Source organism: Culex quinquefasciatus, chromosome 3, assembly GCF_015732765.1.
Source record: "Culex quinquefasciatus strain JHB chromosome 3, VPISU_Cqui_1.0_pri_paternal, whole genome shotgun sequence".
Classification (NCBI taxonomy): Eukaryota; Metazoa; Arthropoda; class Insecta; order Diptera; family Culicidae; genus Culex; species Culex quinquefasciatus.
Window position 1 is genome coordinate 129,430,461 of NC_051863.1, and position 119,369 is coordinate 129,549,829.

Sequence of the window (119,369 nt, forward strand, 5' to 3'; positions counted from 1 at the left end):
TATTTGTCGCCGTGATTCGCGGGAAACGAATGGTCGAATTGAATGATAATTTATATTTTTCTGACGCAATTTAAAAAGAATCTTCCCGTGAAACAATTGCAAATCATAGAACAAAGAAATCCGACTGTGATGTGTATCAAATACATGACTAACGAGAAAAACACACCGACGACGATGGACGAAAACGGAACGCGAAAAAAATGCGTCCCGACGGACAGGCACCTCGAAACGAACTGGCTCAGCTCTGCTGTCATCGTGACAACCAGAGCTAGCCGCACCTTCACGCACACACGCACGAACTCACCCGAAATACACACCGACGACGAACGACGAAAACGGAACGCGAAAATAAATGCGTCCCGACGGACAGGCATCGCGAAACGAACTGGCTCAGCTCTGCTGTCATCGTGACAACCAGAGCTAGCCGCACCTTCACGCACACACGCACGAACTCACCCGAAATACACACCGACGACGAACGACGAAAACGGAACGCGAAAATAAATGCGTCCCGACGGACAGGCATCGCGAAACGAACTGCTATAATTGGGAACATATTTATTTCAGAAATTAAATAATTATGATAAAACAATGGATTTGAATTTCAAAACGTGTTTTAATTATATTGAATGGAAACTCGCGCATCTTCAGCAGGTCTCTGTCCTATTTACAATTTGCGTATTCTTACGACCTAATTGTTCAAGCAGTAGAACATAAAAGACAACCCGTTATTAGTCGCAATAAAAACACCTTAACTTAAAATTAAATGAATGACAGAGATACATTCACAATACATAACAAGTTACAATGAAAAAAGGTTCTGAATTTTACGCAGAGCTTAAGTTCAAATATTATTAAACAATCAAGAAATTTTAAAGGGTGATAATAGCTTGTAACTTGGTGTGAAACTTTCTCATCTGTCATGTTAAACTTTACAGTTGCTTGACAAAAAGTTTAACTACATGATGCACTTTTAAAAACAATGTAATATTTGAAAAAAATCTTTGTTTGAATACCAGGGTGCCTTTGATAGTCATAGTTTGTTTTGTTAAAAGCAAATTTGAGGTGTTCAAACATTATATTTACTTCGAACTTACCATCACTTAGGTTGCTGATATAATTTGTAAGAAAATCGTTTATGTCAATATTTAGTTAACTAAGTTTATAAACTTTTCAACCTTATACATATAAGTTTTAGGTGAAATTGTTGAAAATTCAGAACTTTTCCTGAAATTCGTTGAAACTAGTTTTGTTTATTAAATTATAAATTTATATTACATGTTTAACTGAATTCAAAGAACGAATCAAAAGTCTTCACATTTTACATGAAATTTGTTTTACTGAAAATGCCTTTAAATTAGAAGATTTTTTAAAATTATGTTTCAAAAACAAATAATATTTAATAAGACTTATTATTCACAAACTTATTTAACTTTTTCCTTCCTAGTACAAGATTGTATGAAGAATCCGAAAATGCATTTAAAAGACGTGCAGATTACAATTCAAAGCATTTTTTTCTATAATTCGTAAATTGATCGAGAACTGATCGAAAAATTAATTTGTTTATAACTAGCGCTTAGGATCTTTTCAAAACTAACTCAAGATTTTTCCAAAATACGATTCATACGACTTTTTCAAAAACCACTCGTAAGCAATGTTGACAGCTCCTGTCACGGTGACAGCTGACGATTAAATGAACTAGACCCTTTAGGTTTTTCAATCGTTTCCCCTTCAATTCCAACAAGGTAGCCAGTTTGCATTTTTTGAAGCAACAATTAAAAATATATGCAGCTAAATTGGTGATAATGATGTTACGACAAAAATGAATCAACATCAGTTTAAATTTTGGGATACTTTGCAATCGGTCCTAACAATCATCTCAATCTCTATCATCAATTTGCAATTTTATCGTTTAAAAAACATATTTTCGTTGTTGCTGTTAATCATACGCTTTTTAAAACTTAGATTTCATTCAAATAATTACAGTAAAGTAATTCAATTCAAAATATTAAATTAAAAATTATCAATTAATTTCAATGAAATATCGAAATAAATTGATAAACTAAACTGGCAACACCTTGTTATACATGTGTTGGTGATAGCCTTGAACCGACAGCAAAGTAGGTCCAAAAACTGATCCAACGCGACTGATTTGAAAAAATATTTTGAAATGAGTTTTATTCGACAATAGAATAGTTATTTCAATGGTTTAGTGATGAAAAACATAAAAGAATTAAATAAACAACAGTTACATTGCTCGGAAACCGGACGAAAATGCTTAGTGTCAGTGCAAAACAGAAAAAATCATCAAGGTGTCGCAAGCCAAATCTGATAAGCAACGAGGCTGGAATTTTTGGACCTAATCTATGTGCTAGGAAAATGGTAGGAAATACGAATGGCATTAGAAAAAGTGGCTGAAAAAGCGGAAATAATCAAAAATGTTAACATTTTTGGAAGGGGTAAGCTACAAAACGATCCTGTATACACTTTCTGTTGTTTGGATTCAGTGAATTCGTACTTTAAAAGCCTGAACTACCTCGATTAATAAAAATAGGTCCAAAATAGGTACTAGGTCCAAAATAGGGTCATATACCCTAGCTACAAATGTGTGAAAAGTTGTGTTTTTTTGCGGCAATTCTTTTTTTTCTCACAAAAAAAAAGAAATTCATTTTTGCAAATTTGTTTCTCAAAATGTTGTGGTTGTCTTTTCTTTTGACGTAATCAGCTTAACTTTGCTCGTTATTTATTTTCTCTCATTTTTCACTTGTAAGTGAATGTGTGTTTGTATGTGTGCTCGTGTATGTGTGTGTAAGGCATTAGGAGGAAGAGGAAGAGCCAGTGTTGCATTTTTTTTTGTTGTTGGTATTTTGACAACAGAAAAAACAGGAAAAAAACTACTTCCCATTAATTGTGCTGGGCTCGCTTACCGAGCATGTAGTTTTTCCACCGTTCCGCCGTCTGGGCGATGATCGGGTCCGGGTCGATCGTCGCCAGCAGCAGCAGCTGGTTTACGTGCGTCGCGTGGTAGTCCCAGCGGGCCAGATTGGGGGCGATTCCTGGTGGGGAGGGAACGAAAAATGAGTTCCAAAAACGAAAAAAGAAATCCTAAATTCTTAAGGTTTTTGATTCATAAAATCTTAAATTCCAAAATTCCAAAATTCCAAAATTGTGAAATTCTGAAATTCTGAAATTCTGAAATTCTGAAATTCTGAAATTCTAAAATTCTGAAATTCTGAAATTCTGAAATTCTGAAATTCTGAAATTCTGAAATTCTGAAATTCTGAAATTCTGAAATTCTGAAATTCTGTAATTCTGAAATTCTGAAATTCTGAAATTTTTAAATTCTTAAATTCTTAAATTCTTCAATTCTTCAATTCTTCAATTCTTCAATCCTTCAATTCTTCAATTCTTCAATTCTTAAATTGCCAATATCTCAGCAGCAATTGATCCAAATCTCAATATCACAAAAGAAATTATGTGATCTAACCGGTAAAAATATGATCAGAATTTAAAAATGAAGACTAATATTTGAAAGGGCTTAAGATGCAAAATCGTGATCAACTCACCCAACGTAAAGTGCCTCAGATCGTAGCTCGTCCCGGAGCCGGTGTCGAACAGCAGCAGCATCTTCTTGAGCGACAGCATGCCCTGCTCAAAGAGGGCGGCCGCCTCGTTCGAGTGGTTCGCCGGCGCCGTCGAGTTCAGATCGTAAAGCCCTAGCAGCGAGTAGATGAACCCGTTGAGCACGAACGACGGCGGCGTCGTTGGATATTCCTCGTACCAGGCGTACTTGCCGAGGAAGGTCGCCAGGACGCCGCCTTGGTAAGACGGTATCCGGAACAGTTTGAGCCCGTCCAGGGCCGCCTTCAGGTACCGTTTGTCCCCCCGGGAGTGAAAGTAGGCCCGGGCGAGCAGGGAAATCGCGTGCCCTTGGGACATCGCAGAGTACCACCCACGGGAGAGTTCGCCGAAGCCTGGGCCGAGCTTTCTTCGTACTGGGATTGGCCAACCGCCGGTGCTTTGGTCCTGGTGACGGATCATCCACTCGGCGGCATCGTAAAAGTGACTAATGTGTTCGCTGGTCGCGAGAGTTAAGTTGTCGAAGCTGCCGTTGCCGAGGAAGGAGATTTCCACCACTTTCAGCTCCGTCCGCCGCATCTTGCGTCGCTTCTCGGTGTTGATGTACTGCGGCAGACCCTTCTGCAGATCTACAAACAAGTCCCGAGTTAACCTCCGCCAGTTGGAGGTGCTGTTCTGGCCAATGCCATAGTAAATGTTGTCGTCCTGAACGCTCATCATGAGATCCGCCAGGATGTAAATCACGTTGTACAATTTTTGCGTTTCGCGATTTTGCAACGTGACGGTGAAGCTCGAGTTCGGCCTCAACAACAGGTTCACGCTCAGCACCAGATCCAGCACGTGGTCCATCGGCAGCGTAATCGCACTGTCAAACTGCTTCCCCGTGGAAAAATGCACCACCGTCGATTCCTTCTCCCGCACAAACGCCCTGCTCAACGAGCTGTTCTTCGGAACTCTCCACTCGGCCATCTCCTTGTCGCCATCCTCGACAATCTTCCGCCGCGGCTCCGGCTCCGTCAAATTCTTACTATAGTGCGACAGCCCAAACTGGGCAATCTGCGTGGCGTAAAAATAGCCCTGACTTTCCCACTGCGTCGAAATCGGAACGCCCTCGATCGCGCTGATGCACTTGACCCGGTCGCGCATCTCCACGTTGTAGTTCTCAAAGTACATGAAGATCCCCTTCGGATCGTACCCGCCCTTCGGCGCGTTAACCTTCCCATAGCTATGCGCCCAGTCGAACCGCTTAGCGCCGTCGACCGTGTTCAACGACCCGTAAACCTCAAAGTACTTGCTGAGGAACGAAAACGGCAAATAAACCTCGTCGCCCTCCCTCCGACATCCGATCGTATACTCCTGGTTTATGACGCAGTCGATCTCCTCGGTCAGTTCCAGCGGATTCTCGCCTGAAAGAAAACAAAATCGCGCATTTAGTCCCACCCATAAATTTCAAATAAACAAACAAAAACTCACCACTCTCGTACCGGGCGTGGCTGCTCCACTTGGGGACGAGCCCCCGCGCGAAGGGCAGATCCCCGCCGCAGTTGGTCCACAGCGTGAACGTGATCAGGAACACGGCGAAGCAGAGACATATCAGCAGAAACTTCAGGTTGAGGCGCATCATTACAAGAAAGAATCTTGTCTGGAAATGGAAGGGAAGAATAGTTGCGAATATAAAAAAAACTGCACCAAACATTTATTTGATATGACTGTTGAATTGGAAAATTAAACAGTTGATAGTTCTATTTTTGGCTTACTAACGCTATTGAGGACCTCCATACTGATAGTTTTACATAAGAACAGTTTACTGTAGACACACTCTAGAGTCTAGACTCTAGACCATTAAAAGTTAATTAAATCTTATCAGTTTGTTCCACTGCAACGCACAGCTGTGTTCATTGTCGTCACTGATTTTTGGCAAAATTTAGACTTATTGATTACTTTTACCACAGACAAACATACGTAAATCATTGAACAAATTTAACGAAAATACATCAATCACAAAAAAAAATGGAAAAATGTTAGCTAGTAGCTCGATCTGGTGGCCAATACACTATGGGCCATCTCCATACAAACAGGCGGCCAAATTATTTTTTTTGCTTTTTGAATGTTTTTTCATACAAATTTGGGAAATTGTATGGTATTGAAATGATATACGTCCATTTTTATGACTTTTCATGTTTTTCAATAGTTGATTGTTTATAATAAATAGTCTTTTCATACATTTGCAAGTGCAACAGAATTGCTTATATATTGTATTGCAAGTTTATATTATTAAATTATGGATAAGCTAATACATCCCCACTTTAAGGACACAACCCCTCCCTCCTCTTTCTTTCACCCCCCCCCCTTCCCTCCTCTCCACCAACAAAATTTTGTTAAGCGTAACAAATCCATTTTAAGTCAAATATTTATTATTTACTGCTGTGTGTTTCTTTTTGTGAGTCCATGCCACATAACTTTAGACACCACCCCCCCCAACCTTAACGGCATAAATTGCGGAAATTTTAATTGTTAAATCAAATAATAGAAAAATTAATTTTACAGTTAAACCTCGCATATGCACCTCATATGGGGGTTTCTTATGCGAAGCACGCATATGCGCACTATGGGGTATTTCCATATAAGCGAGCGGCCAAAATTTTTTTTTTGCTTTTTTGTGACTTTTTTGTGTTGTTTGTACTAAGTATAATGAAAACAAATGAATTTTGATATTTTTCCAAAAAAACAAGTTTAATTTTCGATTTTTTCATATATATATTTGAGGCCACATGCATTAAAGTGGTGAATTGTAATATTCTTGCTCTGTCTATTTGATGCACGGAATGGCGGTTTCTGATTTACGTTCAATCTCCCTCCCCTTTTTCTTGAGTTAAAATCCACCTCTCTTGAAGACCCCCCTTCCTCTCCAATTAAAATTTGATTTTTGCGGTGTTTTAGAATTTTAGACGGTTTATTTTATGGAACATTGTATGGATTCTCGTCCACGTTTTTGGTTGATCCACTTGCAAAATTCACGTTTTCCACGATAAATTCTTCTAAATCAAAATCACTATGTAACCGATTGTCGTTAGATTTACTTAAAATATGAACTTCTTCTATGGGCTTTTGTATACCTCGTTTTGAAGCTACAGAACAGCATGCGTACGATACAATAGTCCTTGTAATCAGGATTCCGTGTCTTAATACTCAAACAGAAAAAAAAACAGCATGCGTAGTTTTTCCTCTGTGGTTCTTCCCTGAGTTGATCATGTGATGGTTCTGCAATGTTGTAATTCTTACAAATATACTCGAAAGCAGTTCTCACGTTTTCAGAATAGTGCTTCGTTATATCGTACAGGGACACTACGGTATTATTATCCATACTTTCAAAAGAACACAACAACGAACTGATATGAATATTCGACGAATCGTTACTGTAAAATACTTTGAATAGAAATTTCTAATTTTATTAAACGTACCTAAGTACCAACAAAGTCATGAATATCAAATCAATTTCAAAACATACATAGCAGGTACGTCATTTCTGCCTCCGCAGGTAAATAATGCGATTTTAACCAAGCGTATACGCGAAATCATTAATTTTCTTGCAAGAATCAAAATGTTCAAAATGGCATAACTCAAAAAGTGCACATAAGTGCACTTTGAAATTTAGAGACAAGTTAGGACATGGTTCAAATTTTAAGCAGCAAAATTTTCAGATCGCACAAATGCACACAAAAAAAGTATTCCATTAACAAAGTTGAAAAAAACTAAATTTTGAATAAAAATCCATCTTTTTTTATTTTTATTATTTTTGTTTGCCTGTAAAAGTGTGTTTTGTAAAATGTTATTGAAAAGTTGAATCAATTACCTTTCTGAATATATATAATGATGCAGGAAAAAATACAATAACAGCTACACAGTACAACTATGAAAAATAATCATTTTTTTTGTCAAAAAACATGTTTTTTCTTACCATTTTCGCCTTTGAAGGTCTGCAATTCAGTGAATTTTGAACCTACAACTTTCAAACTCCGGATTTTTCTTAGTTAGAATGTTTATTTTCGAAAAAAAATACCAAAAAAATAATTAGAGTATGTCGGTTTTTCCATTTATGGCCGCCTGAAACCCCATAGTGCAATACTAGCATTAAGCATCACTGTATATGAGAATTGGTTAGTGTGTGAGTGAACGCGGTCACTCTTGTTGTAGTGAGAGGAGGGAGATTTGTTTACTAACATTTACATTTGTTTACCAACATGTGAGAAGAATGCAAGAAGTTCAAATTCACGCAGACGGTCCACGTCCGCGTCCGATTGCGGCCATGCACTAGGTAAATCTTGCCGAGGAAACATTCGTGTAGGCTACAGAGGTTGATGGAAAGATGCACCAGTTTGAGGGTGGTTTGGGTATTACTGCGCTGTTTGTGAACAATGCCCACAAATTGGCCATGAGTTTAAATAATAAATTTCTTGGCGTGAGGTTAAGCTACCTTCTCGGCAAGCAATTTAGGAGGGCAAACGCTGTTTGGTAGACTCGTGATCGAAGTCGGCCGGGTCGCGCAATTGCCATCGCTGGACACCGGTTCATCCATGAGGGACGGATTTGAGGGCCACGACGGAGTCAACATTCTCGAGGTCGGCCGGGTTGTCAATACCGAGTTGCTGAAATCGTGGTAAGCGCAATCGCCATCGCTGGACACAGCATCATTCATGACGGCCGGATTTGAGGACCACGACGGAGTTAAGATTATCACGGTCTCTTGCGTGCTCGAAGTCGGCCGGGCCGCGCAATTGCCATCGCTGGATACCACGTCATTCACGAAGGCCGGATTTGAGGACCACGACGGAGTAAAGATTCTCGCGGTCTCTTGCGTCCTCGAAGTCGGCCGGGTCGCGCAACTGCCATCGCTGGACACCGCGTCATTCACGAAGGCCGGATTTGAGAACCACGACGGAGTCAAGATTCTCGCGGTCTCTTGCGTGCTCGAGGTTGGCGAGGCGATTCCGGTGGACACTGCATTGCCTAACCCATTCACCTGGTCAAGTTGGGTACACCATCTATAATGTAGACCAAATTCAGTTTCTAATTGCATTCATTCAAGATCTAGTTGAAATTTACCAACGCCGACGGATGAAATAACAAAATCAGCTGAATGGGACGGCGTCTCGTTGTTGGAATTGCCTAAGAATCTTCCGATGTTCAGAACACCGGAATCGTTACTCGTAGCTTCCGGCATTTCTTCGTCCAGTGGCTCGTGTCGGTCTAGCAGTAGACTTCCGCAGTTCGCATCCGGCATATCTTCATCCTGTAGCTCGTGTTTTGTGATAAAACTTTCAAACCAATCCGGCGTCTCTTCTTCTAACGGTTCGGCCGGGAAGGATTGAGTATTATCTATAAATGCTCAACAGACCATTCAGCGGAATCCACACCCGGAAGCGGGTCCGTATCCAAAAATTCCACCGATCAATCTTCTCCAAACTGGTCCATCCTCACACTCAAGTAGCAGCAGAAAAAAACAAAACTTTTGGCGCGCTACCTGAAACTTTTGGCGCGCTAGCTTAAACGTCATTTGAAAGTGTGCCTTGATTGCAGCGCCATCCTATTCTGGTGGATAATCCGAGAACTAAGTTTAAATTCAAATCATCCGTTATATTCCTGATTGATGGAATTAAAAAGAGATTTACGTCTGTTTGTCTGTGACAATAGGGAAGATTTTAGGAGAAAACAATACACAGTAAATAATAATAAGTTTTTGAATTCAAACTTAAAATAAAACAGTTTTTGCTTTAATGAAAGTTGATAGGCACACTATAAATGGTTAGGCGCTTATACTTACATCAAACCCTACGTAATGTACCACCCCCGGCCGAGTTAAAATGCGTAACCGGAAAAGAAGGTGTGCATGCCTGGCACGAACACTCAAAGCGTGTTCTAGCGTGCTGCTCGTACTGACTCAGAGCAAGGGTGAGATGTAGGTGTAAGGGCAGTGCGTGTTCGTCGGGAACCTAGTGCATAAGATCGGTCAAGGCCCGTTCTTACACTGAAAATTGCGAAATTGCGAATTGCGAATTAAATAGTCGAGGGCGTCGAGCTTTTGAGTCAGTCTTAAGAAAAGAGATGAAATCGAGATTGCCATAATTCGTCGCTAACATTTCCATAAGCGCTATTGCCGTTCAAGAGCCAAACGACATGCGACACCTAGTGTTGAGTAGCAGAACAGAGATAAGAATGTCGATTGAAATTTCCGCCCTTTGAGGTTATATATGCGAATTCTGTTTTGCTAAATTCCAGCGTTCAAAACAACTTTTGAGCAAAAATTCGAGCTGATACTTTGTTAACTTTTGATGCTCTATCATTTTAAACAATATTATTTTTTCAAAATTATTTCTTTTTCAATTTTTTTTTATTGCGTTAATTTATAGAGGGCAAAAAGTTTACACTCGTACCACTTGAATTTTTTCTCAAAAGTTGTTCTAAGAGCTGTAAATTCAATTTTAAGTTTGCATTCCTATGTAACCGAACAGCGTAAATTTGATTCGTCATTCTTCGATGCTTTGCGCCATCTGTCGGAATTTTTGAACTTTTAATCGCGAATTGGCATTCATAAGCTAAACGACATGCGACATCTTGTGTTGAGTAGCAGAACAGAACGAAGGATGTCGATTGAAATTTTTGCCCTTTGTATTTATGTATGCGAATTCTGTTTTGTTAAATTCCAGCGTTCAAAACAACTTTTGAGCAAAAATTCGAGCTGATACTTTGTTAACTTTTGATGCTCTATCATTTTAAACAATATTGTTTTTTCAAAATTATGTTTTTTTTTTCAATTTTTTTTATTGCGTTTAGCTCGAAAACTCGTAAACAATTTGTAAACATAGGTTTTGAGTGAGACATTCGCGATTAAAAGCTCAAAAATTCCGACAGATGGCGCAACGCATCGAAGAATGACGATTCAAATTTTCGCTGTTCGGTTACATAGGAATCCAAACTTAAAATTCAACTTCAATCAGTAACTGTGAATGGCACCAGCCAAATAACATTGAATAATGTTACTTCTGTATTATCACTGCGCTTCAAAGATACATAATCTCGTAACTTCCATCCGGTTGCACTTCTGATTCACAAAATTCCCCCACTTCTGACGCAATATTTCATCACGTTGAAAACAAAGAATGACTCTTTTAACCGCCCATCGTTTAATCTACGAACAAAAAAAGCACGAAGAACTTATGTTTTCAGCGTAAACTTCTATATCATTAGACCCAAAATGTTTCAAAACGAGTCACTTCAGCAGCAAAAAATATGTCACGCTTGAGCTTGAACAAAGCCTTTTACTTTGTTTATATTTACAGCTGTAGTGCAGTTATATTAGTGAGGAGGTCCCAGGTGAGGAGCAGTGAGGATCATTCGGAAATCACGTTACGCATTCTGTCTTTTCAGCACCCAGGTTGTGTGTACTCAAAAATCGGTATCTTGAGAACGAACTGAAAAATATATAAAAATTGAAATTACAAGACTAGGTGTTAAGATTTGGATGAAAAAAGGGTTTTAAAATGTTTTTTACAGTTTAGTTTTCAAAGTATCGAGGTATTAACGGATTTTTTTTGCAAAAAAAATTTTCGTCGGACTGTACATTGGTATTTCATGAAAATTAAAAAAAAAATCAAAGGAGTTCAAACAAGCTAAGTATGATTATAAACGCAGGAAAATGCATTTAAACCATTTTAACTGGTTTTCAGTTGATTAAAATAGAATTTTCATTAAAATTTTGGAGCTTCTCCAAAAAAAAATTTGCTCCCTGGCGACATAAACTTTGAAAAATATTTGCAACGGCCTTATTATGCCGACGCAAAAATTTTTGTCCCTCGGCTCTGACCGAGGCCTTGTGTTTTGTTTTGAAACGCATTTTACGCTAGTTCAGTTGTCTGCAATCATCAGTTTAAAAAAAATATTAATGATGTCAAAAAAATGTAATGGTCTAATTTTGAATGTTGAAAAATGAAACATTTGTGAAATTTTATGATCTTTTCGAAAAAAAATATGTAGAAAATTCTGGAATCAAGACTAACATTTCAAAAGGGCCAAGCATTCAATTTTTTTTTTGTTTTTTTTTTCGGAGCGGGGTGGGACAGCTAGGATCAAGTCCGTCCAAGTCCGGTTGTGTCAGCGGGAAAGAGGACATGATTGAGTAGGTTATAATGAGAATGTGTATGTGAGAGCATGTTATAGTGTATTGATGTAAATATTTTAATTTGAAGGTTCTAACTGTTAAAGGTAAAACTGTTAAAACTCCTAAAACCAGGATCAAGTAGCACGTGCAAACGGAATACATTTTCCATACGCTAACGGACTTTCACTGATAGACAACATGACTGTTCCAACAAAGCAATAAACGCAAAATTAATTTTAAGGGAAAATGCCAGCAAAACTATTTAAAAAAAAAAACGTTACTTAATCCACCTTTAGGTGGTTGGTGCCTTCCTCTCATTTATAGAGTGATTTTAACCCCCCTAAAGTGTCCAAAGTGCAAAGCTGATAAAATATATTGAACGTATTTTTTCCGAGGACTTTTGGGGTACCTAAAAAACCCAAGAGACTTGTTTTCAATTTACAATCTTTACCTTCAAAAGCACCGTGACACAAGGGAAATTCCGACAGAAATGGTTAGAAAATCTCATTAAAATTGTAGCAATCTGCCTCAAAATTCTACCACCTTTCCACCCACTAGCACAGGCGCTATCTTTCAACTTTCATGCCCTGAGCATAACTGCATCGCACTGGCAGCTACCAGTCACCGAAAAGAAGAACCGCCGACACACTCACACCCTTCACGCACATAAATCAAAACACTTTCCCTGCCTTGCGTTCTCTGCCCAGCTGTCCAGTTCCCTGGTCAAAACCACCACCCCAAAAAATTTTCTCGATTTTCTCTGGTTACGCCAACATCCCCGGAGAAAAAAAAACGAACGACGAAACACGAAAAAGCGTATCATCAACACCCTTGAATCATGAATAAATCAAGTGTTTTTTGGTCGTCCCGCCACCGATACTCGGGGACCCGGCGACAAGATTCCATCACACTGACTGCGCCATCATCATCCCGGTCAGCAAAATATCGACAAATTAATCCCCTCTCTTTCGACCTTCTTGCGCTCTTCTTGTTATCACTTTTCGATGTTCACCTGTCCACGCGTAAATGCAGAGAAGATGTTCCGCCCCGCCGCCGGAGGGCACCCCGCCCAGAACTTCCGTTTGCGAATTTCGAGAGGGTGACGAAAAGGGGCGTTTCGAGTTGAGATTTAAGTTTCTGGAAACTGAGTTCGTTTAAATCTGCTTGACTTGCTGTTTTTCATTCAAAGTTATGTTTCTAATAATAGCGCCGGACCAAGTTGTGGACGGTTCCCGGACGTAGCAAAAACCCACACAAACATCTCTCGTTTGATTGATTGGTCTCGGGACGTTTGAAGCATATTTATAAATAAACGATATTGTTTTCCAGAAGGCAAAGTTTTATTTTCCACCCTCTCCCCAGAAACACAGCTACTCACTTTGTGATGATGGGCTGGCCCGTTGAGGCCGTTCCGCAGCAGACTGGCCGTCGAATGGGTGGTCATCGAGAGCTGCCGTTCCGTTGCTGGTCGCCGACCCCCCTAAACCCGGAACATCCGCACAAACTTCATCGTTCTGCGTCTCGTCGACTGCTTGCCACACACAGAAGGAAAACCTGCACCAAAAATCGATTTGCCGCTAGTGTCCTTCCCCAGCGCCGTGCCGTGCCAGAGAGCACTTGTAAACAAACCTTCCCTTCCTTGAAGTGGAGTTTCTTCCTGGGCCAAATTTCTCACTCAAAGTTTACCATAAAATCTAAAAGTTAACACTTTTTTGCATAGTCACACGGTAGAACCATGCTTCATACAACTGGAATCATCCAAACCGGAACTGGAACCACCTTTGGACCTCTTTTTGGGAACTTTTTTCCTGCCAGCAGGTTCTTTGCGTTGAAGTTGAAATCCTGCGGATGACGTTTCACACCTTTCTCGGCTCACTTTGCTGTTGTTGTTTTCACGCAAAACGGACATTAGGTATAAATTCCTAATTTTTAGTATTTTTTGAACTTATGTTCTAGCTTGTCAAATTATACCTAAAAATTAGTATTTTTTTCTTCCTAAAATTTAGGATTTTTTTAGAACACTGAAGTACTTCTTAAAAATTCCTAAATTTTAGTATTTTTTTTAGTTCAAAAATTGCGATTCACGTTTTGACAAGTCAAAACAAAATAATTTCGTGGCTGTGAGTTGGTGTTCCGCGGTGCTGCTGAAAACTTCGGAACTTTGGCAAGGTAAGTGTGCAGAAGAAAAGTAGTTCTCCGGTTCTGCACGGAGAACGGAACCCGGAGCATCCTTATTAGAGGAAGTGTGGCTCGGGTGTTTGTGGTAGAGGAGGAGGAGGAGGACGGATCCTTCAACTCCCGGCGGAATTAAAATAACCGCCTCTTCCCTCTCGTGCTCTGGAGGACGGATCTCGGTACGGATATTTGCGGAAGAGCTGGAAAGGGGAAGTATAAACGGACCCCAACCGTGGGGATTGTGCGACCGTGGCGATTGTGGGAATGAAATCTATCTTTTTGTGATTTGGTTGGACGTTGCGGGTGTGTGTATGTATGCGTTTGTGAAAGTGTTCGTGTGTTCGTGTGTGTGTGTGTGTGTGTGTGTGTGTGTGTGTGTGTGTGTGTGTGTGTGTGTGTGTGTGTGTGTGTGTGTGTGTGTGTGTGTGTGTGTGCTCGTGTGTATGAGAGATTGAAAGTGAGAGGGTGGGGGTAGAGGAAGAGAAAGAGAGAAAGAAAGAGAAAGTGGGTGAGAGAAGAGGAGAGGAGAGAGAAAAGTGGGAGAGAAGAGGGAGTGAAAGAGAGCGAAAATGGGAAAGGAGAGAGAAAGTAGAAAAGGGAGAGAAAGGGGAGTTTGTGAGAGAATGCTGGAGGAAGAGCGAAAGAAAATGTGGGAGAGAGATAGGGTGAGGGTAGAAGAAGAGAGATAGAAAGTAAGAGAGAGAAAGTGGGAGTGAGAGGGGCAAAGATGAAGAAAGAGAGATAAGAGATAAAGTTGGAGAGATAGTAGGAGATGGAGAGATAGTAGGAGAGGGAGAGATAGTAGGAAAGGGAGAGAGATAGTAGGAGAGGGGAGAGAGTAAGAGAGGTAGAGAGAAAGTGAGAAAGAGAGAGGTGAGAAAATATGGGAGAGAAAGAAAGGGAGAGAGGGTAGGAGAGAAAGAGAAAAAGTTGAATTGAGAGGAAGAGAAGAGAGAGATAGCAGGGAACAGGAAGAGCGAGAAAATAGAAAGAGAGGGAGAGAGAGAAAATTTTAAAATCTCTAATTCCAAACATTATAAAACTCCAAAAAATCCAATCTTATATTCTACAATTCCAAATATTTAAAGATTAAAATGTTGAAGTTTTAAAAATATTAAAATATTAAAATAATAACTGATATTTAAAATAAATAAATATTAAAATATTAAAGAACTAACATATTATAAAATATTATACAAAATTATAATGTTAAAATATTCAAAACATTAAATATTTATTTGAGGTAAGTACATTTATGAAAAATTTGTGTTTTATGTAAATAAAAAAATTTATATAATTTAAAAAAAAATTATTCTTCCTGCATAGCTCTTGGAAAATACCTAATTTAAAAGTTAAAATCTGGAGTTTTTTTTGAAAAGGACCAATAAACCAAATTTTCAGTTTTTGCTTTTTGGGTGGTTTTCAATATCCCTGACTCAAGGCAGTTCTAAAAACATCCAAAAAGCAAAAACTGGAAATTTGGTTTATTGGACCTTTTCAAAAAAAAACTCCAGAAATATTGAAATTAAAAAATATTAAAATATTAAAATATTAAAATGTTAAAATATTATAATATTAAAATATTAAAATATAAAAATATTAAAATATTAAAATATTAAAATATTAAAATATTAAAATATTAAAATATTAAAATATTAAAATATTAAAATATTAAAATATTAAAATATTAAAATATTAAAATATTAAAATATTAAAATATTAAAATATTAAAATATTAAAATATTAAAATATTAAAATATTAAAATATTAAAATATTAAAATATTAAAATATTAAAATATTAAAATATTAAAATATTAAAATATTAAAATATTAAAATATTAAAATATTAAAATATTAAAATATTAAAATATTAAAATATTAAAATATTAAAATATTAAAATATTAAAATATTAAAATATTAAAATATTAAAATATTAAAATATTAAAATATTGAAATATTAAAATATTAAAATATTAAAATATTAAAATATTAAAATATTAAAATATTAAAATATTAAAATATTAAAATATTAAAATATTAAAATATTAAAATATTAAAATATTAAAATATTAAAATATTAAAATATTAAAATATTAAAATATTAAAAAATTAAAATATTAAAATATTTAAATAATAAAATATTAAAATATTAAAATATTAAAATATTAAAATATTCAAATATTCAAATATTCAAATATTCAAATATTAAAATATTCAAATATTCAAATATTCAAATATTAAAATATTAAAATATTAAAATATTCAAATATTCAAATATTCAAATATTCAAATATTCAAATATTCAAATATTCAAATATTCAAATATTCAAATATTAAAATATTAAAATATTAAAATATTAAAATATTAAAATATTAAAATATTAAAATATTAAAATATTAAAATATTAAAATATTAAAATATTAAAATATTGAAATATTAAAATATTAAAATATTAAAATATTAAAATATTAAAATATTAAAATATTAAAATATTAAAATATTAAAATATTAAAATATTAAAATATTAAAATATTAAAATATTAAAATATTAAAATATTAAAATATTAAAATATTAAAATATTAAAATATTAAAATATTAAAATATTAAAATATTAAAATATTAAAATATTAAAATATTAAAATATTAAAATATTAAAATATTAAAATATTAAAATATTAAAATATTAAAATATTAAAATATTAAAATATTAAGATATTAAAATATTAAAATATTAAAATTTTAAAATATTAAAATATTAAAATATTAAAATATTAAAATATTAAAATATTAAAATATTAAAATATTAAAATATTAAAATATTAAAATATTAAAATATTAAAATATTAAAATATTAAAATATTAAAATATTAAAATATTAAAATATTAAAATATTAAAATATTAAAATACTAAAATATTTAACTATAAAAAATCAAAACATAAAAAAGCAAAATATAAAAAAAAATTATATTTTATATTAAAAATTTAGATACATTTAAAAATTAAAATTTAATTAAAATTTTAATATTTATTTTTAGGTGTGAACATTTATGAAATAGTTGTGTTTGATGTAAATAAAAATATTAATATCATATAAACCATTGTTTTCTTCTGCCTGCATATAAGGCTTTCTAGGCCCAGTGAAAAAAATATAATTTAACTCAAAAATGATGAACTTCTCGTCACAGTGTCCTGATGCAAACAATGATCGAGCTCGAGCTGTTACAGCCCTGCGAAGTATGTTGGCTGACATATCGGGCGGTCAATAAAAAAAACCAGCTAGAAGTCGCCTGACAAAAAACGTTTGCTAGAAAAAGATAGGAAACCTGATGCAAACAATCGTCCAGCTGTAATGTAAACATACTTTGAATGTATTGGTAAATTTCTGACTAGAAAGCCTTATATCTTGGATAATACTTAATACCTAATTTGATCTTTGATTATTCTTAAGTATAAGTAATTTTGGATCCCTCACTTTTTCTGAAAATACCTCAAATTTAGGTATTTATTCCTAGAAATAAGGAATAATCATGGTCCGCCATCTTGGATTATACCTAAATATTAGTAATTGTGGATCCCTCACTTTTTTCTAAAAAAAACTCAAATTTAGGTATTTATGCCTAAAAATTAGGAATAATCATGGTCCGCCATCTTGGATTATACCTGAATATAAGTATTTTGGATCTCTCACTTTTCCAGAAAATACCTCAAATTTAGGTATATATACCTAGAAATAAGGAATAATCATGGTCCGCCATCTTGGATTATACCTAAATATTAGAAATTTTGGATCCCTCACTTTTCTGAAAATACCTCAAATTTAGATATTAATTCCTAAAAATTAGGAATAATCATGGTCCGCCATCTTGGATTATACCTGAATGTTAGTAATTTTGGATCCACTTTTCCAGAAAATACCTCAAATTTAGGTATTTATACCTAGAAATAAGGAATAATCATGGTCCGCCATCTTGGATTATACCTAAATATTAGTAATTTTGGATCCCTCACTTTTCCAGAAAATACCTCAAATTTAGGTATTTATACCTAGAAATAAAGAATAATCATGGTCCGCCATCTTGGATTATACCTAAATATTAGTAATTTTGGATCCCACTTTTCCAGAAACTACCTCAAATTTAGGTATTTATACCTAGAAATAAGGAATAATCATGGTCCGCCATCTTGGATTATACCTAAATATTAGTAATTTTGGATCCCTCACTTTTCCAGAAAATACCTCAAATTTAGGTATTTATACCTAGAAATTAGGAATAATAATGTTCCGCCATCTTGGATTATACCTAAATATTAGTTATTTTGGTTGCCTCACTTTTCCAGAAAATACCTAAAATTTAGGTATTTTGGTTCTACAATTATACCTAAAATATAGGAATTCTCGTACTAAAACGCTATTAGTAATTTTATTACTAATAGCCGATTAGTAATAAAATACCTTATTGCAGTCAGGTTCGATTATACCTAAAAATTAGGAATTTATACCTAATGTCCGTTTTGCGTGTTTGTCGATCGATCCGCTAGGCGCAGGTGAGTGACTGCCAGTGCTGGCAGACTGGAAGGTTCTCAAGTTGAAGCATTTTCAGGATTTTGATTTTGTAAGCAATTTAAGTCCTCTGCTGAAATATGAGTTGTTTCAGTTATTCAAACTGCTTACAAACTTTTGAATGTATTTTTAAACTTTCGACAAACGCTGACATTCTTAGCTGTCGAGCTATCGTGGCCTTGAGGTTCCGGGTTTCGCCTTGTAAGCGGAAGGTGATTGGTTCGATTCCTGTGCTCGACAAAGTCAGATTCCTTCAAAGAGTAAACTGGGAATACTGACCGGAAGGGGATGGGTTTCGACTAGCGGTGTGCTGGATTTCCAACCCAGAAAGTCTGATTCCCGTACCAAGATGATATAGTTAAAAAACAAATAAATTTTTAAATTTGCAATCCTAGATTGCGAACTTCAAAACTGGCACCACTTTCAAAAGGCCACGAGCGCGCGGATGAACCAAAACAAGGGACCAGTCAACATGGAACGAACTGTCGGGAGAGAAAAGGGCAACTCACGAGCGGTGAGAGAGCGAGCGCGTTGACGTTTCGCCCAGAGTGACGAACTGTTTTCTTCAGGAGTGGTTGTTTGTAGAGGAGAGTTTTCAGTGATTTTTGCTAAAAAGTTAGTGTTTTTCGTGGTTTTTGTAGCTGGATATCGTAAGTTTGTGTGGTTTGTTGATGGGGGGAACTGTTAACACTAGTTTGCACTTGTTAATTTTGTCACTTTGTTGAAATAAAAGGTTTCTTCTGTTGTTGCCTGATATGTTGGGGGGTAGGAATCGTAGCGAAGTGAACTTTCTGGGCAGTACACGATTATTGTAGTTTAAACAGGTGAGGCTTAATAGAGTTATCTACGTGCGCATGTATTGCGTGTACGTACACGAAAAAGATTGAGGTTAAATTTTGTCCGGCCAGCAAAATCAAATGGTGCGCTAGTGTGTGTACGCGAAACGTCATAAAGCTCTATATTACCCAAACTCGCTATTTATAAATAAAATAGTCAAAATTGATTTAATCTCATCTGGGGTGAGACAGAGCCTTTCTTACTAAAAGAAGATAACGGCAGTTAATTTTTTTTTCAAAGAAATTGCAAATTAAAGAATGGTCCATTCATAATATATTTAAAAACCAACCTATTTATTTCATATAACTGAAAAGCGTTGTTTTTTGCTCCATCATTCGCTCAGAGAACGATCAGAGAATGAGTAAGAAACAAAAAAAGGCAAAAGATAAAATGAGCATGGATGGCTTCAGATCGGATAGCTGTTTGCGACTTGTTTGCTTTCACTGACGCTTAGCAGAGATAATCATGATAGGCGAGGTATGATGAACGAGCAATCGATAGGGCAACTTGTACAAAAAGGGAGTAATCTAGTATCAAAACTCTATACGCACCAGCATGACTCGCGTCTGCATGTGAAGCTCAACTTGACAACTTGGCGAGGCGTCAAAAATCGATCGCCTATGATTTTTCGCAGATTTTTCCAATGAATATTTCTCGAGAAATGATTGGATTACGAAGCTTGATCTTGAGTCGGAACCAAAAGCAAATCCTATACCTTTCTTTAGTAAGAAAGGCAAACATGAAAATTTTCCAAAATGTGAACGGTGAATCCGATTGAGGTCAAATTTGTTTCAGAAGCTCGATTATGGTCTGGATTATGATATGGAGAAAAAAAATAGATAGAATGCCAAAGGAATAATTTTGGAATGTGGTGAAAAATTGGATTTTACCTTTTTTGAAAGATTTTTTCCCTCGCAGTAAATAAATCAGTTGCAAATCAAGAACCACATTATCAACATAAATGAAAATTGAGAAGGATGTAGGGCTCGAAGAATGCAATTTTCGGATAAATAAACGCTTTGATTATTTCAGTTTTTCTATCAAATCGACCGGAAAACGAAAACATATTCCGAGTCTCCTAAAAAAAATTATAAAATTAAATTTGGTCTAGAAATGGTTCAGGTTCAGCACATCTCCTATCAAATGCGCCCAAGAGAGCTTAAATCCATAATATGGGCTCTAAGAAACCTCTTACCACAAAATTGAGCACTTTTTGATTGATCTCCAAAATTCGGATATTTGATTGATCTCCAAAATTCGGATATAATTCTGCCATTGTCAATCGATCGGGCGTCAAAAATCGATCGTCCATGATTTTTTGCAATCCTATACCTAATTGGGTCCTAAAATGAAGCTTAGATTGTTGATATTATTGTTCACAACGATAAACTTATTTTTCTGAGTACAATGAATTTTTGTACGACCATAAAGAGCTTAAAATGGATTTTTAAATCAATTTTGAAAAATTAACCTCGCGGTCCTTCTTGACAGAAAAGCTCCTACTTGACAGGTCGTTCCAAGGGGACCATAGTTGATCCATCGAAAAAATGTTGTCTTGTCAAAAAAAAATTTTGCATTAAAATGATAAAAAGTGATCAGAAATTGTTTTTAATCGTGTTTTTTACCGTTGTACATAAAAATTGGCATAGGGCTTTAGTACCCAATTCCTATATCTTTCTTTAGTAAGAAAGGCAAAACATGTTGGTCAAAGTCAAACTAAAAAGTGAAGAAATGTCACTTCTTACACGGGACTCACAAATTGTAACAATTGGGTACTAAAGCCCTATGCCAATTTTTATGTACAACGGTAAAAAACACGATCAAAAACCATTTCTGATAACTTTTTTTCATTTTAATGCAAAAAAAAAAATTGATAAGACAACATTTTTTCGATGCATCAATTATGGTCCCCTTGGAACGAGCTGTCAAGTAGGAGCTTTTCTGTCAAGAAGGACCGCGAGGATAATTTTTCAAAATTGATTGAAAAATCCATTTTAAACTCTTTGTGGCCGTACAAAGGGTCATTGTACTCAGAAAAATAATCTTTATCGCTTTAAACAATAATATCAGCAATCTAAGCTTCATTTTAGGACCCAATTAAAAAGATTTTATCTTACGTTACATGAATGAATAAATAAATAAATAAATCAAATTGCCTCGCGTTAATCTCTGTCACTCAAAAGTGAATATCTCATGAACTAAAAATAAAACAGTGAGCTCAATTGGAAAACCATTGAACATTTATCTCAGGAAGAAGCTGATGAGGTCAAAACTTTATTTAAAATATGCGCTCAACATGAAAATTAAGCAAAACTTTTCATATTCACAACGAACACTTAAAACAATTTCTATAGTGGACTCTCTCGTTGTTGATATTGAAGGGACCCTCAAAAGCGGGATGTATCAAATTGTAGAACAAAAAAAAACAAGCAAGCTTCTTGAAGGGACTGAAAAAAATATTGACATCTGGAGCAATATTGATATCGAGAAGATCGGCAGCTAGTGAGTCGACTGTAATAGTAAAAAAAGACCACGCCAATCGACTATACTTCCAATTTTGTAAGGCTTGCGCATCCATAGATATCGCAGTTTAAAAATTAGGTGTTTGAGGTCGTAGAAGGTGTCCTTCACTCTAGGGGCAATGACTGTAAATGATGGTTCTAAATGGAGGCTTTAAATTTATTATTTCGAAAAAAAAAGCTGAGCTTTGGAGCGGTATCAAAAAGGAAGGGGTGGTCCGATTTTGAATAAAAATCGAGTTTCTTTCTGTTTTGGTGATACAAAGAGATCCGCAAATTTGGACTTTTGGCTTTTTTCAAAATGGAACACCGGCATTCGAGTAGAATACCAAAATCTTGACCAGAATCGACCAATACGTATACCTCTGTTGATGTTTGTTTTTCTAATTTAAAAACACCACTAGATTTTATACAAAGCTTTGATTATTCAAATTTAAACCTCAAAGAAAGAAATCGCAAAAAAGAGAAGGTTCGCTCCGCAAATTGTCACAATCTTTTTCAGCAACACGAAAATGTCCCATCCAAACCGCTATATGCAGCGAAAGTACATGGCCAGACACCGCCAGCGCAAGCGTGAAGCCCGCTTACAAGAACTGGAAGCTCTCAAGCGGGAACGCGAAGCGTTTCAACCGGAACCTCTCCCACAACAGTTTGAAGTGGCACCACCAGTGCCACAACCGAAAAAGGTGATGACGAGTACGGAACGTGTCAGAGCGTTTCGGGCGCGAAAAAAGATGCTGGAAGGGGGAGTGGAGAAGCGTTCTGTTCCCAAAGTTCGCATGACGAGTACGGAACGTGTGCACAAATTCCGGATGCTTAAAAAATTAAAGCTGAGCCAATCGGAACCGGAAGTGCAAGTGCAGTTTGTACCTAATGAACGGGTAGCCGTGGCTGGTGATCCTCTCGTGACTATTAAGGAGGAACCGATGCTGGGCGAATGTGCATACTCAGTTTCGGAATGTGTGAACTCTGACCCGCTCCTGGTTCCCCTAAAGTATGATCCGTGCGTCGAGTCTGATGCTTGTCGAGGTAAGCGAGTGGAGTCTGATTTTTCGTTTTTTACAGCCTGCTTTCTAATTGGTAAAATGCAACGCGTAATGGGTGGACATGTTTTATGTATGATGAAATATGACCCTAGAAGAGGTAATGTCAACTTTGACAGACAAAATTTGACAAATTAAACGGGCAGTGAATATATCAAATTTAATGTAAAATCTTGGTTTGTTTAAATGGGTTACAGCAAGTCCTAGGGTTTCAATCAAGCTGTCAAATCATTGTTCCAATCTAGTGACAAGACTCTGAAAGAATAACGTTGAGATCGCTATAAAAATGATCCAGCCTTGTTCTTGCAAGGTTCTCGCTGGTTTGGAACCCTGATTTGACAGTTCGACTAGAATCCTGAGAGTAACATTTCGCCTCTTCTTATAGGCTCCCTACAGTCTCAAAGATTAGAAAAAAAATACGGAAATAAATGTAACCTAAAAGAAACAAATCGCATAAGAAACAGTACTGATTGCCTTGAAGATGGCCCGCTCCAAGCATCTACAAAATAAATATTCAAGGGCGTATCGCCAACGGAAGCGTGAAGCCCGTCTTCGAGAACGTGAAGCCCTTTTAGGGCCGCCACCATCAGCTCAAATTTCGAACGCAGAACGCATGCGCAACTATCGGTTGCGAAAGAAACTAAGTGCACAAGCGGAAGCGGAAGTGAATTTTCCTCCCAACCCAAGCACGGAACAAGGGCAGTCACCACCGCTTCCGGCCATCAAGGGTCGCAAGACGAGTGCGGAACGCATGCGCAGGTACCGAATGCGAAAGAAACTCAAGGAGCAAGCTGAACCGAAGGAGTTTGAGTACCAGAAGCGGACGCGAATGAAGGTGCTGGCTGAACCGGAAGTGGAGGTACATTTTGTGCCCAATGACCGTGCTGCTATGGCTTGTGATCCGCTTGCGACTGTGAAGGTGGAGTTGTCATCGGACGAATGTGCGGACTCCGATTGGGATGTTCCGAAACCCGACTCCGAGACAGTTGGCGGTAAGTTGGTGATAAACAGAAAGGAACTGCGTCGTAAATTTAGCGTGTAAGGGTTCTCAATTAAAATGAAATTCAAAATGAACTTGAGTTCTCTCAGCCAGACCTACCGCGTTGCATTTACCGAAGAGATGTTTCTTTGATTAACAAAATTTACCACTCCCTAGTGGACCCCATGGATCCCGGTGTGAGCACTTCTGCCGTGCCAACGATCAAGCAGGAACCCGACCCGGAACTCAGCACGCCCGCCCTGGATGGCTTCTTTGGGCCAACTGCCCTGTGGGAATCGCTGCAGAACGTGCCCGATCCGGTGACGGAACCGGACCAGGAGGGAGCGCCACGCGGCCGCAAAAATCCGACCGTTACGCTAGAATCGATCAAGAAGGAGCTCACCTACGAGTGTGAGCTGTGCGGGAAGCGCTTCCGCAAGAGTGCGGACTTTTTCCAGCACAAGCTGACGCACGGGGAGGAGCTGAAGTGCGCCGATTGTGACGAGCGGTTTTTCAGGGTGGGTTGAGGAGTTTCGTAAAGGGTTTCCTGCAATAAATTATGTTTTTCGAAATTTTAGACGTGGGATTTGGAGAAACACCGGGTTGAGAAGCACAGCGATTCGGAAATATACAAATGTGACATCTGCTCGAAAACTTTTATCGAACATTGGCGTTTGCTGCGACATCAACGCACGCACTCTACCGAGAAGAAGTTCAAGTGTGATATGTGCGGTAAGTTGAATCAATGTGACTAGATTTATTTAATGAAAAACTAATTTTCACGTTATAGATAAATCTTTCACGGAAAGTGGAAATTTGGCAAAGCACAAGAAGCAAGTTCATACCAAGGATCGTCCATTTGCCTGTGAAATTTGCTCCAAAAGCTATCCTCAGAAAAAGGATCTTCAAGGTATGTGGTTAAAACTAATGTTTAACCTAAATTTGGGTAAACTTGAATAAACGTGTTCATAATTTTCGTCAAAATCGGGAATGAATTTTGAGACCAAACGTCAGATTTGGGTTCACTCACTCAAATTTCACAAAAACTGAAGGAGCCATTACACTACCGCAAACAAACTCGCACTTTTTCGTGTTTGACAATTTGCCAAGGCAAAAAAAAAATATGCAGGCTGACGTTTGTACAAACAAATCCAGGCAAACATACAAAGCAGGCAAACTGACAAAAAGTGCGAGTTTGTTTGTTTGCCGTAGTGTAATAGCTCGTTGAGTAAAATTCACCCAAATCTGACGTTTACTTGAGGGAGCATGCATGCACGTTTAAAATCACTCAGCTTTCGTCAAAACCGAATCTACTCATAAATGAGTAAAGGGGGCATCTGTCTAATTTGAGTGAATTTCACTCAGATCTGGGTGAATATCACTCAGTTATCGTGAAATTTTTAGTGAAATTCACTCAAATCTGGCAGACGTTTATCAATTTCTGAGTAAGTTGGGATTTGACGAAAACTGAGAGATTTTAAACGTGCGTGTGGAACGAGGCGTTCTAACCTCACTTTCCTACCCCTCAGTAAACGTCCAACCCATACAAACATAATGTACGAATCGCGACGTTTTACGTCAAAAATAGACAACATTAGTCACCCTAATTTTTCAGGCCACATGCTGGTGCACACGATGAAGCGCTTCGCCTGTACCATTTGCCAGGAAGAGTTCTCACTGCTGCACGAAAAACGGAAACACATGCGCGAGCTTCATCCCAACGAAACGGTGGAAAAATCCTTTACCTGCACGGTTTGCGAGGCCACGTTCAACTCCAAGCTGAAGCACTCGAGCCACGTGCTGACGCACGGCGAGCGCCGGTTCGAGTGTCAGTTTTGCATGAAAAAATTTCACACCAACGCCCGCGTCCGGAAGCACATGAAGTCGCACCGGGTGGAGCTCTATTCGAAGTAAGTTCCGGTGACCGTTTGATCATGAGTGACCTATTTTTTAGGGAGCATTGATTTTTGTCATTTATCTAATGGGTGACCTAATGAGTGCCTGTCACATCCCAGTTGGAAATGTAGGGCCTATGCAGAACAATGATCAAGGCATTAGAACATCATCAGGGATAAGGAACTCATCAATCAAATGTGAAAAATCAAACCTCTGATAACGTCAACTTGACAGCTAGTGAAAATCTACATCACCTTATTATTGTTTGACATTGAATTAACTTTAAAAAATGAATGTTTCAAAGTTTGAAACGCAGAGGTTTTTACATGTTTTTGTTTTTAAAATTAATAAATATCAAAACCATATCACTTCAGGTGTCACATTTGCGACAAATGCTTCTCCCAGGACTGCAACCTCAAGCGGCACATCGAGCAGATGCACATGCAGGGCGATCGGTTCTCCTGTCTCCACTGCACCTCCCTGTTCGATTCTGCCGACGAGCTGCGCGGCCACCGCGAATCGGAACACCAAAACGAGCACCCTTACAAGTGTCCCTGCTGTCCGAAGGCGTTCGCCTTCCACCAGAGCCTGGTCAACCACGCCAAGTGCCACAACAACCCGAAGCGCCACCTGCAGGAGTTTATCAAACCTACGCCGAGGAAGCGAAAGCAGCAGCAGCCCAAGGAAGCTAGCGATGGCGACGGAACGAAGGTTGTGGCCAAGAAACGTGGTCGGCCAAAGAAGCTCGTGGAAACGATGCCAGAGCCAGAATTTGTTGATTTGATGGAAACGGTGATGCTCAGGGAAACTGAACCAATTGAGGTCGAGTACGACGCTGGTGAGCAGCAGCAGGTTCAGCTTGATGACTCAGAACTGGTTAGTGAGATTAAAGTTGAGAGTACCAGTTTTGAGGAAACGGAAGCTACTGAAGAATGTTTGTGAAGAAAGGGCGAAGCATTCGCAAAATTTGTTTATTTTGAATAATTTTTTGTTTTTATTTACAGTAAAATAACTTAAAATTCAAGGTCTGAAAAAGGTGTAACAAAAGCTTCATCTGAAAACTAGTTAAGCTTATCGTATGCATTAAAAATAAAACTTTCCAATGTTACAAAACCAATCCTTTGTATTTTTTCACAGCTCCGATTTTCCGTCGAATAGTCACCACCACAATTGAAGCATTTCGCCTCGATATGCTATTCATTGTCTCGCAATACTTTATATTGTCAGGGAGGGGGGGGGGATATTCAAATAATCAAAAATTCAAACTGACAACATTAAAAAAAAATAAAACACCAATTTATCTATTCTATATCTATAAAACTTAGACGATTTTGTTCGAACGAGAATCAGTTCAATACCAGTGTTGGTATTATCGCGCTCTCGCGAGAAAATTTTCTCGCCGCGAGTCTCGAGCTGCCTAGAGAAACTCACCGATTGCCCGTGCTCTCCTCCGCTCGCGAACGGGCTTTCTCGCGAGCCAGAATTGCCCGTTCGCGAGAAGTTGAACGTGTTAGAAACGAACAAAAAACAACACAGCGATTGAAGTTACACCTCTATACCATCGCCTGGTTCGTATTCATAAGCCTGATAAACAAATTGCTAGCTTGGGGCGAACGGCTAGCACGAGGCGCTCGCGAGCGCTCGCCGCGAGAGCGAGAACGCGAACGAAAATGCGAGCGCGAGCGAGAAGAGAAAAGTACTACAAGTTCTCTCCCTCGTTCGCGAGCGAGAAATGCTTTCCTTCTTCTCGCTCGAATTCCAACAATGTTCAATACAGAGCGTCGGATCGAGGTGCTCTTTGTTGCGTTGTGTTCGTTTAAGTCTAAGAATGGTTCTTACGCCAAAAATTGACAACTTTGGCCACTCTGGATCCGATTCCAGAAAATCTGCAGATTTTATGCTAGATACGCCAAGAAACGAAAAAAAAAAACAAGACGAAGTTTGTCGGGTTTAGCTTGAGACATCACTGAGTATGAACCATAATCGGAATCTTTGTAGAATCATGTTGTTACGGTGATAGACTCCAAGATCTGTAATCTAGGACACTTTGGAGGACCCAGAACATCCCAAAAGTAATCCACATAGCTCATAGTGATGCCAAAAGGTCCCAGGGACATCACTAAGTATGGACCATAATCGGAAACTTGGTAGAATCGTGTTTTTACGGCGGTAGATTACAAGATCTGTATTCTAGGACACTTTGGAAGACCCAGAACATCCCAAAAGTGATCCACATAGCTCAGCTATTCTCAACCTTCTTCTAGGCCGGTACCCCCTGCCATGTAAATCAAGTAGGCCCGGTACCCCCGTTGAGAATCGCTGACATAGCTCATAGTGATGCCGAAAGGTCCCAGGGACATAACTGAATATGAAACATAACCGAAAACTTGGTAGAATCGTGTTGTTACGGCGGTAGATTCCAAGATTTGTATTCTAGGACACTTTGGAGGATCCAGACCATCCCAAACGTGATCCAAATAGCTCAGAGTGTTGCCAAAAGGTCCCAGGGACATAACTGAATATGAAACATAACCGAAAACTTGGTAAAATGGTGTTGTTACGGCGGTAGATTACAAGATCTGTATTCCAGGACACTTTGGAGGATCCAGACCATCCCAAACGTGATCCAAATAGCTCAGAGTGTTGCCAAAAGGTCCCAAGGACATCACTGAATATGAACCATAATCGGAAACATTGGAGGACCCAGAACAATGAAATATCAATGAAATGTAACTTTTTTTGCCTGTTTCTGTTTACTCTTGTAAAAATATAACTACTGATACCAAAATTGTAGATTAACACAGCTTAGAAAATTGAGGCCTGAAAGGGTTAAATATTAAATAATAAAAAAAATAGAATTTAAAAATTTAGGAATTCATGATTTAAAATTTCCGAAAATTATTTTAAGTCATATTAAAAGTTCCAAAATACAAATAAATATTTGAAAACTCCAAAATACAAAAAAAATCAGATTTTTTAAGATCCGAAAACAAATTTAGAAATTCGAATATTCTTAGAATGTTACATTTGCAATTAAGAGATTTGGAGAACCTTTGAACTGAGATCAATTTATAAGTCTTTGCAGCGAGGGTTCATATTTCTTAGTTAAGATTTGGCTAGTTGAGTGCTTTTGAGGGAAAATAAATTTTGATAATAAAAACCTAGGTTTAATCTAAATTCCTAAATTCTTAAATTACTCAATTACTAAGTTTTTAATGCCGCCATCTCAAATTACAGATTATCAGATTAGTTTGGAATATTTTTGGAGTCATAGTTTTGGTCAGAAACCCAAATGTTTAAATAATAAAATTTTGACGGGACTTTGATAATCGATTACGAACAGTTTTTGAATTTTTCAAACCCGTAGATTTTGAAATATGTTTTCAAATTTTATGTATAAAGTGTTCATGTTTTTAAATTTACTATTTTTTTATATCATGATTGAATTTTTGAATTTTCAAATTGCTGTTTTTTTTTGTTTTTAGAAAGTACGATTTTATTTATTTATTTCTTAATGTTTTTTTTATTTCAAGATTTCTGGATTGTAAATTCATGTTAATCATTTTTGTTTAAAACAGGGTAAATTCGTTAATTGGGTCCTAAAATGAAGCTTAGATTGCTGATATTATTGTTTACAGCGATAAAGCTTATTTTTCTGTGTACAATGACCCTTTGTACGACCATAAAGAGCTTAAAATGGATTTTTAAATCAATTTTGAAAAATTAACCTCGCGGTCCTTCTTGACAGAAAAGCTCCTACTTGACAGGTCGTTCCAAGGGGACCATAGAGCTATCTAAGCCCGATCTCACGCACACTAGCTTACCATTTGTTTTTGCTGGCGGGTACAAATTTTAACCTAAAAACCCTTCGTGTACAAACACGCAATACATGCGCACGTAGATAACTCTATGGTTGATCCATCGAAAAAATGTTGTCTTGTCAAAAAAAATTTTGCATTAAAATGAAAAAAAGTGATCAGAAATGGTTTTTAATCGTGTTTTTTACCGTTGTACATAAAAATTGGCATAGGGCTCTAGTACCCAATCAGATTTCGGTACTTTGAATGTCCGTTAGTTCGAATGCTCGCCAATTCGAACGTAGTTGTCAAACGACGTTGACGTTTCAACATCATTGTTCGGCAATTTCCGAACACGTGGTTTCAAGCTTTTGACAGCTGTCAGTCGTTCTAATTAGCGAATTTAGATTAAATCAATAACATTCGAATTAGCGAATGCGATATGTATGTTATTTTTGATTTTCTTAATTTCTGAATTTGAATCATGTATTCTTTTTTAATATTCTGGAGTTTTAAAGGTCCAATAAATATTTTTTTAATTTATTTTTTGTTTTTATTGTGTTTTTGAATAACCTTGACTGAAGGCGGTTTCAAAAACACTCAAAACGCAAAACATTAAAATCTCGTTTATAGGAGCTTTTGAAAAAAATACTCTTGAGGTTATAAATTTTGGAATTTATTTCTTTTTCTAATGAATTTCTATACTTTGGAGTTGGATTTTTCTAGTAATATTTTTTAATGTTTTTATTATTTCGAGCTTTGAGTTTCTGAATTTCTTTATTTCTGCTTGTAATTTTTGAAGATTTAGATAATTGTATTTTTGAAATTCTAATGTTTATTTTAAAAATTGTCAATTTTAATGAAAGGCTTTACATGGATATTTTATTTTGAGCAAAACAATAAAATTTCTACACATCAATTTAAATATTCTGTGTTTACAGGTTCGGCTTTATGACGCAATCCTGGATCATTAATATTATATTATTATATTACATTATATCAAAGAGTATATGTTTCCTTCTCTCTGATTGTATCATGTACTAGTAGCTTTTCAGTCGCATTCAAATAAGCAAATCTACAAATTTCACCCGCCAACAAAATTTCTACGTAGACTGAGCTCGAGAGAAAGAATGAAGTTGCAAGCACTTCGAATTTTTCAAAATATTTAGACAGAGTCGAATGGTTTTTCTCCAAAATTTGTATGGGGAATAAAAGCTACAAAAGGAGAAAAGCTCGGAACTTAACCTCAAAAGTTAATAAGTCAAGTGGACTTTTTTGACAGGTGTCGCTGTCGAGACTTTGATTTTTTTTTTATTTGAATTTGAAATTTAAGCTGAGTTGCGCTATCCACATTCTCCAACATTCCGGGATGATCCATTTGTTTGTCCCTCTTTTTTTCAACCGGCTTCTGTGCGTTTTTTGTTTCCTACCCCTCCGAGTGAACTCTCTCCCAAACAAATTTGTTCAGGCACCACTCAAAATGAAACGAACATTCACTCATCTCGCACGCATCTGTCAAACTTTTCAGCTCACACACTCCAAAAGTTTCCTCGCAACGCGACAGACGCGTTTTTCCTTTTCTTCTGAAGAGCAAAAAAAAGTGCGTTGTTTTTTGTTCCGAAAAACCAAAACAAGGAAGCGAAAAAACCCGCACGCCATGGCCGGTCACAATCTGCAGGACGAGCGGGTGCGCACCGAGGACGTCGAGTTCGACCGCAGCCTCCGGTTCGAGCAGATGTTCCTGTCGGAGGCGGTCGTCCGGGGGCTGTCGCGGAACAACTTTGTGATGCCGTCCCCGATCCAGGCACGTGCCATCCCGCTGGGGAAGCTGGGACTAGGTGAGGAATTGGGTTCATTGTTTTGGTTGGTTATTGATTTTCTTTTTCCGGTAGATTTGCTGGTGCAGGCCAAGTCCGGGACGGGCAAGACGTTGGTCTTTTCGGTGTTGATTTTGGAAGGGCACAATCCGGACGTGCCGTTTCCGCAGTCGTTGGTGGTTGTGCCGACGCGGGAGATTGCGGTGCAGATTGAGCAGGTGTTGAATAGGATTGCATACTCGATGGCGAATTTCCGGGCGAAGAGCTTCATCGGCGGGTTGGACATAGTGCAGGACCGGAAGAATCTGCAGAACTGCACGGCGGTTGTGGGAACGCCGGGGAGGATTTGGCACCTGATCAAGAGTGGCGTGCTGAACATGAGTCACATTAAGATGCTGGTTCTGGACGAGGCGGATTCGCTAATCGCTGGAACGCTGCAGTCGGATGTGGACCAGATCATTAAGGCGGTGCCGAAGAAGCGGCAGACGTTGGTCTGCAGTGCAACGTTTTACAAGAATCGCGATCGCGAGCTGCTCAAGTACATGAAGGAGCAGTTTATCGGGGTGACCCCGAAGAAGGAGGTCCCCGTTCTGCATGGTATCCGCCAGTTCGTCCGCGAACTCCCGGAAGCCAAGGATAACATCAAGGAGATGATGGCCAAGATCCACGAGCTGGACTCGATCTTCAAAAAGCTCCCTTTCAGTCAGTGTCTGCTCTTCACCAACTCGCAAACCAAGGCCGAATCCTACAGCAGCCAGCTGACCCGCATCGGATGGCCAACGGAGGTCATCCGCGGTGGCCAGGAGCAGCGAGTTCGCCTCAAAACGGTGGAGAATCTCAAGCAGTTCCGCTGCCGCATCCTATCCGCCACGGACGTGATCGCGCGCGGTATCGACGCCGAAAATGTCAACCTGGTCATCAACGTGGACGTTCCGGTGGACAACATGGTCTACCTGCACCGCATCGGACGTGGCGGCCGGTTCGGCACTCAGTCCCTCGCAATAACTCTGACCGCCAAGGCAAAGGACACGGAAAGATTCAGGAAAATCCTGTTTGATATTGGCGGCAACGAAATGTTCGTCTATCAATTGCCCAAAGAGGAGCTCGAAGAGCTCTGGAACTTTAACGAATACGGCGAGCGGTACCCGAAATTCTACGCCTCCAAACTAGAGCAGGAGATCCGCGACAGCGGTCTAGCGCCGATCGCCGAGGTGGACTCGCGAACCGAACTGGATCGCGCCTCGGCTGAAACGCTTACCGACAGTCTGGACCTACCGGCGAAGACGTCGTCCGGCGCCTTCGAGGTGGACTCGATCGAGAAACTTCAAAGCCCCAAAAAGGAGGAAACTGCCGCTGAAGACGAGCAGGACGGCGAAGAACTCGTCGAACGAATCATTCCCATGGATGAACAGGTTGAGGAGGTTGGCGAGAGACAGCAGGAAACGCTGTCCGTTTGCGATGAGGATTTAAAGCGGATTGTCAAGCCGTCAGCGACGGCGGACGCCCTGTTTCTTGCGGCGATGGAGAAGCTCGAGCTGGACGAGGATGAGGAGCAACCGGAGACGAGCAAGGTGAGGCAAATTGAGGGTGGTCCCATCGGGAAAAAATTCACTTGAATGAATGGAATATTTTTTCTAAAACTGACAACGCCATCCTCCTTGTTAAAAACAAAGCAATACCTATCAATAATCATTGATTTTTCAGGTAGAAAGCGTAAATAAAATTAAAGATTTAGACATTTTTAAATTCGAAAATGCTAAAACCTATTTAAGAATTTAAAAATTCAACAATTTGAAAATTTCGGAAATTTAAAAATTCATGTTTTAAGAAATTGAAAATTTATTAATTTAGAAACTCAAAAGTTAAATTTTTTTTAAACTTCAAACTTTGAAATTTAGAAAAAATCAAATTTCTAAGAATTTTTAAACAAGGAATAAAAAAAATCTAAATAATTTTGATAAAAAAAAAATAGGAATTCAAAACACAAAAATTTAAAAATTATGCAATCAAATATCTTTATCCAAAAAAACATATTTTTTTGAATTCAAAAAAAATAAATTCGTGAATCTTTTAATTTTACAATCAAAAAAATTATAAATTTGATAATTTACAAACTTTACAATTTCAAAATTAAGAATGTAATATAATTTTTTTTTTCGATAATCAAAGAATTTAGAATGTAAGAATCTAAAAATCTATGATTTTTTTTTGAATTTTTAAGTTCTAGAATTTTTTAATTTCATTATTTAAAAGAAAGTTATAAGGTTCATATATATATATATATATTTTTAAATTTGAATTTAAGATTTGATAATTTTTCATGAATTCTTCAATTCAAAATTTAAGATTTTATGAATTAGAAATTTAAGAATTTCAGAGTTTGTTTTTTAAAAGAATTTATAATTTGAAGATTTTTTCTAGAAATAAAGAAAAAAAAAACAAAAAAAAAATACATACAAAAACCCTATAAAAAATTATTACTGATCAAATTTTAAAGAATTTAACGAACGAATTAAAAAAGGATTCAAAAAAGATAAAATTTAAAAAATTCTAATAAAAAATTCAGAATAAAAAAAAAGAAAATCAAAAAAAAATTTAAACTCATGATTCAAAAACAATTAAAATTGTAGGAATTCTAATATTTTTAAAAATCTAAAATTCAACAATTTTACAATTAAAAATAAAGAAATTTGATAATTCAAAAACTTCAAAATTTTAACAACCAAAATTAATTCTTGATTCATAGATTTTTTCAAGAGTTAAAGCATTCAGAATTGAGGAATCAAAAAATTTAAAACATTAGATTTCGAGATTCAAGAATTTCAGAATTTGAAAATTAAAAAAAAAATAGAATTCGAGATTTAGAATTTAGGATGTTACGAATTTAATAATCTAAGAATCTAAGAATTTAAGAATTTAGGAATTTAAGAATTATTCAAGAATTTAAGAATTTTAAAATTCAAGGATTTTGGAATTTAAGAATTTCAGAATTTATGAAATGAGTTTTTATTTTATTCTTAAAAGATTTTTTGAATTTTAGATTTTTTTAATTTTAGAATTTTAGAATCTTGGAATATTAGTATTTTGGAAAAAAAGAATTTAAAAATTAAAGAATTTTTTAATTTGAAAATTTAAGAATTCATGAATTGAAGATTTAAAAAAATAGAATTGAAAAAATATTATTCAAATTTAAAGAAATTAAAATTTAAAATTTAAATAATTTAGAAATTCTGAAAATGCATGAAAAAAAAGTAATTTTAAAAAATCCTAAGGTAAAACCTATAATTTAGAAAAATTAAAATTTCAATGAATTCTAAAACTTCAAAATATAGGAATTAAAAAAACTTATAATTTCAAAAATCTAAAAACTAAAAAAAATCAAAAAAATTATAGCTAAACAAATGAAAATTTAATAGTTTGAGAATTACAAAATTATAAATTTCCAAAATGTAATGATTCAAAATGACATAAAATTGCAGGAATTGATTTAAAAAATTAACAATTAATAAAATAGTGAATTGTTTATTTCAAAACTTCAAATTTCAAAAATCACGAATTTTAAATTTATAGATTGTTTTAAGAATTAAAGAATTTTAAAATTAAATAATTTAAAAATTTAAGAATTTAAGATTTGAAGATTGTTCAAGAATTTAAGAATAACAGAATTTAAGAATTTCAAAATTAGTAATTTAAGAACTTCAGGGGTTTATTTTTTTGAAGAATTCTAGATTAAATTTTCAAAAGGTTCTATCTGCATTGGAAAACTATGACGGAAAGGTTGTTTTGAAATTTAATCTAGAATTAAAGAATTCAGAATTTAAGAATTGAAATATCTACATTTTGGAATTCTGGAATTCTAAATTTTGAATTTTCAACCTAAGAATTTTTGAATTTTATGTTTTCTGAATTTGTATTTTTTTTTTTTGAAATTTTAGATGAAAGAATTTTCATATTTCAGGGTATTAAATATTTTTGACGATTGCGCAACTTTTCTTGCAAGCGTTTCTTTCTATCTCGGTACTTTGCTTTATCTAAAATCTCAATTTTTAAAATTTATTTTAGGTGGACTCGCCGGAAGTCGCTGAAAAGGACGAATCCTCGCCGAAAGCTGCCGCCGCTGCCGTCGACGAGGTCGACAAGCTGTTCCTAGCAGCAATGGAAAAGTTCGACGAGGATGATCAACTCGAAGAAGTGAAACCCGCCCTGGGGCAGCAGGTCAACGGCATCGAGTCGGAGGTGGTCAACGAAATGTTCCTAGCAGCTATGGAGAAGGTTGACCAGGATGAAACGGCGAATGGTTCCGACGAGCAACAGGAGCAAGATGCGGTGGCGGACAAGTTGTTCCTTGCGGCGATGGACAAACTGGGCTTTGGAGATTCCGACGATAAACCTGTCGATTTGAGCAAGAAGAAGGAACTTTCGCCGGCCGTGATGGACAAGTTTGATTCGGACGGGGATTCGCTGGACGCGGCTTCCGGGCGGCGGGATTCAACGTCCAGCTGTTCGACGCCGGAATCGCCGTGCTCGTCGGACAGTTCGTTCAGCTCGAACGCCACCAAGAAGGTTGAAGTTGGTTCGAACTTTACCACGCCGAACTCGCGCGTGCAGGAAATCCGTGGTGCTGGACCGGCTCACCAGATCAGCTCGTCCACGTCGGACAACTCCGAGCTGAGCCAGCTGTCCGAGTCCGGAGGCGCTGGAGGCGTTTGTGTTCCGGCCGAATCGAACTGTCTCCCGCTGGAGGTCAACAACGATGCTCTTTTCGCGAAGATCATGGAGCAGAAGGAACTCGAAGCCGAGCATCATCTGCAGCGTCCGTTCCAGTTCTCGATTGACGGATGCAGCCTCGAGGTTCACGACGATCCGATCAGCGACCGCGACATCAACTCGCGCAAGGGTTCCGTCCCGGACGTCGTCCCCAGCGGAATAACCCTGGACCCATCTCGACTCCAGAACCGACCACCATCGGCCCTCGCAGCCGCCATCGAACAGGACGAATTGGCCACCTTCGATCTAAACTCCAACCACGGTTCCGTCTTCGAACATGACGAAGGCGAAGAAGCGGTCGTCCCGCAGGAAAATCGCCCGAAGCGAATCCGCTTCCAGGACGGCAGCGTCTCAAACGGCAGCGGCGGCGACTCGCTCAGCATGAAATCCAACTCGAACCGAGCCCAAGGCGAACCCGACCCGGACCCCCTCGCCCTGCCACCCATCGTGGACGCCACCGTCGACGGAACGGAAGCGAACGAGGACGCCAGCTCGTACTCGTCCGAGTACGACAGCGAATCGTCCAACTCGTCGTTCTTTGACCAGCGGGACGAGCACTGGGAAGCGGCGGCGGCTGCCGCCTCATCGGCAGCGGTTCAAACCGAAGAGCATAGCTTGAAAGTGCCGACGAAGCGACCCAAGGTCAGCAAGCGGGCCACCGGGGCGTACCATCGGACGTACGCCACCTGGTCCAACCAATACTGGAACCAGATGACCATGATTCGGGATTATGCGCGATTTACGGCTTACGCAAGGCAGGGCAACTGAACTAAGCAAGATTTAGTTGAGCTGAATTGATTAAGTTATTTTTCCGTTGACTTAAGAAAGAGAGAGAGAGAGAGCGTGAATTCTGACACAGATGTGATGTTGTATTCTTAACTACCTTATTTTAGCTGTAAGTTTTTTCCTTTTTTATTGTTTTTTTTTCTTGCCAAGGAGGCACTTTTTGAATTTTGATCTGCAAAACTTGAAATGTAAGACATTCTAGCAGTACTAATAAACGTTACAGGTGAAATTAACTAGAACGCGTTTTTTGTTTACTCTGTGATTTTACTTTGTTGACTTCTTCGTAGCAGGCCTTGCCAAACCAGTTGGACGTAAATAAATCATTCTAACAACAAACCGTCTAATTGTTGTAACAACTAACTTTGTTGTAGGAAGAGATCAGTCAGACGACAAGAAGTTACACAGTGGGTAAGAAGGGGATTATTATGCAACTTGCATGCACATCGGAAATTCTTTCTGGATGTTGTTGGGGCGACTATTCTGAGTCAGAAAAATCAACTCCCAAAATATTCTATCGGTGAAAACTGATTTTAACTCGATTTGAAGTTAAAAAACCTAATATATCACCTAAAAACTCAAAAATACGACTAAAAACTCGGTCTATCTCTGGACAAAGATAAACATTTTCATCTAGATATCAATTTTTAGTTAACAAAATATATTCCTCACATAGTACACCTTAAATCGATCCATTACTTGAGTCCCAGCGTCAACAGGAGGTGTAAAATAATGTTATTTCTAAAAAAGTATTTTCAATTTGCTCTAGTAAATAAACTGTCATGTCTGAATTCAAAAACTAATGTTGTAGCATTGTTGCAAACGAAATGAAGAACAATTTTGCAGAAAAAAGTATGACATTTTATCCATTTACAGTAAAGTTACGTCTATTTTAGTAGGAAAATTTCTGCCAATTTTCAAAATTCTTCGATATTTAACTCATTCCTGTTATATACAGCTACTATGATCATACACAGGAGGATGTAACAAAAAATATCGAGAAATTAAAAGTGAGAGTGTGTGCAACATGGAGTGAAACTTTCTGTGAAGTTGCTGTGAAGATTACCACCGCGCTTTGAAAAGTTTTACTCCATGTTGCACGCACACACTCTCACTTTTAATTTCTCGATAATTTGGCGGTCATTCAGGTGCTGGTTACGGTGGGCATACTGAGCTAAAATTCCAAATATGAGCTTGATTGAACTTAACAGGTGCTGGCGTTTTGCATTGGAATTTTGAATGAGATTTAACCCATAGAAATCACTTTTTTTCAAAAATGTAGATTGTTTATTCACTTTGGCCACTGAAGCGTTTATTTTCAACATCATTGGCGTGTAGGACAGATCCTTGCAGATGTTTTGCCCTATATAATATTGAAGTTTAGATCAAAATGAAATGGCTGAGACGTTTTTCTAAACCAAAAAAAAAATTTTTTTTCAAGGCTGTACAGAGAGCTCCAGAGTGCTTCAATTCAATGTTCTATATACTAGTTATAAAGAACATTCAAACTGGCGCAACTCGATTAAATCAGTATATTCAAAGAGCAAGATCAACGTGGTGATTATTGCATTCGATCGTAATATTACGATCGTAATTTCTCGACTCACGATCGAGATTTCTCGATAGTAAGATTTCGATCGTAATTTGTCGATGGTAAGTCGTAATTTGTTGATGTTGAGGTGTAATTTGTCGATAGTAGATTGAGATCATTCGATCGTAATTTCTCGATTCTCGAATTTCAAAAATTTCAAACATTTTAAAAATTTGAAAATTTCAAAATTTTTAAAAACTTCAAAAATTAAAAAAAAATTAAATTTAAACAAATAAAAATTTCTAAATTTATAAAAAAAAAACAAAAATTTTAAAAGTTTAAATTTTTTTTAAATTTTAAAAACTTCAAAAATTCAAAAATGTTAAAATTTCAAAAGTTGCAAAATTTCAAAATTTTAAAAAAATTTCCACAAAATCAAAAAAAAAACAAAAATTCCAATGTTTTGATTATCCGAAGGTTTGTATGGGACTTTGGCCAATCGAATCACGAACCATTTTTTTTTTCGTTTTTTTTCTTTTTCTTGTTTAAAACTTCAAAAGTAAGTTTTGCGACCCCATTTTAATCAAATTTGAATAGTGTATTGCCTATAATAATAAAATGCATTTTTTCAATATTTCATCTTGGATTTAAAAAAATATCACTTCAGCTCGACAATCAAAAATTGAACAACGTTTTTTTTCGTGATTTGATTATCCAATTTTTTTGTAAATTAAAAAAAAATTTAAAACTTCTAAAAAAAATTTAAAATTTTTAAAATTTTTAAATTTTTGAAATTAAAAAAAAATTTTAAATTATTAAAAAAAATAAATTTTTTAAATTGATTTAGATTTTTTCTTTATTTTGTAACTTTTTCACAGTAAAAAAAAAATTAACTTAATTTTTTTATATTCCATTCAAATAAAAATTATTTTAAAAAAAATGGTATTGCAAATTACGATCGTAATTTCTCGATCCACGATCGAGATTTCTCAACAGTAAAATTACGATCGTAATTTCTCGATGGTAAGTCGTCATTTGTCGATGGTAGATCGAGATTTGTCGATGGTAAGTCGTAATCTTACTATCGAGAAATCTCGATCGTGAGTCGAGAGTCACCACGCAAGTGACGAATAAAGGAGAAAAGCTTGGAACTTAACCTGAAATACCCGTCGTTACCCTTTTGCAAAGCCGGGTCCGGTGGTGTAGTGGCTAGCGTGGTAGCCTCTCACCCCAGTAAGGCCTGGGTTCAATCCCAGACGGACTCGGTGGCATTTTTCGAGACGATATTTGCCTGGCCACGCCTTCTATCGGATGGGGAAGTAAAACGTCAGTCCATTTGCGTAAAAGAGGTTTTGGGTGACTCACCACACATAACCTGCGGACGCAGAAACTTGCAACAGAGACCACAAAAGACCCGGGGGTCGTTGAAGTGGATTATTTTGCTTTTTACCCTTTTGCAAAAGGTCACTATTGATAATCTTGGAAAAAGGGTGTGTTTTCCCTAGGATGACAGATAAAGCGTAGATAGAACCCTTTTTGAGGGGTACTTTTGATTTTGAGTGTAGGAAATCGGGTTTTAAAAATTTTGACGTTTAGACCACTTTTTAAAACAACAGTTTTAGTAAATGATTTTTGTATTTTTTAGGAGAGACATACCATCCTGCATTTTTCGTGAGTCTTTTTGTAACATTTTAAGCAATTTCCTCAAAAAATTTGAACGAAAAAAAAATTCGTGACATCACCTTAACAGTTAACTTTTAAACTTAAAAATTGAAAAATCTCATAGTAGTGGCGTTTGTTTTTATTTCAGTGTATTTTTGAATTATAGGTCCTTATAAGGGACCATCCATAAACCACGTGGACACTTTGAGGGGGCGTTCTTTTATTACGTAACGCGAAAAATCGGACTTTTAGAACCCCTTCCCCCCTCGTAACAAAATTTCCATACAAATTTTAAAAAAATTGTATGGAGCGTAACACGGTCTCCGACCCCCCCCCCCCTTCCCCCCTACTGCGTTACGTAATAAAAGAACGCTCCCTTTTCAAAAATGTCGCTGCTAAATGAAAATGTTGACCAATATATTTAGTGATATTTGAATAAAAAGTTTATCAGGATTCAGCTTCAACCAGTTGATTTTAGTAAGATATTTGAAATTAATTATTCTCGATAGGATTATCGTATTTCGATAATGATAACGACCAGGGATGGAAAAATCGCAAAAAAAAACAATTTCGCTTGCGAACTTATTTCACCAGCGAAAGAGAGAGGAGGCAAATCACGGAAAAGAAAATCGCTCGCTTCTCCAAGAAAATCAATCTGCTGATGATTTTTTTGTGAATTTCCTTGTCAGCACTACACAAAAATATTTACACACATTGCCCATCTACAAAATGTGACAGGTAATTTTTCGACGTGTCACGTTACACTTGCAGGTGTAGTAGTGAAAAAGATGTTCCGCCGAATAATCAAGATCACGAGAGAGGGGAGCCATGCTCCCTTCGGATTTTTTCTCTTGATGAACTTACAGAGATTTTCTTTTGATGATGATTATGCCATCGCCGATAACGACATTATCGTTAACGAACCTCGATAATTTTATTGTTGACAACCTTCTTGATGAAATGATTTAGTAATCAAAGACTTTTTCAAAATCGTCGCTGCTAAAATATTTTTTTAAGCATTCATCTCGTGATATCTCACTTCGCCCAAGGAAACACGACTACTTATATCAGTAATAATTATATTATCCATAGTTTATGTTTTTAGTTTACTTTAAATTGATCACAACTGAAAAGTAATCGTAATTGTATGCAATTTACAACATAATTCTCCCAATGATGGTGGCTTGCTGCAACTGAAAATCATCCGAATCTCTATCTAAGGAAAAAAAAAACTAATAAACAATCAAAATAAAATTTCCGCATCTAAGGGTTTCACAAAAAGTTTCCAATCCTAAGCATGTTTGTTGTTTTAAAATATACGCGACAATTAATGCACACACACCACAAGCTTGTTTGCTCTTATTTCTTTTTTATGTTGTTTTCGAATAGATCAATAGTAATTAGGTTTATAAATCTCATCATCATCTCCGATCGTCATACCGATTGTGTTTACCAATTAATTGTGAGGGAGTTTTAAATCGAGTGTTGTCTTACTATTGTTTGGAGGAGGGGGGCAAGGGAAGAAACACGTTTTTTTTCTCGTCGTGGAATGCGCTTGTGTGTGATTGATTCATTTCTAAAAACAGAACAAATGGAAACTCTATTTGGTAAAAGCTTTTTTTTGTTTGTAGTTGTTGTTCATCTATTCAAGAATCCGATGGAAAATTGCAAGTAGCAAATTCGGCTTACGCTAGAAAAATTCAATAGTTGTGTTGGTTGGTTGTTTGTTTGTTGGTTTAACTGGTAGAGATTTGCTTCTTTTTTTAAATTACAAGATATAGTACTAAACATGCATCAGAGTTTGTTTGCAGTTTCTTAAGAACGTTTATCAATTAGTCAATCCTGTTGCCTAATTTTCGTGATCGTACGATGAGCTAATTGAACTTAAATCAGCCGATTTTTGCTGCCCCTTTTTTTTCGCGCACAAACTGCAACTCAGTTTTGTCTCACTTTGTATGGTCTTTTTTGTTTAAACGTTTTAGTAAGTTTTTGTTTTTGTTGTATGTATTTTTAAAAATTAAAAAAGAGGGGTTTGTTAAATTGTATTTTCTTACCACGCGTGCAAAATCACGTCCCGTTTACACAACACACAAACATGCTGCGCGCGCGTCCAAGAATCACACTTTTTGTCACGATTTCACGGGCACGGGTGTACGCGGTGTGTTTGTGTTAGTGGGTGTGGTGATTATGTGTGGTTGTAGCTGTTGGTTTGTTTGTTTGCTATATGTGTGTGTGGGTTTTATTCTTTTTCGATTTGGCAACCATCACATTTAACAGCAACCACTGCTCGACTGACCGCCCGGATTGTTGCCGCTGCCGAGGGATGGGTTGGTTGGCGAGTGCTGCTGGCCAATCTTGATGCCGTTAGCCTGGGAAGAGGAACACAGAAAAAAGAAGAAAAAATATTATTGAAAATATAAATCCAAAATTCGATATCATATTGCATATGACAGGTGGTGCGTTAAAATCCATTGCATATCATCGTACCTCATAAGGCACCTCGTAGGAAGAAAGAAAACAGTTTTTATAAATGATTTTTTAATAAAACGAATTGCTCCATCTTGCATTTTTCGTGAGGCTTTTTGCAACATCTTAGGAATTCGCCACAAAAAAGTATGAACGAAAAAAATCGTGCGCTCGCCTTCAAATTTGATTTTAAAACTTAAAAATCTCATTAAAGTGGCGAGTATTTTTCTTTCAGTGTATTCTTTTTTTTCAGAAAGCTCGTCAAATTTTCTACAAGTTTGCCACTTATTGATCTGATGCATCGGCTTCGAGAATATTAAAGTAAATTTTCAAAACAACCTATGAGTCATAGGTTTTCTATGAAGATAGAAAGCTTTGAAAAGTTAATCTGGAATTTAAACTAAGAAATGGCTAACAACTCACACGAAATCGGGAAAAGTTGCCCCGACCCCTCTTCGATTTGCGTGGGACAAAGGGGGTAACTTTTGCCCTGGGTACAGAATAGTTGTCCGCAAAGCGGCCTCAATTTAGAACTGTCAAAGCGGAACCAATTTACTGTTTGAAGAATGATGCCAAGAATTGGCAAGTATTGTAATCGATCTATGATTTATTTTGTCAGGAAAAAAAAGTCGAGGGCGTCGAGCTTTTGAGTCAGTCTTAAGAAAAGGGATAAAATCGAGATTGTCATAATTCGTTGCTAAAATTTCCATAAGCGCTATGTCTCACTCAAAACCTACACACAAAAAAATATTTCCGAATGTTACATCATTTATTATGTAACACTTTTGCACGTCATTAAACATTTAAATTTAAATGCAATTTGATGTAAATTTGCAACAAACCGATTCAACCGTTTACGTCGAATCTCAAGTTTACATCAACTGAGTTTACATGTGATTCATTTTTTCCGTGTCGAGTAAATTCACATATTTTTTTCTGTATATGTTTACGAATTGTTTAAGACGAATTATCAGTAACTGTGAATGGCACCTGCCAAATATCATTGAATAATCTTACTCCTGTATTATCATTGCGCTTCAAAGATACATAATCTCGTAACTTCCATTCGGTTGCTCTTCTGATTCACAAAATTCCCCCATTTCTGACGCAATGTTTCATCACGTTGAAAACAAATAAGGACTCTTTTAACCGCCCATCGTTTTGTCTACGAACAAAAAAAAGCACGAAGAACTTAATTTTTCAGCGAAAATTTTATTATCATCAGATCCAAAATGTTTCAAAACGAGTCACTTCAGCAGCAAAAAATATGTCACGCTTGAGCTTGAACAAAACCTTCTGCTTTGTTTATGTTTACAGCTGTAGTGCAGTTGTATTAGTGAGGAGCAGTGGGGATCATTCGGAAATCACGTTAGGCATTCTGTCTTTTCAGCACCCAGATTTTGACGAAATAACAATTTTCAATCACATTTAAACTTTCGAGATCAAAGCAAGCTAAGCATAGCAATAGCTTAAACTAAGCTTTTTTTAAATATCAAATCACGTTACAGATGGTTCAAGGGGCCCATTTTACATGATCTTTCAGAATGGGTCCGTGGGTCACGTTTGGCCAACAGGCCATACTCTGGTCACCCCTGATCTCTAGCGACCCACGTGCACCTTGATTTTTTTCAAAAATATTTGGACAGGGTCGAATTTCTTTATGTTTTAGTTTCGAGATTTAGAGTTTTTTGTCGCTGTTGCATACAGTATGTAAAATAAGTATTTACACCCCTTGGGCACTATCCACATTTTGTGATGAAACATGTGACAATTTAAAGTTTGACAGAAACCTAGTGCTACGTTTTTTCAGAAACTCATACCAAACATGTTGCTACAAAAAGCTCATGAAAAGATGTTTTCTATAAAAAGTTATATAACAAATACTATTACAAAAATAAAAAAAGGTGCAAAAAAAGTTTGTACACCTTTCGAAAAATCAACATAAATAAAGTTATTTGTTGACAAATCACCATAAATCCAGTCTCTCAACTCCAAATAGGCATCCTTGACTGATTAAAAAAATAATTTGGATTGAATATAAAGTTTACTAATTACTTAGTATAAAAGTTTATATAACTCTGGAAATTCTATATAAAACTTATCTAAACTTAATTTTGCAAACTTTCAATTTAACTAAATGTCAATATATTACCATAGAATTACTAAAGAAACATTTTGGAGTGGGTATAACACCATTTTGGGGGTCTTTGTATGAATAGAATAGATTTTTCGTTGGAATTTCGTACCAACCCGGAATTAAGTCGTCGGAAAATCCGCCAGCATCCAAACCGGTCCACAATTCACAAGTCAATCTATATGGCATCGGAAAGGGCATAAAATTTCCGATCTTTTGATACCCATACATGCAGGTTTTCTATAAAACCCACGTTTTTAAATACATAGGCAAAAACGTTGTTATGGTTTCGTTTGAGCAACCTGCCAAAAATGTATGGAATTTCGTAATTTTTGTTCTCGTGGATCAAACTTACTTTTTGCCCAGGTATTTAACAACGTGGGTTTTAAAGAAAACCTGGATGTATGGGTATCAAAAGATCGGAAATTTTATGCCCTTTTCGATGCCACATAGGTTGACTTGTGAATCGTGGACCGGTTCGGATGCCGGCGGATTTTCCGACGACGTAATTCCGGGTTGGTACGAAATTCCAACGAAAAATCTATTCTATCCATACAAAGACCCCCAAAACGGTGTTATTCCTACTCCAAAATGTTTATTTAGCAATTCTATGGTAATATATTGACATTTAGTTAAATTGAAACTTTCCAAAATTAAGTTTAGATAAGTTTTATATAGAATTTCCAGAGTTTTATAAACTTTTATACTAAGTAGTTGGTAAACTTTATATTCAATCCAAATTATTTTCTTAATCAGTCAAGGAAGCCTATTTGGAGTTGAGAGACTGGATTTATGGTGATTTGTCAACAAATAACTTTATATTTGTTAATTTTTCGAAAGGTGTATAAACTTTTTTTGCACCTTTTTTATTTTGTAATAGTATTTGTTATACAACTTTTTATAGAACACATCTTTTTATGAGCTTTTTGTAGCAAAATGTTCGGCATGAGTTTTTGAACAAAACGTAGTACTAGGTTCCTGTAAAACTTTAAATTGTTACATGTTTCATCACAAAATGTGCATAGTGCCCAAGGGGTGTAAATACTTTTTTTACATACTGTACAGTCCAAAAATTACACGCAATATGTAAAAAAAATCGAACCGCAACTGTTCTCCATACAAACTTTGGATAAAACTCCAAAGTTCATGCTTCCTTTCGAGTTGAGCCTGCGTAGAAATTTTGTGGTTTGGTTGAGCGTTTTAGCAGAATGCTTTACTATGAATACAAAGAGACGAGTAGTTCCTTTTAATTCCGCTATATATTTTTAATATCTTGACAAATTAGAGCGTCCAATTTCCCGTCCCGGGAAAAAATTTCCCGGGAATTCCCGGGATTTCCCGAAAAAAAATATTTCCCGTTTCCCGGGAAATTTGTAAATTTCCCGGGAATTCCCGAAATACAAGCAGAAGTATACATTTCCCTACATTTTTGGCAGCAATGTTTTGAAATTTTACAAAAAATAATAATTGGAGAACCTGATTTGATTTTATTTATTTCCATCTGCTGTTCATATTGAACTAATCAGTTTGTCTGTTAATTTCATGCCAAGATTTAATTCAGATAATATTTATTTCTGAAGCATTCACCACTAGGAATATTAATTTGCTTATATGTTGGACAACAAAACTCATGCTGTTATGGAATGAATAATATTATTTTTATATTCATTGAATATAAATTATATTATTTATGACAACCTTTTTTAATGTTATTTTTGTAATATCATTTGAAAATAAGATATTTACATCTTCCGGTCAAGATCAACATTGAGATTTTTTTGACTTTTTTTTACCTTGAACTAAGTATTCGAGAAATTACATATTGAAGTTATAAATGTATGAAGCACGTGATCTACCAAGGGCGTAAGAGGGTTATATATGAAAAAATATTATTGAATTTCAACCGCTTTTAAATACTCAAAGTTATTTTAATCTAATTGATTTATTAGGCTGAATACCATATAACTAAAATCATATATAAAAAAAACATGAAAAACCATTAAAAAACAACTTCGTATCAAATTTTCAAGTTAAAAAATTGTGTTTCAAGTTAAAAAGCGCTAGAAATTAGATTTTTAAGGTAAATTCAATGATTATTTATTTAATCAAAAGTTGAATTTTTTGTTTTTTTAATTTTAACTTTGTGGTCACTAAGACAAATTTAAAAGCAATTTTACAGTTGTGGAGCATAGATTTTCACTGTCAAAACACTTTGGTTTAAAAAAATTCTTCTCAACCAAAATAATAACAATATTTTCTTTCATTTGAGACGATTTGAAAATTTAAAAATAAGAAATTTCTTGTGTTTTCTCAAAGTTGCACACTCATTTTGACCATTAAAGTTGCTTTTCTATACAATTTCATTGCAAAAGATAAATCAGAAACAGGATTAGAATAATTTTCGTTAAATTTCAAATTTCCCGGGGATTCCCGGGATTTCCCGGGAAATTTGTAAAAAAATTCCCGTTTCCCGGGAATTTTGTAACCCCGGGAAATTGGACGCTCTATGACAAATACGTATTTCGTTTACTACTTGCAGACTTCAACAGAAATTTTGTTGGTCGGTGTAACAACATAGTGAGCAAACATTGTAAACAGTAGGGTGGCAATTTAAAAAATAAACATTAGGAATTCGATTCCTTAGGCAAAAATAAGTATCTGTCCAAATGTTAAGCAAAATCGGTTAAGGTTCAGGTTCGCCGTTGAGCGTTGAAGTTGTACGGAAGAAACCTACCTCATTGTTGATGTCAAACACGCCCTCCTGGATCTTCTCGTAGATCTCCTTCGCCGTGTTGATGAACGCTTCCTCCACGTTCGCCGCCGTACGAGCCGACGTTTCCATAAACACCAGTCCGTGCTCCCGAGCGAACGCCTCACCTTCCTCCTTCTTGACCTCACGGCGCGAATCCAAATCACTAAAAAAGAAAGTTCGTCAAATTAGTCTGGGTTGACCACAGCTATCAACCTTGTCCAGCCAGCCCTACCTCTTGTTGCCGATCAGCATGATGACCATGTTCGAGTTGGAGTGCTGCCGGGCGTCCTCGAGCCAGGTCGTCAGATGGTTGAACGTCTCGCGGCGCGTGATGTCGTACACGAGCAGGGCGCCGGCCGCCCCGCGGTAGTACGAGCGCGTGATCGACCGGAACGCCTCCTGGCCGGCCGTGTCCCAAATCTGCAGCTTGATCTGCTTGCCGTCGATGGTGATCATCCGGGCGCCGAACTCGACCCCGATCGTCAGGTCATGGACCGGCTGGAAGCGCTTGTCGGTGAACTGGAGCAGCAGGCAGGACTTGCCGACGCCTGGCAGAATAAAACAAGGAAAAAGAAATTCCATTAAATAAATTTATGTGACCTTTTTTCACAGGTGATTTCACCAGCATATGGAACCGTTCAACGCCGCCCCTATCACAGTCAAATTTATGGACGCTGCTGATAACAACATGCTCGAGAAGCAGCAGCAGCTGTGAGGGGGGAGGAAATCGATTTACTCACACCCGGCTGACGCTGGCTGCAGAGTTGTTTTTGGGGGAAAACTTTATAACGAGAAAGTACGAGAGGTCAATTTGAAGAAGGAAGCAATTTCGAGGCAGCGCCCACGCAGAACGGCGGCCAGCGCAATCAACATTAGGATTAATATTTGATTTTGGCGCGAGCTTGGGCTTTTGCATATGAGATAAGAGTGCAAAGTGGGCTGTAAAAGGAAAGTGGCACTGGGAGGTGAAAAGTTAAATATTTAAATTGAATAAAATTTTAAGTATTATAGTATACAAGAAATCTCGGCAATCTCTCTTCTTACTTATTATATCTTGAAAAAAATCTAATATTTTTAAAGAAAGTTGTCAAATTTTAGATGAGGATATAAAGTACCGACATCAGGGGTAACATTGGGTCTGGTAGGTGAGATTGGGTCATTCCAAAATGCTGAAATTTGTATGACCCAATGTCACCCCTGATGACGCTACCATAAAGATTCAAGAATATCACATTACTCTCAAAGAAAAATCTATTCAAATCCATGTATATAGGCTTGATCTTACTTTCTTTGAAACCATAACCAAAAAAAAAAATACTTAAAACGTTCCTGTTTCCAGAGAAAATATTAAGTTTTGTTCTAAAACATGAGCATGAGAGACCACCAATGGTTGTCCCTCCGCTCCAGAACCGTAATATCCTTTCAGCACTAATTGGCTTCGACGATCTAGTGATGTTTCCCTTATCAACAGCATGTATTAATGCGCTGAAAAGATAAAACACCATGAATGCTAAAACTAGATCAGTTGCGAATAGGTAACCGTCATTGGCCACCAACGGCGCCCGCCATGACAGTTTGTATTGTACTATATGACTTACAATATCTTTGAATGCTTTTTAAAGTGTCCAAAAATCATATTGAAAGTTCAATGAAAATTAGATCAAAACACAACATTTTGAAGTTTTTCCAATAACATTAGCTGTTTTTATCCTACTATGCTCAAAATTTTCCTGCATGGTTTTACAATGTTAAGCTTCCAATTTCTATGATTTTTTTCTGTGATTTCGGAATACATTCGTCTGGCTTCAGCTGAAGATTCATGCTGTCCCATGTTGCATGTTGGGCAAACATGGACACTAATTTAAAAAAAATGAATAACTACTAATCTAATCTAATCTAATCGAACACAAGCGCAGCCAGTCCGAAGAAAGCATCCTGGAAGAACTTGTGGTAAGATTACGCCTCAAGTTCTTTCTTGTCAATATTAATGATTACAGTACATCCGAGTAACCCCGAAAATGTATAGCAAAAATTAAAGCGGCCAGGCCTACTGCGTTGCATTAACCGCAGAGACAGATTCTGTGAACGGATCACATTTCACAGAATCATCAGGGGAGGAAGGATGCGTGGACATACCGTACCAAACGCTCCGAATCAGTTGTGGTGTGGTGTGTAAGTGTAAATTTGGCAAATAATAATATTTAGGGGCAGGGGGAGGGGGGAGGGGGAGGAAATGAGGATAGGAGAAAGGGAAGGTGGGAAAGGGATAATATGGATATATCATTTGATCAATAGAATATTTTTAGAAAATAAGGGAATAAAATCGTCTATCAAATAATTATAGATAAAATGGAAAGATCTCACCAAATCAAGATTCAACACTTCCAGCAGGGTTGAACTCATCATTAAATGCCACTTGAATTGTAATTCTTCTAAGACTTCTAGACTTGAACAGGACTACAGTAAAGTAGCGGGCAGCAACTATCAAGGTTTCGGTTCATCCAGCAGCGAACCGTGCAGCAAAGGCATACGACGCCGGAAGTTGGTTCTGATCACCACACGATGAATTTAGTCTGCTACTGCTGGCCGGATTCGTGGATTGGAACAGGAACATGACGACCACTTCATAAAGTGCTCCAGCTTTTGCTGATCCTGCCTTCTTGTTAGAGTAGTCGTCACCCCTGTAGAGTCGCAACCGGGACTCCTTGAGACACGACGTTCCGGACGCAGCACCATCGCTGCCGATCATTAACCTCCCAACCACCCACTGACCTCATGTTTGCTTCCGTCGTGTCCTGCTCCGGATTCCGCCAACCGGTTCCTGCACAATTCAATCACACTCACACTTCCGCGCCAATCGTTCACTCTCCACTGTTCACAGCGTAAACATAAACACGCGCCTCTTTTCATGCGCTGTCAAAAACCAAGTACACGCTTCAGGAAGGGATAGTCTGTTTCGGGTTATTATTACCCGGTCAATATATTTATATTGTTTACATTATTTTGAAGGACGAAAACCCTACAACCCCCATGAAGAGCATCACGCCGATGAAAAGTTGAAATCAGGGTTTTGATATTCTACTGACACTACCTCAACCGCTACCACAATTAAAATTGTGCAGGAACTCCGGTTTAAACAATGAAATCTAACGTTTTTAAATTCCAAAAAATTGACAGCGGAAAAAACACGTCCGTTCACGCTCCCAGATTACTTTGATCTCCATTTAAAAAAAATGAATAACTACGACTATTTTCAACAAAAATTACCTATTAGGCTATAGAGAATTTGCAGCAAAGCTAAAGGACACATGTTGCCACCTATGAACAAATAGCGTAAACCTATTATTTTTTGAAAACATGTTTTTTTTCCTTCATAATTAACATTTTTAGAAAACTTATGCCGGATTAGGATGAGAAAAATTATTTCCAACAATTTGGTGTACAACTTTCCAATATTTGTTTGATTTTTCTATGAGAAAACTGTAAATTTAGAAAAAAGATAGTGATTTGGACTATTTGGCAAGAAAGTCTGTCAAAAATAAAAAAAAATTGTTGAATATACGTTAACACATCTGTTATCAACTATAACAACTGTTTATTTCATTGATGTATACTGCCGTTCTACGCATAATTGTCCCATGTTCAAAAAAGTGCAACTGAGATAAACGCGATTGAAATTTTTCGACCGATTTCTGTGTTTCTACGCATAATTGTCCCGTGGGTTCCTATTCGCCCTATGTGTCCCTAATCGCCCCAGTTATCAGTTTATAACCCTTATTTGTGAATCTCTTGCTATACAACAGGTAAACAAGACATAATGCTTAGTATAACTAATGATTCCGTGTAAGAAAATACTTGGTGGGACAATTATGCGTAGAAGTTTAACGATGGGACTGTTTGTGACTTGGTGTTGTTTTTAAGGCGATTGCGAACAAAGTACCAGATTTTATGTCTTTTTCTTAAAGTATACATCAAACTAAACTTAAAAATGTCATAAGGTCAAAATCGTCTAAAAATGACATGGGACAATTATGCGTAGAACAGCAGTATACGGGGAAACTATTTTTTTCGTGTTCCAAAACATGTTTTTTTAAAGAAAAAGGTCAAAATTTTTTGCGCGCCCAAAAATTGATGTTCATTATTTTAAAGCAAAAGATTTTTCTCGTCTTTTGCAACCAGTTTCATTAAGATTGATGCGGGGAATCATGAGAAATAAGCGATTTTGTTCTTCAATCCAGCAGAAAGGAATACGATTTTAGGCAAGTAACCTCATTTTGGCACCATCTACATTTGAAACACAGGCGCGCTGCAAATCCTCATTAACTTGAAAACGGTGCACTTTATCAAAATTTCACTAAGGTACAGTCATCCCACATATTCGGAACACCCACAAATTCGGAACACTTTTGTGGTAATTTGTCAATAGGATGCAAAATGCAACTTTTCTGTCGTCCCTCCTATTTTTAGGACCTTTATTTGGACATTCTCTTGCTATTTCATCTAGTAAAAATAGTACTTTTTGAACAAAGAACCTCATTTCAAGACTATTTTATCCAGAGCAGCAAAACACTGCCTCCAAATTGCCTGTTCCATAATTGTGGAATGTTATTGTGCCTCCCACAATTGTGGAACACCTGAATTTAATTGATATTTTCACAAAAAAAAAGTTATCAGACCATGTTTAAAATATCACTAAGCTTGAGTGGTTTCAGAGTGTGAAGTCATTTTTTTTTTGTAAAAAATATGTACTCCTGGAGAGAAAAAAAGTTTGTTTACATCGTAAGAAAAAAGTGTTCCGAATTTGTGGATTGCAAGGGTCAATGTTTTTCTTTAAAAACTTGATATAAAACGTAAAAATGTACAGCAAGTCTATACATCAATCGAAAGATCGCAAGAAAAGCTTTCACATGAAGGAAAAAGCAAATCATTATGTTCAATTATCGATTTTCTATGATTTGTTGAACGTTGGCAGATCTGGAAACTGGTCCGAATATGAGGGATTACTGTACTTTTTGATTGCAAATTCGATTTTGCATCGAAAAATAAAGTTGAAACATTTTTGCGATCAATATTTCGATTTTTTTTTTTTTCAAATCAGTATTGATTCAAAAATTCATGATTCGGTCAAACATTTTTTTTGCACCACCTGGAAATTTCTTAAAAGTTGGCATTTGGTGTCCTCTAAAAAATATCAAAAAATTAAAAATAGTGAATAAAATGAAATTATGAGCCATGGTTTCAACATCTTAATGAAAAAAGTGTTTTAAAATGCATTATACACCTGGCTAGTTGTTTTGCCATCATTAGTTTCCAAAATATCTAAGTATTGACGTAAATTTTATTTTTCGCGAAAAATAAAATGTTTGTGCTGCTGTACATTGGAATTTAATAAAAATTCAAAACATTTTTAAACAAGCCCAAACATGCTAAAAATTATTATCAATGCAGAAAAATGCATTTTTGATTGTTTTCATTTGATAAGACTTCTATTTTCATGGAAATGTTGAAGTTTTTTGGAAAAATATTTTTTTTTGCCTCCGATTTTTCGTATCAATTTAAAAGGGGGCGCCGAAGGGGGGGGGGGGGCATAATCTTTGAAAAATATTTGCAACGGCCTAATTTAAAAAAAATATGTTTAGATGTACTGATTATGACATTTTTGAAAAAAGGCCTAAGTTTAGTCATGCCTGAGGGATTGAAAAGTTACACAATTATTTCGTGTTTTGCCATTGAATATCAGACCATAAGTTACTGAGGTATCATCATTTGAATAATTCACGTTATTTTGGTTCCGTTCTTGGGCTACAAAAATAATGTAAATTTGGATGGTGTAATTTTGGAAGGTTGAATATTACCTCTTTTACGATGTTATTTGACCTCAATTTAGACTGAAAATGTGACATTACACCATAAAAGTGATAAAATTACTCATTTTCAGAAGTAAAATTACCCATGTTTTCTGGCATAAAGATGTACCCCCTCCCAGATGTAATATTACCATGATTTCTTTTAACTGTGTAGTAGATTTGATCAGTTCTATCAATTTACTAAAAAAAAAAACTCATGGTCGAAAAATGCATGCTCGAGCCCCAAAATTCAAGCGTGAAACACCTGCAAGATGTATGTGTGTGTGTACTTTATTTTGTGTCTGTAATTTCCAAAAAGGGTATCAACGTGGTCTATGGATGGCCCTTATGCACGGCAAATGAACTTATTGTAAATCAATTATTTAAAAAAAAGAAAAATAAATACAATGCAGAATTGATCCAAATTAAAATCCAAGGATACTGTAAGAAGCAATTGGAATGAAACAATTGGATGAAAAACTAGTAGTTGTGCATGTTTTTTTTAATGACTTTGATCTTTGATTTGACTTATCCTGAGATGTACAAAAAAGTGGTACAGAGCGCAAACTTCATTAAGATTTTGGAAGTATACGTTAAGATTATATTTTACTAAAATGTTCATAATTTGAGATAGTTTTAGCAGAAGCAAAAATTTGAATAAGAACACAACCTGCGAAGGTATGATGGTTTGGCTCTTCATAGCATCGATGATATGTGGAGGTAAGTACAGTAGGCTCAAAAAAATAGTTCATTTTTGTAGTGAGTTTAGAGCCTTTAATCTTCATCAATAAAGTGGGAAAAACAAATAACTTGTGCTTCTTATTTTTTAAAGACCTGTGTTGAATCACCAAGCAGCCAAACGCGAAAGTGAGCTTCTTCAGGCGATTCGACGTATTTTTACGCTCAATGACCTCGCGCACTGATTATTAACTGCTGGTTTTGACCATTATTACTGGTTGTGAGGTGTGTATTTTATGGCGAGCATATAAAACAACATCACAAATACAAACACAACCGCACGCCACTTCCATAATCAGCTGACTGCAGGATATACGGTGATGTTACCAGGTGTGTTGGGGCTTTGTTCGAGAGTTCCACGCAAATTCACAAAGAACACACTCGCGTTTTCTGCCCATGCGATAATAAACATATCAGCGCGAGAAGTGCGAGGGTACAATTCCGTAAGTGCTGCGCGTAATCTTCCTCACTTGTCGTTATTAGTTTTTTCTTTTGTTTGCTCTACTCATCGTAGAAAGTAAAAGTATGCAACATTTTGTGATGATATGACGATGACTAATATCCAGCACTGATTGCAATGTATGCAACAGTTAGCATGTGTTTTTTTTCTTCTTGGTAGGTTTTATTGTTCATGTTTTTTTTGTGGTATTTCCTTAGACGATGAATCAGCAAAGCAACAGTACAATTTTGAGCTTTTTTTTATTTTGTACTTCGAATGCAGACACAAACTTTTACGAAAATGTAAATACTTTTGTATATTGGACTGGCATACCGTCATATTCATGATTTGATCAAATCAAACCAGAATAAAGTGTTTTGAGCCTCGAAACAACCCCCCAACATTTAGGACTGATTCTAGATTATTTTTTCAAAAGGTCGTATCAACATGGACCATGACGAAAAATGTACTGTTAGATTGGTTAAGTCCCCACTGCATTTGCAGTTCAATTTGATATGGAAATTTGAATGGGAAAACTGTTTCTATTCATTTTATTTTTTCAAATTTTGACCCTAATTTTAAAACTAATACTAATACTAATAAATTGAGAAAAACTGTAAAAATTGTGAAATTAGAAGCGCACCTTCCCTTGTCAATAAGTTTTGATATGCAAAAAGGATATCGCTACCAAATAAAATTAAAAATTTCAAGCAAATTTATGTTGTCAAACTTCCCAGAAACAAAGATATTACATTTTCGCCGTTGTCGTGCCCGCAGCTCTAGAGGTGGGTGGGACAATATGGCAGCCCTGGCAACGACTGAGTCAGAGGATCCTGAGAACCGTCCGCCGTACACCGCTCCGCACTCATTGATAATATTATGTGGGTTGTTTGTTGTCCCTTTTCTTTTGCGACCGTCTTCGTTTTCCACCCTCTTTGTACGAATCAAAGTAGAACCAGCCAGCAGACGACAAAGTGGCAAAGCGGTCCGGATCTCTGGGTGTGAGTGTCTGTGTGTGTGCACGCGTGAGGTGGCCCCACAAACGATGACGGAAGATTATCGATTATTTTGCTTCTGCCGCTACTGCTGCGTCACTCGACCTCGTTCCCCTCCTCCTCCTCCTTCTCTATAGCAGCTCTAATCGATGCAAATTTTGCTTCCAGATTTTCTTCCGCCCATCCCGGAACCGTTCCGGATTGTGCACCTACCTGTGTCGCCTATGATGATGTATTTGAACAAGTACGCGTACGACATTGTGGCTGGTCAACTGCTTTCTTCCCTCGGGGATGGTAGATGGTGGGCCAACAGGAACCGTCTGTTTGCTCAGCTAATCCGAAACCTGGCCCTGGTAATTACGTTGCACAATCTTTTGGAAATCACTCGTTTGGAAAAGCACCTTTTTTCACGGCCACCACAAAAAACCCGCGACGCGATGGCACTAATTGAAGGAGAAGCACTGTTTTCTCTTTGTTCGAACCAAGTACGCGCACTTAGAATTAAAATCCGAGTTGAACGAACAAAAAAGATCTAGGATTTGCTTCGTGCGCTGCCTGCTGACTTCTTTTGCTGTGATGACTGACGACTCGCGAGAGAAAAATATTGCAGCCAGGGCCGAACTCGCGAGATGGCGGAGCTGTCAGATGTTGACGTTTTAAAAGAAAATAAAAACATCGAATTTCGAAGCTGGATTCTGAAAGCGACACGGAAAAGAAAACCAAAATGTTTTTAAAACATTCATTTCTAAACTGCCCACTCCGAAAATAATCTGGTAAATTTGAGTGTCTGGCGCAGGCGGACGTTTGTCGTGCAGTTCAGACACACTTGTCACACTTATTCTAGCCAAGTTTTGCGTAACGCCAGACGAATCTGGCGAAAATCGGGCAAAATTGCAGCCAGCTGTCTGGCAACAAAATCAACCGGTTTAATCGGTTGAACCGTGCACGACCGGTTTGTGTCATATTCGCCAGAAATCATGGCAGAAATCTGGGGCAAATCTGGGGGAAGTTCTGCCAGATGGCTGGCGCAAGCCCCCAGACGAACGCCAGAAATGCGTCCGCCATTTCCGACTGGGTGGCGCCTGACGAGCTGTCAAATCTGCAACATGGAGTTTAACTTTCTGTGAAGTTGCTGTGAAGTTTACCATAGCACTTCGAAAAGTTTAACTCCATATTGCACGCACACACCACAGAGTAAGACAGAGTCATCACTGCCACTTGGTTTTTGGTTCCATTTTGTGGTACATCGCAGGTACATCGCACGCCTGCTAACAGCTAACATTATTAAGGCAAAAAATATTTATAATGACACACTCTCACTTTAAATTTCTTGACAGATTGCCAAAAGAAGCTTAATTAATTACCTCTCGCGACGCCGCTCTCATATTACTTTGTTTCGTGAATGAATGAATTTTTGTATCAAGATTTTTATCTTTTTTAAAAAATATATTGCAATTGCGTCCTACAATTACGACCACTTACGATTCAAATGGATTTTGGAATCAGTTTAACAAAATTAACAGACAGAAAAGGTCCTACAGCTCTTTTCAAGAGGCAAAATGTAAACAGACATGGGTGTCAAGCGTGTTTTATACCGTACATACAAATTTACATAATTCACATATTTATCCTATTGAGCCCAAGAGCCCTATCACATCGTCCTTCAAAAACGGTTACCCTGATACACACACATTTCATTCGATTGATGTTGGAAGTTTCACATTGAATATAATCAAAGATTCAGTTCGTGCCCGAAAAGAGGATAAATCCTACCTCACACCACTGTCTTCGTTGCTTAGTCCGGATGACCGTTGTAACCTCGGTTGTAACAGTTCTGCAGGCTTCGAAGAGGCAGCGCCTCCGTCGGAACAATCCGGGTTTCAAATGTGGTGATAAAGTGGTGGGTTGGTAGCGCTTCGACCACTGGGTTGATGACTGATAGTTTCGGGGTTGGTCTGCCGGGCTGATTATGCCATGGTCGGGGCAGAAAGAAATGAGAAAACTAAAGTAAACCCTGAGAGGTCCTATTACAAGAGGGATTAACGCTGGCATGAGATCGATCACGGTCAGACCATAGATTACTAGGGGTGGTTGTTATGGAGGATCTCATGCCTCATCCATGTCAAAATCCCGAGCATTATGCACTCCTTGACAAGATCATGTTTACTACGGGCACTGGTCCACCTCCGGAAAACTGAAGGTGATCTTATCATTGATAATCGGTTCTGCCACCTGTTGGAAAATGGACAAATCCTTTTGCTTTTATTTTTTTAAGTTGATTTAAATTTAACTAGTTTTCAAACGAACAATTAATTGAAATTTATAATATGTAACATTTTGTCACTGAGTCGTCGATATGCTTGGGCAGACATGCATCCGCTCTAACTCCTCTTTTAGAAGAACTTGTTTGGCATTTCGCGTAGATGCTACCCAGCATGTTGTGCCAGTGATTAGAGTACACTAATTACGCTAATCTTGAAGGCTCCCGAAGACCCTGAGAATTAATTTTGAAAACCAAGTGAGATATAGCGTAAGAACCTTTAAGCGCACTCATAGAGCTTTTAAGAAGTTCTTTTAAAGAGCTCAAGAGAACATTACCATGAAAATATCGCTAAATCGTTTTTCCGAATGAACCAATGTTTTCTACACATTATTCATGCCAAAAACAAGAGGTTTTTGCCTGGTAACAAGCATAGCATTACTTTAAACGAAAATGCCATGTGGAACAAGCTGAGTGTCGTTAAGAAGAGCTCTTAGTGCCGATGCATGTCTGTGCTTGGGCTCGTTTGTCGACGAAAAGGACCAATTCTCGGTGAACAGCGTCAGATCTTCGATGCTCTGTGACATTTGCATAGCGGTGTGGATCTATCGCTCGTGGTTAGCCTCCCGGCTGTTGCTTGGGTCGGTACATTCGTCCTGGTGGAGCTGCGATGTACTGGAAGCGAGCCGCCTAAGGACTGGTGTGACGTCACTCTATACCCGTTGCGGATGAAGTTCTTAGTTGAAGTCGTCGACGTTATACTTCAGCAGCGTAGCAGTTTGCTGCTGGTTACGATTAGCATGGTGTTGTGGTTCGCCTATAGGCTTAGCTGAATGCAACTCTCCCAGTTTATCCTCCTTTGGCCACTTTATACTTAACATTATCAACAGTCAATCAGACTGGTACTTGTGGGCAGCTCAATTCTGAAAGTAACAAATAATTTAAAATCTCTCATCAGCATGAAAAAAATCAATCCTACCGTCATCGCCCAATATCCTGGCTTTTCCTCATCATCCGTCGCTTCGGATGATTTATCCTTTCGTCATCGGTTCCGCTGTCCGCTGTGTGGGCCTTGCCCTCCGACTGCGGTACTTCCAAGGTCATCCGACGGATTTTCAATGGGCCAAATTGATTTGGCCAAGTCCAAGTGACGCTGTCGGAGCAATGCGAAGTCAAACTCGCAACACGTAGGGGGAATGTTTGTTTTGAAAACGTCAATGAAAGATTTTTCTCAGGAGATTGCTGCGTTGAAATAAATTGCACCTTAAATTTTCGTAACGCCTGAAAACAGTAAAGGTAAGAACAAGATAGTCCGTCAGACCATTGAACAAAGCAACCCCTGCAGATTGTTCGACTGACAGTTGATGGAAAAATCGAACTGGCACAGCGTTCTGCGTTCACCACTGCGTCGAACGGACAATCTTGTTCTTAGCTTAACGCCTCATCAAAGGCGTTACGCTTGTATCTTTAGCTGATGCCATGAATTTAGCGGATTTTTGCTCCGAGTCCGCGCTCTATTTTCAATGCTCTTTGATCTCGCCATAGAGAACGCCAAGGCAATGCTGTAGAACAGGCCTGCCTAACATTTTAAGTTCAATTTTCACACTTTTGACCGTCAGAATAACAATTGGGTCCTAAAATGAAGCTTAGATTGCTGATATTATTGTTCGCAGCGATAAAGCTTACCCTTTGTACGACCACAAAGAGTTTAAAATGGATTTTTAAATCAATTTTGAAAAATTAACCTCGAGGTCCTTCTTGACAGAAAAGCTCCTACTTGACAGCTCGTTCCAAGGGGACCATAGTTGATCCATCGAAAAAATGTTGTCTTGTCAATATTTTTTTTGCATTAAAATGAAAAAAAGTGATCAGAAATGGTTTTTAATCGTGTTTTCTACAGTTGTACATAAAAATTGGCATAGGGCTTTAGTGCCCAATTGTCAATTTCTTTATCTATCTAGAATGTGAGCCGGTAACATGGAGTGAAACTTTCGCAGCTGTCGTCGAAAACTTCACAGGAGCTTGACAGAAAGTTTAACTCCATGTTGCACTTTTAATTTCTGGATAGAATCGGTTCTCAGATGATCAGTGATCATTACTTTGAAAAAATATTTTAACTACTCGTTGCGATGTAGTGGCCGGCCTTCATCATGACAGGCTTGAAGAGTTCGAAGCCGTTAGCTGTTGATTGTAGAAGGGTGTTGGACATTGCTAAGCTGGGATGGGAAGTGAGTGCTGGGCGCGTGCCTGAATGGGGAGTTCCTGAGCCTGGAAGCTCATCCGAACCTTGGGGCTGATGAGGCCCTTGGAATGGGATCTGATCTCGAGTACAGATTGTCAAGGGAAACGGATTGGCCAATGTTTGACAGATCCAAACGCGCTGGACAATCCCCTTGACAATTTGTAATCTCGTGCATTTCGTCCTCCTTCGAGAACGATACGGATTCTAATTATACATAATGTAAAAAAAAATCATTTTTTTAATAATCTTGATGAACATATATTTAAAACACCCAAATCCCACTCCAAAATAAACATCGCATCTTCTTATCACCTCCACGCTCACCAAATAAAACCATATTTATGGTTATTATCATGAAAATTCGAGTTCAACCCATATAACCATTTTTATGGTTTAGTGGGTCGATCTTAAAATGTCATGATTTTCATGAACTGCCGAGTTCGAGCATGGCGAAATATTTCACCGGATTTAGAGGCTTTGCAGGTTGCCTATCTTTAGGCGCTTATTGGGGGAGGGGGTTTCGGTTGAAATCAGATTTAAATACAATTTAATTGAAAACAAATTCACAACGAAATTTTTATTTATTAAAGTATGTTTAACAAAAAACGAGTACGTAGAATCTCTCAATTTTGGCGGGGACCGACTTAAGAAGTCTAGAGAAATTCGTCGCATCCGTCAATTTCCAGAGAGAGACATATACCGTCCGGACGGTGTCCGCACCTTCAATCGGGCCGCACACGAAATGATGTTGCTGCCCGCGCGCATTTCTGCTCAAGTTCGCTTTTTAAACCGAGGCCCTCACGACCACGCGATCCTTCAGGGCCGCCGCTTTCACCAGTCAGAGCCGACCTGATCAGCAGGAAGGAGCAGGAGAAGGCTCAAATGGCACTGCTGAAGACTGTCCCGGTCACCAATGTGATTTTCTGGTCTTGAGAACTGCCGAATTTGACGTACTGGTCCTGACCCGTAAGCACCAAAGTGTGATCCGGTTCCGTGCTGGTTGTGATCGGGAAGCTGATCCGGCTGATGTGATGTCGCGGCAAACCAGCGACTTCGGTCTTGGCGAGGATGGTCAATGGCGCGAGAGATGTCTCGAGCGGCCCTGGAAATAACGTTAAGTTTTAGCACAGAAAAAGTAAACAAAATTCCTAAAACCGTCCTACCGGTTCTTGTTGGCCACGTTCCCGGCGCTAGGAGGTTCTTGTTGATCAGGTCAGCGATTCTCTTTACGCGTTGAAACGGTTCAGATAACGACCATTGGTGATGGTGATTTTAAATGTACGAAATACGTTGAAGTTCGCGAAGAAACAGTTAAATCCGCCGCACCAGCGACGTCGGTCTTGGCGAAGACGGTCAAACGGTGCGAGCGAGCGTTCTTGTGATCGGGAAGCTGATCCGGCTGATGTGATGTCGCGGCAAACCAGCGACTTCGGTCTTGGCGAGGATGGTCAATGGCGCGAGAGATGTCTCGAGCGGCCCTGGAAATAACGTTAAGTTTTAGCACAGAAAAAGTAAACAAAAGTCCTAAAACCGTCCTACCGGTTCTTGTTGGCCACGTTCCCGGCGCTAGGCGGTTCTTCTAGATCGGGAAGCTGACAGGCGCCCACCGTCACTGCGACAATTTCCACACGGCGCGAAGAAGATCTCGAGGGGGCCTAAAAAATAGAGAAATATTATTTCCAGAACAGTTAATTAAATCGAAATCCGTCGAGCCAGTCATCTCAATTTTTATCATAACCTCAATCTTTGTTTTTTTTTGTAACCCGAGACCCGGGAGAATGAACTGCGTTTGCTCTGAAAATGGTTTTATGGCCGGGAGACAGATTACCGGCTTCGTCTATAAGGGCAGTCCAGTCACGAAAGGGTCAGTTTCCAGTTCACGGTCCGGCACGGCACAACGGCAAACACTTTAACAGAATCCTCCGAGATGAAGGAAATTAACATTTAAATTTTCTGCTTCCTGCAACCCGATCTGGTACATTTGCAAGCAAACCCAACTGAACAATGAAATCCGGAAAATTCCGAGGAAAATCTGGCCCATACTTACCGTAAACGGTCTTTGAAATCCGGATCGTCGTCCCAAAATCCACGCGGTTTGATTTTGTTAGTGCGAAAGAATTTGACACTTGACAGACAAAGAAATATTTCATGCAGTTTGAAAAATCGTTCTAAGTCCCAAATCTCAGTTTTCGAAGTTCGACATGCCGAACTCAGTAAACTGTTATAATCACACTTTTTTCAGTTCACGATATCCCACTTTTTTCAGTTCGCTTAAGCGAACTAGCAAAAGTGGGATATCTGAACTCCCAAAAGTGGGATTTTTTGTAACCGTGTCCGTTTTGACAGCTTTACAAGGCCCTCGGTCAGTTTGTTTTGTTTTTTTTATTGTTCTACCACCCAACTCACCCACCACCCATCTTACAAAAACAAAAATCCTTCTCAAGGGGTGGCATCGCGACGCCTAGTCGATCCTTTCGCGGCATCATCGTGCGTGTGTGTGTGTGCGTGTGTTTGTGTGTGAGAAGGACTTTCGGGGTGGGTCGCTTCACCGCGTTCTGCCGTCAGTCGTGTTCGGCAACAAAACTGCACAGCAAGGACATGATACCGCTACGAAGAAACGGAAACTATTTTTAGCTCCGGCCTCTGTCCATCACTTGGCGCTTTGCTGCTGCTGGGTGCTGCACCTGGCCCACTTCCGGAAGTGGGATATTTTGCGATATTGATTTTGCTGGTGGTGGCGCCGCGCGGATTCGCGAAACGTTGTGCTGTGCTGGACTAATTTAGAACAAATTTTCTAATTTGCGTAAAAGGACAGAAGCCCATTAAAATGATTAACCTGCGGCAGGTTGCGTTGGTGGTGGCTTTGCTGGTATTCCTGTTTCATCAAATTTGCGCTTCCGGCGGGGACCAGAGTCAATTCTTTCAGAATTGCCTTAAGAGCTGCGTGATCGGCAACTGTAGCAAGTGTGAGTATTCGGGTCCAATTTTAACTTAAATTATACAAATTATATTATAATTTTATACAAAATGGTTAGATTTTCCGTTGAAAGGTGTGAGGAAGAGTCGAGAGACTTTATTGCTTGGCTGTATCTCATCAGCGTTCGTGTCAAAAAGTAAAATGAAATATTTTAGAAAGCGGCCATCCATGGACCACGCATTCCTTTTTTTTGTAATTCAAACCCCACCTCCCCCTTGTGGATAAATTTTAAATTTTGGGGTGCAATCTGATTTTAAAAATAGTCAAACTTGGTTGTAAAATAAAATAAAGTATCATATCGATAGTTTCTGTAGTTTTGAAGAATCTAAAAAGTCTGTAACAATATTCTTGGTGCAAATACTCTGGTTGATGTGCTCCGTTAACAAGAGTATGTATGGAGCGTGAACAATTGCAACCAGAGCTGAAAATGTCAGATCAATTCACTGAACCGCAAAACCGTGACATAAACAAACTCGACTCAGTCGTGAGTGCCCTAGCTCACTGAGCAGCTGCAATGCGAGGCAGTAGTCGACCAACGCTCATTCGACGTTGCACGCACACACATAAAGAAACAAGTTTTTACACAAAAAGTTGGTATTTATGCGTGGAAATGTAAGTTGGAATATAAGTTATGGTTGTTTTAAGTGTTTTGCACAGTCTAGAACCATTCAATTGTTGAAAAATAGTCAAAATAGTGTTTAGAGAGGATTTTACGAGTCAGTCATACGACACGAATTGAGTGAGTGTAGCTCATTTTTTCACGTCTCTCATTCTCCAGCAGCCGACCGGTACGAGTCAGGCGGCAGTGGTTGAACGGACACAGAGGCTTACAGTCACATGCTAGCAGTGAACTGACATTTTGATTTGCTTCATGTGTACGCTGGGTTGGAAACATTTTGCAGGCCTGATTGCAACCATTCCCAAAAATTATTGACTTTGAAACTTGGTTCGTCAATCCACAAAAAAAAACAACTTTCTCGTACTCAGTTCAATATGTATTCATTTGGTATCTAAAGCTAGTGCAATTTTAGTCGTTTAATTGATTTTTTCCATGATTAAAAATATATCTTATCGCAAAATTTCATCAAAAGTAGAAAAAAAAAAAAAAATATGTTCAGACATAGATTCTTTGGTCCCGAGACCTTCAAAACAGCATGTTAAGTTTTCATACGACCTTTTCATAAGTTAAGCTAGATTTTTAAAACTTCTTGCTATTTTTTTCCAAATAGCCAAACTAATCACCTTTCTTTTGCGTCTAACACAGCTAAAATCGGATGAAATGGCGCGGAGATATGATTTTTTTTAAAGTGGTTTTTGCGAAAACCAACGAAAATTGCCATTTTTAGGACCACCCTAACAAGGCGTAGGTCACCCTAATGGCCAAACAAAAAATACGGGTCAAATTATTTTGGCCAAGGAACCCCCGGAAAAAATTGAGCCCGATCGGATAACTTTTTTTTCGAATCGTGCTGTTTTCGTGGGGAATTGCTGTTTTTGGAGTCGATGCGGTTGTATCCATCCAGAAGTTGTCTTTATTGTTTGAGTCCGTTTGAAAAACCTACTGGTTTTTGTGAAAATATTCTCTGTTTGTTGGATCAGCTTCGCTAGAATTAGCGATGTTTTTTCGCTGGACTAGGGAGAACTGCAAGATTCCAAAATCAGCCAGTGGATTTATCTGCGACATCGCAGAATAAAACTCTCGCCGCAGTTCTTCGTCACCCGTAAAAAAGAAAAACCTCTTCTAACCGATCGGAACATAAAAACACACACAATTTTCCAGCAAAAAAAAGTTCAAGATGGTATGTCAGAGACATAACCGAAAGACATAGGACCAAACAATTTGAATGAGTTTTTGGATTGCTAGTGAAATCTGGAATAAGATAATTTTATTTTGTTTCATAGATTTGTCGGCAAAATTGTCATAAATGTTCTCCCAAGGTGAACCTTCCATGAGGGCACCGGCAACTCCAGGTTGTGGCCACTAGGTCGAAATGTCAATTTTCATGTTCAGTATCAAAAACCATGAATTTTGATACCCATATTGCAACAACTCGTATGGTTATGTAAATGTCCTCCCAGGCCCCGGGGGAACCTTCTTTGAGGGCACCGGCCACTCCAGGTTTTGGCCACCACTGTCGAAAGAGCCATCATCATGTTCAGTATCAAAAACCATTAATGTTGATACCCATATTGCCAAAACTCGTATGGTTCTGTAAAAGGCCCTCCGGGCCCCGGGAGAACCTGCTTTAAGATCACCGGCCACTCCAGGGTGTGGCCACTACTGTCGAAATGTCAATTTTCATGTACAATATCAAAAACCATGAATTTTGATACCCATATTGCAACAACTCGTATGGTTCTGTAAATGTCTCCCAGGCCCCAGAGGAACCTTCTTTGAGGGCACCGGCCACTCCAGGTTTTGGCCACCACTGTCGAAATGGCCATCATCATGTTCAGTATCAAAAACCATTAATTTTGATACCCATATTGCCAAAACTCGTATGGTTCTGTAAAAGGCCCTCCGGGCTCCGGGGGAACCTGCTTTGAGATCACTGGCTACTTCAGGTTGTGGCCACTACTGTCGAAATGGCCATTTTCATGTTCAGTATCAAAAACCATGAATTTCGATATCCATATTGCCACTACTCGTATGGTTCTGTAAATGTCCCCCCAGGCACCGGGGGAACCTGCTTCGAGGGCACCGGTCACTCCAGGTTTTTTCCACCACTGTCGAATTGGCCATTTTTCATGAGAACCGCCGCATCATAGCGACTTCCATCGGTCCGCTTCACTCGAATTTCCTCCTTCTGCTGCTGCTGGTTCTTCCTTCTGGTTGCTGGTCCTCTTCTTCTATTGGCTGCTGCTGCTTTGTCCTCCGCGCCGGCCCGATGTGCACAATTCCAGTGCTCGTTCCAATGTGACTTGCTTTTGCGAAATTTTCTGCTTAAATAGCGGCACAGCCGGAGAACGGCACAAAAGGGGCGCGGCCTCGAATGCATACGCTCGCTCTGATTGGTCATCTGTCCGATTTGTACTGAAAAATTACTCATTTTGATTGCATGTTTTAAGTGCTTTAACTATGTTTAGTCAAACTATCTATGTAGTTAAACGATAGCTGAAGTCTTTCTCTTTCGATTGGTGGTCCAACCGTCTGGATTGATTCACAGGGAAAAAAGATATAAGCGTTCAAAATGTCCCCTTTTTTAACGCTTAAAAGTGACGCTTTGGATCGAATTTCTGAACTGGCCCCCCAATATAGTAAGTAGAGACATAGTCCTATGTCAAAAAAATGTCAAGACTAGACAAAACAGTGTTGGGATTCGAGTGAGAAGAAGGAAAGCTTTTCTCACTCGCGAGCGAGGGAGAGAACTTGTAGTTCATTTTCTTCTCCTTGCTCGCGCTCGCCTCACTGCGAGCGCCTCGTGCTAGCCATTCGTTCCAAGATAGCAATAAAGGAGAAAAGCTCGGAACTTAACCTCAAAGGTAAACAACCGAATGAACTTTTTTGACAGGTGTCAGTTCCGGCACTTAGCAATTAACATTCTAATTTTGTTCCGGTTGTTCCGTTTCGCATGGACACAAACACTCCTGGTCACGGGGCAAGGACACAGCCACGGGAATGGCCAGGAACAGACACCTACACGGCCAGGGACACGAAAACGGCCAGAAGCACGGGCACGAACACGGGCAGGAGTCCGGACAAGGACACGGCCTAGAGCACGGCCACGGGAACGACCAGGAACAGGCAACTACGTGGTCAGGTGCACGTACACGAACACGGCGAGAAGCACGGACAAGCACACGGGTACTATACGGAAAAAAAACTCGGATTATGACGTTTCGCGTAATCAGAAGCAAATCCAAATTCAAAAAAATGCTAAGTCCCAATTTGACACCTGTCAAACCACTCAAATGGCACTCACAAAATGAATACTGAGTTCTTTGAGTTCATTTGCTACGTCACGGTTTTCTCGCCTTATAACTGTGACGTAGCAAATGAACTCAAAGAACTCAGTATTCATTTTGTGAGTGCCATTTGAGTGGTTTGACAGGTGTCAAATCGGGACTTAGCATTTTTTTTTTGAATTTGAATTTGCTTCCGATTGCGCGAAACGTCATAACCCGAGTTTTTTTTTTGTTTTAGTGCCCGTGTGCTTGTCCGTGCTTCTCGCCGTGTTCGTGTACGTGCACCTGACTACGTAGGTGTTCCTGGTCATTCCCGTGGCCGTGCTCTAGGCCGTTTCCTTGTCCGGACTCCTGCCCGTGTTCGTGCCCGTGCTTCTGACCGTTTTCGTGTCCCTGGCCGTGTAGGTGCCTGTTCCTGGACATTCCTGTGGCCGTGTCCTTGTCGTGCTCCTAACCGTGTGTTAGTGTCCATGCAAAACGGAACAGCCGGAACAAAATTTTAATTTTTAATGCAAAGTCCCGGCACTGACACCTGTTAAAAAAGTTCATTTGGTTATTTACCTTTGAGGTTAAGTTCCGAGCTTTTCTGCTTTATAGAGGAGAAAAGTAACTCGCGACAAAATTTTGAGGCTAGGAATTTTGACAGGTATGATTTTCATAAAGTATTCGCCTCCTTTTCTCTCCCACAGAAAACCTGGGAACGAGGTAGCTGTCAAACTAGGCCAAAATGTTAAAGTCACTCACAAAATGAACTTTGAGTGATTTGAGTTCATTTCTGACGTCATAATTTTCTCCTCTATTTGGTTATTATCTTTTTCACTCAGATCTTTTCAAACATGTACGAAGCAAAATGATCATCGTTCGGTCAAAACGTTCATCGTTTGTGCAAAACGAGAGAGAATTGAGAGAAAAATTACCATTTCCGGTCTCTTTTCGCTCAATTCTCTCCCCTTTATCATCGAATTCCTTCATTTTCTTGACATTCGCGTCCTATTTCCTACTCCTTGATTCCTGTTTGTGTCATTTTACATGTATTTGAGTTCATCGCTCATCAATTTGAGTTCATTGTAAGAGCTCGTTTGAAAACCTACCAATGAAATCGAGAATATCAGGTTTATGAATGCGAACGACACGATGGTAAAGAGCTAGTCCGTTCGCGAGCGGGGGAGAGCACTGGCAATCGGCGAGTTGCTCTCGGCAGCTCGGGACTCGCGGCGAGAACTCGAAAGAGATGATTTATTTCTCGCAAGGGTGCAAGAATGCCAACACTGAGACAAAATAAAACATATACTACTGAATATAAAACAGCTAAAAAAATGATGTAAAAACATAAGGCGTTTGCATATTCTTCACTTGTTTTATCAGAATTGTGTGTGTGTGTGTGTGTGTGTGTGTTTTTTTTTTTTTTTTTTTTTTTACAAGGTCGGAATCTGCTACCAGACACCTGAAAATTCATTTCTCAGGTAGTGTGGGGTTGGGAAAACAAAAAGAGTTTTCCCGACCCACTAAACCAGTCCTTGAACGCCGTGCCCTTGTCCCCCAGGACCACCTTTCAGTATAACTTCGGGGAGGCGTTGCATTTTCTGCACTAGTCTACTTACAGGATCCATGCCGGGTGCTAGAACCATTTCCTGTCCTACATACATATGAGTCCATGCGAGGGTTTAACCGCGCCCAAGAATCGCGTTGCTTTTGATCGGCTAGTCATATGCAGCCCTCTCCTTGGACCATCGAGACGTGTACCGATTTGGTAGAGCCAACCGTCATAACGTGCTCTCCTTCACAGCCACACTCGTGGGTTCTCGACTCCTGTGACCATCGAGACGTGTACCGATTTGGTAGAGCCGACCATCATAACGTGCTCTCCTTCACAGCCACACTCGTGGGTTTTCGACTAGGCTCCTAGTCGTTCCTCCTCTGATCGTCTCTCCATTTCCGCTGGAGAGCCGAAGTGATCTGCGTCACCGCTCCGACGACCGCATTCCACTTGGCGATGTCGCTGCACATTCTTCGCACCACATTATCCGGGCTGGTGTCCGCTCCGATAATGGCCAGCATTTCGCTTCGCGCTGCCTCGAAGCGAGGGCAGGCGAACACCACGTGCTCCGGTGTTTCCTCGCAATCGACGCAGTCCGGACAGAGAGGAGACTCTGCATGTCCAAACCTGTGCAGGTACTTCCTGAAGCAGCCATGGCCCGACAGGAACTGTGTGAGGTGGAAGGTGACCTCTCCATGCCTTCTGCTCACCCACGTGGATACGGACGGGATAAGCCGATGCGTCCATCTGCCTTTCTCCGTGGTGTCCCACTCACGTTGCCACCTTGCCAGCGATTCGGCTCTCGCAGCTTCCCGGATACCTCTCGTGCCTCTCCGGGTGTAGCGCACGGTGTCCTCCTCCAGTGTGATGCCGATGGGGATCATTCCGGCTATGACGCCAACTGCTTCCGACGAAATGGTCCTGTACGCGCTTGCAACCCGCATGGCCATCAGTCTCTGCGTTCTGTCGAGCAGCGCTCGATTTCGCTTCGTCCCCAACGCCGTCCACCATACCGGTCCGCCGTACCTAAGTATGGACGTCGCGACACTTGCCAAGAGGCGGCGCCTACTGCTCCTGGGTCCAACGTTGTTCGGCATCATCCTCGACAGTGCCATGATCGCCTTCGCCGCCTTCTCGCAGGCGTAATCGACGTGGCTGTTGAAGTTCAGCCGGTCATCCACCATCACCCCGAGATACTTGAGCGCTCTCTTCGAGTGCACGACGTGTTCTCCAACGTGTATCTGGGCCTGCTGCACCTTCTTGTGGTTACTAACCAGCACCATCTCCGTCTTGTGGTGAGCGATCCGCAGCTTCACCTCGAGCATCCAGTTCTCGATCATTGCGATTGCCTCCATAGCCAGCACTTCGACCTCCTCGACATTTTCGCCGGTTACCGTCAGCACTATGTCGTCTGCAAAGCCAACAATCTCTACGCCGTTGGGTAGTCCCAGTGTCAACACTCCGTCATACATTCCGTTCCACAGTGCTGAACCCAGAATGGATCCCTGCGGAACTCCCGCGGTAACAACAACGGTTTTTTGTCCATCGAGCAGTTCTCTAGGATTTCGGTCATTCGATTTTTTTTGTATTTTTTAATCCGACTGAAACTTTTTTGGTGCCTTCGGTATGCCCAAAGAAGCCATTTTGCATCATTAGTTTGTCCATATAATTTTCCATACAAATTCGGCAGCTGTCCATACAAAAATGATGTATGAAAATTCAAAAATCTGTATCTTTTGAAGGAATTTTTTGATCGATTTGGTGTCTTCGGCAAAGTTGTAGGTATGGATACGGACTACACTGGAAAAAATAATACACGGTAAAAAAAAATTTGGTGATTTTTTTATTTAACTTTTTATCACTAAAACTTGATTTACAAAAAAACACTATTTTTAATTTTTTTTATTTTTTGATATGTTTTAGAAGACATAAAATGCCAACTTTTCAGAAATTTCCAGGTTGTGCAAAAAATCACTGACCGAGTTATGAATTTTTTAATCAATACTGATTTTTTCAAAAAATCGAAATTTTGGTCGTAAAAATTTTTCAACTTCATTTTTCGATGTAAAATCAAATTTGCAATCAAAAAGTACTTTACTGAAATTTTGATAAAGTGCACCGTTTTCAAGTTATAGCCATATTTAAGTGACTTTTTTGAAAATAGTCGCAGTTTTTCATTTTTTTAAATTAGTGCACATGTTTGCCCAGTTTTGAAAAAAATATTTTTGAAAAGCTGAGAAAATTCTCTATATTTTGCTTATTTGGACTTTGTTGATACGACCTTTAGTTGCTGAGATATTGCAATGCAAAGGTTTAAAAACAGGAAAATTGATGTTTTCTAAGTTTCACCCAAACAACCCACCATTTTCTATCGTCAATATCTCAGCAACTAATGGTCCGATTTTCAATGTTAATATATGAAACATTTGTGAAATTTTCCGATCTCTTCGAAAAAAATATTTTTGGAATTTTCAAATCAAGACTAACATTTCACAAAGGCCAAACATTCAATATTACATATATATTATTATTATATTGGACAGCTGCCAAATTTGTATGGAAAATTATATGGACAAACTAATGATGCAAAATGGCTTCTTTGGGCATACCGAAGGCACCAAAAAAGTTTCAGCCGGATTAAAAAATACAAAAATTAAAATTGAAGAAAAAAGACCGATTTCGTAGAGAATTGCTCCATCGGCAGTGTCGTAGACCAGCACGCGGTTCTCGAAGTAGCTCTTCAAGATCCTGCACAAATAGTCAGGCACCTTCATTTTGTGCAGCGCTGCTGCTATGGCCGCCCAGCTCGCACTGTTGAACGCGTTCTTGACGTCAATCGTGACTATTGCGCAGCAACGGTTCCCCCTGCGTTTTTTCCTCCGCGCTTCGTCGGCTTTCTCGACCACTTTCCGGATGGCGTCCACCGTGGATCTCCCTTTACGGAAGCCGAACTGCCTCGCTGCTAAGCCATGCTCGCTCTCCGTGTACTTGGTCAGCCGGTTAAGGATGATCCGTTCCAGAAGCTTTCCGAGGGTGTCCAGCAAACATATAGGCCTATACGATGATGGGTCCCCCGGTGGTTTGCCTGGCTTCGGCAGCAACACGAGCTTTTGAATCTTCCACGGGTCGGGAAGTGTCCTTCGTCCAGGCATTCCTGCAGGACTGTTCGAAACCTGTCCGGGAATGCTAGAACCGCCGATTTCAGGGCGAAATTCGGGATTCCATCCGGACCGGGAGCTTTCTTCACCTTCAATCTCTTCGCTACTGCCACAAGTTCCTCGTTGGTGATCAGATGACCTTCGGCGTTGCTACCCCTTCGTCGTTGTACGGTGTAGGAGGCCATGTCGTTGGGTCATGTCTTGGGAAGAGCCCTTCCACAATGACCTTCAGCTTGTCGGGACACGTTTCAGCCACCATCGATGGGCCTCTGATCTTCGCCATCGCTACACGATATGCGCTCCCCAAGGGTTTGCATCAGCGTCTTGGCATAACTCCTTGAAGCAGTTTGTCTTGCTGCATTTGATCGCTTTCTTGAGCGCGGCCTTTGCAGACCGGTACTCCTCTCTGCACTCCTCTCTAGTTGCTTCGGATCTTGCTCTCTGGACTCGTCTTCTGGCGCTGAGGCAACTTGCCCGAAGGGTACCGAGTTCTACATTCCACCAGTAAGCTGGACGACGACAGTTCCTTGGCTCCAGTCTCCGCGGCATGGTTGTGTCGCATGCTGTCACCAGTTGTGCTGTTAGCACGTCGGCACTCAAGTCTTGGGGACCATCACACCAATGGAGCGCTTCCACGAAGAGACCCTCGTCGAAGTACTGCAGCTTCCATTTCCTTCCGTAGGACCGGCTGCTCCTATCTGGTACAGGGGCTCGTCTCCCGATGCTGTACCGGATCGCTTGGTGATCGCTATGGGTATAGTCCTCACTCACCCTCCAGTTCATGTCGGCCGCCAGTCGCGGGCTACAGAACGTAACGTCGATAATGGACTCACGACCGTCTTTGCGGAAGGTACTGCTGGTTCCGCGATTCGCCAGCCTAACGTCTAGCTTTGCCAGAGCTTCCATTAGGCTATGCCCCCTAGCATTGGTGCATCTGCTACCCCACTCGACCGCCCACGCGTTGAAGTCACCTCCGATAACGATCGGGCTTCGTCCGATCAGTTCATCGGTCAGACTGTGTGTGTGTGTGTGTGTGTGTGTGTGTGTGTGTGTGCGTGTGTGTGTGTGTGTGTATGTGTGTGTGTGCGTGTGTGTGCGTGTGTGTGTGTGTGTGCGTGTGTGTGTGTGTGTGTGTGTGTGTGTGTGTGTGTGTGTGTGTGTGTGTGTGTGTGTGTGTGTGTGTGTGTGTGTGTGTGTGTGTGTGTGTGTGTGTGTGTGTGTGTGTGTGTGTGTGTGTGTGTGTGTGTGTGTGTGTGTGTGTGTGTGTGTGTGTGTGTGTGTGTGTGTGTGTGTGTGTGTGTGTGTGTGTGTGTGTGTGTGTGTGTGTGTGTGTGTGTGTGTGTGTGTGTGTGTGTGTGTGTGTGTGTGTGTGTGTGTGTGCAACCAACCAAACGGGACCACGCGGTCGCTTCTTACAAATTGAGTTGTTTCCATGTATTTTTAGATCTTCATTCTATACATACAAATAACTCGCATAGGCATTTGGAAGGTGTTAGCTCTGCCGAGCATTGGTGACCCATTTCTACGCTGGCTAGCCGATCGCGAGGTCCCTCAGCTTTTATTGACAAGCCCCGCCCTGAAGAACGTTTGCACCAATCGGGTTCAAACGTTATTTAGAACTTCCGAACCCTTGTCAAATGGACAAGGACCCAGCGCGTATATAGTTTGATAGTAACAGTATTCCTAATTCCAGGCGTCGTTCACCAAGCCGTGATGGCCTTGTGGTTAGCATTTTTGCTTACCAATCCAAAGGACGGGGGTTCGAACCCCGACTAAGGCGACTTTGATTTTTCGTTCATGTTCAGTGTTTCAAGATTAATATTTCCTATACTTTCTCGTTGGGAGCAGATGGGAATCGAACCCAGGACCATTCGCTTAGAAAGCGAATACCGTAACCAGTCAGCCACGGCCGCTCCCTTCACTTGTTTTATTAGAATTATACGAAAATTTGATTAGTTTTCGAAGTTTCAACCCTTAAAACTCAATATTTTTGTGAGTTATCCTTGTGAGCAGTTCTTACAAAAATGTCACGTTTTTTTTTGTCTCCCTTTCTTTAAAAGCAAACTATTCAAAGCAAAGCAGTTCCAAAAACAGAAAAAAAGTCTGATTTCTTAAATGTTTTGGCAAGTTTTATAATTGAATGGTCGAAATAGCTGCTTAAAAAAAATCCGGAGGCATTTTTTTTTTTCAAGGATCTTTTAAAATAGAAGCGAAATCTACTGAAAATCGTTCAAAACATTTTACCGAAAAATTGACCTTGATTTCGTGATCAAGGATTAAAATGAATTCAGAAAAATTGAGTTAGGAAAAAAAATCTAATAATTCTTCAAACCTTAACACAAAACTTTTGAAACTTCTTTGTAGAATTTCTGATATTTTAAGAGGTCTTCTCCGGAAGAGCACAAATCGATAAAACTCTTCAGATTTCCTCGTTCTACTAGTGCTCCCCTTTCAAGCGTGGAAATAATTCCAATGATTGATAGTTTATGGGCGCATAAATTATAATTTTCTTCCACTTCCGTGCCAAAAAGCATTAAGCAATTCAACCCACCAAATCCACATCTCTCTCTCTCTCTCTCCCCTTAGCCGGATTGACGTTCAGGCTGGCCGGCACCCAGAATCCGATCAATAAGTTGCTCCTGTGGACCTGCTACGATGAGTGCGGCTACGATTGCATGTGGCGAACGACGGGCGCCTTTCTCAAGCGAAACTGGACGACTCCGCAGTTCTACGGCAAGTGGCCGTTTGTAAGGCTGGCCGGGCTGCAGGAACCTGCCTCGGTGGTGTTCTCGATGACCAACTTTGGAACGCACTACCACATGTTGAAGCGGTTCCGGAGGGAAGTGCGGCCGGACAGTCCGATGTACACGCTGTGGCAGGTCTTTTCGTACATTTGCTTGAACGCGTGGATCTGGTCGACGGTGTTCCACGCGAGGGACTTTCCCATCACGGAGCTGTTCGATTACACGTTTGCTTATTCGATGGTGTTGGCTTCGTTGTATTGCATGGTAATGCGGATGATCCACCGGCAGTCCAAGTACCTGAAGGGACTGTTCAGCCTGGCTTGCATCGTCTTCTTCGTGAATCACTTTTCGTACTTGAGCGTGGGCCGGTTTGACTATGCGTACAACATGAAGGCCAACATCGTGACTGGAATGACCGGGGCCGCCGGCTGGATCTTCTGGTGTTTGCTGCAACGACGAAAACGTCGTTACGTCTGGAAGTGCTTCCTGTTTGTCGTCCTGGCGACGTCTTCGCTGTTGCTCGAAATCAACGATTTCCCACCGATTCTTTGGACGTTCGACGCCCACTCCATCTGGCATCTGGTCACCGCCCCGCTGACCGTTCTTTTTTACAGGTAACTGAGTTGTTTAAAATTTGGCGAGAATTCGAAACAATTACATTAACCTTTTTCAAATTGTAGCTTCATCATCGACGACTGCCGCAGCCTGCGACAGGAACTGTACGGTGACGGCCCAGAGGACATGCGCAAGCTGCTGTGAGGATTGCGACCGGCCGCCAAGATGGAGTTTTAGTCGTCGGATTTCCTGTTGAAATTGAAAAGACTTGATACGTGTGGTAGTAGTGTACTATTAAAAAAATCCTTTCGTTTGCACCACCCCAAGGGAGAGACCACGCGGCCACGTTTAGTTATAGTGACAATAAAACATACAAAACACCCAAAAACTCCGCTGCAACGGAGATGGTAACGGCAATCGAGTGGGGGTGGGCTTTCCCTGGGTGGGGTGGGAAGGTTTTTCACTGTTTTATCTTTGATAATTGTCGGTGTTTGGGCAGTAAGTGGCGTGACTTAACACGTTGAGAGACCACAGAACTATTTAGATGTCGTGTAACTTCCTTACAATGTTTTAGAAAGGGAAACGTCAATTTTAAATATTCGATATATATCTACCTGTGTGTAAATGTAGTAGTATTTGTAATTATTGATGTTACTTCTAGATAGGCTATAGTAGGATAGGCAACGTCGTTTTGAATGTTGTAAAATAGAATGTAAGCAAAGTCATATATATTAACTCATGGCTAGTCTTTTTCTTCGGTAAAATATACTAAATGAAGAATAAAACACGTGTTTATTTAATTTAAAAAGATGAAATCCTTGAAAAACGAAATCAGGATGACCTTTGCTTAAAAAATTGCTTGCACGTTGATGTTTTTTTGACCAGTACGCAGCTCCAAAGGAATTGGGTCAAGAAACAGCTTCAGAGGGAGTAATTTTTTAGGCCTTTCTTCGCCGGGCGAAGAAGTTCGCCCTCTCTGGCTTGCTTTCGCTGTCGCTGCTGTCCATTTAAAAATTTCCTTGACCGGTTCCTTACTAAGTGCGTGCACTGCTTAACTGTGGTGCAAAATTACATTGAGTTGATGTTGAAATTGGTAGTGAACGCGAGTGTTTTTTTTTCATGTTGATCAGAAAAATAATTCCCACAGCTTCGCAGATCAGAGGGCACAGCGGAAGTGAATATTATTTAAGTCCTCCCCATAGCATCGCAGCTTGGATGGCATCAATACCTTATCTAATAACGCAAAATGGTTGTAAGGCATCGGAATAATAATATCTTGTCTTAATTACACAAAAATATCATTCACGGGATGCTTGGATGAGTTGTTGTGATTATAACGGACTGTCGCAGTGCCGTTAGATACAGTACTTGTTCGGTAACTGGGCGTTGTTTAACTAGTCTGTAGCCCAGTTAAAAAGCAAACAAACGTAAAAAAAAAGCAAAACCAAAATTACCGAGGGGTCACTTTTGTAATATAACTTGAATAATTTAGAATTTTAATTTATTTTTTTTAAATTAAAATTAATGGAAATTTACCAATATGCTGTGGACACAAATTTAAGTAGCTTTTATTTTTATATTTGTGTAATGCATACATTGTTGGTCCCCTCTGCTTTTTTGTACAGCCCAGTTAATGAGCATTCGGCAAGGCCGCTGCAAATATTTTTTGAAGTTTATATCCCTCGACTCTGACCATATCTATGTATTGAGAATTTTGTTATTTTTTGCGAAAATTTTTTTTTTTGCGGAGCTATACTTTGGAATTTCATAACAATTCAAAACATTTTTAAACAAGCCCAAACATCCATAATATGATTATCAATCCAGATTAGATTGTTCTCAGTTGATTAGACTTCTATTTTCATGGAAATTTTGAAGTTTTTGTAAAAGTAAAAGTGACATAAACTTTGAAAAATATTTGCAACGGCCTAACTGGCCTACGTTCTCACCCAAGCAGACGGAAATAACTTGGGAATAACATTTTTGATATTTGATATACTGCCGCTCCAATCTAGTCCGTCCCATATGTAAAAAGTGAGTGCTGAGATATCGCCGTGAGAAGCCCAGAAAATGTTTCACCTTTTTTTACATTTCTAATCGCCAATTTTTACAAACTTTTTTAAACAATTATTTCAATATTGGTTCAAAAAGTACTCCTATCCAAAAAAAAATACTCAAAAAAGTTAAAATTTATAGGATAATTTGATAAATTTCCATGCTGGGACTGACCTGACTTTATTTATCCATCAATAAAGGCAAGTCTGTCATGTTATCAAGGTAGGCTTGAACATTTACAACATAAATTTGCCTGTCATTTGTTGGTTTATTTTGGTGGTTTTCCAAATTATTTTTATCAAAGATCTAAAAATTTGTTTGTTTCAGGTTTATTTAATTTGGAGGATGATTCCAGCAGCGAAAATTTAACTAGCAACGTTGTATTATTTCTATTTCTTTTGCTGCAGAACAAATAGATATTTGATTGCAATTATCAATATCTGGGCCCTAAAATTGAGTTATCCAGAATCGTTTAACGGAAGAGGAACCTAATCCAGAACCAGACCATGGCTATTCATTCAAGAATGAAAAAGTACTGATTGTATTGAATATTAGCTCAACGGTATGTAGTTTATTTTATTACCGTGGTTATCCCATGCACGAGGAAAAAAAAGACAAAATATGTTTTCTACTATTATGCTTCAAAATTCAAAAGATACCGTCAATATGAAAAACTTTATGTTTTTAAGTTCTGCGAGTAATTAGGTACATAGTCTGAGTAAATATAATTATTAGACAATTTTTGCTGTTGATTTGTAAGACATTTTTATACAAGGAACTGACTTTCCTTTATTTTGCATATGGGACAGCACCAAAGTGATTTTTGTTTTGGAATTTTTAGAACAAACATAACTTTTTTATTAAATAGGCTTAAAGTAGAAGTTCATACAAGACAATTTTTAGGTTAATCTCAAAATTGACAAAAATACATATGGGACGGACTTGATTCGAGCGGCAGTATAATACTAGGCCAATAACATTTTAAGTTATTTCTAACAGGATTTGTTATCCGTCGTTATGATTTTTTGTTATTGGATTGTTATTGTAATAACAGACTAATCACATTTTTAGTTATTCTGCGAACAAATCTTTGCTATTATTTTTTTCTTATTTTAACAACTAATCCTATCATCCTAATAAGAGTTGGAGTTATTCTTTTATAACAAAAAAAATGTTATTCCCAAGTTCTGGATTTTTGCCTTTCTTACTAAAGAAAGGTATAGGTTTTACTTTATGGCTGGACATCATTTTCATGTTCGTAAATATGACGATTCAGCATAAATTTAAATCGGAAAAATCGCTAAAAAATCACACTGCATCGATTTTTGACACTCTATCCATTCATCTTGACAGAACTCGTCTATCTCCAACACTCGAATTTTGAGAAAATAAATTCCGTGGAGATCGAGTGATGTTCGTGTGTGGTAAAATTTTGCTAAATTTTGTGTCGTGTCGTTCTCAGCTCCCCTGAATCCGATTTTGATTCTTCTGAATGCAGATGAAAGCTAGTGTGCTGAACCTGGGCGAGTTGCCACTCAAATTTCGAAATATCCATCTGTTTTCGGATGTGGACAGACTTTTCAAAAAAATACACAGTTTTCAAATGAAAATATGGTCCAATTTTTTCATTTTCATATCTTTTATTTGTATAAAAAATGCATTTTTCTAGCTGTACAACCTCCCAAATTTTCATCAAGATTCATAATTTGGTTCTGGAGTTAGAGCCGTTTGATTAACCTACCATAAGAAGAAAAAATCCCTAAAAAAAGCCAAAAGCCCACCTGATGACCTTCGCCAACATTTTTCGTTTCTAATTTTATACGAAATTTCTTTCTACATTCATAGTACAGACCATGAGTGAGCATCTGAAACAAATTTGACATCTATCGGCAACCCCGATCAATTTTTAGAACGACTTACTTTTTGCCTTTCTTACTAAAGAAAGGGCTTTATGACTGGACATCATTTTCATGTTCGTAAATATGACGACTCAGCATTAATTTTTATCGGAAAAATCGCTAAAAAATCACACTGCATCGATTGTTGACGCTTCGTCGCCAAGTCGTCAAGTTGAGCTTCAAATACTGGCGCCAGAATGCTGGCGCATATATTTTGTGGCTCGAGATATACTCGTTTGTAGTAGCTTGTCTACTGATGTTTTCTACAACATGCAAGATATCGTAGCTTTTCGGTTTCTTTTGCCCTGTCCGTTTTTGCATAACTGTCCAATGTTTTGTGACATAGGACATTCATCCGGCTACAAACAATGTGTTTCCCGTTTGCTCCTAAAATCGCCTTTAAGTAGGCTTCATTTTGTCGTGATTTCGTAAGTTTCGTTTTGGATCAAAAATTAGTCAAAAATTAGAGTTCATTGGATTCCAATAGGAGCTTTCTAAGTTTTTCATTGTTTATATCGTTTTCAAAGTTTTCAATGCTCGCGACGCCAGTGGCTATCTATCTAAGGTATCGCGATTGAGTGTGTAGTGGTGTGGTTGTAAAAATAGCTATCTCTGAATCTCTCACTTTCGTAGATGCTGAATGGCAAGCTTCCCTGCACTGTGCGGCACACGCGGTTCACTTGTACCTCGGTTTTGCTCTGCGCCTGCTTTGTTCGGTTTATGGGCTCGTACCAAAACTAGAATACCAAAGACGCGGTGTGCGTCGTCACTGGCGCATGGGAAGCATGCTTTGCTCGTTTTTGTCATAAACGCTTGTTTGATTAAGAATTTGTACGATTAAAAATAATCTTTTGGTGAAAATTGCTTTTTCAATTTCATTTGGAAAACACATCATTAATAATAACTTGCTTTCATCATATGATTGTTGTGTGACTTTATAAATAAACAAAGTCGATGTTATGAATTGAAAAAAGTTATATTCTTTAGTAAGAAAGGCTCTATCTCACTCCAGGTGGGATTAAATCGTTTTTTTTTTTAAAGGTCCAATAAACCAAATTTCCCGTTTTCATTTTGGGTGTTTTTGAAACCGCCTTAAGTCAGGGTTATTTAAAAACACCGAAAAAGCAAAAACTGGTAATTTGGTTTATTGGCCCTTTTTTTTAAAAAAAAACACCAGAGTTGTTTTGGCTTTCAACCAATATCTGACCACATTGTGTTATGATAACATAAACTGTAATTAAACTTTTATTCAAACATGGATTTTTCAAGAAGATTCCATAACATTCTACATCAAACGGTCGTTAAGCACCATGCGTCTCCACAAAAGCTTGTTTTCGTCTAATTTTTTACTGGAGATGCATGTTTCTTTAAGTTCGATTAATGTACCGATATCGCTCAACTATATCAATATCCTGCTGGTCAGACGTGAGATTTCTCGAAAATCCACTTTTTTAACACGATTTTTAAAGGGAAAGTTTCGAAGAAAACATCAGATGTCACGATTTTCGAAAAATACAAACTTTTTATTTTTAAGAATACGCTTTTCAGTGAATAATTGAACACCTTCCTTTTCGTCTTCGTCTTCGCGATAAGTACAAAACATGGAGGTGAAAAATGGAGAGAAAATGTATGTGTGTGTGTGAACTATTAAGTGAACTTCATTTCTTTCTATTCCTAACCGGGCTACCTTACACGCTAGTAGAACAAATTTTATCACTTTAATCTTCAGCACTACGCGCTCACCGTCCAGCTGGAGAATACTGCCTCGATTGGTTCCGTTTAAAATGGGAAAATGGGAGGGTGAATAACTAACGAATTAAAAGAATTGTCTAAACTGCCCTAAACATGCTAAACGTTGCCACTGCAATACTTAAGTCATAAGTACAGACTAAAATTTAGCTTATTTTTGTTTTCGTAAATTTCGCTATGAAACTCGGCTCCGAGTTAATTTTGACGGTTCCTACTTGCTAATAGAATGGAGTTTACGCGATATTCAAGGCTCTTCCAGCTAGCTTAGGTGGAGAAGTATTAAGGCATTGTTTTTTTTTTTCATTGAACCGTTATTTTGTTGTCGTCTCTGTGTGTTTGACTGAATACTTTGTTTTAAATTGCTTGAGCCGTTGCACTTTTTCAAAAAGAAATCCTGTTTTTTTGAGGTAGAACTGCGTGGATGTGTGTAAAATTCGAGAGAAAGTTTGAAACTTGCAGAAAGGACGTACTCATGTGGTTGCTGTTTAACTTAATCCTAGTATAAATTGTCATTTAAATCAGTAAGTACTGTCGACACCGTCAAAGCGTCCGGCTCTACTCCGTCACGGTAGAGCTCAGCGCTTCGCTTTCCTTCTCCTCTTCCTCTTCCTCGGGTGGATCCAGCGTTCCCACGGCCCACGCACAAACTCCCGCCAGGAAGATGAAGAACCCTGCCGCGTAGAACGAACTGTCCCAGCTTTCGCTGATGTCGTACATGAGTCCGGCCAGCGGAGGCCCCGTAAGGCTGCCAATGCCCTGCACCAGCAGACACAACCCGTACGCGACGGTAAAGTCGTCCAAACTCACCAACCGCACCAGGATAATGGGCGTAAAGGAGAACGTACTGGCGAAGGTCAACCCGAACACGACGCAAAGGATGGACATCATCACGTAACTGGACACGACCAGTGGCATCAGGGCGATCGAGAGGCCACAAACTGCGGAAGAAACAATTCAAACATTAGTATCTTCCCCTCCTGGAGACGCACGGTGCTTCAGCGAATACTTACAGCCCAGACAAACGGCGTACGTCTTGCTAACGTTGACCCAAGGTTGATCCCCGAGCCAACCCAGCCCGACCATCCCGAGCGTGTTGGTGATACCGATTATAGAGATAAGGTTGGCTCCGTCTTGTTCCGTGAAGTTGTACATCAGCATGTAGTCCGGGATGTAAAAGTAAGGGATGATGTACCTAGCAAAACAGAAAAGAAAAATTGTTCAAATTTCTACGTAGATACGAGCCCACGAGCCAACGACCTACCAGATGAACAGCAGCAGCGTCGAGATGGACATCATGCAGAACTTGAACTCGAAGAACAGCGAAAAGTCGAACATCGTCTTGAGCGCGTCGATGAAGCTCTCGTACCATGTCTGTGGGGGAAAAATTAAGAGTGAATATTAGGGAAATCGGTTGATTTTTTTGCGGAGATATCTCACCGGATCTCTAGAAAAAAAATCGAGATTTCAGGGTCTGTGCAACTAGTTAGAATTTAAAAAGGAAGCGACCAAATAAAAGGAATTGCTGATCGAAATTTTACTACCTGACTGTAAGAATTCACTTTTGAAACTGTTTTGGAATATCTAAGTGAATTCTTACTTAAGACATTCAACTCTTGATATAACTGTTTCGCAATTTTTAGGCACTGCGCTTCAAAAATTTGAACTGAATGCAAGCAGGATTAATATTAGAACTTTAGCTAACTCGCAACAACAGAAGTTACTAGCTATTACAATACAAATGATACTGATGGAGTGAATAGTATTTTACGGAAACATTCAAAACGCCTTAAACCGGGCTAAAAATGTGGGAAGATCTTAAAAATTAATCTCGAGATGATAGTGGAAAGGGGATCAAGGCACTCCTAACATTTTGAAAATGCCATTTTTGAAATGTTTTTAAAAAACGCTGGGAATCACTTAAAGAATCTTTTTTTAATTGATAAATTGAAAAAGTAGAAATCGTGTAAAAACATGACAAAAAACGGAATCGGCGTTACACCTAATAATGTGACCCTATTAAACCTTGCGGTTTGTCAACGGAGCCACAAGCGTGTATTGTTCCTTTTTCCTGATTAAAGGCCGCTGCAAATATTTTTTGAAGAATATGTCTCTCGACTCTTGCCAAATTCAAAAAAAAAATAAAAAAAAATATAAAAATTGAAATTTTACACCTGCCCAGATGTGTTGCAATTTTTAGTTTTCAAAATATCAAAGTATTGGCGTACTGTTCAACGGAATTTCACAAAAAATTGTTTATCGATCTAAAATTATCAAATTATTTTCAATTCATTAGACTTCTTTTTCAACTAAAATTTTGAAGATCTTTTGAAAAGGGGGAGGGGGAGAGGGGGGGGGGGGGTCGACATAAACTTCAAAAATATTTGCAACGGCTAAAACAAAAAAAATATTTAAGGTTTTGATTAGTGTGTGTTGCACACATAAAACCGGTTGCAAAATATCCACATTGAGCAATTTTTTAAACTAAAATTTTGACATCGCCATCGTGATCCTGAGGAAATTTGCCAAAGGTTTTCCAATTTTGATCAATGTTTTTTTCAGTTCATGATATATTGAATTTTGTAATCTATGGTTTAGATTTAGATTAAAATATATCAATAACAAGATCGCGTGTCGGCTAGGGGTGGGCAAAACCGCTCTTTTTAGGAGCCGTTGATTTTCGTTTGCTAATTAAAAAGGGTCGCTCTTTTGAACGGCTCTTTCGCTCTTTTTCAAAATATGGAAAGGTTTTTTTTAAAGAATGTTGTGGTTTTAAAATCTATTTCACATTGGAAATATATAAATTATATGAAACAAATTAACTCAAAACGAGAAGATTCCCTTGAAAACCATAGTCCTTGGCGGTCTCTATGTCAACATTTCTACTCAAACCTACACGTACGAATAATTGAATGGCATCCAAACTAAAATCAAGGATTTTGGAGATATTGCTATTAATTTTAAAATTGCGTTTATTTCTGCCAAAAGTGGACTAATGCTGATAAAATATTGAAAATATTCTGTTAACTCTTTTCTCCATTCTGATTTGATCAATAAAGGCTATAACGGTGAAGTTTATTCGGGCACGAGGTAAAATCTTTAAGTTTCGTAATAATTTACAAGTTAAGCAAATTGAAATGCTCAAATTTGTGTTTAATTTACGATCAGTACAATGAAAAGTTCCTTCGTTTTCGTTTAGAAAATCATTTACTTTTGGAATTAAAAAAAGTCGAAAACTAAAAAACTATTAAGTGGTTTTCAAATATTGACATCAATGCTATTGAGAGTCTTTCAATATTGATGTGAAAGTTGCTACGGACTCCCCATTGAAATATTACGATTCAGCTCTAAAAGTGTTGGAAAATACCCCCGATACGATACGATACGATTTTTTCCTAAAGTACTTGAAAAAGTACACCAAGGGACAATGTTGGGATAATGTTTTTTATCAGCATAGAAATATTTCAAATATTGTTTTTTCAATTCTCAAAAACAAGTTCAACACTAGAATTTGTTGCAAATTCAATAAATTATATTTACAACACGTTTAAAAGTTATTCAATCTTTAAAAAAACCGGAGTTTAAAAAAGAACCGCGGTTATTTTTTTGTGAGCCATGGTTTGTTCGCTCTAGTGTCGGCACTAGCTAGCATTGCCCTGCTACGGGCCAACACGCGAATTCACAAGGAATTTTTGGGTAATTCGTCACAAATACACGTTTCTTTTTCTTCTGGGCTGTTAGAACTTCAAATTGTATAATAGGATGTAACAAAAATGACTTTTTGGCGGGCATTCAGGGGTTTGTTCCGGTGGGCATACTGAGCCTAAATCCCAAATATGAGCTTGATTGGACGTAACAGGAGCTGGCGCTCCGCCCTTCAATTTTAAATGGGATTTAACCCGTAAAAAAAGATTTTTTTCAAAAATGTCACTTTTTAAGGCATTTTGGCCACCAATGCGTTTACCAAAAACATCACTGGCGTGTAGGCCAGATCCTTGCGCATCTTTTGGTATATATAACATTGAAGTTTGGAGCATCCTGGAGCTCGGTACAGACCTTCAAAGTTTGGCATATTTTCGAAAAATCGGCCCCAGCAAAATCAAATGGCGTCTCGGGCGTCGCGAGGTGCGACGCATATCTTTTTTGCCGGGGCCGATTTTTCGAAAAAATGCCAAACTTTGAAGGTCTGTACCGAGCTCCAGGATGCTCCAAACTTCAATGTTATATATACCAAAAGATGCGCAAGGATCTGGCCTACACGCCAGTGATGTTTTTGGTAAACGCATTGGTGGCCAAAATGCCTTAAAAAGTGACATTTTTGAAAAAAATCTTTTTTTACGGGTTAAATCCCATTTAAAATTGAAGGGCGGAGCGCCAGCTCCTGTTACGTCCAATCAAGCTCATATTTGGGATTTAAGCTCAGTATGCCCACCTGAACAAACCCCTGAATGCCCGCCAAAAAGTCATTTTTGTTACACTCTATTGTATAACTCATCAAAAAGACCTGATCGTATGATCGTTCTTTTTAATTGCTGCTCGATGCATGAGATGATTGGTAAGAATATTGTAACTCAAACTGCATGCACAAAATAATATGTAACATATTCTAATTTGGGATTTAAATTATAAATCTGAGATAAAGTAAGTGATATTGGAAATGTAAATCATAAACGATTGCCAATAGGAACTAATCAATTGCTTTTGCGTGAAAGAATTTGAAAAACAACAAAAAATGTAACTTGCTTTTTGCATTCCATAAAAAAAACTCGCCTGCAAAAGCATCCACTAAACGATTTCCCTTTTTGTCTTACGCAAAACTTACTCTTAACAGATACGTGTACGAAGGCACAATGAAAATCTGTTTCGTGAAAAGTAGATTAATTTCGGTTCGCATATATAGTAAGTGTATGGCGTATGCGTGCCTAGTAACTACAAACGAAATGGATCGCTTCTACTTCCGCTACTTCCCCACCAAAATGGAGCGTTCCCCCCGTGATACTAGCATGAAATGGCGTGCTTGAACTGAGTTGATTCAAAAGCAGAACCCAAGCTTACCTCCTCCTTTTCCCGCGCGATCGTCGTCATCGAGTTGCGGTAGATGTTCGGACAGGACGACGCCTTCAGCCGGTAACGGTGGGTGTTGAGCAGCGCGCCGCGATAATGGATCGAGTTCTTGTGGATGCGCATGTCCTTGAGGAAGTTGGAGTACCGTAGCGACTGGTTGTGGGGCTGGGCTCGCTTCAGGCCACCGTTTTTGTGATGGTGGTGGTGGGGTTTCGGTTTCATGGTCTTCTGTTTTGGGACCACCAGCGTGACGGCAGTGTTGACGTTCGGGTTGAAGATCTCGTTCTCGTAGACAATGTCGAGCGAGGTTCCGCGGTAGGAGTGGCGCGGGTCTTCGTCTTGGGCGGCGAGTGCCGTCTCGTCGAGGGACCAGGTGCTGCCGCCACCACGGGACTGGAGTTCGCGCTGGCGTTGACAGCTGAGGTAGCCCTCGTCCAGTGAGGCTACGCTGAGCGTTTTGAGAGATGGTGAGAAGCCGAGGCTGCAGTCGTCGTCTTGATAGCCGGTGCTGGAGATCTTTTCGTACGAGTTTAGCGTTTCCGAGCTGGCTAGCTTGGCGTGTTCGACTGGGGCCTCTTCCTCGAGCTTCTTGAAGGCTTCTTTGGCGAGGATCGCCTGGCGGAGTGATCGACGACTGCCGCCACCTTGGGGTAGCGGGCGGAGCAGTTCGTTCTCGTGCTTCATGAAGGTCGGTAGTGTGAGTTCGCTCTGGTACTTTTTGCAAATGACGGGGTCATCCGCGGGGATGACCTGGTTCGCTTCGGTGTTGACATTCGTTACGAGCGTGTCTAAGAGATGTTCTTTGGCGACACCGACTTCGATGAGCTTCTTGATTTCATCCAGGCAGACGCTCGAGTTCGAGAAGGTCAGCATACTTTGGGAGCGACTTTCGAGCTTGCTTTCCTCGATCATCCAGTCGGGATCGCGCATGAGGGCGCCCATTACGACGATGTTGAAGAGGGTTCCGGCGAGGATCAGTGTGGTTCCTCGCCAGCCAAAGTTGTCCAGCAGCCATTGGGTAAGGGGAGCGTACAGGAAGGTACCGATACCGGTACCGGAGGCTCCGATGCCGGTGGCGAAGGTACGCTTCTTGTCGAACCAAAACGCGATCGAAACCACTACTGTGACGTAACCGACACCGAGTCCCAGCCCGGATAGAATACCGAACGAAAAGAACAGCTGTTCGACGGACGTACAGTACGAAGAAATAACGAAGCCGATCGTGGCGACCGTTCCACCGATGATGGTCATCTTACGACACCCGTACCGATCAACCAGGTTGGACATGATCGGACCCATCAGCAGCGGTACCGCAATAAATAGTGAGCCAATCCAAGCCGTTTTCGACTTGGACTCCCCGAAGTACGCCACCAGTTCGGTGTAGATCAACCCGAACGAGAACGACACACCGTCCATGATTAGCGAGACCATTAGAGAGGCAAACACCACCACCCAGCCATAGCCACCGTCTGGAATCTTCGGCTTCGGCTTCTTGACCGGCTCATGGTACGACGATAAGATTGAGTCCGGCTCGGACAGCTCCGAATAGAGACGACGCTTTTTCCGGTTCGGGTCGGCCACCGTCAACTGGGACATTACCCGGCAGTGATCATCACCATCGTCATCCGACAAGTTGCAGAACGTCACCTCGTTCGAGTTGAGCAGCGAGGTCTTGATCGCCTCCAGCTGCTCCTTGCCGAAGCGCGGATTGTTATTGTTCTGGGCATCGGCGCCAACCAAGTAGCTCTTGTTGCTCAGGTCGGTAATTTGTATCTCGACCACCATTTTCAACAGCCAGAAAGTTGTCAATCATACACACTCTTCCTAGAGCTTCGCCGCGTCGGCGCGACCTTCAGTGACGGTGTCCAAACAAAAAATCAGATCTCTAATTATAGTCCACGTGCGCGAAGCGCTCACACGTGATCAAAGCAGGTCACGTTCAACAACAAAAGAAATGCACAGCCGCCCTAGACCTCGCAAGCAAAAGCAGTATCGAGGCGGGTTTGAAAAAGTTCTCAACGATCGCGATCTTCCGCGGCGACTAAGATCGGCGTCCGGATCGGGCGTCCTGCGCACCGTCGTCCGGGATTTGTCGCTGTGTTGGTCGCCTGTGTTTTGTTGGTAATTGGAGCTTTTGTTTTGCTTACTGCGCAGTATTCTGATCGTCGAGGATCGTGAGATCGGTGGAGGGGTTGTTAGCCTACTGCGATCGTTGGGCTTGCGGCGCGTGGCTCTTTCGTATGGTTCGCTGCCGGGTGGTGGCGCTGTTCAGCCGTATTAACGTCGATAGCTTAACGAGCGTTGATCTGAGGCGGGGATCCTTCGGGGAGTAACGGTGACAATGGCTCACGGCGGCTGCACTAGGAAAGTCCGGCTTCCGGGTATTATACATAGGAGTCGCGATTAGCGGGTTAAACTCGGCACGCACTGGGTTTCTTCTCATTAAGCCGATTATGCGCCGGGCTGGCGTTTCCAAACAGATAACGTTGCGCAATCGGTTCCGGGCGCGCGTGCACCCCAAACAACAAGTCAATGGTTCTCCTTGAACCTGGCACACTCGCACAATAGCAGCTACACACACAGACAGACAGAGGACAGCTGGGGACAGCTTCCTCACGCGAGAGCTCACTCACTCACGCACTTTTGAACACTTTCTTCACGAGAATATTCTCTTCCACACGATCCTAGTCGTGTCAGGCTTTTCGATCTGCACAGCACAACCACATTTTCCCCGCAGAGCTTACAACACGACCGGCTAGTCTTGCACTTGTTCCAAACACCCTGAAGCTTGCAACTGAAACGTCCTTCAAGTCCTTCCGATCTTTCGATTTCTACTACTGACTACCGAGAGAAAGGTATCACGGCGCAACGCCAAGACCGGACAACGCGCACCACAACAGATGACGTGCGCTAAGCGTTATTTTTAAGATCGGATCGGTGGATCACCAAACGACGACGACGGCACTCAGCTGTTCCTCTCCTCTAACGACCGGTTCGTACTGACGCAGTCTGCTTCGGTGGGAACGCCCGGTGCTTTGCTGCGAAATGCCCTAAACAAGACGCCAAAATTCTGAAAATAGACGCGATCGAGGAAAGAAGAAAAATTAGTGCGACTGTGTGAGTTATGGAGTATCTCTTAATTGGATTTTCAGGAAAAATAAATATAAAATTTAATGCCTTGTGGGGCCACGTGCACGCGCGATTGAAGGTTTCCGCGCGCGCGGAAAGGTGAATGTCTGCCGGGTTGGCGGAGGTTCTGGCAAGGTAGAGCAAAGGATTTTAATTGGATCGTGTTGGCTTTTGGTTGCGGTTTGGGAGGGGTAAACAAACTTTAAAATGCCGTGAACTATTGGGGGAAATGATACTTCGTATGCTAGACACATCCTGGAGAGTTGCGGTCATTTGAAGTCAAAAGAACATGTATTTTACAAAAAAAAAAAATCCAATACGTAATAATAACGAAAATATCAAAATTTGTGTGTCCTTTGGATTTCTTTTTTCGTTTGAGCAACTCAACGGGATGGCACATCTTGTCACGTAAGGTAAACAATAACAAACACGTTTTGTTTGGTTGACAATTTTAAGCCTTGTCCCAAAATTGGGTTAAAGTTGATTGCCGGATTCCCGACTTACAATCAAAAGTGTATACAGTAGTCGGGCATTTACATTTGACAAAACGTCCTCTGAATAAATTTCCTTTGGCCAGTTGTCTCACTTGCAGGACGTGACAAAAGATTTTTAGGGATCAAAAGCTGCGCAAAATGGCGTTATTAGATCAATTTGGCTCTTTTTAGTTTTGTACCCCGTTGGTTTGAAAAAAGTAAATCTGAATAGTGACGAACTGTCACTTTTTACACGACGCACACTGGCAAAACAAACGTTCGGCAGTGAGTTTTGACAATTCTTTAGTTTGTGTCCCGATGGTTTGATAAAGTCAAACTAAAAAGTGACTAACGTTTGGTAGTGTATGTGAGCCGTGTAGCTGTCAAACTAAAAAGTGACCCCATGCGTTTGACAACAGTTGGTGTCGAACCATCGTTTTTTTACATAAAAGGTAAACCTCGTTGGATAAAAGTACAACTCGTGCGAAAAAGTCTTAATTTTGCTACACGTTTCGTAAGCTACTAATTTTCCGCAAAGATCTTAAACACTTATCACGAGTTACAGATGTATCACGAACAGCTTATAGCTTTGCACATTAAAAACAAATTATTGAGCAAAGCCAAATTTCAAAACATCATTATGCAATTTTGTTAATCAAAAAGTCATTTCGAGTCGGTAGCAATGTCAACGAATGAGGTTGTTGAACTGAGCTTTATTTGCAGAAATTTTGTTGTACAAAATGGGTACAAAATCAAAAAAGGTAAGCTATCCTAGAAAGGAAACATATAAAAAATATTTTTTGGGAAACATTAAGGTAACAAGCTAGTAAACAAGGCAATAACTTGCTATTTTCTAAGAACAACGCTATAACTCATGACGTTTTATGAAATGCAAACCAAAATGCAACAAAATGAGCAAGGTAACAGATAATCACAAGTTTTTGCCCATATCACAACCCTAAATCAAGTCGGCACTTTTTTTGTGTTGCGTGGGTGGTTTGTTCCGAGAAAAAAGTGGATTAAACTTGGTTGAATCTTATCTCCACACGAGTGTCACGTTCCACACCGATCAGAACTGGCTCAAATTGGAGAGTGCTTAGGGGAGAGTGGGGAGACTTGATCCCCGGGGACACTTGATCCCAAGCCTGTATCTCGTCAGCATGTGGGTAAAACAATTAGCTTTGTTCTAGAAAGTTGTGCGAAATTAACTAAAACTCATTGTAGAAAACAAAGAAAAAAATTAAAAAATGTTTAGATTCAGTTACACACATTTTTCTAAAACGAGCTGCAAAAAACTTCCAAGAGATTTTTTTTTCTTTGTATTGATATGTATAGAAAATACTCAAAAATTATTTAAAAAAATATTTTTTACACATGAATTGTTTGATAAACTTATCAACTCCAAAACCCTTACGCATTTGATGTTAAATTTATCGTCATACTATTTTTACAATCAATTGTTTAAAAAAGTGCGTTTAGGGAGACTTGATCCCTGCATTTTTACAGTCACTGGAATCAGCCTCAAGATTAATTAATTGAGCTGGGTTTTCATACATAGTTTCCTTTAGTATAGTTGTACATAACTTACTGCAGTTTGAACCATTTTTCAAAGTTTCGTAAACAAAAATTTGCAGCTTTTGTAAACATGCTTAATTTTGGTCTAAAAATAATATTTTAAGTTTTTAAATATTTAATATAATAAACTTGTTATATTTTGAACACAAACGTACAGGTTTTATGTGAAATTGCTGTAGCTTATAGAAAATTAAAAGTTTGGATGAATAAGAAACATTTTGCTTAAGATTTCTTCAAAATGTTGAAAGGAGGATCAAGTTACCCCTAACATTTTTAAAATGCCGGTTTAAAATATTTTTAAAACGCTTGGCATGATTCGAAGAGTTCATCTGATGAAATATCCTTATTAGCCAAACACAGATGAATGTTTAAGCTTTCAATTCATGCAAAAAGTTTATAGTTTTGTGAGAAATTGACAGAGTTATGTGCGATACAAAAAAAGGGGATCAAGTCTCCCCACTCTCCCCTACGGATTTTTGTATATTTGGAAGCCCATCGACGTCGATAACGAACTGTTGTCTGACGGAGCAGTTTTCACTTTTCGATTGATGATCTGTATACTAAATTGGAATCGAACTGTTGCCCCTCATAAGCTTTATTAAGACGCAGTATGATCCGCGTCGAATCAGGGAATGCAAAGTCGATTTTATATTTAGGTTTCGATAATCAACACGCTCTGACACGGAACTGTAAACAGTAAATTACCGGGGAACAATAAGCCTGATAACGCGGTATTACGCGGGGATTGAGGCTTCTGAGTTCGTCACAGGTCGATCGTATGAACGTCTATAGATAAATACACTTTGTACTAACCATCTCGCGTAATCACTTTTTAGATCGAACATTTTCAATATCAACTTAAACCCGACACAAAGGCAATCCCTTCACTCGATTATCACAGCCCTACATTTTCAAGCTGATCTACAGGAAGATCGCTGATGATCACTTCAAGCACGCTCCAAACAGTCACACAGTTGTCACCCGAATTACTCTCCTGACCACGTTCCGGCCAAGACTGAGCCCACTGCGGACGTTGGCGCGCCGTTTGGTCTTGAACAGTCCCATCGAACAGCCTTCAACCTGTCTGGTCTGGTATCTCTGTGTCTAGCCCGAAATTAATGTGCTTATTACGGAGAGCGCGCGCGTACTTAGACGAAAACACATCACTAAAGCCCGCCGCGAGTGTGAGTCGCCTGCGAGAGGTGGCTAGGTTCTGTTATCAACCTGCAAACACAACACTATAATAATACATCATCATTGTTCGTGTATTCTCCTCTGGTCGGGATGTAAACTATATACATACGAGAGGACATTACATGGGAATACAGGGACAAGGGGGACACGGTGGAGATCACGGGGAGCCACGTTAGGGGAGAATAAGATCCTCGTGTTAAATTTGCGAAAGTACCTTTGTCCGTATTTTTCAAAGCTACATTTTACTTCAAGCTAAGTATAATAACTGGTGAAAATTCTAGTTCAAAAATAACCCCAAACATGCTTAAAGTGATTTACAGTCGACTCTCCGGTTGTCAATATTGAAGAGACCATCGAAATAGTGTCAGTTCGTTGTACCTTGCTATGGAAGAGAATCATGGCAACGTCCAGCCAAAAAAAACACATATTTTTTTGAAGCAAGAATGTATTCCTCATATACCTTACATACTCTTGTTTTCAAAAAAAAATGTGCCCTTTAGAAATGTTAGGCTCCAAATGTTGAACATCCTTTAAAGCTTCGTTTCGCAACGAAGAATATCCATGCAAAGCAAGGGAAAGTGGAATTTTTGACAACCGGAAGTGATCTTTTAAGCAAACAGAATCCAAAGGATCATCGAGGAAGAGATTCTTCAAGCAATAGAAAACATCGAGCAATGAAGAGAATGAAGTATGCAGTTGGATGAGATGGAGCAATTTGAGAATTTCGACAACAAGAGAGTCGACTGCAGAAACTGTGGACTCTCTCGTTGCCGATATTAAAGGGACCGTCGAGAGCGGGGGTTATCAAATTATAGAACGAAAAATCAAAGCAATTTTTTGAAATTCTGACAAAATTATTGACAGCTGGAGCAATATTGATATGGAGAAGATCGACAGCTATGTTTAGGTTAAGTTATTCAACAAAATTGTCAACTTTTGTTTATTTTTAAATAGTGTCAAGCATTGTACATCTTGATTAAATTTGTGAAAATTATCCACAAATTGCTCTTTTGCACATTGTTGATCCGATCTTTGGTTGAAAGAAAGTTACATTTTTTTTAAAGTTCTGCTGAATGACCGTACATTTTCAATCGTGGATTTCTTAGAAACCATTGATCAGATTTCTTTTTAGTTAAATAGTGTCCTATTTTCTTTGAAATTTGAACAAATATTTTTGTCCCCAGATTTTTCGAGCAGACAAATTATTCTCAACGGCCTTTCTGGAATACCATTCAAAACTTCAAAAATGTATTTTCAAACATGATTAACTTTTTGTTCCTCTAAAATCTCAAAATTTAATTATAACTTTGAAACATAATTTGAATTCATAAACACTGCTGCGGATAAAATTTGTATAGCATAGCATAGCATAACGGGTCTGCACCACGCTGTAGAGGGTGCCACAATGGTCAATTCAATATTCTTAGATGCTGCGGATAAAATTTGTATAACTTAAAAAAACGGTGCACTTTATCAAAATTTTAAAAAGGATTTTTTATTTATAATTTAATTATAAATCTACCTACAATTTTTTTGTGCATTTTCGATATTTCTCAAAAAACAATATTTTTTCACAAAATCGTAACATGGTCAAAAACAAAACGTGTCCCTTTAGCTAAATTGTTGGCTCTTTTTGTCTACTAAAACATATCAAAAATTGAAAAAAATCGAAGCGGCTTAAGTTTATCAAAATCGAGGTTTTGTGATAAAAAGGTATCCAAAAAATGTTTTTTTAAGTGCAACCGAGAGTGCAACTATTTTTTGCCTTTCTTACTAAAGAAAGGTATAGGTTTTACTTTAAGGCTGGACGTCATTTCCATCTTCGTAAATATGTCGATTCAACATGAATTTAAATCCGAAAAATCGTCAAAAAATCACACTGCATCGATTGTTGACGCTTCGTCGCCAAGTCGACAAGTTGTCAAGTTGAGCTTCGAATACTGGCGCGAGAATGCTGGCGCATATATGTTTCGGCTCGACTTATACTCGTTTGTAGTACACTCAACCCCCGGTGGTTGGTCACTTTTTCGTTTGACACTTTTTTAATTTGTACCCCGTTGGTTGGTCAAAGTCAAACTAAAAAGTGACGAACTGTCACTTTTTACACGGCGCTTACGCACATTTTCAAACCAAACGTTTGATAGTGTGTGTAAATTCCGTGTAAAAGGGGTGTCAAACTAAAAAGTGACCCCGTTCGTTTGACAACAGTTGGTGTCAAACCGTCGGGGTTTCAGTGTAGCTTGTCTACCGATGTTTCCTTCAACATGTAAGATATCGTAGCTTTTCGGTTTCTTTTGCTCTGTCCGTTTTTGACATAGGACATTCATCCGGGTACAAACAATTTGTTTCCCGTGTGCTCCTAAGATCGCCTTTAAGTACGCTTCATTTTGTCGTGATTTCGTAAGTTTATTTAACAGAGTTCATTGGATTCCAATAGGAGCTTTCGAAGCTTCTAAGCTTTATATCGTTTTCAAAGTTTTCAATGTTCGCAACGCCAATGGCTATCTACCTAAGGTATTGCGATTGAGTGTGTAGTGGTGTGGTTGTAAAAATATCTATCTCTGACTCTCTCACTTTCGTAGATGCTGAATGGCAAGCTTCCCACTGTGCGGTTAACTCGGTTTTGCTTTGCGCCTGCTTTGTTCGGTGTTTGGGCTCGTACCAAAACTAGAACACCAAAACCGCGGTGTATGTCGTCACTTGCGCATTGGAAGCTAGCTATGCTAGCGTTTGTCATGAACGCTTGTTTGATTAAGAATTTGTACGATTATAAATATTCTATTGGTGAAAATTGCGTTTTCAATTTCTTTTAGAAAACACATCATTGATAATAATATCTTGCTTTCATCATAAGATTTTTTGTATCAAGTCGATGTTGTGAATTGAAAGAAATTATATTCTTTAGTAAGAAAGGCTCTATCTTACCCCTGGTGGTATTAAATCGGGTTTTTTACTGAATAGTCATAATTAATAAGAAAAAAAAACATTGCCGATGACAACAAATTGATCCGGAAATCCCTTCTCGAGGTAAAGATTTTCGAATGTTTTCATAGCACTCGCATTTCTATGGGCAGCCCCTAAATTTGTATGATGACTTGTATGTATGTATGTATGTATGTATTTGAACCCCCGTCTTGGCAGGACTTGGCCATGACCACAGTATATTTCAACTGAGACGGTTCGATTAGTAACCACCATATATCTTAAGAACCTTTGAAGCGAATACCTTTCTATGGCTAACGATTTCTTCTGAAATTGTACGGACATAGATCGGTAAAGCAGATGACTCGGGCCAGGTAATCCACGACTCCCTCGTCCAGTTCATGAGTATATGAGATGGCCCTGGGCTGTTTTTTTTTTGAGACGGTGTTAGTAGTTATATAATGGTTTGATATGTTATACCTTGTGACATAATTTCACCACTACGGATCAATTCAGTTCTAGAGCATTAACTCCGTGATGGCCGACTGGTTAGCGTCCCAAACCATCAATCAATGAGTTCGAATCCCACCTGATTCTTAAAGGTTTTTTTTGTTCATATTCAAAGTTCAATTCCTGATTCGAAATTTCAAGGAAACCGACCGGGATTTGATCCCTGAACCATCTGCATTCGAGGCAGAAGCCGCAACCATTAAGCCACGGAGCCGGTTATAAATTTGTATGGTGACTTGTATGAAGAAACTCCAACACTAAAAAACGCAAAAACGGAAGAAAAAAAATCAAATCAATCCAACCTCCCCTTTGAAATCGTTGTATGTAAACTGTTGAAGCCACGCGCCGCCATCGATGTTTGATTGTGATGATGACAATAGAGGGAAGTGGTAGTAAACGTCTGTGGTTGTGTTTCGAGCAAGTAAATTGTCGAAAATTGCATCTGATTGTCAGGTACTGACACAAATTACTCCAATCGGAGCACGGTCTGACAAAACGCTTATAATTTGAGTTAAAATTGAGTTGAAAAATTTATTTTTATCTTTTTTTTTAATTAATTTTAATTTAGGAGGATTTGTGTACATACTTATGGTTTAGACCCTGTTTTGAACAAACTTAAAATGAGTAGAAAAATGAAGAAACAATACATATAATAAATAACGACAGTTTAACCGACAACATTGAACTATTGCTGTTCTGTGTAACAACCAGTGATTGATCGCCACACTCCTGAATTGAAACTTTACTATCATTACAGACTAATAATAGCCAGTCGCAACGTATAGTGGACATTATCTGTTGGGTGGGACACCCGACTCAGCTTTTCAAACAACACTGTTTATTTGTACCAATTCTACGCGACCCAGCCTCCATCTTGACGATGATGACGAATCAATCATCATCCAGGGAACAGATAACCCGAGAGCACGGGTTCTGGCTAAAGTGGGTGATGGAGGTGATTTTAAAATGACACAAGGGGCGAAAATTCCCATAAATCAACGCTCGAGTCACGGAAATCCCGCGCTGCAGTTAGAACAGCTTAATTCGATGGTGTCAGCGGGTCTCACTACAGTTGCCAATCACTTTGACGGGTTGTGTAGTCTTCGGAGGGAGGGAGCAGGTTGTTGCGTAACGGGATTCAGTTTGCTGACTGCAAGCTACTCTTGTATACTGTGAAATACTATCAATGGTTCATAACCTCTAATTATCAGCAAGTCAATACTAACATAACCTAAAATTATAGAGAGCAAGGAATTACAAGGAGAACACCAAGCGTCTCCATTGTGGCTTGTTGCACGACTAAGTTTTTACAAAGTTTCGTGCATGATGGTAACATCTTTATTACTACAATATCATGAGTTATGTGTCCTGTAAGTAATAGTTTGTTGAACTATATGACAATTTTTCATTTCTAGGCAGTATATCGTAATAATAACAATGAATATAGTAGAATGTTTTGGGATTTAAGAATATTTCAATATTGAATGTAATTTTGTAAGTTTTTGGGTGTTTTTTTATTTATATTTGATCAATTGCATCAATTAACTTTCAAAGATATATGAAGATATATATGAAAAGACTGTGTAGATTTCAAGCGACGTGAATCATCTCATTCGCATCTCAATTGCTTCAATCAAATTGATGGAGACACTTCAATTACCAACAGCCACACTCCCTCAATGAAATGGCTGGATGGGGGTGTCACCAAACTAAATCGTTCAGAGTAAATTTGTTCTTCTTCTTTGTTCTGCCTGAAGTGGTGCGCGTCGCCAGCTGATGGCACTTTTATTGGTTGATTTTATACGGCAGAGCCTACGAGTCATTTGTACGTATTTTTTCAGGTTTTTTTCTTTAAATCGGTGCTATTTTTTGAAAAAAATTTATGAAATTATTTTATTTTATGGAATAAATTTAATTATTTTGTTGAGTCCTGAAATATTTCAGCCAAAACTTGTTTCTTCTTTTACAACCACTAGATCATTTTGTACATTTTTGAGCCCTTCTAGACAATTGTAGAGCTTGTCAAAATGAACATTTTTATTCTTGAAAAATGAATTTTGGTCAATTCTATCAAAAGTTATGGGCAAAAAACGATTAAAAAACGCTCATTTTTAAATTGAGATTAAATAAGTTAAACAAAAAAGACCCCCGAGATATTTTCAGCAAATGTACTCTAAAATGTGTACTTTTAGATGCTTCTAGGAGCGAGGTCGAACTCCACCACCTTTTCGAGTTATTCGCATTTCAAAATGGCTTCTTTTTCGTCGTATTTTGGCTATAACTTTCATTTTAAAGGTCCGATTTTTGCTCTCTTGGAAGATAAATGTGTTTTGATAAGCTCTACAAATGTCTAGAAGACACCAACTCACTACGACACAAGCCTTAGTTGATAAAATCAAAAAACTCATTTTTTCATAAACACTTCAACCTAAATTACAAAAATGGCTCTAGAAACTTCCCGTTTGAAGATAGAGCTTTGTGATCTTCAGCAAAGTTGCTCAAAATGGTGTTCTCTACAACTTTTCTGAAGACACCAAAGCGCTGTCTCGTCATCCCGTCAAAATAAAAATTCTGAACCACCCTATAATTTGGACCACCCTAATGTCCACCATACCAAAATATGCCCCTATTGACCCTGATCATTTGTCCCGAAGACACCAAAGCTCTAAATCTTAACGTGTGGCCAGTATCAATTTTGTCACGCTAGATTTCGGATTCGGACCACTGTGCAATGTCGAGATAATCGAGTGACAATTTTTTGATCAACATCCCACCACACACACAGACATTTGCTCAGAATTTGATTCTGAGTCGATAGGTATACATGAAGGTGGGTCTAGGAGGTCTAATTGAGAAGTTCATTTTTCGAGTGATTTTATAGCCTTTTCTCAGTAACGTGAGGAAGGCAAAAATGTTGATTTTAAGTAGTTTTAAGTTTAGGACGGCAATAAACTATTCAAATTTGACTAAAATGAGGTCGCAGAACTCGAATATGATGTAAAAGTATGAAAATATTTTTTTTTTCAAGATTTGATTATCCAAAGGTTCATAAAAACCTTCAAATAGCCGAAACTTCGGATCATCAATTCTGAAAATTTCATTCTTAGGTAAATTCTTGAAAATCTTGATGTTTGAATCATAAAAAACTGAGAATACAACTCGCTTTTTCACGATTATCTAGAATGAAAATAAAGGATTACATTTTGCATAAGCTTTTTAAAGAATAATATTCATTTGAATTACCATGAAATTTCACGCTCTGTTTCTTACAGAATAAATAATACGCGACTTACTACAGAAACTAAAATTTAATTGAAATGAAAATACAAGGCTATAAGTTCCAATTTCTTCGAGGTGAAATACGCTACACTCAGTGAGGACCTCAAAGTGAGACGACATTGACGTTGGTTATCATCGCAGATAATTATCAGTCAAAATTATCAAATGATTAACATTCAGATTGCCAATTTATAACACTGTTTATATGATAAGCGTGAAACATGAACAAACAATACAATAAAAAGTGTCTAAAATTACACTAACTGCGAAGTTTCACGATTGTAAAAGAATGTCGATTGCAGCAATATCAATATACCAATGCAAAATTTATTGCAATCTTCAAGTGTCCACGTGCTCAAACGTTTGCCGTGGCGTTCTGAATTGTATCAGTTGATGCCGAGTGACGTCTGTGCGGAATCCAATCTTTCTTCATTGTATCGTTAAATTTGCAATCAAACACAGACTGTGTTCACGGGTGGTACGTGGTTATCAATAACCTACTTAATGGTTACCCTGTACGGAATACAAACATCAATAAATCAGAAAGGCCACAAAGATTCGGCAGACTTGTTGATTGAATAAGGATATCCAAGAACTCTTTGTGAATTTCTGTGGGGGTGGTTTCGATAGCTACGAAACTAATTATAATTCTTTTGAGTTTTAAATTTTTCCCTTGAAGTATTACCAACATCCAGACTCTAGTCATTCCAATTAGTTCATATCAGCTGCGGACTTTGCATACAATACCTCACTGTATTTACACTACTGTAGCCTAGTACATAAGCTTTGTGCATTTATTACAGCAAAGTGCAATACTCTTGCTGCCTCGTCACATTGTCGTTGCGACGACGGTCGGTTGAACCATCCACCACGTGACTCCATCGAAGACGGTCAACCGACGCTCAGTTAATTGCTTGTTACTATATGTACAGCGTAAGTCTACTAATTGCAACAGAGAGGCTTTGGCAGAGCTCTGCTGGATATAGTTTATCTACAGTTCAAAGTAAATGATGCCGCTGGACGATTAATTGTCACAGAACAGCGGGGATTTTTTGTATGACATGCGACAATAATGCAGGTGTCCAGGATCGGGGTAAACGTGAGTAAAAAAAAAATCCAGCAAATTTGCTGTTATTTTTTGCAACGCGTAATAAGACAAAGATAACAATTATCGAGAGACTTTGACAGAGTAAGCTTGCGGAAAGGAAGATTACATGACAGGGCTGGGAAATGAATTCCTGATAAACGAGATAACGTGAGTTCGTGGTCAATGTGGAAACAAATCGCTGTCAGGAACAGATGACTTCATCAGCTGATTAAAGAGAAACATATACGGTACTTATTAAATATGTTGAATATAATATTCAGACAAAATAGTTAAGATCATTGAAAGTGAGTTGTTATTGTTAGCATTTAAAAACCTAATCGTCTATTTTTTTTCCTGTTATTCTCGAACGGCAAAACGGTAATACAATTTAATGATGGAATGCTTACATGCAAAAAATCGGTCTATTTTGGCGCATTTTTCCAAAGAAAAACACAACTCACAAACCGGCCATAACGGGCGTGGGTGTGACGAGTGCTGCTCCACAAGGTTGGCCAACGGAAATAAAACTTTAAATAGCAAACGCAAAAAGAAGACGTCGACTTGCGTGGTAATGACCCCTCCGCAGCAACAGGAGGAAAATTAATGACGGAAGTCCATCCAGACGGCGTCCCATATAAAATCCGCCCCAAACTGGACGAAACCGGCCCGATGTAGAGCAAAGTGGGAAAAACATTTTGATTGGCAGTCGAGGTCGAACTGAACAATTATGGGATGACTTCTTTTTTTTTTGCAAAAAAATAAATAAAAAAAAATGTCACCGCAATAATTGATATCACTGAGCGGTCCACCATTAATCTTTTTGAGGGTCACTTTTTGAAGGTGACATGGGTTATAAAATGTGATTAAATTGACACTGAAAGTTAAACTAATTTTAAAAGATGAAAAAAAATCGATTGATTTTCCATTGACGCCAAGTTTATGTGCCCTTTAAGAAGGCGACAGAATGGCAGGAAATGTTCGCAGCATGACGAAACGCAGAGGACCTAGTAGATATCTAGTTATACGCAAAGTCAACACATAAAATGATGTAACGGGGAAGCAGCACGAAAAAAAGATTAAATTTTCGTGTGTTCCTTTTTCCAAGGACAGAGGAGTGCTGGTCATCAACCGGGTGTGTCACCTTCAAGTGAACCACTGGTTGGGGATTATAGTGTAAAAGACACCTTCAAAAAATCGTGAAAAATAATTACATTTTTCTTAAATTTAAATGTATCATTAACATATTTTTCTTTCGTTCTGCAATATTGAATAAAGTTCATGTCATGATACAATTATTTTAAAATTATAGCATTTTATTACAATATTTATTTATTTATGGAAAAATCTATGATCCATGAACTTTGAGGGAAGCATGCATATTTGTGTCCCCAGATACACGTGCACTTTGAATTTTTCAAAAATATTTAGACTAGGCCGAATGGTTTGTCGCTCTTGCATACAACTAAAAATTGCATGCAAGAACCGAACCGCACTGATTCTCCTTACAAACTTTGGAGAAAACCCTTTGGCCTAGTCTAAATATTAAAAAGAAATCAAAGTGCACGTGTTTCTGGAGACACCAATATGCATGCTTCCCCTCGAGTTGGAACTGCGCTGAGATTTTGTTGGTCGGTGTAATTTTGTGCTTCTTTTCATTTAATATAGGTTAAAACAATCGGCAATTATTCATTTTTTTTATTATAATAGGGACAATTTCGGGAAATTCACAAAAAAAAAACAGGAAATTTATCAATTCGAAAAATGAAGTTGAAATTTTTTTGCGATCGATATTAAGATTTTTTAAATCTGTATTGATTCAAAAATGTATAACTCGGTTGAAGATTTTTTAACATATTCTGGGAATCTCTGAAAAGTTGGCATTTGATGTACCGTAAACGTATCAGAAAAAAATAGTATTTTTTTTTGCAAATCAAGTTTAAATGACAAAAATGAAATTGAAAATCATCAAAAAAAATTACCGTGTATCATTTTTTTCAGTGCAGTCCTCAATCATACCTACAACTTTGCCGAAGACACCAAATCGATCAAAAACTTCCTTCAAAAGATGCAGATTTTTGAATTTTCATATATCTTTTTTTGTATGGACGGCTACCAAATCTGTTTGGAACATTATATGGACAAACTACCATACCAAAGGCACCACAAAAGATTTAACTGGATTAAAAAACTACAAAAATTAAAAGTTTTAAAAACTAAATAACAGACCGATTTCGTAGAGAATTGCTCATAATAATTGATGTTTGAAATTATATTTTAAAAAAATCAATAACAAAACTTTTCTTGAAAATAAAAATGCGTTGTTTTATCAGCAACTGTGAACAAATCTATTCTTTAGTTTAAGTGAACTATTTAAGTAATTATTATGGAAAAAAAATTAATCAAAGTATTTTTTAAGAATCATTTTTATGTTTACGGTGGTTTTTTACATATTTTCTTAGATCATTTTTGGTAATAAATGTGTTTAAAAGTCAATTAGGTGTTTACGTTGTTTTAAGCCATATTTGTTCACAGCAAATTTGTTTACAATGAAAAGTGAGAAAAGCCCACTTTATTTTTTTATATCTATCATTAGACCCACACCATGCATCAAAACATCAAATATCGGTTAAATTTGATATAAAAATAACAGTTTTCCTATAGTGTGTGTATGTTTTTTTAAATCTTTTGATTTTGACATCATTTTTGACCCGTATATTATTATTATTTTTACCGAAATTCGTTCAAATGATACTTTACTCCGTAGTTTTCAGTTTTTTTAAATATTCAGCAGTAGTTCCGATTTTTTAAACTAATTTAGATTGTTTTATTTTTTCAGTTTTTTTGTGAGAAAAAGTATGTCAAATTGGGAATCTGAGGATTTTTATTTAATTCTCATGATTATAGAAAATAGCATAAACCAAAATTGAACATTTTCTTTTACGATAGAGCAGGGATAGAATAACCGCAAAAAAAAATATTTTCGCTAGCGAACTTTCTTCACCCGCGAAAGAGAAAGGAGGCAAATCACGCAATAGAAAATCGCTCCCAAGATTCTCCAAGAAAATCAATCTGCTGATGAATTTTTGTGAATTTTGTTGTCAGCGCCACTTAAAAATATTTTTTTTCACTTTGTTTACACACATTGCCCATCTACAAAATGTGACAGGTCATTTTTCGACGTGTGCTGTTACACTTGCAAGTGTAGTAGTGAAAAAGATGTTCCGCCGAATAATCAAGATAATAACTTTTTTAGAATTCTTCTACCGATCTTTCGTGCGCGGGAGAGGAGAGCCATGTTTCCTTCGGATTTTTTCTCTTGATAAATGTCCAATGATTTTCTTTTGATGATGATTATTCGCGCTAGAGTTTAGGAAAGTGCAGAATCAGGTACCGGAGCCAAGATAAAAAAATATTGATGGTTTTTGGAAAAATAAATTATAATCAAACAATTTGTTTCATTTGTTTGCAATTTAAAAATACTTTAGCAACGCTTAATTTCGAAAAACAACAAGAACATTTCCTACAATTTTCCTCTTTCGACTTTGTTGATCGGACTTCCAGTTGTTGAGAAACAGCGTTACAAACTTAAAATTTTATAAAAAAATGCTCTTCATAATGGTACCTAATCAGCCCTCGGATTTCAACTCGGAAACTGTTAGTTCGGTTTTCAATGTTTAAAATGAAGGTAACTTTTGAAAATAATTCTGTTCTTATCAATATTAGCAGTTTATGCAACAAGTTGCAAAATGAAGCTTATACAACGAGGTTCTCCGAGTTGGATAAATACGACGAGTGCTGAAAAAATCAAGTTTTGCATCGAGCTCCTTACAACTTTTATTTTGCAATTCCGAAAAACACATTTTGAATGAATTGAAAGTCAAATGTTCATGTATTTAGTCAATCCACCGTTAGGGGAGCTGGGGGTAAGACGGCCAGGCGGGGTAAGACGGCCACCCCTCTGTTTTACTAAGTATACTAATGAATATTACTAAAATGTTTAGCAATACTGTTCCTCATGCTAAATAATGCATATGGAGTCACCTTTGCCAAAAATATTGTTTGAAATAGTATAAAAATAGCTCAAAATAAACAAATAATTTTTGAACTTGAAACTGGATGTAATTTTCATGAATTACAACTTAGGCATTTTGTTAGATAACAATATGTTTTCCTGTCTTCAAATATTTTTTCATGTTAAATTGAAGTTTTCCCTAGATTATGTCCCTCGAAAAAGTTTAGAAAATGCGATGAGCTATTTACAAAAATTGTTTAAAAAATAATTTATTTGGGGCAAGACGGCCACCTCCTCCGGGGGTAAGACGGCCACCCGTAATTTGTAGATTTTGATTGATATAAGTTATATTTTTGACGGGTTTTGACTATTATGACATATTTGTAGATAAGGAAAAGCATTTTCAATAAAACTATCCATTTTTAATCAAAATGCTGTTAACTACCGTTTCGACAACATTCTTTACTGTGATATAGCAAAACTCATTGAATAGTATGAAATCCTATCAAACTTTTCATAAAAATCGCTAATTTAATATTGTTTACATAATTTTGATTTACTTATTCTAATCAAAATACACAAACTAATTATTTTGCATCAAATTGTGTTTGTTTTGTAGTAAAATTCACAGTTTTTCATAAAATGTGGTCGCAATAATATGAAATTCACTGAGCCAAAATATGAAAATTTTTAAACAGCATTTTTCTTCACATTTGAAACCTGATTTTTTCAACCAAAATAGTTATGATGTTCAGAGAAGTCTGTTCAACCAACCTTGTAGGAATTTGGGTGGATTTAGCAAAGTTATTATAGCACTGGCCGTCTTACCCCACATGGGTGGCCGTCTTACCCCGCGTATTTCATATATATACGACTTCAATTATTTTTTTAAAATTCCTGAAAAGTATTGAAAATTGGTTTTTAGACTAACTAATTTATGTCATTTCTATAATGGACTAGTAGTAGAACAATATGTACGTAATTTGAGATCAAAATAATCTGTTGTGTAAATTTTATTAGACTTCTCCCTTAGGGTGGCCGTCTTACCCCCATCTCCCCTAAATCAAAACAATTTTGAAAAGTGTTTCTATTCGATTTTGTTATTTTTAGTACAGAAAAGTAGGCTGTTTTTCGTTCGAGAATGACAGGAAAAGTTAGTGTAGTAGATCTCTGTAAGGCAATTTGACTATTATGTAAATAATCCTTTAAAGAATAAATCGATTAACAGTGTATAAACGACAATTTTTCAGCGAATCAATACATTTTGTAACCTTATCAAACGCCTCACGGTCTAGACAAAAACAAGCTCTGATGATTAGAACGGAAACATCGTGATTGGTCGTAAACCTCTCCTTATGACACTCTACTAAATGTTACCTAACACATAGCCTGATTTGTGTGTCAGTGTGTGCGGACAAGGTCTATAAAGGATCGATTCGAGAACACGTGGTTCCTTAAACTGCGTGTCCTTGCACACCGTGTTATTCTTGAAGGAAGGCGGCACCCAAAACCAAGAACGCGAAAGTCACTTCACAACAGAGCGCTTTAGGGTTTCGGAAAATTGGTTTGCGAAACAAATTTTCTTCACGCCAACTTCCTCAAACGAGCGACGTCCTGACTGTTTCAAGGATGCACAGCAGGTCATTAATTTACTTAGAGCTCTCTCCACACACGCTTTTGCATAACTTACTATGAAAAGGAACCGCGCAACGGGAATTATGCAAATTTTGTGAGTGCCATTGGCCATTGAATTGCTGGGAAATTCAAATTTCTCTTTGTTTCGAGCAGATCGCGTGGGTGTTAAAGGGTACCCTTTAGGGAATAATTTGTAATTCGTTAATGGAATGAGCTTTTATGAACGAGAATAATAATGACATAGCGAACCACGTTTTGCTTTAAAATTCGTGTCTAATTACACGTCAAAAGTCTAAAATCGATTATGATACATGTTTTTTTCTCAGTTCCTTTTTTTGCATGAAATTGACTTTATAATTTGTCTTAATTGATTCTTCTTAACTAATAAATTCCAGTGTATAAGCACAAAGACTACAAATTGAAATAGTGATACCAATCTGCAATTGAATATTCATGGTTCACAAGCTGTCATAACGATGAGAATTCAACGATCGATCTTCATTGTTCTTTTGAGTGGCTTTAACTGATACGTCGTTGTCCACATTAGCGTGAGACAAATCGTGAGAATTTACTGATTGAATTCGTTACTGTATGATGCAATATCCTGCCGTTACTTTCGTTTTTATGTAACGCATCTTTAATCTTAGGTCAATATAACTTATAACAATTACAGAACGATGTAATTTTCACAAAGATTTTTCAACTTTTCAACTTAACTTCCAATCCAGGCACTCTTATCAGCACTACGACTATCAACTTCAATTAAATAACAAGCTCAGCTGATCCAGAACTCTGACGCGTTCAGCTGATACTCGTTATTGACAACTAAAATAAACTATTACGAAATTTATTCTCACGCTATTGGGATCACCATTTCGTCATTGTACTTGCACTAACCGGCATTTCAATATGACCTGTTAGATCAAAGAGTAGTTTTAATGTCAATGAACTGAGTCCAAGCAAGATCAACCGGCCTTTGAATGTAGGTCAAATTGATCGCCGTTTTTTGTCTACTCACCAGAACTTTAAACTCTCGTGATCGCTGAATGTTTACGGAACAGATTTGTTTGTTAGCTTCGAATGCAACTTTTACAGTACTGAACTGACTCAAATCCGCTGATCGCTGCACACGTTCCAGAGTTGACGATACACAAATCGAAACTGAACCTCAGCAGTGCTGCAGAGTGGAAATTTCCATTCAGCCCTGTCTTTTTCTTGCCACTTTTTTATGTGCTTTCTGTTTATGTTTTGTATACTGTTTTATGTGATTGGCTGGGTTTCTCTGCTCTTTTGGGTGTTCGCTGTATGTATCACTCGAGCGCAAGCCTTTCCAACAAGAGGCATGTGCGCTGCAACTTGAACGATCTGCAGCACAAAACCAGCAACAGTCACAGTCAAAAGTTGAGTTCTAGAGTTTTTTTTAAAAGGTCCTATAAGCTATTGACTTCCATAAATTTATAAGACCTGTCTAATCAGACCTTAGCGCAGCCAATCTTTCGAAGGGATCCTGGAGAGTGCTTTAGGTTAGATGACGCCTAGCACTCTTCTTGTCATTTATTAACATTTGTACTTCCATAAATTTATAGGACCTGTTCAAAAAAAAAGGAGGGAGCGGTACAACCCATTATATTTTTCAACATGCGAAAAAAGAGGTGTTTTTCAATAATTTGCAGCCTGAAACGGTGATGAGATAGAAATTTTGTGTCAAAGGAACTTTTATGTAAAATTGGACGCCCGAAAAAGCGCTAAAAAAGTTTAAAAAACTCTGCCATTTTCCGTTACTCGACTTAAAATTTTTTTGGAACATGACATTTTAAGGGAAATTTAATGTACTTTTTGAATCTACATTGACCCAGAAGGGTCATTTTTTCATTTAGAGCTAAATTTTTCATTTTAAAATTTCGTGTTTTTTCTAACTTTGCACGATTATTTTTTAGAGTATAACAATGTTTTACAAAGTTGAAGAGCAGACAATTACAAAAATTAGCTTATAAACATCACGAGTTATCGCGATTTTACGAAAAAAAAGTTTTGAAAAAGTTACTTTTTGCGTTTCTCTTTGTTTCGTCGTCCGTGTCTGTTGCGAGTGACCCTGAACAGCCATGATCGACGACGACCAACTTTTTCAAAACTTTTTTTTTCGTAAAATCGCGATAACTTTTGATTTTTGTAGGAAAACCCCTTATGTTTATAAATCAATGATTTTGTAATTGTCTATTCACAAAAAATAAACTATACAAAATTTATATTTTTGATTTTTTATATGTTGTGGGTCTCGTGGCGCAGGGGTAGCGGCTTCGGCTGCCGATCCCGATGATGCTATGAGACGCGGGTTCGATTCCCGCCTTATCCACTGAGCTTCTATCGGATGGTGAAGTAAAACGTCGGTCCCGGTTTCTCCTGTCTCGTCAGAGGCGCTGGAGCAGAAATCCCACGTTAGAGGAAGGCCATGCCCCGGGGGGCGTAGTGCCAATAGTTTCGTTTCGTTTTTAGGGTACAAAAACCCACAACTTATGAGCCGAAACAAAAATTTTGCAACCGAGTTATGATTTTTTGAAAACAAAATTAGGAGCGATAGAAATTTTACTCGACAAATTTTTCTGACTTCGATTTTTTTTCTCAGGAGTTCCCGAAAAATAACATTTCCCTTTCCCGAAATTGAAGTGGATGTATACTATACAACTTCCTATCTTTTTGGTCCCAATGTTTTGAAAAGTCGTTATTAAATAACGAGAGGACCTAACTTGATTTCATTCATTTCAATCAACTTTCGCATCTACTTTTTAATTCGCACTGAGAATAGATTTTGCTTATTTATATGGGAACAAAAATTACTAAATGATGGAATGAAAATAAAATATTTCATTTTTGGTAAACCTTTTTGGGAAAATTGTTGTTATACCATTTGAAAATAAGTTAATAACACTCTCCGGCCAAGATCAAAATTGAGAAAAATGCAATTTAAATTGTTTTCAGCTGATTGCATTTAAAATTACTTTGAACTTTTTAGAATTTTTTGGGCGTTTTTGAAGGGCGGGAGGACAAAAACTTTGGAAGATATTTGCAATAGCCTAAAAAATCATTAAAAACAACTTCGTATCATATGAATGGTGCCCGAAGAATGCAAACATATTTCAAAAACTCGTTTCTAATATTTGAAAACTTTTAGTTGTGATATCATGTAAAAAAGCACGAGTTAGATTTTCAAGATGAATTCAATAATTTTATTAATTTATTCGTGAGCTGAAACCAGTAAGACTGGTTCTAGAACAAGTTATTTGCCATGAAAATTATAATTTCTGCATAAACATATTCTCGCGAATTGGTCATAAAGATAAATTTCAAAGCATTTTCGTGGTGCATGGATTTTACTCAAGATTTATAATTTGATTTATAAAATAAAACTTCTAAACAAAAAATACAAATAATATTTTCTGATTTGGTACGATTTGAAAGACAGCATATAAAATAAGAAAATTTGTATATTTTTATGAAGTTTATCATTTTTTAAAGCAGTCAATCCATAAATAGATCCTCATACTCATTTTAAACATTTAAGTTGCTGTTCTATACAATTTTGTTGTAAAATATAATTCAGAAACAAGATCAGAATACTGCCGTTTTACGGCGATATGATGTATACGCCATTTTGGACATTTTCAATTTTATTGTACAGTGTGATAAATAATCTTAAAAGCTACCTCCTGACGAAAGAATTTTTCAAATAACTGCTCTGGGGCCCATTTTGTTAAGCAAACAAACAATGATGTATACGCCAATTTTACTCACCATGATGTATGTATACATTGAGAATTGATAGAAGTCAAATTCAATACTGTTTGAATGTTGAATTGTTGGACCAAATCAAGACTGGGCAATATTTTATTACATTATTTCGACTTAATTATTAAGGGGACGTCCGTTAGGCGTCATCCATAAAGTACGTCACGTTTTGAGGGAAGAGGGGGGTTTTGAGCAAGCGTGACATTGCGTGTTAAAAGCATAGGGAAATCGTGACAAAGGGGGGTGGAGTAAATTTCGGCTGACGTATTAAATGAGACGTACTTAATGGATGACACCTTATCCACATCCACGTAGACACTTTTTTGAAAATTCTAGACCCACCCACCTCCCTTGCGGACAATTGTTCATGCTAAAAATGTGTTTATGTAGCGTAGACAATCACTAAGGGAGCATTCTTTTATTACGTAACACAAAAAATCGGATTTTTAGACCCCTTCCCCAAAATTTCCATACAAATTTAAAAAAAAATGTATGGAGCGTAACACGGCCTCGAACCGCACCGCCCCTTCAGCTGAGTTACGTAATAAAAGAACGCTCCCTAATACCCTTCCCCCCCCCTTATAGTATCCACGTGGACAATTCATTAAGGGATCCGCTCAGCTGTCAAAATAGCTGGCACAAAAAATAGCTTTGATCGAGCAATGTATACATACATCACTGGGAAGGAAAAGTAGTGATTTTTATTGCTATTTTTACGGCCTAATGATGTTTATGGTTTAAAATCGTAGAGAATAGGAAAAAACAGGAAATTTTGTAGGGGCCACATTTTTATTGTACTTTTTAACAGTTTCTACAGAGCAGACCTTAAATTAGTCATTTAAAATTGAAAATAAGAACAAAAACAGAAAATCGTGTCTACAGCAAAATCACCTCAATGGCGTATACATCATATCGCCGTAAAACGTAACGTAAACGTAAAACTATTATAGTTTTCGATAAATTTCAAATTTCCCGGGAATTCCCGGAAAATTTGTTGAAAATTTCCCGTTTCCGGGGAATTTTGTGATCCCGGGAAAGTTGACGCTCTAATTTTTAGTGTTGAAGTCAAATTTGCAATTGAAAAGTATCCTACAGTTTTTTTTTGGTAAAGTGCACCGTTTTTAAGTGAAAAGCCATCTATAATTTAAAAGTAACAGAAAAAATATCAGTTTTTTTTTAATTTTTCAAATCAGCAATTCCTTTTGAAAAGAGCATAATCCGATAAATAGTTCTCCGATCGTGCTCAAAATGTTTCTGGGGTTCCTTGGCCATTACCTGTAATAATCGAATCACGATTTTTTTTTTGCTTTTAACATCATCTAGTTTTGCGTCCATTTTAGTCAAACTTGAAAGGTTAATTGCATATTAAATTCAAAAATGCCTTTTTTAATGTTTCGTCATCGCCATTTTGGCCACCATCTTGGTTTGAAAAATTAAATCACTTTAGACTGCCGCTAGAAGCTAGTCCGTCCCATATGTAATTTCGTCAATTTTGAGGTAATAATGCAGTTTGGTTCAAAATCATGTAAACTATCAGAAAAAACCAATAAAATGTAGTACTTTGTTCTAGAAATCCGGAGAAAATCCACTTTTTCGAGAAATTCTAACACGTAGCCTTATGGGCGGGACAACTTTGAAACGCGTTTTTCTCGGCTTGCTGTTTTTACATATGGGACGGACACGATTAGAGCGGCAGTAGAGTAGTTGAGGTTCATATTTAAGCTTGACAATTAAAAATAAGACATTAAAAAAAATGATTCGATTATCCGAAGATTCGGGGCCAAGTCGTTCAGATAATCGAGTCCCAGAAACTAACGACCCTTTAAATGTTAAAAAATTAAACATTATTGAAATTTTATGCTCTTTTCGTTTTTTTTTATTTTGAAATTTCCTCTTACATTTCAAAAGGGGTAATATTGAAAATTGTCTGCACCGAAAAAAACTTTAAGAAATATTCGCAACAGTCTAGTGTTAACAAAAAAGAAATTCTTTGCGTGAAATAATAAATGTGAAATAAAAACAAAAACAAACAAAAAACTAAGTTTAATTAAACGGAAAAAGTAACCAATAGTTAGAGTTAGATAGTTAGAGAAAAAGAAATTATTCAAGTTAAGTTGCCTGCAGAGCCGTACCTAGGGTCCACGGCGCCCTTGGCGAAGCATCAATTTGGCGCCCCTCCAAATTTTTCATCATTTTGATATGTTTACTTAAATTTTCAGCGATTGCTTCAAAGAGTTTTAATAATATAATGGTAATTGATTGAATAAATATAACAGCTAAAAAATCCAACCACAATTTAATTCTTTGAAGAATATTCAAATTAATGTTTTATTATTTTTAAACCATTTCAATCGATTTATATCTTTCCAATACAGATAGGTTGTAACGAAAAGGTGCTTTAGGATTAATGTTGACTGAAAATAGCAGAGTGTTGTTTTATCGTTTTAAAACAGAATTTGATCTGACCTAGCTTAAATTTCATTGTATCAGCATTTTCCTGCATTCCTGAAAAAATAGTTTAACTGATTAGAAAATGGACTCCTTTTCAAACTTGTTTTTGAATGGATTCCTTTTGAAACTATTTTTTTTTTCAATTTATTTTTGAAAACAATATTTCTCTTCTCTGTGACTGTGTTTTTTTGATTGATATAAAATTCCTAAAATTTGTTTTTTGAAAATTCATAGCTTCAAACAAAGGCAATTAGTTTTTACCTTTTTAACACATTGACATTTTTTGTGTTTATTTTTCGACATCTAAAGTTTCTTACAATTTTGTATAAAAACCATTACACTCAAATAGAGGGTGACGAGCGGGAATTCCCGGGAAATCGACCATTTTTGGACCTCTCGATTCCCGGGAAATTTGGTCGAAGCAAAATTATATAAACAAATAAAAAATGAAAATTCGAAATTGATCAGAACATTGGGTGTTCAATGTAAGATGTTCAAGTTCGAATGAACCAATGCTTCTCTTATCTTCTAATTCAGAAAGTGTAAATTTTAACTTATTAAAAATTCCAATAACTATAATTGGGAAAACTTAAAATAATGTGGACCCCAAAATTAACCTTAAAGCATACTTAGCAGTTAGCCACAAGAAGAAAATCTAATTTTTTTTATATTTTGTTTATTATTTCTAAGAGTATAATTTTCATATCCTCTTTCAAGCATAGCAATTCTTATAATCCATTTTTTTTTATTCTTATTATTTTAATTTCGCTGTATCAAGGTAATTTCCTTTTTTGATGTCATGGAGTAATTTTGTGTTTCGCTCAAACCTCAATATTAAATTATATCTAAGAAAAAAACTCTGGAAATATTTGTAAAGTCCGCCAAATGTGAACATTCGGGTTTTCCGGATCACTATTTCTTCAATGCATATTTACAGTTTTAAAAAAGAAAAAAAATATTAAAATTGTTGTTTTGAGTCGCTATTTATTATATTGTAAAAATCCCGATACTGGGAAATTGCATATTAGCTATTTTGTTATTTCACAAAAATCTAATAACAAGTTCATACAACAAGTTGTATTGCAGATTCAGAAAAAATCAAGAAGTAGATCATAGTTCCCAAAAATAATGAGGCTACTAATTAACGTTTCATTAAATAAGCATGGGTCTCGTGGCGCAGGGATAGCGGCTTCGGCTGCCGATCCCGATGATGCTATGAGACGCGGGTTCGATTCCCGCCTTATCCACTGAGCTTCTATCGGATGGTGAAGTAAAACGTCGGTCCCGGTTTCTCCTGTCTCGTCAGAGGCGCTGGAGCAGAAATCCCACGTTAGAGGAAGGCCATGCCCCGGGGGGCGTAGTGCCAATAGTTTCGTTAAATAAGCATGAATAAATCGTAACTGAATTCATTGAAAAGAAACACATTTAAAACTTTTCTTTATACATTACTGGCACTATTGGCATAGTTATAAACACTACCAGGTCCCGGGAATTCCCGGGAAATTTCCAAAAAATTTCCAAAAAATCTCGATAATAGTCACCCTCTACACACAAAGCTTTTAGAACCGTTTGTGTAAATGTGAAAATTTAGGCGAAATTACACTGGATAGCCCAACACATGGAATCCATGAAATAAAAAAATGTATGTGAAAGATAAGCAACTTTATCCATTCCATTAAAACATAACAAAACAAAAATTTTCAAGGAAAATGTTACTAACATTCTTCAAATTATTGACCCTAGTAGCAAAATTAAGTGGAACTTTGTGGTTTCCCAAAAAATATTGCTGTTTATGGAGCTGGAATTTTGCTTTGATTTAAAATCTAATGGGTCCGCGATAATGGTGTTTCTGCAAATCAAAATTATACAAGAAATTGTATAATATTTTACTTTTACGACTAAAAAGTTGGTGGGCATGCCAATCTATGCAACTTTGTCGAAGACACCCAAATTTTACTTCTTCACTCTTGCTACAAGCAATTGAATACAAGCAGCAGAATATAATATATTTAGAGCAATTTATGTGCTCTTAAAAAACCAACATTTTTATGTTGAAAAAAAAAATTGCTAGAAATTTAACAAAAGTCAAAGCATTTTTGTGTTAGAAATATTCAATTTAAACACTTCAGTATTTCGAAAACGTAGGCCAATCTCAACGCAACGTTTGCATTTAAAACGATAAAAATATCTCAAATGCCATTTTCTTTAAACTTGAAATATCTTATTCTTTTTATTTCAGATTTTCAATAGAAATGTGTAAATTTCAATTAAATAGCTGATTATATAAAAAAAATACTTCAAAACATAAAAAACTTGATGGTTCCTGATGCTGGAAAAAATTGTGAAATTTAAATTGAATTTTATATACTGTAGTTGAAATATAAAATCTCTAGCTATTTCAAAGAATTGTTATAAAACCCTGAAATTTTTGCCACTTGAGCGCCCCTCTTGATAAATGAATTGAGAAAATTGAATTTTAAATTTAATTCTGGTACAATTATTAAAATAGTTGATTTTGGCGCCCCAAGTGTTATAAGTAATATTTGTAATATTCTGACCAAGATTATCGAGTTATTTTGTAGCCCTACTTTAAAATTTGGCGCCCCTTTTGTTCTGAATACCTTTCTAGGATTTTATAATAACATGACAAATTTGTACAATCATCGTTTTCGGCGCCCCTCAAGGGCTGGCGCCCTTGGCGGTCGCCAACTGCGCCAACCCCTAGGTACGGCGCTGGTTGCCTGAAATTTTGCGGTGCGAACCGAAACATTTCGTATGAGATCTAGAGCAAATTTGTTTTTGCAGATTTTTTTTCCGATTTTGTAGGATATTTCTTCAGAAAAGTCGATAATCGATTGATGTATAGACATTTCTATAAAATGTCTTTGAGAGACTCTAGATGAATTAATTCACCAATATTTGACCTCAAATGGAAAGTTTTTGAATTCAAATTTACCAGATTTTTTGCTAGCCCTTACAATTTGTCATGAAAATACAGCAACATATTGTCTGGATATAAATTTGAGTATAAAACAACGATTAACCTGGAGTATTTTATTCAAAAGATATTTATTATCCAAAAAGATTCATTTTTTGCTAATCCAATGTCTTATTACAGCATGACATTGTTAATGTATTTTGACGCATCAGATTGTAAAGAATAGTTTACAGAAAAAGTTCCCTTAAAAGTATCCTTTTGTTTCGTAACAAACATTGAGGGTTACAAAATAAAAATAATATTAAGGTTTGAGTAACATGAATATTAAAGAAAAAAGGGGAAATATTGTTTTAACATAACGATAAAAGTCAATGTTTGATAATTGTTTTAACATAATCCTTATTTCACCTCTCAAACTAAGACCATTTCTTAAAATTTCTCCCACAAGCTTCGAGAAGTTTCTATTCATCCGTTTGATTCGCCTCTTTCGTGCCCAACTGTACATATTTACACCCAACTCACACAAGTTGTTGTATCCAACTTGGACGATCGGACGCGCCGCAAGTTTACTCTTTTGATGTATGGGCAAGTAAGTACATATATTTGCACCACACAGTGCACTTCGTACCGGTCTTCCGATCACCAACTGTAAACGATCTCGTGGGCCGGCGTGCCGACGTGAGAACCTCTGCCAGTTTTGTTTGCACTGCAAACCGCTCGACCTTCACGAGAAAATACTTCCAAGAAGAAGAACAAGAAGGTATCCACGTTTTCTGAAAATAACTCAGAATCTCACGTGCCCCTTTTTCAAACAACCTTTTTTTTTTCTCCCAACAGCTGATTAAACTTTCAAGCGCCTCTGGCGTCGTTAAATCACAAAGTTTACTTGCGAGTTTAGAGGAATTTCACGACAAATCTCGCTCTCGCTCGCGATAGTAGTGTGATTCTTCGGTGAGAGCGAATCGCACGTTCTTATCACGTTTTCTCAGTCTCAAACACGCACGAACACAGACTAAGCAGAGACAAAGTGTTGTGGAAATCGCGAGATTTTCAGCGAGAGCGAAATCGATTAGCGAAAAAAAAGAACCGAAATGAACTTGAGAGTGAGAGAGCGAAAAGGAAAAACTTCCTGATTCCCAAAGTTTACAGCTGATTAAAGCCGTTTAGTAACCAAGTGGGAACCGAAAAGTACACAAAACTGCGCTAAACACTGAACTATTGACCACAAATACCATCAAATACACACCTCTTATCGATTTGCCGAAGGCAACAGCTTCGAAACTGTGTGTTCACACGCGATTGATTTTTTGAGAGTAACAAAAAAAAAAACTCGGGAGAGAACGAGACTCGAATCGCGGGGTTGGCTTGGAGGAGAACCTGCTGCTACTAGCTTCACTGACGAACACTGTAAGACTGAACCAAGACCGGACCCGGCACGAGCTAGTCGTTTGAAGAGGCGAATCCATCGACGATGATGGCGAGCGTCAATCGCAAGAAGTGCGCAAACGCGTGATCGATTAGCGGTAGGTCGTACTGTACGGAGACGCACTGTTAAGGGGATGTGCGTGAATAAAGAAATACATTTTAAATGTTTTGATCTCGGTACAAGTGATCGAAGGAAATTGAGAGGCGTCTGAATCATGAACAACGCCGGAAAGGTGTGAATTTGAACCGTTCGAACGCTATTGCTAGGCCACAGCTGGAAGACGTTTAGGGAATTGTGGGTAGCTGGAAATATCTGGATTTGGGAATCACTTGCCGTTTAGTTACAATACCGTGCGAGCTGATAAAGTTTCCTATACGTTCGTGCGATGTGACGATGGTAGAACGTGACTTACCTTTTACAGCTCAACCATTTTTGAGTCATAGCAAATGATCTGCAAATGTGGTTTTCTATATCAAAAATCACAACAGCATGGCAGCACGTGTAAAACCAGTCTTTCGGTTTAAATCTAGCTTCGAAAAAGTTCAAAACTTAATACTGAGATCGCGAAAAAAAAATCGAGCAAAAATTAGTTCACATCCAGTAACGCTTTTTTGTTTGACAGTCTAGGTGTAAATTAGACAGATTCGACTTAAAGTTTCCGGATTGAAGCTTTAAAATTACAAAAAATGACGTTTTAACCAGCGCTTCAAAGTTGGGTTGCTTTCGAAGTGAAAATTTAGCGACTCCGACTATTGGCGATTTAGCAACTCTCCAAAAATACACGACCTCACTGAATACCGTCTCCAGTTTCTGAAGATTTAGCGACCTTGGACTTCTAAAATTTGCCGACTCCGACTCTAGGTCTACAAAGTATTTAAAGCATATCGTTGGGCCACGATAGCGTGCAACTACTTGAGGTAACAATATTCCCGTGAAATGGTTAATTTTTTAATAAATTTCAATATTGGAAATTATTCTTACTTTGAAATTCTTCAACAAAATTGTACTGAAGTATCCTGTGTGTGAGGTGTAATTAATGGCTTTATTGGGCCGTTGCAAAATTTATGCTGCCTTCCCCCTTCCAATTTGGCCCGAAAAATTAAATGGCAAAGACATACTTTTTCAAGAGACCAGCAAATTTCCTTGGATTTTGAAGTGCACAATGTATTGAAGACAAATTTAATTTGTCTGCGTTATTAATTATTTTTATTATATTTGGAGTATTTAAACCTATTTTGAATATTTTTAAAGCATTTTTGGTATCCAAAAATATTTTTTTCGTTAAAACTTGTATATTTGCGAAATCTGGAGTGTTCTAAACTATTTTAAATATGTGGTTAATTTAAGAGGTATAGTAGTATCACAAAAAGTTTTTTTTTTGTAAAAAATATGTCTTCATTGAAACTTAGCTTTTTTATAAATCTGATGATTGTAAAACAACTGAGAAATTTATACTTAAAAAAAAGCTACGGTTTTTAATAAAACAAAATCATATAGCATGAAAATATATAATTTAAACAAACTTTGAGCTTAAACTTTTTTAGGCTTTAAGTCTTCAAATACAGCCCAGACTTGATTATGCGAAGGCCTTGAACAAATTTCACTTCGGATAAACACATCTTCGGATAACCGAATCGCGAATAAACATTTTTTCGTTGTCTTGTTTTTGATTGGCGAGCTTAAGTATGACCCCTAAAGTACGCAAAAGTGATTAAAAAAAATCCAAGAAGCAGCGATGGAATAATCATCATCAAAAGAAAATCTCTGGACGTTCATCAAGAGAAAAAAATCTGAAGGGAGCATAGCTCTCCTCTCTCGCGCACGAAAAATCGGTAAAAAGAATCTAAAAAAATATCATCTTGATTATTCGGTGGAAAATCTTTTTCACTACTACACTTGCAAGTGTTACTTCACACGTCGAAAAATGACCTGTCACATTTTGTAGATGGGCAATGTGTGTAAACAAAGTGAAATAAACATTATTAAGTGGTGCTGACAAGGAAATTCACAAAAAATCATCAGCAGATTGATTTTCTTGGAGAATTTCGGGAGCGATTTACTTTTGCGTGATTTGCCTCCTCTCTCTTTCGCGGGTGAAGATAGTTCGCAAGCGAAATTGATTTTTTTGCGATTATTCCATCCCTGCCAAGAAGAATGGAAACTGGGTGCTGAATAGTGATTTGCAAAGCGGCCTCAATTTTGAACTGTCAACGTTAAACCAAAAGTTGCAAGTCTTGTAATCGATCATGAAACATAAACCGTATTTTTCAGCAAAAATAAAAAAGTTGGTAGTGTCGTAGCTTTGAGGAGTTGAAGTCAACAATTAAAAGAAGGTAGACGTCGAGACAGATTTTTTTAATAACTGCAAAAGTTGTTTATGGAGTCGTTGGGGTCGTAGGCTGATTGGTTCTATACGATTTGTTGTCGCTGCAACCTCCTTTTAGTAAAAGATGTGTTCTTCATTATATGTAACAGACAGTGTACACAGAAAAAATATGAGAATTTACTCGACACGGAAAAAAAAAATCACATGTAAACTCTGTTGATGTAAACTTGAGATTCGACGTAAACGGTTGAATCACACGTAAAATCATGTTTTTACGTATAATTTGTTGCAAATTTACATCAAATTGCATTTAAATTTAAATGTTTAATGACGTGCAAAAGTGTTACATCATAAATGATGTAACATTCGGAAATATTTTTTTTGCAATTCCGTCGTGAAACTACTTACTTTTCCTGTCATTCTTGAACGACGAAATAGCCTACTTTTCTGTACCAAAAATAACAGAATCGAATAGCAACACTTTTCAAAATAAATGCTGAAAAGTTCTGCTTTTCAGCACTCAAATGGGTGCTGAAAAGTTGAACTTTTCAGCACTTGTTTCGAAAAGTAACACTTTTCAACATTTTTTTGATTTAAACGATTTATTGACAAAATACATGAAAATTTGACATAAAATTTCACTCAGCGTGTGTTTTTTGGAATTGAAAAACATGTTGTATGGAACTCGTTGCAAAACTTGATTTTTTCAGCACTCTTCGTATTTATCCAACTCGGTGAACCTCGTTGAATAAATGTACGACTCGTGCTGAAAAAATCCTTTTTTTGCAACTTGTTGCATAAGCTACTATTGTGTGATCTTTTCGAAAAAAATATTATGAAAATTTTTAAATCAAGACTAGCATTTTAAATGGGCGTAATATCCAATGTTTGGCCCTTTTAAAATGTTAGTAATTTCACGATTGTTTCATGTATTAACATTGAAAATCGGACCATTAATTGCTGAGATATCGTCATTAGAAAATGGTGGGCTGTTTGGGTGAGACTTAGAAA

The 119,369-nt window shown here is 38.1% G+C and overlaps 6 protein-coding genes and 1 long non-coding RNA gene across 14 annotated transcripts; 3 read left to right on the forward strand and 4 right to left on the reverse strand.

The window, feature by feature from the left end:
• Positions 1–2,721: 2,721 nt before the first annotated feature.
• LOC6047377 (D-glucuronyl C5-epimerase B) lies at positions 2,722–13,615 on the reverse strand. Of its 2 annotated transcripts, XM_038260392.1 has the most exons (5): positions 13,364–13,615; positions 13,113–13,288; positions 5,053–5,221; positions 3,567–4,985; positions 2,722–3,056 (listed from the first exon to the last, which is right to left on the reverse strand). In XM_038260392.1, exons 2-5 carry the CDS (start codon positions 13,176–13,178, stop codon positions 2,905–2,907), a joined length of 1,806 nt encoding a protein of 601 aa, XP_038116320.1. In that variant the 5' UTR covers positions 13,179–13,288; positions 13,364–13,615; the 3' UTR covers positions 2,722–2,904. The 2 variants fall into 2 exon arrangements, with proteins under 2 accessions (XP_038116320.1, XP_001864445.2); XM_001864410.2 differs by having other exon boundaries at positions 13,113–13,615.
• A 5,380-nt stretch (positions 13,616–18,995) lies between these two features.
• On the forward strand, positions 18,996–26,866 carry LOC6046799 (zinc finger protein 16). 4 transcript variants are annotated; one of them, XM_038260576.1, is made up of 8 exons: positions 19,001–19,125; positions 19,209–19,299; positions 22,334–22,860; positions 24,031–24,371; positions 24,432–24,585; positions 24,644–24,763; positions 25,469–25,763; positions 26,124–26,866. In XM_038260576.1, the coding sequence occupies exons 3-8, from the start codon at positions 22,344–22,346 to the stop codon at positions 26,689–26,691; spliced, it is 1,995 nt and encodes a 664-aa protein (XP_038116504.1). In that variant the 5' UTR covers positions 19,001–19,125; positions 19,209–19,299; positions 22,334–22,343; the 3' UTR covers positions 26,692–26,866. The 4 variants fall into 4 exon arrangements, with proteins under 4 accessions (XP_038116505.1, XP_038116504.1, XP_038116503.1 ...); XM_038260577.1 differs by lacking the exons at positions 19,209–19,299; positions 22,334–22,860 and adding an exon at positions 23,260–23,866 and having other exon boundaries at positions 18,996–19,125; XM_038260575.1 differs by lacking the exon at positions 19,209–19,299.
• Positions 26,867–31,074: 4,208 nt separating this feature from the next.
• LOC6047375 (ATP-dependent RNA helicase DBP4) lies at positions 31,075–37,150 on the forward strand. The gene is made up of 3 exons (XM_001864408.2): positions 31,075–31,384; positions 31,439–32,934; positions 35,426–37,150. The coding sequence occupies exons 1-3, from the start codon at positions 31,204–31,206 to the stop codon at positions 36,896–36,898; spliced, it is 3,150 nt and encodes a 1,049-aa protein (XP_001864443.2). The 5' UTR covers positions 31,075–31,203; the 3' UTR covers positions 36,899–37,150.
• A 4,018-nt stretch (positions 37,151–41,168) lies between these two features.
• Positions 41,169–56,077, reverse strand: LOC6047374 (ras-related protein Rab-2A). The gene is made up of 4 exons (XM_038263383.1): positions 55,690–56,077; positions 47,691–48,006; positions 47,441–47,621; positions 41,169–42,475 (listed from the first exon to the last, which is right to left on the reverse strand). Exons 1-4 carry the CDS (start codon positions 55,733–55,735, stop codon positions 42,377–42,379), a joined length of 642 nt encoding a protein of 213 aa, XP_038119311.1. The 5' UTR covers positions 55,736–56,077; the 3' UTR covers positions 41,169–42,376.
• Positions 56,078–60,383: 4,306 nt separating this feature from the next.
• On the reverse strand, positions 60,384–62,066 carry LOC6052053. The gene is made up of 4 exons (XR_005278664.1): positions 62,026–62,066; positions 61,518–61,633; positions 61,142–61,456; positions 60,384–61,080 (listed from the first exon to the last, which is right to left on the reverse strand). It is a non-coding gene; the product is annotated as an uncharacterized LOC6052053 (long non-coding RNA).
• A 275-nt stretch (positions 62,067–62,341) lies between these two features.
• LOC6047369 (post-GPI attachment to proteins factor 3) lies at positions 62,342–75,640 on the forward strand. The gene is made up of 3 exons (XM_001864406.2): positions 62,342–62,944; positions 74,143–74,914; positions 74,981–75,640. The coding sequence occupies exons 1-3, from the start codon at positions 62,806–62,808 to the stop codon at positions 75,057–75,059; spliced, it is 990 nt and encodes a 329-aa protein (XP_001864441.1). The 5' UTR covers positions 62,342–62,805; the 3' UTR covers positions 75,060–75,640.
• A 4,670-nt stretch (positions 75,641–80,310) lies between these two features.
• LOC6047368 (monocarboxylate transporter 14) lies at positions 80,311–116,030 on the reverse strand. 4 transcript variants are annotated; one of them, XM_038259558.1, is made up of 6 exons: positions 115,853–116,030; positions 85,610–88,688; positions 85,377–85,412; positions 81,819–81,928; positions 81,568–81,749; positions 80,311–81,495 (listed from the first exon to the last, which is right to left on the reverse strand). In XM_038259558.1, exons 2-6 carry the CDS (start codon positions 87,401–87,403, stop codon positions 81,113–81,115), a joined length of 2,505 nt encoding a protein of 834 aa, XP_038115486.1. In that variant the 5' UTR covers positions 87,404–88,688; positions 115,853–116,030; the 3' UTR covers positions 80,311–81,112. The 4 variants fall into 4 exon arrangements, with proteins under 4 accessions (XP_038115486.1, XP_038115488.1, XP_038115487.1 ...); XM_038259560.1 differs by lacking the exon at positions 115,853–116,030 and adding an exon at positions 106,453–106,700; XM_038259559.1 differs by lacking the exon at positions 115,853–116,030 and adding an exon at positions 91,609–92,000.
• Positions 116,031–119,369: the final 3,339 nt, after the last annotated feature.

Coding starts and splice junctions, on each gene's coding strand:
- LOC6047375 (XM_001864408.2), top strand. CDS start 31,204: ATGGCCGGTCACAATCTGCAGGACGAGCGGGTGCGCACCGAGGACGTC. Junction 31,385..31,438: donor GCTGGGGAAGCTGGGACTAG/GTGAGGAATTGG, acceptor TTTTTCCGGTAG/ATTTGCTGGTGCAGGCCAAG. Junction 32,935..35,425: donor AGCAACCGGAGACGAGCAAG/GTGAGGCAAATT, acceptor AATTTATTTTAG/GTGGACTCGCCGGAAGTCGC.
- LOC6047374 (XM_038263383.1), bottom strand. CDS start 55,735: ATGTCGTACGCGTACTTGTTCAAATACATCATCATAGGCGACACAG. Junction 47,622..47,690: donor ATGCTGATCGGCAACAAGAG/GTAGGGCTGGCT, acceptor TTTCTTTTTTAG/TGATTTGGATTCGCGCCGTG. Junction 42,476..47,440: donor TGTTTGACATCAACAATGAG/GTAGGTTTCTTC, acceptor TCCTCTTCCCAG/GCTAACGGCATCAAGATTGG.
- LOC6046799 (XM_038260576.1), top strand. CDS start 22,344: ATGTCCCATCCAAACCGCTATATGCAGCGAAAGTACATGGCCAGACAC. Junction 24,764..25,468: donor TCAGAAAAAGGATCTTCAAG/GTATGTGGTTAA, acceptor CTAATTTTTCAG/GCCACATGCTGGTGCACACG. Junction 25,764..26,123: donor CGGGTGGAGCTCTATTCGAA/GTAAGTTCCGGT, acceptor ATATCACTTCAG/GTGTCACATTTGCGACAAAT.
- LOC6047369 (XM_001864406.2), top strand. CDS start 62,806: ATGATTAACCTGCGGCAGGTTGCGTTGGTGGTGGCTTTGCTGGTATTC. Junction 62,945..74,142: donor GATCGGCAACTGTAGCAAGT/GTGAGTATTCGG, acceptor CTCTCCCCTTAG/CCGGATTGACGTTCAGGCTG. Junction 74,915..74,980: donor CTGACCGTTCTTTTTTACAG/GTAACTGAGTTG, acceptor TTCAAATTGTAG/CTTCATCATCGACGACTGCC.
- LOC6047377 (XM_038260392.1), bottom strand. CDS start 13,178: ATGACCACCCATTCGACGGCCAGTCTGCTGCGGAACGGCCTCAACGGG. Junction 4,986..5,052: donor CCACGCCCGGTACGAGAGTG/GTGAGTTTTTGT, acceptor GTTTTCTTTCAG/GCGAGAATCCGCTGGAACTG. Junction 3,057..3,566: donor TCTGAGGCACTTTACGTTGG/GTGAGTTGATCA, acceptor CCTCCCCACCAG/GAATCGCCCCCAATCTGGCC.
- LOC6047368 (XM_038259558.1), bottom strand. CDS start 87,403: ATGGTGGTCGAGATACAAATTACCGACCTGAGCAACAAGAGCTACTTG. Junction 85,413..85,609: donor TCGCGCGGGAAAAGGAGGAG/GTAAGCTTGGGT, acceptor TTCACGAAACAG/ATTTTCATTGTGCCTTCGTA. Junction 81,750..81,818: donor ACGCTGCTGCTGTTCATCTG/GTAGGTCGTTGG, acceptor CTGTTTTGCTAG/GTACATCATCCCTTACTTTT.